The 144,179-nt window shown below is 33.0% G+C and overlaps 15 protein-coding genes and 1 long non-coding RNA gene across 22 annotated transcripts in view; 10 read left to right on the forward strand and 6 right to left on the reverse strand.

Annotated features, from left to right (window-relative positions):
* The first annotated feature begins 8,462 nt into the window (after nt 1-8,462).
* Nucleotides 8,463-12,129, forward strand: LOC133285163 (glucan endo-1,3-beta-glucosidase). Its single transcript, XM_061482348.1, has 4 exons — nt 8,463-9,071; nt 9,847-10,428; nt 11,424-11,700; nt 11,827-12,129. The coding sequence occupies exons 1-4, from the start codon at nt 8,583-8,585 to the stop codon at nt 11,847-11,849; spliced, it is 1,371 nt and encodes a 456-aa protein (XP_061338332.1). The 5' UTR covers nt 8,463-8,582; the 3' UTR covers nt 11,850-12,129.
* Nucleotides 12,130-23,888: 11,759 nt separating this feature from the next.
* Nucleotides 23,889-24,706, forward strand: LOC133285198 (uncharacterized). The gene has a single exon (XM_061482388.1). It carries the CDS (start codon nt 23,920-23,922, stop codon nt 24,601-24,603), a length of 684 nt encoding a protein of 227 aa, XP_061338372.1. The 5' UTR covers nt 23,889-23,919; the 3' UTR covers nt 24,604-24,706.
* A 2,901-nt stretch (nt 24,707-27,607) lies between these two features.
* On the forward strand, nt 27,608-32,852 carry LOC133285174 (uncharacterized). The gene is made up of 10 exons (XM_061482361.1): nt 27,608-27,907; nt 28,023-28,071; nt 29,362-29,468; nt 30,002-30,047; nt 30,452-30,586; nt 30,708-30,797; nt 30,906-31,037; nt 31,121-31,204; nt 31,461-31,525; nt 32,098-32,852. Exons 1-10 carry the CDS (start codon nt 27,801-27,803, stop codon nt 32,288-32,290), a joined length of 1,008 nt encoding a protein of 335 aa, XP_061338345.1. The 5' UTR covers nt 27,608-27,800; the 3' UTR covers nt 32,291-32,852.
* Nucleotides 32,853-33,686: 834 nt separating this feature from the next.
* Nucleotides 33,687-35,776, forward strand: LOC133285147 (uncharacterized). The gene is made up of 4 exons (XM_061482322.1): nt 33,687-33,802; nt 34,208-34,330; nt 34,435-34,596; nt 35,350-35,776. Exons 1-4 carry the CDS (start codon nt 33,696-33,698, stop codon nt 35,774-35,776), a joined length of 819 nt encoding a protein of 272 aa, XP_061338306.1. The 5' UTR covers nt 33,687-33,695.
* A 3,448-nt stretch (nt 35,777-39,224) lies between these two features.
* LOC133285136 (actin-97-like) lies at nt 39,225-42,910 on the reverse strand. Its single transcript, XM_061482310.1, has 5 exons — nt 42,755-42,910; nt 41,193-41,262; nt 40,656-41,049; nt 39,736-40,349; nt 39,225-39,629 (listed from the first exon to the last, which is right to left on the reverse strand). Exons 2-5 carry the CDS (start codon nt 41,250-41,252, stop codon nt 39,564-39,566), a joined length of 1,134 nt encoding a protein of 377 aa, XP_061338294.1. The 5' UTR covers nt 41,253-41,262; nt 42,755-42,910; the 3' UTR covers nt 39,225-39,563.
* Nucleotides 42,911-49,128: 6,218 nt separating this feature from the next.
* LOC133285130 (uncharacterized) lies at nt 49,129-51,272 on the reverse strand. 2 transcript variants are annotated; one of them, XR_009747975.1, is made up of 3 exons: nt 51,221-51,272; nt 50,203-50,401; nt 49,129-49,418 (listed from the first exon to the last, which is right to left on the reverse strand). It is a non-coding gene; the product is annotated as an uncharacterized LOC133285130 (long non-coding RNA). The 2 variants fall into 2 exon arrangements; XR_009747974.1 differs by lacking the exon at nt 51,221-51,272 and adding an exon at nt 50,557-50,614.
* A 17,528-nt stretch (nt 51,273-68,800) lies between these two features.
* Nucleotides 68,801-71,060, forward strand: LOC133285167 (heat shock cognate 70 kDa protein-like). Its single transcript, XM_061482352.1, has 2 exons — nt 68,801-69,020; nt 69,466-71,060. The coding sequence occupies exons 1-2, from the start codon at nt 68,801-68,803 to the stop codon at nt 71,058-71,060; spliced, it is 1,815 nt and encodes a 604-aa protein (XP_061338336.1).
* Nucleotides 71,061-78,943: 7,883 nt separating this feature from the next.
* Nucleotides 78,944-87,698, forward strand: LOC133285148 (heat shock 70 kDa protein 18-like). The gene is made up of 6 exons (XM_061482323.1): nt 78,944-79,163; nt 79,248-80,902; nt 86,145-86,367; nt 86,815-87,026; nt 87,075-87,103; nt 87,512-87,698. The coding sequence occupies exons 1-6, from the start codon at nt 78,944-78,946 to the stop codon at nt 87,696-87,698; spliced, it is 2,526 nt and encodes an 841-aa protein (XP_061338307.1).
* Nucleotides 87,699-99,514: 11,816 nt separating this feature from the next.
* LOC133285132 (heat shock 70 kDa protein 4-like) lies at nt 99,515-102,714 on the forward strand. The gene is made up of 3 exons (XM_061482302.1): nt 99,515-99,645; nt 100,254-100,480; nt 100,923-102,714. Exons 2-3 carry the CDS (start codon nt 100,261-100,263, stop codon nt 102,548-102,550), a joined length of 1,848 nt encoding a protein of 615 aa, XP_061338286.1. The 5' UTR covers nt 99,515-99,645; nt 100,254-100,260; the 3' UTR covers nt 102,551-102,714.
* A 3,214-nt stretch (nt 102,715-105,928) lies between these two features.
* Nucleotides 105,929-109,416, reverse strand: LOC133285133 (actin-related protein 6). 6 transcript variants are annotated; one of them, XM_061482305.1, is made up of 8 exons: nt 108,655-109,416; nt 107,417-107,648; nt 107,261-107,324; nt 107,018-107,102; nt 106,854-106,904; nt 106,664-106,726; nt 106,417-106,581; nt 105,929-106,257 (listed from the first exon to the last, which is right to left on the reverse strand). In XM_061482305.1, the coding sequence occupies exons 1-7, from the start codon at nt 109,362-109,364 to the stop codon at nt 106,452-106,454; spliced, it is 1,335 nt and encodes a 444-aa protein (XP_061338289.1). In that variant the 5' UTR covers nt 109,365-109,416; the 3' UTR covers nt 105,929-106,257; nt 106,417-106,451. The 6 variants fall into 6 exon arrangements, with proteins under 6 accessions (XP_061338289.1, XP_061338288.1, XP_061338290.1 ...); XM_061482304.1 differs by having other exon boundaries at nt 105,929-106,328; XM_061482306.1 differs by having other exon boundaries at nt 105,929-106,332.
* Nucleotides 109,417-114,406: 4,990 nt separating this feature from the next.
* Nucleotides 114,407-115,187, forward strand: LOC133285190 (uncharacterized). Its single transcript, XM_061482378.1, has one exon. It carries the CDS (start codon nt 114,515-114,517, stop codon nt 114,926-114,928), a length of 414 nt encoding a protein of 137 aa, XP_061338362.1. The 5' UTR covers nt 114,407-114,514; the 3' UTR covers nt 114,929-115,187.
* A 108-nt stretch (nt 115,188-115,295) lies between these two features.
* On the reverse strand, nt 115,296-123,413 carry LOC133285170 (transcription initiation factor TFIID subunit 6-like). The gene is made up of 12 exons (XM_061482356.1): nt 123,160-123,413; nt 122,929-123,015; nt 121,372-121,473; nt 121,173-121,281; nt 120,994-121,097; nt 120,775-120,912; nt 120,582-120,677; nt 118,738-118,862; nt 118,049-118,181; nt 117,058-117,183; nt 116,769-116,880; nt 115,296-115,796 (listed from the first exon to the last, which is right to left on the reverse strand). The coding sequence occupies exons 1-12, from the start codon at nt 123,283-123,285 to the stop codon at nt 115,429-115,431; spliced, it is 1,626 nt and encodes a 541-aa protein (XP_061338340.1). The 5' UTR covers nt 123,286-123,413; the 3' UTR covers nt 115,296-115,428.
* A 6,607-nt stretch (nt 123,414-130,020) lies between these two features.
* LOC133285197 (uncharacterized) lies at nt 130,021-130,786 on the forward strand. Its single transcript, XM_061482387.1, has one exon. It carries the CDS (start codon nt 130,095-130,097, stop codon nt 130,632-130,634), a length of 540 nt encoding a protein of 179 aa, XP_061338371.1. The 5' UTR covers nt 130,021-130,094; the 3' UTR covers nt 130,635-130,786.
* Nucleotides 130,787-135,681: 4,895 nt separating this feature from the next.
* LOC133285135 (uncharacterized) lies at nt 135,682-136,209 on the forward strand. The gene has a single exon (XM_061482309.1). It carries the CDS (start codon nt 135,682-135,684, stop codon nt 136,207-136,209), a length of 528 nt encoding a protein of 175 aa, XP_061338293.1.
* A 979-nt stretch (nt 136,210-137,188) lies between these two features.
* Nucleotides 137,189-138,924, reverse strand: LOC133285129 (CASP-like protein 4D1). The gene is made up of 3 exons (XM_061482300.1): nt 138,752-138,924; nt 137,888-138,023; nt 137,189-137,389 (listed from the first exon to the last, which is right to left on the reverse strand). Exons 1-3 carry the CDS (start codon nt 138,922-138,924, stop codon nt 137,189-137,191), a joined length of 510 nt encoding a protein of 169 aa, XP_061338284.1.
* Nucleotides 138,925-143,913: 4,989 nt separating this feature from the next.
* Nucleotides 143,914-144,179, reverse strand: part of LOC133285202 (CASP-like protein 4D1) — a 1,440-nt gene continuing 1,174 nt past the window's right edge. The window contains exon 3 of the mRNA XM_061482391.1: nt 143,914-144,117. Within this exon, the coding sequence (XP_061338375.1) occupies nt 143,914-144,117 (204 nt within the window). The remainder of the gene's footprint in view (nt 144,118-144,179) is intronic.

Genomic DNA, 144,179 nt, shown 5'->3' on the forward strand with positions numbered 1-144,179 from the left:
TATGTACTTATACTAAAACTTGTGGAAAACAATTCCTTACGTGTTTTTGTTATTAGCAAGTAGGGGTGTTAACGGGCCGAGCCGAGCCGAGCTTTGATCTTAACGGGTCAAGCCTGTATTTAAACGTGTCAGACTGGCCTTAGCCTGTTACCTGTTACGAATATAATATTAGCCTGTGGCCTGGTTCGTTTACAAAAAATAAAAGCATGTCTCAAGCCTGCGGCCTGTTTATTTATTAAAAATAAAAACTTTACCTTCCAATTTGTAGCAGTATTTAGCCTATTAATCATGCACTGATATGTATTTTTTTGTAAGAAAATAATAGTTGTTTCTTTTATAATAAAAAAACATTAATATTAAAAAATCAAAATAACAACAGCACCTTTACTTTATTTTACGTTACTTTTCCTTAATTTTCTTCCACATTCTAGATTTTTTACATTAAATTTTCTTCCACATTCCTTAATATTCTAGATTTTTTACACTAGATTTGAACCCCACCAATAAATTTTCTTCCACATTTTACATTAAATTTTCTTCCACGGTCGCCGCCATAAGCATCATTTTAAGTCGTGGAATCCGCATGACTTATAAAAATAGATTATGAACATGACTTCATTTACCTGATCGGGGAGAAGAGATAGAGCAGAGAAAGAAAACTGAGAAAAGGATGTTGAAATGATTAATATAAAAATATAAAAAATAAATAAATTTAATGTATACGAGCCAGCCTCCAAGGCTTCAAGGCCGGGCTTGGCTATGGAAGCCTGAGGCCTTTTAAATAAAAAGGCTTTTGCATGAGTATAAGTCTGGGCTTAATAACAAAAAATGACGAGCCGAGCCGAGCCGAAACGGGCCAGGCCTAAGGCCCCTGATAGGCCCCTGGCCTTATTATCACCCCTATTAGCAAGTTAATTTATGCCTATGATTAATATCTTTTGGGGATAGGATATTGTGACAACCAAATAATGTTACTACCAATGTTACTACCACATCTTAACCGTTGATTTCCGCCGATCAACGGTTATCATTTATTGCGAATTAATAATTAATTAATGAGTTTGATTTGAAAAATAATTATTAATAATTATTAATTCACAATAAATGATAACCGTTGATTGGCGAAAATCAACGGTTAAGATGTGGTAGTAACATTGGTAGTAACATTATTTGGTTGTCACAATATCCTATCCCTATGTTTTGAGGAAAGGTTTCAATTTTGAGTGACATTTATATTTACCTAATATTTTAGATACTAATATCATTTCACATTATTTAATTATTTCTGTGATGTATATTTACCTCCATATAATTAATCTATATATATATATATATATATATATATATATATATATATAAAGTTTAAATCTTATCACTTAAATATTTATCTCTGTGATTCAAAATTTAATCCACTTTATATAAAGTTTTTGCTCCTATGTAATATAAAAATTTATCGTTGTAATTTAAATATTAATAAAAAAAATTGTAAAAAAATTAATATTGCGAGATATAAATATTTAATCCTTTAAATATTTAATTAAAGTGACTAGCCTACCAAAAAAATTGATTGAATACGAATATAAAGATAAAGAGAAAAGGTTAGTATAAATGATTATAAAAAGAAAAATATCATCAATTTTATCAATATAATATCGTAAATTTAAGAAAATGAAATGATATTATATATTGGAAAACATTATAACTAATACAAAGTTACGGATTAGTGGTTAAAATTATCTTTGAAAATTTTGTTTAATATTCATTGGGATAAGTTATTTTATCTTTTTTTTTTCCAAAAAAGTGATAACTTGTAAATAAAGATAAAAAAAAATGGGTAATAGAACTATCATGTAACATGATAGTTCTTGCATCATGTCACAGACACAATATTCGTGGGGTTTACCAATATATATTTTTTTTTTGAAAAAAACAATTTAATAAAAAAATGGGCATGTGTGTGCAGGAATGAGAATAGAATTCGTGTAACAGAACAATAGCAAAACCCAAAAAAGATATATAGAATAATTTATTTGATTCAACTCACAAAACTGCTGTAGATTTAGCATTGACTTGACCGAATGGATTAAATGGTCTGGTTCTTGTTGAATAGGTTTGACCAACGTCAACGATTTCAATAACAGTGTTACTGAATATATAGACATGGATAAGTATATAACAGTATAACACTTTTCTTGAGGGGGTTTTGGTTTTAAGGAAATTTTTTTGAAATAGTAGGAAAATGTAATAGATAGAGAAATAATTGGAAAGATAGATAAAGTGAGATAGGTAGACAAATGTAAAAAAAAGTTGTTTGGTGGGGAAAAACTTTACTGGAAAAATTAGGTAACTTTATGAAATCAACAGTGCATTAAAAGCCAGATAATCGGTTTTCCAAAAAATCTCACCTTCAAATTGGTTTTCTAAACAGTGCGGATATCTATGTTTCTCATAAATCCAGACAAATTGGATAGATGGATTTTAGGTGAAATACGTTCAAACAAACATGATGTTTCTAAAAGTCATACTTGAGAAACATAGATATCCGCTGAAAAGCTCCCAACTAAACACCACCTAAAGGATTTATTATTCTTATGTTGCATAAAATATAATTTATCTCTTACACATACAAATTCAAGATGAGTCTCACTTTACTTTTTCTCTCTCTTCTCCTAAAAATGGACCCCACCTGCACCAATGAGTGTGTAGGAGATAATACTTATCTTCTACTACATAATAAAACTATTACCCTTTCTTAAATATTTCATTACGCTGACGTGGATTATTTTGCGGATTCTATGGGTTTTTTTTTTTTGGTAAGCGGATTCTGTGGCTATTACTCATTGCAATCTAAGGCCTTTGTGAGAGTAAAGAGATAAAGAAGAAAGAGAAAAAATTCTGTATTGATAATTAAAAAATATTATTATTGTTTAAAAAAATATTTATATAACATGGAAAAAATGAAATAATTATGTTTTTGTATATATTTATTGGCTTTTTATATTATTTATCTTTCATAATATTTTTTAATTTTTTCTCCCCCGAATTTTATAAAGGAGAAATATGTATTAAAATGAAATATCTATTAGCAAGTTAATTAAAGAAGAGAATTTTATATTCCTTACGTTTTTTTTTTTTTGGGTGAGGAATTCCTTACGTATTTTTACTATTAGCAAGTTAATTTATGCCTATGATTAGTATGTTTTGAGGAAAGGTTTCAATTTTGAGTGATATTTATATCTGAAAAATATTTCTGCAGCTAATGCAGATAAGTTATCTGCATTTACTTTCAAAATGACGTCATTTTAGGATTGAAAAATTAAAAAATTATAATTATAAAGACTATAATAACACTGAAATAAATTAAAATTATAAAAACACTATAATTTTCGCCTCAAAACAATGTCGTATTGGACTTACTGCAGATAATTTATCTGTAGTAATTGCAGAAAAAATGAACCCTATTTATATTCATCTTATATTTTAGATAATAATATCATTTCACATTGTAAATATTTATGTAATATATATTTACCTCCATAATATGGACTTTACTTTTTTTCTACCGCTTGACATCCAGCAAATAAATTCAGAAAATCATAATCATACAAAGGTGTGTGAAAGTATTAAAATGCAGGAAATCATAACCAATTAGCGATGTAAGATTTCTTGCTGGACGTTCAGCAGCCGAATAAATGATTTTACTTATATATATATATATATATATATATATATATATATATATATATATAAAGTAAATTTAAATCTTATCACTTAAATATTTATCTTTGTGATTCAAAATTTAATCCATTTTATAAAAAGTTTTTGCTCCTATGTAATATAAAAATTTATCTTTGTAATTTAAATATTAAAAAAAATTATCTCAAAAAATTAATATTGTGATATATAAATATTTAATCCTTAAAATTTAATTAAAGTGACTAGCCTACCAAAAATATTGATTGAATACGAAAATAAAGATAGAGAGAAAAAGTTAGTATAAATGACTATAAAAAGAAAAATATTTTCAATTGTATCAATATAATATCGTAAATTTAAGAAAATGAAATGATATTATTGTAAAATGGCTTTTTGACCCTTATAACCTTTTATTAATAATTAATTACCAAATTGACCCTCATTATAAACTATTTCAAAAATTTAACCTCCCCAACAAACATAACACCGATCTGCCCCTGTTTGACCGTTGACCACCAAGCCTACCCGGGTACACCCCTCCCTACCCGGGTATTTTTTGAAATTTTTGTCTACCCGGGTAGGGAGGGGTGTACCCGGGTAGAGTTCTTCAATCTGGGAAAATGTTTGAATTATTTACCCGGGTAGGGAGGGGTGTACCCGGGTAAATCTCTGTCAAAAACCCCAAAATTAAATAAAACTCAAGAGACTAAAATGAAATCCCATTGAACTCAAGAGACTGCTACATAACAACTCCTATAGCACTTGTAAGTTTACTTACATTAACAGTCATCACCAGGAATTCTAACAGAACTCGGAAACTGACACCAGGCCTTGGATGCAAAATGAAGCAGGAGGAGGCAGAATAATGCATGGCCTCTGTCGAATAGGTTCAGAAATTCACACATCCAATGACAAGAAGCGATACCTGTTCAAAAACTGCAACAAACTAGATTCGGAAAAAATTGTATGAGGAACAAGTACAAGAGCAGTAAAGTTGAAAGGTACCCTTTTCTCAGAAGCATTCATTCAAAACCAAACTTGCAAAGAAATCAAAAAAAAGTTTAGAACTTTCAACCAACCCAAGATTTGAAAAAACCATAGCAAATGGTAGGTGACAATACCGTGGGAAGATGGGATAAAAAAATTAACATAAGATGAAGATAAGGAGGAGAAACCGATTTTGTAAATTTTATGTCTGTTGGCTGCTGCAGAGATCTAGGAGGGGTTTTGGGGTTTCTGGTGGAGATTTACCCGGGTACACCCCTATGTACCCGGGTAAATAATTCAACTATTTTTCCAGATTGAAGAACTCTACCCGGGTACACCCCTCCCTACCCGGGTAGGCAAAAATTTCAAAAAATACCCGGGTAGGGAGGGGAGTACCCGGGTAGACTTGGTGGTCAACGGTCAAACAGGGGCAGATTAGTGTTATGTTTGTTGGGGAGGTTAAATTTTTGAAATAGTTTATAATGAAGGTCAATTTGGTAATTAATTATTAATAAAAGGTTATAAAGGTAAAAAAGCCGCAAGAAATACTATAACTAATACTTAGTTGCGGACTAGTGGTTAAAATTATCTTTGAAAATTTTGTTTAAAACTCATTGAAATATGTTATTACACGTACTTTTTTTTTATGTCTATCTTTAGCTACTACAATCCAATATCATTAAATCAAAATTATAACAGGAGATATAAATGATAAAAGTAGTTTAGATTCTGATTTAATGGTGTGTTCGAGAGTGGTAACTGCTAAGTAAATATAGACAAAAAAAGAGATAGGCCGATTTAGAGGTGCAAAATAAACTAGGGGCCTTTGGCCTGACTCGTGAAGATTTGAACTTACATGTATAAAATTGATTGTTGAAACTAGTCTTGGACTTATATAAAAATTTGTTTAATAAAAAGGCATCAAGTTTCAATTCAAAAGCCGGTCTTAGAGTCTCTCAGACTGATCTAATATGCTAACTTTTATGTTTATTTTATATTTTTATGTTACTTATATTAGCTCTCTCTCCTCAACTTATTTCACTCCTATTTTATTGGTTAAACAAAGTATTTTTGTTCTATGTTGTGCTATTAAATATACATTGAATTTATGAATCTTTATGAAATCCTCAGTGTCGTTGATCGGTTTGGATAACTATTTATTGTCTTTTTTAATTGACTAATAAGTTAAATCAGATTTTTATTTTTTGAAAATAAATCACACCACATATACATAATTATATTCAGTAATAGGCTAGGTTAAAATAACATTTAAACACAAACTGAAGACCAAAATTTGGCCCATTTCATACCATTAACACCCCTAAATACAATAACTTATCCCAAATTCTAAAGAATTTATTAAACTCACAAAACTGCTGTAGGTTTAGCATTGACTTGACCGCATGGATTAATGGTCTGGTTCTTGTTGTATAGGTTTGTTTGACCAACGATTTCGATAACACTTTTCTTAAATATTTCATTACGCTGACGTGGATTAATTTGCCGATTCTATGGCTATTATATATATTGCACTGATATTAATATGAGATATGAAACAGGATACGAGATGATATATTGACATATTAATATTAAAAAATATCATATTTTAATATATTAGGATACGTTTTGATATTAAATAATGTTTTTAATATATAACAACCCATAATAAGTTATATAACTAATCAAATATTCAAATTTTATAACATAAATATAAAATAAAAATAATTTTTCATACCTTGTTAATTTTTCATGTCAAATTTCATAACAAAAAAAATTAATTTATAAATTATTTTTTCTTGTTTAGTTAATAAAATAAAATTTAAATAAAAAAAGTGTCAAAGCGTTAATCGCTTGTCGAAAAAAGTTAACTGTATATCAGAGCATTGATCGCGTATCTCAAAATATTGACCACATATCAAATGCGTGTTGAAACATGTCGATTTTCGACAAGCATTTTTTTAAAAAAAAGTGCATTTCAAGTGCTTTCCAGGCTATTTCTCCTTGTAATCTAAGGCATTTGTGAGAAAGTAAAAAGATAAAGAAGAAAGAGAAAAAATTCTATATTAATAATTAAAAATTATTATTACTTTTAAAATTTAATATCTATATAACATGGGGAAAAATGAAATAATTATGTTTTTCTACATATTTTTGGCCTTTTATAGTCTCTATCCTTCATAATATATTTCTTTTTTCTCCCCCTAGTTTTATAAAGGAGAGAATATATAAAAGATCAAGAAATATATATTAAAATGAAATATCTATATAAAATGGAAAAAATGAAATAATTATGTTTCAACTAAAATTACATATATATTATTTAAATGATAAATATTTTTATCTTATAATACTTAAAATAGAAAATACCAATTTAAAAAATATATAACACTTGACCAAGAGTGTTGTTTTAAATTAATAAATAAAAGATATGACACACATAATAAAAATAACTTATTTAGTAAAAATGTAGCAGTCGACATCCAAAATATATTAAGAGATTAATGTTTCTCATATTGTATGAGATAATTTTATATCTTATCTCATACAAAACATAAAAAATATGGGACCCATTAAAAAAAAAGAAAAAAAGAAATTTTTTTTTATTAATTATTTATATATAAGATAAAATTATTTTATATAACATAAAAAATATATTTCTCATATGATATTATATTATTAGGCAGGGGTGGATTTGCAGACTCCATTTGTATAACCAATAGCAGTCTAAGACCGAAACGAGAATAGAGCCCAAATCTATGACCCAATGAGATTCAACCGGCCTCGTGGAAACCGCGTAGCTCGCACCACAAACACAATGACCACGAATCGCACGCGTGGAAACGCGTTAGGTTAGATTTCTCAGACATTTATCTTGACGGGATGTAGTAAGTCTAGTGTGTAGTACAACAATAACTATCTTCGTTGGCACCTTTTCTCTGTATCTGTGTCAGCCCGATACAGATAAGATGCGTCTGGTTCACACTTTCGAACGTTGGATTAATAAATAAACAAGAGAAATTCTATACAACCTTTTTGACCCCACCATAAATGCCCCACCACACCAAGACTCTCCTCTAATACTTTCTAATTCAATTTTGAATCTGATTCTCAATCCCACCACAATTACAGTATCGCCATCTGGCGTGCACCTTTCTCCGTGGCTTACCTTTTGTTCGTTTCTTTCATTATTACCCAATTCTGTAGCCGTTCAAGCAAGGCTGCTACGCCCACATTGCAATCTCTGGTGTTCTTACTCACCCCGTTACGTTACACTTGAACCAATTATTATTCCACGTTTAATCTTGATAAACCTGCTTCTTATTTATTATAAAAATATAACTATTATTCTCATAATATATTTTTTAGAATATAATTTCTTATATAATCTCATATTAACACATAAGAAATGCATCGAATCCACCAAAAAAATATTAAAAATAATAATAAATAAATTTTACTTATTTTTTTATGTGTTATATGAAATAATTTATCTCATGAAATATGAGAGTATATTCCTAAATTTATAACTTCAAGTAATTCAATCATAAAGAATTTAACAACACAAGAAATTATTAAATGAAACCATTTTCTTGTTAGAACGATGACATTCTTAACAAGTAGATAATGACAAAAATTTGTTTAACATTTGGAAACGAAAAAGAAAAGATTTTTTTGTCTAAGAATAGCCTCAGATAACAAATACATTTTGATTAGTCATCATACCTAAAAGATTTGATAAAGAGATATACACACACAATAATAAAAATAGGAACCACACTACTTATTTACGGGGTTATTTATTTTTACCACATTCCTAAAAAAGCGTACACCTCAACCCCAATCAATGTCTTTTCATTTCTTCACAGCTATAAATAAACACAAACATAAGACCGTTGCCTATGACTTTTCACATAACAATAGCTGTTACCAAAACCATGTCCACCTCAACCTTCTCGCCGATCTTCCTCCTCCTCCTGGTGCTCCACCTCGCCACCGCCGCATACTCCATCGGCGTCAACTACGGAACCCTCGGCGACAACCTTCCGCCGCCGTCAGCGGTGGCAAACTTCCTGAAAACAAAGACCATCATCGACAGCGTGAAGATCTTCGATGTGAGCCCGCAAATCCTTCAAGCCTTCGCCAACAGCGGCATCTCCGTCACCGTCACCGCCCCCAACGGGGACATAGCGGCTCTGACAAACATCAACTCCGCTCGACAATGGGTCGTGAGCAAGATCAAACCTTTCCACCCTCAGACAAAGATCAACTACATCCTCGTAGGAAGCGAGGTCCTCCACTGGGGCGACACCAACATGATCCGAAGCCTTGTCCCCGCCATGAGAACCCTCCACTCTGCCCTTCTTGCTGAGGGAATCACAGACGTTAAGGTAATTCATCTAACTCACCTTGTTATTACCTCTATATTTTTAGAGATTAATGTTTTTGGAGACTACACACATAAAAAAAATGTGGGACCATGTGGGGTCATCTAACACATGACAAATACTAATTCCATATTTTTATTCTAGTTTGTATATCGCAAATTTCACTTTTTTAACACAAAATTAAGTTGACGTGAAGTAGCTTTTAGGGTGGTGTATCTCAAAATTTCTTTTCAAAAGACACGTTAGTTGCACATATTCATATATTCAAAGGGTGACATATTCATATATTCAAAGGGAGAGTGCTCGAGCCCTTATAAATGGAAGTTCCTCAATGAAACAAGGACACCGTTTATGGTGAACCCGTACCCTTATTTCGGTTACAACCCAATGTGATTATATATCTCAACATTAATTTATAATCACTCCTTTAGAACGAGCCACCGTCTTTCGTATGGCATAACATGATACTATTTGAATATGGGATTAATCCCATGAAAATTATTTTAGATCATCTATTTGAATTAAAATTAAAAAAAATGTTATTTTTTCATTGGAAAAAGCCACCATAATTATTTTTATTTTACTTTCTCATTTTCAACACCGTTACATAGATTTTACTTACTTTTTTTCAACACCAAGAGGGAAGTTGTAGAAGAATAGGATTAGTAGACATGAAAAAAATTGTTGTAATATCCTAATATATTAATCAACGAAAATTTAGCTGAATTAAAGTTGAAAGCTGAAATTTTGGTTTTTTTTTTTTTTTGGTACAAATCAGGTTACTACTGCACACTCTCTGGCGATAATGCGGGCATCAATACCACCAAGTGCGGGTCAATTCAGGCCTGGGTTTGCGAAGCACGTGTTGGGGCCAATGCTGAAGTTCCTCAAGGAAACAAGGACACCGTTTATGGTGAACCCGTACCCGTATTTCGGTTACAACCCAAAGAATGTGAACTTTGCACTGTTCAGGCCGAACCGTGGGTTGTACGACAGGAACACCAAGTTGACTTACACGAACCAGTTCGATGCTCTGATGGACGCCGTTTACTCTGCCATGAAAGCCCTTGGGTACGGTGACGTGGACATTGCCGTTGGTGAAACGGGGTGGCCCTCCGTTTGCGACGGTTGGGACGCGTGCAGCGTGGCTAATGCTCAGTCTTACAATGGCCAGCTTGTGAAGCACTTGGAACAAGGGAAGGGAACGCCGTTGATGCCGAACCGCCGGTTCGAGACTTACATTTTTGCTCTTTTTAATGAGAACCAAAAACCCGGTCCGATCGCGGAGCGTAACTGGGGTCTCTTCCAACCGGATTTCACTCCCGTTTATGAGTCTGGAATCTTGCGCAACAACGCACAGGTTTTGTACTTTTGTTTGTTTTTAATGTTTTTAAAATTATGTAATGTTTTGTCTTTTTACTTTATTTTCCTCGATTCTTTCTCTGCTGCGCTGCACTATCAAAACAATCTTGTCTCCTTCGTCACATGGGCTCACCAAATATATTTAGGGAGTTATTAATCTCAGGTTGCTTGAGATAGTTCTCTCATGTGTGAGAGATAAATATGTGGGGTCCACACTTTAAAATAAAGGAAAAAGCTGGCACAAAATTCGATGGGTGTATAGCATGAGATAGCTATCTCCAACGAAATGAGAAAAATATTTTCCATATATTTAATATATATGATAATACTGACAAAAGGTCACAGGGTAGCAAATTTCAATGCACTTTCCTTTTCTTCTTTTTCCAGGAAAACTAATTAAGGTTTTGTATTTAAATTGTTTGGAACTTAAAAGTTTTAATTGTGGGTAAATTTAAGGATTTGATTTTCTTATGTTGCATAAGAATTCAATTCTGAATTCTCATGTTGTGATTCAACTACTGTTGTGACTCAACTAGTGTGGTGGCCCCACATTTATTAAAAAGAGAAAAAGAAAAGAAAAGCTTTGCACGCAAATCGAAGGGTCTCAACATGATAATTGAATTCTCATGCAACATGAGAAAATATTTTCCCTAAATTTAAATACATTTTTATTCTTAATATAATTCTGAAGTCTATCAATTTTTTTATTTCAGTTATGTCAAGTCAAGGCTTCACACAACTCTGCAAATATACAAAACAAACCTTGTCTTCTTCGTATTCAGCTTCTTACTCTGATGTGTAGTTTGTTACTTACGGGCTAAAATCGACTGTTTATGTAATATTAAACAATGGTTAGTACAAGTTGGACGGAAAACACTCACATAATAATAAGAAAGTAATAAAGAAATTAGAGGTTTGAGTCCATAATTTTAAATTATAGAATGAGACAAAGCCAATTTCATTGATTTATGATTTGATTGATGAAAAATGCAGAGAGGAGGAAGAGTGCCAAGACCAGTAGCATCAGGAGGACAAAGATGGTGCGTGCCAAAAGCAGATGCTAGCAACGAAGCCTTACAAGCAAACATAAACTATGTGTGTAGCCAAGGAGTTGATTGCAAACCAATCCAACCAGGAGGTGTTTGCTTTGCCCCAAACAACATTAGGGCACTTGCCACTTATGCCATGAACGCCTATTTTCAAGCCAATGGTCGCCATGATTTCAACTGTGACTTCTCTAACACTGGCCTCATTACTTCCTCTAATCCAAGTCAGTCTCAAATCTCAATACCCAATTTATTTATATAAAAAAAAAAAAAACAGAATGTTGTGACTTCTTTTTATACTTATGCATGGTTTATGATTTGTATATATATATTTTGTTGTTATTTTGCAGGCCATGATAATTGTAGAATCTGAGCTCGTCTCTTGAAGATCATAATCAGAGGAAAGAGACCAAGGTAGAGAGAATGGTAGAAGAGGGGGGAAATATGGTGTTTGTGTTAGTGAGTTTGTGATTATTCATTCGTGTACTCTTATATTTAGTTTGTATGTTGTTCCTGGAAAAAGAATGTTAACATTGGCATGGCATTTCATGCTTGGCTAAATCTATGGTTGGTGTATGGCTGTTTGATAAATGGAAAATAATAGTCTCATGTGACATAAGATAGTTATCTTATGTTATATACCCATAGAATTTCGTGTCAATTTTTCTTTTCTTTTTCTTTTTCTTTTTAAATTGTGGACCCCACATATTTGTATCACCCACATGAGAGTACTATCTCATGTAACATGAGATTAGTAAACCCCTTGATAAATAAGAACATCACAATATCACATTAATATATTGACAATAGTTGTCGTTTAATCAATGCTGGTGATTTCTAATTTTCAGAATCACACATGGAGGGAAAAAAAAATTAATTTATTATAATATAAATAAATAATTATAAATATATAATTGTTTTGAGATTATTTACGAATTTATTACAGTGATTTACGTTTAAATTGGACGTGATAATTTACACCTAACTTAGGCATGATGATGTGGCATAAAAAAGTTAATAGTTTGACCATAAAATTTTAGAAGACCAAAACTTTTAACTCAAATATCTAAATTAGGTGAATTTTTTTTTGATTTCACATAATTTTTTGAGATTTTCGCAATGACATCTTATTGAAGAGAATTTTGGTATTTTTTTTTTTCAAAATTTGGATATTTTATCATAAAACTTCATAAGATTATAATTATTTTTTTTCAAAATGATCACGTCTAAATTGGACGTGATCATTTACACCTAATTTAGCATTATGATGTGGCATAAAAAAGTTAACAGTTTGACCATAAAATTTTAGAAGACCAAAACTTTTAACTCAAATATCTAAATTAGGTGAATTTTTTTTTGATTTCACATAAATTTTTGAGATTTTCGCAATGACATCTCATTGAAGAGAATTTTGGTGAATTTTTTTTTCAAAATTTGGATATTTTATCATAAAACTTCAAAAGATTATAATCAGTTTTTTTTTTTTTATTTCGCATAACTTTTTGAGATAAACATGTTTGGTATATTTTATATTTGTGAGTGTGAATGATGTTATTTAAGTTGAAATTTCGTCTCTCATAAATATAGGTTGAATTTGCAAAATGGTACCATAATTATAGGGATATTTGTTAGGAATATTCCTAATCATGAGAGTGATTTTCTATCTATCAATGCTGCATCAATGTTTCTGATTTGACAATCAATGCTGCATCAATGTTTCTAATTATGTCAAATCAAGTGTCATTGTGTAGATTTTAAAAATTTATTTGGAATAAAAAAAACACCTAGTTTGGCCACTCGGAGCCAAAGTTATTGTCTTCCGAAATTTTACTATCAAACTATTAATTTTTTTTATGCCACGTGTTAGCATCTTCGTGGTCATGCCTCTCTTAAGCATGAGTGGTCATGCCCAAAATGAGCATGTGGTCATACATCTTTTAGACATGAGTGGTCATGCCTAAAATGGGCGTGAGTAAATGGCAATACATCGTAAATAGTTTCGAAACAATTATATATTTGTTATTATTTATTTAAATTATAATAATTTAATTTTTTTTTCCTATGACCCTCACCTAACGTAAAGGAAAAGAATAGATTTGTTGAGTTCAGTATAAAGCAAAGTGATGGAAAAATTTAGACAAATCTTTATATTTTATGAGGCTTTTGGGAGACATTTTATCCGCAATTCCCTGCCACAAATTTCTTTTGTGTTTATTTATTTTATTTTTGTTTTACAGGTTTTCTTGTGTCATTGCTTGAGATGACGGGCATATCTTTTTTTACGGGCTATAACTCTTGACATCACAGGAATATTCAAACCACTGAACTTAAAATTGCTTTTTGCTTCAGCTATCTATACAGTTTATTTTTTTTTTCTTTTTTTATAAATCACAGTTATTCTTTTACGGGAAACAATTCTATTCGAGTCAGATATATTTATAGGAAAAAGTATTTCTTCGGTCACCGGAGATAAAATTATTTTCAGTGAGCTCAAAACGACATTGTTTTGGATTATAAAATTAAAAAAGTATAATGATAAAGACTAATATAACCCTGCAATATATTAAAATTACAAAAAATCCTGATTTCCATACCAAAACGACGTCGTTTTGGACTCACTGGAGATAACTTATCTGGAAAAATCCTTTACCCATATTTATATCATAATAACGCCAACTCTCTAGAAAAAATGTCAAGATTTATATCATAATAACGCTAACTCTCTAGAAAAAAATGTTTGACATGAATCTAAAATCTTATTTAGACAAAATTAAACATATATCACTTGAAACAACTCCCCTTGATTTGCTCCATCATTTTAGATCATAGAGAACCACAACTACATATGGACGAAATTAACGGAGGGTTCTTATACACAAGATCTTCCACACTTACCTAACTTTTTGGCCCATCATAGATTATACGCCCAATCTAAATTTTGTGCATCAGCCCATTTTTCACATACAATTCTAAAAAGAAAAGTAGATAAGGATACCTAGAATCTAATTGCCGGAGTCATTTATGACTTAAAAATTACAGTTTATAATTGTCAATCGTTTTTACTTTTTATCTTCATTATTTCTTTCCGGAAGTATGTCACAAACAATATTTAAGATTAGGCAGAGGAAGACTAAGTTAAAGCTCAATAAAATAATTTGACTTAGATTTTTAATTCCAAAATTAAATAGTAAAGAATAAAAAATCACTAGCAAAACGACAATATCATTCTTAAAGCAATATATGCGCATCATAAACAAAATTGATCTTTTACTTTCCTCATTTATTTTTTTATCAAGAAGCTGCACAGATGTTTTAAGCATATAACCGCTGCAAACAATTGATTTTTTTTTAATTTATTTTGATACTATTCACATGATATATGTTTACGGGGTGTTTGGTTCAGGTGAAATTTTTATTATACTAAGAAAATGTAATTACTAAAGATCTGCAGGGAAAGTGAGTTATATAGGAAAGTTTAAAAAATGTTGTTTGGTTGGACAAAATAATATCGAAAAAATTGAGTAAAATTCCTAAATATGTGTTTGGTTGAAAATAAAATATTGATGGGAAAATTTATTAAAATTACAAAATAACCCTTTTAGAAATAACTCTTTATTTTTAAAACTTATTGAAAACTTATTGAAATTACATTCAATTGACCCAACCAATATCCACATCGTCTTTGTCTCCGTTTTTGTTTGCCATCTCGGTCTCTCTCCAAAATAAATATTATCCAACACTTGTACATAAATTGCCAAATGAAAAGAAAACATGGAAGGTTGATAGAAAAAAAGTGAAAAACAAAAATTAATATATGCAATTAAAATAAAAAAAATTTACAAGCAGGTTTTATGGGATTGGTTTTAATGTTATCAAATACAGAATAATATCATCTAATATGATATTATACAAAACACAGTATCATATTAAAATTTCATTACAAACTTATAATATCGAACGTTATCTTTTAATTAATATGAAGATGTTTAATTTTTTTTTTTTTTCAGTTTACATGTAATAATACGATTGCATGGTGCACAGGGAAAGCCATAGGGAAGCAAACAGGGGAACAGACCCCATTGACCCCTCTTTCAAAACCCTAATCAAATTTTTTTTTCACTCTTCTCTGTTTTTCTTTCTTCTGCTTCGAAAACCGTAAAGTGGTTGCTACGGTTACCAACAATGGGGGGAAAGAGGAAGAAGAGCGAGGGTTCAGGAAGCGACGATGTCGAAGAAAGTTCGATGAAGAAAGCAATAACGAAGAAAAAGAACAAGGAGGAGTTGCTTCCTTCGATGATTAAAAACAAGGAGAAGAGATCAGATGTTCATGCCAAGGCCAAGCGTCAGAAGAAGCTCGAGGGGTAATACAGTCACCGATTTATACCACTTTTTGAACTTCTTCGAATTTGAAACAAATACCACCTTCCACGAAGCAATCGTTAACAGTGTTTTTCAGACAAATTACTTGCAATTGTCAATAGACAGGCAACAACAAAAGATGGGTAAAATTTATGAAAATCGTAAACCAAACGTGGAGTAATGACAATGCAGGAATCACTTCCCCGAGAAACTTTAACAAACTCCTGAAACCGGTGTTTTAAAACCCGGCTCGGACCGGCCGGGTCGACCCGGGACTCGGTGACCCGGTGGGTTCCCCGGTCCGAGCGGGTAGTTGGACCGGTTATGCAGTCAGCCCGTATTGGACCGGTTGACCCGGCCGAAAACCGGCGACCCGGTGACCCGGTTGACTCGGGTTAAACCGGTTTTTTTTTTTTTTTTGGTAAATTTTTTTGTTGTTGATAAGAACTCTTGAATTAAATCATATTCATATTTTATGATGAATATGATTAAAAGTAAGGTGAAAATAATAAGGTATTTTAGATTAGTGTAGTTCGTTTATGTAATTTAGTTGTATCTTATAATGATCTCATGAAGTTAAGTGGTGATAAACACTGATGGTCTCATGATCTCATCTCAACGGTGGACACTTTTTTCTTATAATGTATATTTCATGCATACTATTTGTTATCATGATTTAATTTATCCGTATCATGTCAAGCACAAAAAGTGCATTTAACTTATATTGCATGGTTTAATCCAATATTAGGATACGGTCTAGAGCTAGAAGCTTAGAAGTATATAATATTTGCTATCATTGAAAACCAATTTATTTCTTGAAGCTCATTGATAGTTTTCTTATATGAATTTTTATTAATATAAGTAATATTTTTATATTTTTAATATGTGAACAGTAAAACCGGTTCAACCCGGTTGAACCCGGTTGAACCAGTGACCCAGTGACCCAGTTCCTTGACCGGTTCGATGACCGGTCCGAGTTTTAAAACACTGCCTGAAACAAACACCCCTTAGGGTTTGATGTTGCGTATTATAAAAGATAAAAGTATTCCATATACATATATAAAAATATGTAAAACCCATGTGGAGTCATGTGAAAAAATAAGAGAAAAAATAGGAATAGTAAGTAATTATATATATATATATATAGAGAGAGGAATGATCCGTTTATATTTTTTTTTACATATTACATTTAATCTGACCGGTCATACACTCTTGATTGAAGTATTACCGGTCAAACATAATATAATTTGTAAGAGTTTGTAAACAAAAAATTTGTAAATATAACTTTCTCCATATATATATGTGTGTGTGTGTGTGAAAGAATATTTCTCCGGTAACTTGAGATAAATTTATCTCCGGACATCTCAAAATTACGTCATTTTATTTATTTATTTTCCTATATTAATTAATTTGCCTTTGAATGTTTATGGTTTATTTTTTCTTTATCATCATTGATCCATCTTTGTACGATTATAATTTAATAGTCAGATATAAAATTATCTCAAACAACTTAAGAAATGATAACAGCTCTCATATTTCAATAACAAACACGAAACATATCATTATATTTTCTATACTCAATTTGTTGTCTGATTGGTAAAGTGCTTTTATTGATTCAGGCGTTTCCTTAACAACCGACAACTTTGGTGAAGAAGTCGGCATATATTGAATTTAGACCAAAAATTAGAAAAGTGGTAATATGGAATCATCAAAAGGATAATATTAATAACCCTTCACTATGAAGTCAGACACTTTTAAAAACTTATATAGGTCATCCATCTTTTCAACCAAATAAATTGATTGGCTTAAAAACCTGGGTTGACTTTAGTCCACCTTATTACCGTTGAAATTACAATGAACTACAAATAATTGTAATATACACCCGTTTTATGTTTTACCGAAAAGTTCAAAAAACTTCGCGTGATTTTGCTTTCAATTACTTATATTATGATTATTATTTTAATTACTTATTTTCTTATATTTTTTTCACTTAAACTCCTCTTTAATATTATTAGAAACTTAATTATTATACTTATTTTACTTTTTTAAAAGAAGAAAATAGAGTGATAAAAAAATATCAAAATATTTTGAAAACTTATAACACTTACAAAAAAGATTTAAAAAATAGAAAAAAAAATCAGATATATCTAAATCAAAAAGAAGAAAATAGATTAAGGAAGCAAAAAAAGACTAAATATATTGAAAACTTACAACAATAATAAAAAAGACTAAAATTAAAAAATAAATAAAAATATATACCGAAGAAAAAAATAGATGAAAAATAAGATGGAAATATAAAATAAAAAAGAAATAGAAGAAAAAAAAATAACTGTTATGAATTTTCAATATATTTTTTTTTATTTTTACTTTTTATCCTCGATTCATTTTCTTCTTTTTGATTTAAATATGTCTAGTCTTCTTTTTCTACTTTGTTTTTTTCTTCTTCTACTTTTCAGTCTTTTCTATAACTGTAAAAAGAAATGAAAGAAAAAATAAGAAAAACTAAACATAAAAATAAAAGAAAACGAAATCAATGTTGTAAATTTTCAACATATTTTATCTTATTATTTCATCTATTTTTATCTCAATTTATTTTCTTCTTTTGGAATATCCATATTTTAAGCCTAAATGGCTCTTACGGAAAGAGGGGTGTTAGAGAGATATAATATTAATATAAAAACTATTAATAGATTTTTACTTCTCAGCTCAAGCTTTTACGTGTGATGATTGTTTATATGGTATCAGAGCCTACATGAATAAGTGGTCATGAGCTGAAGGGTGGATGGTAATGCTTCATCCACTCTTTAAACTCAATGAACTCTCGTGTGAGGAGTCGTATTAGAAAAATAAAATAAAAATGTAATCTCAGCCAACAACTTAAACTTTTGAGTGAATTGACACTTTATAATTAATGTTGCAAATATATACTAGTTGCTAATGTGTTGTTATATAATCTATCAATTTAAATGAGATTTTTTGGAGTCATTAGTCTTGCAATTAATCATGCTATCTAATAATTTTATATTCAAACAATCAAATCCTTAAACTTTCCTGGTAAATTGAAAAAAAAAAGTGTCCTTGAAACTCCAACCCTGCAAATATATATATATATGGGAAAAATATTTCGGCAGTTAATGTAGATAAGTTATCTGCATTTATTTCCAAAAAGACGTCGTTTTGGTATTGAAATCTTAAAAAATTATAAATATAAAGACTATTATAACTCTGAAATAAATTAAAATTACAAAAACACCATGATTTTCGCTTCAAAACGACGTCGTATTGGTTTACTGCAGATAACTTATCTGCAGTAACTGCAGAAAAAATGAATCCTATATATATATAGGTAGGATATTCTTACACCGGTGTAAGAGTTAGAAGTCTTACATTCAATCTTAACCATTGATCCACTTGTATTTAATGGCTCACCTTACTACAAAATTTGAGCTCTTAGATATAGATGGGATCAACGGACAAGATTGAGAGTGTAACTTACACTGATGTAAAATGATCCTGATCCATATATATATATATATATATATATATATATATATAGGAAAGTTATATTTATAATCTATTTTTATTTACAACCTCTTATAACCATATCTTAACCGTTGATTTCTGTCAATCAACAGTTATCATTTATTGTGAAATAATAATAATTAATTAATGATTTTGATTTACGAAAATAATAACCATTGATTGGAGGAAATCAACGATTAAGATATAGTTACAAGAGGTTGTAAACGAGATATATATATATATTTGCTGGGCTAAATAGTGTGGACCTATATTTTAGAAAGCAACATAATACAGGAAAGTTTGCATGTTAGCTCAATATTGATCATAATTGGTAGTTTCCGTGCCAATGAAGAGGATGTAGACATAATCTTTACGAATTAGCCTATCGATTAAAAGAGCTAACTTTTTTGTTGAAACCTTATGTCAAACAGTACCTATCAATTCTGGTGGTTGAAATTATATATACATTGTAGCTAATTGTAAATAAAGGACATGATACAGAGATTAAAATTTCTTACTTTTTTTTTTGAAACATGAAATTTCTTACTTTAGATGTCCCTTTTTGATACAATTGCTATAAGTTTCAAATTAATATACATGAGAGATTATTCAATTTACATATCTTTATTACTGTTGTCAATAAATTCTCGCAAACCGTTTTGAAGTAAGATGAATAACACAAAAGATTAGTTATGTAATGGGCTTAAAACTATTTTAAAAAGCTTGATTACTAGAGAGGACCATAGATAAAGTTATTGCTGCAGGTTGTCACAATTCATGTTCTCGATTTAAATTATTGTTGAAGGCAATGATGCCTTGAGAAGGAGAACACTTTAGTAAGAGGACTTTCGGGTTGTCAAATGAGGTAAGCCTACCTTCTCTCCCTCTCAAAAGGGTATGATCATATGCAAATATATATCAACCACTCTCTTTTATTATGCTTAAATTAGAAGAATACTTTGTATATTATACAATGTTTCAGTCATATCAGATTCTAAACAGTACAAATATTTGCTTGATGTATTTGAGTTCAAGTGGTGATGTTTAGAATAGAAAGTAAACTATGTAATTTTATTTAACCTTTTTAGTTTTGTTGGAATTACACATTGATCTTTTACTAAATTTGAAAAATTTGTGAATTATTACATTTAATTTGAATTTGATTAGACAAATTATTTTTTTTATACTTTTATATTTTCAACAAAATAACAAATTTGCTACTCAAGTTTATGTTCTTATATTATAATGCTTTTCTCTAATAATATTGATATCCACACGTTAGCAATTAATTAAAATATTTCCAGCAATCCTATGCAAATTAAAAGACCTTTTTAAACAAATGGGTGCTATTATGGTTGGTGGAAGCTGCTCAACTTCCATCCTCTCTGTGAGACCATCATTATGTGGTCCCAACCTCTATCAGTGAACTCATTTGCAGGGTAATTATGATTAATGAGCACAATCCCATGGCTGCACATGCTAATCTTCTAAATTAAACTAATTAATATGGGTGTTCCTAAGATGGCTTAGATGCGTCGGTGCTTGAGGCATTCACACTACAGCAGGTTCCCCTTCTGCCATGCAACACGCATCGTCCTCATAATTGCATTCACGCATTGGTGGATGTACAAAAATTTTCATTCTTTGTTTTTGTTTTTCACTAGAGAAGTACAACCAAGAATTCCAATAAGCATTTTCAATCAGTTATATTACAACACGTGGTATCAACAATTTCAATTATTTATTGAAAAATATTTCTTCTACATTGTAAAATATTACATCTAGCTTATATCCCATTATCCATAAGTTAATTATTATTTAATTATATTCAAGTAAACAAAACGAGTAGTATTAGATAAACAATCCTAAAACGTTGGTCATCAATCATTAAGAGCCTGTTTGATATTTTTTTTTTTAAGCTAAAAGTTATTTTTAAGTTAAAGTTAAAAAAAATAACTTAAAAAATAAAACTAAAAATTATTTGGTGATTATATAAAGTTTTCCTAATGATTTTGAAATATGGAAGATAAAATAATTTATTATTAGAATGAATTATTAAGGTAAATGTTAAAATTTATAAATATAAGCTTAGAATAAAAATAAAATTATAAAATAAATAAAGAGTCAAAAAAGCTAACATACTTCTTAAAAAAATTTATCTTCAGAACTTTTAACTTTTAGTTTTTTTCTTCATTATAATTTTTTTTATAATAAAATCTTTTATAAAAACATATTTGACTAAACTTTTATTCTTAAAGAGAAGAAAAGTTAAAAATAAGACATGTCAAATAAACATTATAATTAGGGGTTCAAATTCTGTCTCAAGCAAATTCTTGGAAAATCTTTGGGGGCCAGAGGACGTGCCTCTCCCCTCGAAGGGAGATTAGTCTCATCCTTCCTCCGGTAGCGAAGCTCAATGCACCCGCTGTTCCAATGAGGGGCTAGCCTTTGAGCCGTACTCTGAGGACAAGGTAACCAGATGAGGTTGAACGAGGATACCTCCAGATTATATAAAAAAAAACATTAACTCATCAATACCTAAATATAAGGAAGATGTAAAATTTCAGAATTGGAATACGTAACTGTCAACTGAAATTTATTTGTTGTGATTTATTTATTGTGATATATATATATATATATATATATGGAGATTTATATTTATAAATTTTTTGATTACAAACTACTTTATGTTCTCCTGGAAGAACACAAGGTTACACTGTATTCTCCCGAGAGTACATAATGTAATTTATAAAAATTTGTAAAAAATTTTTGTAAACGAATCATTCTCGTGTGTATATATATATATATATATATATATATATATATTTACGGATCATTTCACGGATCATCCGGGAGTACTGAATACATAATAATAATACTTATGATCGTTGCATCAAACAAAAAGTTATCATTGTACCAAAAATAAGTTTGTACCAACAAATTCAAAAACAAAATGCTACCGGTTGCTGTTATCTCGTAACCTAACTAATCCACAAATTAAAGATAATTAATAACTAATATATATATATATATATATATATATATATATATATATATATGGAGTAGGATCTTTTGACATTTTATTTGAGAGCCATTAGATAAAAAAAGATCAACAACTCTGATTTGTAAGCATGTGACACCATTGATCTTTTTTGATCTAACGACTCTCAGAAAAAGAGTCAAACTTTAAATTTGATATCGATGTCAAAAAATTCTACCCCATATATATTAATTATTAATTATCTTTAATTTGGGGATTAGTTAGGTTACGAGATAACAGCAACCGGTAGCATTTTGTTTTTGAATTTGTTGGTACAAACTTATTTTTGGTACAATGATGACTTTTTGTTTGATGCAACGATCATAAGTATTATTATTATCTTAATTGAAATTTAAGCAACAAAGTATTTAAAAAAAAAAAAAATTAAGCAACAATAACGAGGATTACACATTCTTTTCATGAAAAATAAATTTAACTTTACTCACACCTAATTTGAATTTATAAAATACTTTTGATTTTTTTTTTTGTGCGTGTTGGGGAGAGGGGGTTGTGTGTGTGTGCAATTAGAAGTGATGATCTTAACAAATTTATAATATATATAAATTTTAATTTATCTTCACTATCTGTAGGGTTAGAATTTAGTTTGTGCATGCACTGTTGGAAAAAATTTAGAATGCACCTGAACTATCATGGTCCTTTAATTAAAAATTTGACACTTTTAAATTTTTTTATCTCTTTTCTCTCATCAACTTTTTGTCTCTCTTTCACTCCCCTGCTCCACTTAATGTTATGTGCTCCAGGAGCATTAAATATACTCTCGCACTGGTGACATAGATTCTTTACCTAGCATGCCTTAGTGTTATTCTGATTTTAAGTGTGTATGAGTTAAATTGAACTGAATTTTTTTAAGAACTGAACCGAATTGATTTAAACTGTTCGGTTCGGTCGAAAACCATTTCGATTCAATTCAAAAATGGTTCGGTTCAATTCGATTTGAAACCAGTTCAGGTTAAACTTATTCTGAAAAAAAAGAAAAAAAAATAAAGTAATAAAACGATTCGGTTCTTGAACTGGTTCTTTAAAAACCAGTTCAGTTTATGAATTGATTTTCAAAAATCAATTATTTTAAGTACAGTTCGGTTGAGATCACATTTGAGTTTAGTTTTTTTATTCTTCTAGGCAGCTCTAATTTTAAGCTCGGAAAACAGAATAATTTCCACCTAAAATCTTACATATGAATACACGGGGGAGTAATACAAATTAAAACTATTATATTTTTTAATCAATAATTCAAGTTTTTTTTTTTTCTAATACTAACGAAGCAAGTATCTCATAATATAGTTAATGCCCTGTTTTTATTACTAAAACAAATGGCTGAAATTTATGCCAAGTGGTTTTCCACACTTTTTCATGCTGTCTACTCTGGTAGCATGAAAAAGTAACTTACCCAGAAAAAACCTGAGTACGACTAACCATTGTATTGGTCTTGTTATGATATCAAACAAGAAAACAAATTTCTCTACACCAAAACCCCTCAAATTCAAATCCCCAGCCACTCTCCATGGGAGAAAAAGAGAAGAAAAACAAGAACAAGAAGCAAAAGCACCAACACCCAAATGACCAAACCACCAAGCAAGCCTCTGATTTCTCCTTCAAGCCAATCTCAGAGGTAAAGGGTATCCGATTCGGAGGCCAATTCATAGTGAAATCATTCACAATCCGAAGAGCAAGGCCTCTTGAGCTTCTAAAAGTTCTATCTTTCCCACCAACCAATAACACCACCAATAAACCAAAAGATCACAAGCTCCCTTTCCCTTCCACAACAGCATTCTTGCCAACAAACTTCACCATCTTGGCACACCAAGCATGGCACACCCTCACCCTTGGACTCGGAACCAAGAAGTCCAAGGTGCTTCTATTTGTGTTTGAAACTGAAGCCATGAAGGCTTCAGTGGATCGAACATGGCCATCAGAGATATCACTTGGTGAAGTGAACAAGAGGCTCATAAGGGGTCTCACTGGTTGTGAGATGGCTCGCTTCAAGTTCAGAAAAGGTTGCATAACTTTCTATGTCTATGCGGTTCGGCAAGTTGGTAACTTGGGGTTTCCTTGTGCTGAAGATCTAAGGACTATTCTGCAGTCTGTTGTGGAGCTTAAAGATTTCTTGGATCACACTGCTATGCTTTCCATGCCTAACCAGAGAAGCATCAGTTACTCAAACTCGCAGGTAGCCATGGCTCATTAGGCAAACCTATGATCAATTATCATCATCATCATCATCATTTTTAGGATCTTACTTAGAATTATTTTTGCTTAATTTGTTAACTTGTTTGCTTAGTCTTGGGAATTTTGGGAGGCTTATTATTGGTTTATTTGTTGATGATCTTGTTTGTTCTGTATTTCTTTTATTTTATTTTGAATTTGGCGAAAAAAAAGAAATTGTAATTTAGCATGAATAATTGTTGCAAGAATCGATGTTTATAAGGTGAATCCTAACTTCTTTGTTCTTACTAGCTATACTAATTCTCTCAAGCAACTCCGTGCAAAAATGCTTTCTAGCGGACTCAAATTCTTGATGTTAGATAGATTTTTTATTTAATTTATTTACCACATGAACTTTAAAAATGAAAATGCTTTCTATCTGATTCCCCTCTTAAATGCTAATTATTAGCAAAGCGCAATATGCAATTTTGCTGCTATTACCCATTGTTTATATTATCTTGTAACACGCCCTAATAAATTCTTGTAGGTTATGCATCTTGTAACCTGAGAAAAGTCCACTTCTATTTTAGTTAGCGCAAAAGAAAGGTTTGGTGGTTGAAAATTTAAGTAGATTGTAGTAAGAAATTTTTAATATTTTTTTCTAAGTAGATTATATAGTATATTACAACACATTGTATTACAACCTAATAATGTTTCATGAAAAAAGTTATTAACCTCATAAAGTCATAATGATGATTAAAGGAAAAAAAAAAAACCAATATAGTTTTTTTTTTCGCGTCTCCGTTGTCAAACATTTTGTTTTTCTCACAAATTTATGAATGTTTACAGCGGAATGTAAATTTCAATAATGCAAACAAGGCATCAACGAAATAAATGAATCTAAGAGTTTGCAATAACTGTATAATCTAGAGACAGAAACTGCCCAATTCAATTTTTTTTTTCTTCCTGCAAACTATTTTCTGGTAAATTGTGCCACTATCTAACCCGTGATGCGTGAACTAACCAAGTTTTAATATTTGATAAATAGCAAAATGCCAAAAAAAATCTCGAAATGTTAAAAGGACCCTCCATATAATATTCTAGCTTTGGAAAACTACATTGGTAAAATATTGTAAGCACGAATGTGCCTGTGACTAAGAATTATGGGGATTATCCTAACAATAGAGGAATTGAATATGGTATAATAGTACTGTTTTGGCAGAATGGAATACTCGAGATATAGGATCAATGAAGAAGGAGCAATGGCCAACCTTTCCTTCTCCATCATAAAGTAGCTAAGGGTTCAGAAAAGTGAAGGAAAAAGGAAAGAGACCATGTTTCTTTTTCCCCTGTGCCCACCTCTGGCTTTAATCATGGCTTGAGAAGGACCCCATGTCAAGTGCCAACTTTAATCTTCACAAGAATCATGGACATCTCTGTCTGTGGATGCTTGTAGCTGCATATACAAGCACATATCCATTACCTTTACTCATTTATATGTTATGTGTACAGATCAAATGTGATAAGATTGGGGGTCCTGACTCCTGAAAAATTGAAGGAAGTGTGTGCTTGAAGCTTTGACTCAATAAATGTGTAGGCCTTAGTTGGTACCACCATGAGTTCATATTATTGAGCGTCACATGTTAGAACTTGCAATTTGACAAGAGAGGTAACTCGCGTGAGATTTTTTTTTTTTTTTATCCTTTGTATTTGAAGACCAAGTTAAATGGTTATAATTGTTCAAATACATAGGGAGAATCATAAAGAAATTCTTGATACAAATACTAATAATAAAAAATAAAACAATCATTACCTGTGCATGAAAGATAATGCGGATTCTTTTCTTTGGGAAAAGATATTGTAACTACCAATTAGTGTTACTATCAATGTTAATACCAATCAATTTCATCGTTAGATTGATTATGTTGATCCAACGGTTATATTTATTTTCATCTTTGTATGATTATGATTCTCTATATTTAATACTTTACATTTATTTTTTGTATGGTTATGATTTCTCATATTTAATGCTTTCACGTTAAATATGAAGAATCATAATCATACAAAGATGAAAATAAATATAACCTTTAGATTAACATAATTGATCTAACGGTGAAATTAATTGGTAGTAACACTAATTGATTGTTACAATATCCTACCCCTTTTCTTTATATTATATGCTTGTAAATCCCATTTTAACAATTCTTCCTAAGATATTTATGTTTTCTCTTTAAATAATTTCTAAATTTAAATTCATTACATCAATACGAAGTTCCCATTCCTACGATTCATAATACACAATATAAAAAATCGGTCGAACGATATACGATACATATTACGATTTAACAAAAAAAATATTTTCTTTTGATTTGTTCATATAATAATAACTTGAGAAACAATACTTGCGTAAACTATAGGAGATGTGTGCGCAGTTTAATCAATAAAAAAGTAAAATGGATCAAAGTTTTATCCAATAGTTTACATGAGAATATGTAAAGATTATGTGAGCATAAAATTATAGTGATTACGGAACGTAAATTTACACAAATATCGCTACACAGATTCAATTCAAAATCCGTGCTGAAAAGTGAAAACTGAACAAGTCCATTATAGCTCCTTTGGGCTGAGCTGGGCTTGTGAGAAACTCATTCAAAAAGAAGATAAAACATTACAAATGTAATGAGATCTCAACTAAATAACGAACCTTCATCTCTGTGCTTCAAATCCTAGCAAGCGTGGTTAGGGCTTTGTGGTTTTCTAGATTGGGCTTTCTTTTGGGCCTTTTGCTTTGTAGCTAAGGCCTGCATATTAAAAAAAAAATAATCCGGTTAAGAGAACCGAAATGAGTTGGATCGGGTTGAACTCTTCGATCGAACAACGTTGAACGTTCTCACTCTTCACGTCCAGCTCAATCTGGTAATTCTTCTTCGTCTTTCAATCTTCGATTCAGTATTCTCCATTTTTTACCCTAACATTACACACATATACATATATATATGTTGAGAAAAATTAATAATCAATAAACTTTGACTCTATTCTGACCACCACTGCTTCTTCAATTTTTATTTTGTTTCCTGTCATAATTTTTATTTTTATTTTGCATATGATGAAATTATTTTTCATTTTTTTATGTATGTTGAATTGTATGATTTCTTTACTAGTATGTGTTGTGTTGTTTATTGTGAAAATTCTATCTGCTTCATGACAGGGGTAAGATATTGGCAATAGCTGCAGCATCTTATGGGAATGGAGTATATGTATCTTCTTGTCTCCTTCTTTGTGATTGCAGTCTTAGGGTTTGTCTTTGTAATCTTCTTTGAAGCCTATAGAAGAAGAAATAACCATGAGTATGTCCTTATTTTTTTACTCATTTGGTATATGCATAAAAATGCTATATGCACATGGACTGGGATTGTTATTTTAATATTTTGATTTTGATTTTTTTTTTTTTTTTTTCAAAAGGCATGTTGAAGTTCCGGCTATTTTTGAGGATCCTAATTCATTGAAACAGGTAAATGTTTCCTTTGCATTGTGTTAGAGCTTCTCTAGGTGTGCAAGATTTTGCGAGCTATCTTTATTTAATTAATTTTTTTTTTTTTTTTTTTTTTGGGGGGGGGGGGGCATTCTTTAAGAAGTCTAATTTGGTGAGATAAATCTGGACTGATTGGCTTTTTCAACAGGTCCGTTATTGATTTGGTAAGCGAAATTGTGACTTTGGTGCTGCAAGGGTTTGGGAAAAATTTAATTTGGTTCCGTAAAATTACTTTACTGTAATTGTACAACTTATAGCAATTGAAGTTTACAGTTCTAGAGGAAACATTGCTTAACCTATGTTTCCTATCATGAGAAAACCGTGGATTCAAACTTAGATATGACAAACCAATGATAAAATCAGGAAGTGATCAAGAACTGAGAGAAATTTTATGGAAATATCAAGCGTGGCTACTTGTTAGCGTTTTCCTCACAATGGATGGAGTCAGAAACTTAAAAAGGAAAAGAAAGAAAAAAAAAGGTTCATAAAATGGTAGATAGTTATGCTTCATGAGAATGATATACGACGTAATCTCTGACCGTGTTAAAGGGAAAGATTCAATTTTTATGTAATAACTTGACATGCATCATTGATACCATAGTGCCTTAAAAGCTGAGGTTGTTGGGTATTGTGTTATGCCATAAATTTAAGATTGTTATGCTTCATCTATTTAAATTTAAAACTATGCTGAAGAATGAATCTCAACAATCTCCCCTTAATATTTGAGTGTAGCATTTATGTCAAATTACTCTCATTTCCCTTATTTCATACTCAACATCATGATTTGCACTTCTATAATTGTTTTTGATTGTTTGCAATAGTTATCCTTAAGTTAAAGAAATTGTTTCAATCTTACATGTCTTTCTCTTTCATCAGCAGTCTCTGCTCTATTATGAGCTTGACTGCTTGGCATTTTAAGGCATATCTTTATGTCCTAGTTTTATAGTTCGGTTCTGATGCCAATTTGAAGTGGAAGGATTTGTCACGACTAGTCCATTTGAAATACATCTTTGGACCACTCGCACCCAAAGTTACATCCCAAATTCCCGCACGCAGTGCTCTGACATTCTCTTATTTGGCCTTCATCGTGTATATCAGTAGACTCTACTAGAAACTGAATAGAAGCGTAATATCAGTTACATATATTTGTATCTTGTACCTCTATGTTTTTATTTTGTTTTGGGAGATTTCAAGTTAATGCATAACTTTATGAGGATAGCTCCTTGTTGTGAATTGGTTTTTGTCTGATTTTAACTCTTGCTTATTCAGGTTCCTTGCCCACACATTGTTGATCCAGCTGCAAAGTATATCTCTTTGATAATTCCTGCATTCAATGAGGAGCATAGGCTTCCTGGAGCTCTTGAGGAAACTATGAAGTAAGTCAAAGCACCCCATTTCTACCAAGATTTATGCGTTCATTGTTCACATCAATAAAAAGATTTTTGTTTGAATACAACTTTGAGTCAGTCTACTTTGGTCTTTCTGTTATGTAATTTATTGTTGTGTGTGTATTGTCAATTGCATTGAGTCTATTTGACTAGTGTCTTTGATAATTTTATATTCGATGTGTTTTTGTGTATTGATTGGTTTTTGTAAGATGGTTTATATACTTGACAGATGCCTTGTGATATGTTAACATGTGTAACGTGCCCTTCCCTCAAGGAAAAAAAGAATAGAAACAGCCCCAATAAGCAGCCAACAGGAGAGAAAAATCTGAGCTTCCACAGAGAAGAAAAATATTTTTCTTTGCAATTTCTGGATGATGATATTTATTTGAATGGGTTAGGACTTCATACATAGAGTAGTCGTGTAACTAATTACTTAGCTGCTACTCTTGTGAAGTAGCGTAGCATTTATTGTTTAAGATTGTTACTAAGAGGATAATGTTATTTATTCCTTTACTTTGTAGTTATCTTCAACAACGTGCTTTAAAGGATCCTTCATTTTCATATGAGGTACTTCCAGTTCCTTTTATTCAACAGCTTATTGTTTTTATTTATCTCTGTAACACTTTTCATTCCATTCTCTTATAATTTTGTTTTAGATTCTAGCTTTGTATCTCGAGAATATTAATATATGTTTAGAATTATAAAGAAAATTCTACATTACACCATGTGAAACAAATGATGTAATAGTAATCATCTCTCTAATGTTTCAGGTAGACATATATAAAAAAAGGCTTTACTTCACTCGTGAATTTTACTAATGTTAAGTGAAAGCACTTTCTATATCCATTCAAATCATTTTTGTCTAACATATCATGTCTGAATCTCCTTGCCCAACTTACTTTCTTCCAAACATGTTTGTAACACTCCATGGTTACACTTGCACGTTCTCTTATCAATGGACACTTGAGCAGGTTATAATTATTGATGATGGAAGTGTTGATGGGACTAAAAGAGTAGCTTTTGAATTTGTAAGGAAATTCACTGTGGACAAGGTAAGGGTCATCCTTCTTGGAAGAAATCATGGCAAGGGAGAAGCAATCAGAAAAGTGAGTTTTATTTAAACTATAATCTCTTAAAACTACTACTTATATTGAATGGCTCTGGGTCACATTGCTTGTTGATAATTAATTAAGGCTTTCTTCTTTCCTTGAAAGCATTGTATTACAGGGAATGTTGCATTCACGTGGTGAAATACTTCTTATGCTGGATGCTGATGGAGCAACTAAGGTCACTGACCTAGAAAAGCTTGAAAGTCAGGTTAATGGGATGCTATGATGTGCAGTTTTCGTGGTTCTTGTAATCAAATTTTAGTTTAAATTTCTGGTTCTGAATGTTGATATGCATTGTCTAATGTTCTTCTGCCAGATTCGAGCTGTTGCCAAAAAGGAATTTCACCATGGAGATTCAAGCGATAGTGATCCTAGCTTTAGAATATCTGATATCCCTGTAGCTGTATTTGGTTCACGAGCTCATCTAGAGGAGAAAGCTTTGGCTTCAGTTAAGTGTGGTCTCCATTCTGTGTTTTATTGTTGCAGTATGTGTAGAGCAATGTGTTGAATAATTTAGCTTAACATCTACAGAGGAAGTGGTACCGCAATTTTTTGATGAAGGGGTTTCATCTTGTGGTTCTTTTGGCTGCTGGTCCTGGAATTCGTGATACACAGGTAATTTCCTATTACAATTTATTTTTGGTCTTGCAGTGCTCTCATGACTGGCGTGTGGCTTATGTATACATAGTGACCAAAGCTTCGCCAGACATGGTTATAGTGTTGGCTAATTGTGTCGTGTCATGAATGCTTGTTGACATTAGTATGATTTTTGTCTTTTCTGTGCTTCATTACTTCTCCATTGCTCTAACTTGAGCATTTATATTTGATGTTGGTTCTTATTCTATTTGATATTGATTTTGTACATCCACAGTGTGGTTTCAAGATGTTTACTAGAGCTGCAGCCAGGAAGCTTTTTTCAAATGTCCGCTTGAAAAGGTGACATCTTAAAGCTCTATAAAATGCAATAATTTCTTAAATTTTGAAAAGGGAATAGAAAACTGATTGTTCTTACTCATATTTTATCAGTAATTATTTGTATAGTCTTTACTTTTTTCGTATAATTTTCTGTTGCTACTTTTCTTGTTTTATATAATATGTCATATTTGTATCGTTATAGTATGCTCCTGTCTATAGGTTTTGGCATGGGATAAATATTTCTGCAATCCTTTGAGTGATCCGATGAAAATTAAACACAGAAATGTCTTATTTAGCTTCTTCCCACCTACTAAATTTAAAATTATTGAGGAAGCATGATCTGAGAAGTAATGTCATGTTATTGACATTTAACCACAGTGAAAATCAAGTATCTTCTAAAAGATAGAAGGTATTCAGTTCATGTTGGGAATGTTGAATGATATGTATCTTAGTGGTCAGAAAGATAAGTTGATATTCAAGATAGGGTAGTTTTGTTCAATCAAGCTTTCTGCATATTTATACATACTGTATACGGTCACGTATATGGTGAAAACTATATACTTTTCTATAATAGCCTTTGCCATTCTCTGTAGGTGGTGCTTTGATGTTGAATTAGTCTTTCTGTGCAAATGGTTTGGGATCCCAATTTCAGAAATTTCTGTGAATTGGTCCGAGATTCCAGGATCTAAGGTGAATCTTCTGAGTATACCTAACATGCTTTGGGAGCTTGTGCTCATGTCTATGGGATACAGGACTGGTATGTGGAGAATTTCTAATTCTACCTGAGCTTCAATGATAAATTTCAACTGGGAAGAAAAGCGGCATTTTCCTATCAAAAGAAGACTGACCTCTTATCTGAGAACCTAGATTATACTCCCATGCCGGGCTTGAGGGACAATAATGCTATATTCAAATTTTGTTGGACTAACCATAACCTTCAGGATTTTGCCGTTCAGGTTGGGGTCATGGAGGCTTTGGTTTTTTACTGTTGCTATTTCTTCTTGGTAGACATATTCAACAATTCATACTGAGAAAAGCTCCTGATCACATTAGTTTGCATTTGTTTTCTTACGCAACCAAAATATTATATAGATTACTTTTCATTCCTTTGTTGCCATTTGAAAGACATTATCTAACACTGGTAAGTCGTTGATGCATTTTGCACATCATCCTGGAAGTAAATGGTATGCCTGCCTGTTAATACTGCGTTAGCAAAGCCGCGTACTCTGCCTATAAAACAAGAAGCTGAAACCTTTTTGTTTTTGGTTGTTTGTTGTTGTCGTTTTTTCTTTATTTTTCTTTCTGTTCTTATGCTTTGGTTGCAAATTGTATAATACATTGACATTGAAATACGTCCTTTTTGCTCATTTCTCGCACCTCTTACACTTATAAACTGAAGATTGACAATAAAAACTACGAAGTTCCTACATGTAAATATGTAGTATTCCATGATTGTAGTGTGACCATTTCATAACTTTCTCAATTGCACATCGTCTAGAGGCACCATTTCACATGTGCAATGTGGAAAACCTTGATTTGTTTGTTTATTTAAGGGGCCAGTTGTGAACGGAAACTAAAACATTGCACATCCGTGGGATTTGAGACTTAAGAGCAAGCGTATCTTAAAAGAAAAACAAATAATTATCGTAATATTGTCTTTGAGTTATATAGTGCACAGAAAGATGTATCTTTAAAGGAAAACAAAATTTTCTCCGAGACAAGGTTGAAGAATAATTTTTTTTAAAAAAAAAATCTGCAAAATCAATGGATTTTTATATTTTAACCATTCTAGGCCACTAGTTTCGTGTAACCCTTTAAACATCAAGTATTGTCAACCAATCCATAGATTGAGAAATTGAGATCAACAGTATTCTGTAAGTCTACCTGGTCAAAAATTTTCTTAAGGCACTCTTGTAAACGACATGACCTTAACGACAAGGAGGCTTCAGCAAAACTTGCCTTTGAATTATCATGCTTACATTATTCCTTATCTTTTCCTATTCACAAGTTAGGCTTATTCTACCTCTATTACATATGCAAATCCACTTTAAGAAAAAATATAAGTGCTTTTGGTAAATGGAGCAGTTGCACTTGTTATCTACACAGATACGATTATAGATATATAACAAAACTAATCTTCAGAATCCTCATCATCATTATCCTTAAAATTCGTCCAAAGAACACTGCAAATATGAACTCTCCTCTCATCCATGAAATCAAAGGACAAGCCTTTCGGTTCTTGAGGGAGAAAATTAAAACTGCAAGGCTAGTGCTGACAGATGTTACACCAGTACAATTGTAAGTCTTTCTTTTACTTTTTTCTGAGTTTTCATCGCAACTCAATCATGCTTCAAAGTTATTGATTATTTTGAAAAAATAAAATGTAGTCCTTCTCACAGTATAGCTGAAAAGCTAGTTAAAATTCTTTGTGAAGGAAGGAATGATATCACCTATATTTACTTCAACAAAGTAACAAAAGATTCATAAACACATTTTGCAATAGAAGTCCTCGTTAATACAAATTCCTATTTGTTAATGTCAAGATCAAGAGAATTGGTTAGAAAATGTGAAACTATTTAGTAGGAAGGCCATACTTTTTATTTTTAATTTTTTTGTGTGTAATTATATGATTCCATTTGGGAACAATTGAATACTTGATTTTTGATATGTTTCACATTTCTTTTGTGTAACTGCGGCTTAAAGAATGACAGAAGAAGCTACAAATGAGAATCCATGGCCACCAGACACACGTGCCTCAAGAGTAATATCGCGTGCTGCCTTTGAAGTCGATGAATACGAGAGAATTGTGGACATTTTACATCAGAGGTTTCCAGTTTCTTATATACTGATTTGATTATGCTGTTCTGTTCTCAAAGACATTGCTCGTAAAGTTTAATTTTTCTTTTACTTTTTGTGTGTGGAGAAAACAGGTTGTCGAAATTTGATAAAGGGCATTGGAGAACCTCATACAAGGCTCTAATTTTACTTGAACATCTTCTAACTCATGGGCCTAAGAGAATATCCGAGGAGTTTCAATTTGATATAGATGTTATTGAAAAGATTGGACAATTTCAGTATATTGATGAGAAAGGGTAGGTGCAATCTCAAATATATATATATATATATATATATATATATATATATATATATAAAAAGTAGGATCCTTTGACACCGGTGTCAAAGGTGAAATTTGACACTTCCTCTGAGAGCTATTAGATCAAAAAAGATCAATAGTATCACATTCTTACAAATCAGAGTCGTTGATCTTTTTTTATTTAACGGCTCTCAGATGAAGTGTCAAACTTCAAATTTGACACCGGTATATATATATATGGGTTCGACACTTCTGCAGCGACAACAGGTGAAAATTTTGCAGCAAACATATTTACATTAGGATTCGCATGTGGATCCTGGTATTAAAAAAAAAAATCAGCATCCGCATGCGTATTCTGGTCTTTTATCTGTTGCTACAAAATTTCTCATCTACAACAACATAACAAGTATTAAATCCTATATATATATAAAGGGTTTAGTGTGTGTCATTTAAAAGGATACAAGTTGTGTCCTTTTAATGACTTACACAGAGTATGACATGTGATACTCTGTGTAATTCTGAAAAGTTGTTTTTTTTTTCACTTTACACATCAACGATGTGACTGAGGAGAGAGAAAAAAAAAATAGCTTTTTTGATTTACACAAAGTTTGACATACTTTGTGTAAATCATCTAAAAAGACACAAGTTGTGTCCTTTTAAATGATAGTCTTTTTTCCCATATATAAATTGTCACCACAAACTTTGTTGCATGAATTTAGTGATGACCCTTTTGTTACATTTCATTTTACAGGTTCAACTGGGGTTTGAGTGTTAGAAAATTATCAGAGAGAATATTAAAGCTCTTAAGAAACAAGGATTTTCTCAAAGAAGAAAGAGCAAGAGGAAGTCATCTTTCTCATGGGATCGAAGGTTTTGGAAGTTTTAGCCAACGAAGCTCAGCAATAGATGAAAGGTTGAGTGACTTACCTTCTACGATGTATAAGAGAAGTAATTCTTACTATGATCATAGCCAACATGAAGCGTATGATTTCACAAGCTTAGGAAAGAAGCTCAATGCTGCAAATGGAAATAAAAGAGAGCAACAAGTTCACAGAAACAAGGATTCAAAGCCCCTTAAGCAAGAAAATAATTCAAATTCCGGAGAAGAAGACATAGAAGAACATCACCCCTTTGTTGACCAAGAGAAACTGACTACAACATCCCTGCTTTCTGTGTAATGATGTAACAAGAATTTACATAATATAGCACTTAAACTACTTAATTTAAGCGAAGAGAGGACTACGGAGAACTTTGAATCAAAGAAAGAGAGTGTAAATATGTACAAAGTTATATTAAGATTTGTGATCCTTGAAGTCGTTGTAAATAGTTAATACCTATAATGCACATACTATTTTAATCGAGTACAATTCCTTTATCCATGACATCAGTCAAAAGAACATATGTAGATAATTAAAAAAAGTGATTTCAAAGGAAGCAAGAATGAGCACCGTAATTGGAGCCACAAAATTTACATTACAATGTGAGTAAATTAATTTTGTTGGAAATATTCAAGTGTGAGTAGCACTGAAGTCCCATATGGATTAAACATGAAATAAGTGAGAATCATATAAGTGCGAAAGACCCATTAACCTATAACTTTAAAGTTTTGGGTTGAGATATGACGTTAGCTTCCCGTACCATTCTCAATAGACTTATCAGTAATAATAACAGCCTAGCTCCGAGAAGCCAAGCATGATGCAAAAGTTAACTAAGAAGAAGTAATGATTCAAAATGAATCTCAACAACTTACCTTTCGCATATGAGTTCACCATTTATGTTGAATAGCTGTCACTTGCATTGTTTCACATTCAACATCATGATTTCTATCATTGCTTTTGAGTTTTTGGAAAAGTGTTCCTTAAACTTGTTGAAAGTATTCGAATCTTAGAAGTCTTTCTCTTTCATCACTCATCAGAAATCTCTACTCCATTTCGAGAAGGAGTGGTTGGCATTTTATGACATGTACTGAATATTAGTCTACGATGGCTTCACAATCAGTTCTTAAAGTAAAGTCTCTTTTACAATAAAAATCTCAAATGCATCTAATCCTTTGATTACCGCTTCTATTTCGTAATCGATAGCACTAAGACTTTTTACTATATGTTTTCCACTAGCATACCTGCATATGTGTTCTGATTCTTTTTATGAATATTTATTAGGCTTTTTTCTTAACTTAGCTCCCCGTCCTAATTTTGATCCATCTGTTACTACTATTCTATAATATGTATTTAATGGTAATGCTAAAGGAGGTAAATTCTTTACCAATTCTTTTATTTGTCTAATTGCTCTAGGATAATTTCTTGGTCTCATCTGAAAATTGTAATCAAGAATTAGTTATAGTTCTAGATAAATAATTAGCTATATAATTATCTTCTCCTTTTATATGTTCAATGTTAATTTAGGATTTATGTTCAATTAGCAGACAAAACATAGAGGACAGAATCTAGCAGCAGACGGTACCAGAGAATCTTGTCAGAAACACTTAGGACTAAAGCAAGTGTCGGCAAAAATTTTAGCCACAAAATGTGTTAAAAGAATCTTAAATAGTAAATGTCGGCAGGTTATTCTGTAATTATTAGTGTAATAAGATTGAGTTTTTTTTTTTTTTTTTAAAAAAGGAAGTGGGTTTGTCAAAGAATCCTTCTTTTAAATCTGATGTGACGATGGAGCCCAATGTGCACCCAACTCAAGAAATAAGAGATTCTCCATTGTATTTTAATTCCGTGTTTCAAATCCAGGTCTGTAAATAGATGCAGCATAGTTGTAAAAGATATCGAGTGAAGTGGTCGCAAGTGTTCTATATTTTAAGGGATTATCTCTCTAGCTTTTCTAGTCACTTGGAAGGTTAACAAAATTATTCTCCAAAGCCTATATAAAACTGTCCCATGAATAACAAGCTTGGTTATCTTCCATGAGAGGCTAGAATAATGTGATCAACATATATTGATGTTCTTTCTTACATTTATTTTGCACACTTCTGGAACCTCTTATACCTATCAGCTGAAGATTCACAGTAAAAAATAAAATAAAATGAAACTTGTGCATATAAATATATATTATTCCAAGAATGTAGGATGACCATTTCATAAATTTTTGAAATGGTCTAGAGCTATTTGCATATATATATATATATATATATATATATATATATATATATATATATATATATATAATAACCTTATTCCTCAGTTTACAAGTACTTTCTTTGAACATATCTGCAAAGACAAGGCATATAAATAAACTTTAAAAAGTCAATTACATGTCATATGTTACCTTTTAAAACAGTTTTCTACAATCACAATTTCCAAATGGATCCCAGTTCATATATACAAGGTGTTTCTTCCCCATTTAGTGGCATGTTAAGTGAAAGTCCTTACACAATCAAAAGAATTATTTTCAGCTATACAAATGTTTCTGAAAATGGCACTAAACTCTATATCTCTACTATTCTTTCATTTAACATTTCACGAGCTCCAGGGCACTCAGATCAATAAGCGTTGGTAGTTGGGTTCATACACATTGAATTAATTAAAATATATAAATATAAAATAAAAACTATGCAATAAAATTGCAGGAAAATAAATCTTTCCTAAGCCAATTATTAGGTAACGGAGAACCTTGAAGAAAATCATTTCTCTTAGGCCTACACTTGGCTCAACTCCAATACATTGACCCATCAAAATAGCCCAAATTTTATGTACTCTCTCCTTTCGGATTTTCCGTGGACGCAAATAGCAAAAACGTTGTTTTAATTTGTTGTTTTACTACGAATTTTTAATTAAAAAATAAATATTTTAATCTATTTAAGATTAACTCTTTCATAAAATAAAATTTAAATTATATATACAAAAATTTAAGTAAATATGTCCTTAAAATATAAAAGTAAATGAGTTTGGTGTTTGTCATTTTAAATGACATAAATTATGTCATTTTAGGAGAAAGATAGACACAGAAAAATAGAAATCATGAGAGAGAAAAAGTGGGTGATTTTTTTTAATTTAAAATTTAAATAAAATTTATTTTTCTGTGTCTATCTCTCTCTTAAAAGAAGAGAGTGTTATTTACAAAAAAAAAAAAAAAAAAAAAGGAAGAGAGTGTTATGTCATTTAAAATAACAAATATTTTTCCCAAAGTAAATATATATTAACTATTAAATCATAACAAGTTAAAATCACGTTTACATTCTTATTTCTTACTCACATTCTTACTTTAAAAAGCCTTATCCGAATTATAGAAGGTCCATCCAAGATTAAATAAAACAATAAAAACATAAAAGATACAACTGAAAAATTAGTAATGGAGGAGCCAAATTAAATAAAAAAAAGGGCAAAACAAATAAAAATAATTTCACCCGTTATAAAATTGAATAGTCCTAAATAAAATAAAATGAAGAGGGTAATTGCAAAGAATTCAGTGGGACGATGAGAATAAAAAATTGCAAATAATATTTCCCTACAAAGAAAACTAGTATCACATGATTTGCTCATAACATCAGTTAAAAGAACAAAAATAATTTTACAAAAAATAAAAACATTACGAATGAAGGAAAAGAACTTTAAATTACAGCTGGGATAAGAGCTGCAAGATATATAATTTGCAGTGAATTAACTAGGAATTGCATTCGGTAAGTTAAATTTGTAACTCAAGGAGATCAAGGACTATAATTTTGCATATAAATTCAAGGGCACACGAGTAGTTTAATAATCCCAGCTAATTCATAGGCAGAATGAACCAGTCAAAAACTTATAAATAGAGAAAAGAACTGGACCATTTTGAAAAGAAAAGAAAAGAAAAAAACAAAAAACAACTCCTCGCCTTCTGCAAATCATCACTCCCAACATAAATAATAATAACATCAACGGATAACAAAAGCTAGAATGAAAGGGTTTCAAGCTGCACTGCTTCCCAAGGAATCATAACAGTAGTCTTTCTTTCCCTTCAATAACCCTATTTCTCAAAACAGTTTTAGAAGCATTTTCTGTGCACAATTGATGGTCCAGACTCATCATATTCTGCCTTTGCAATCCACATCTGCATTCAAGAATAGTTTGTCTCATTAGCAATCATATATTTTTATTTGAACGCATCTCACAATAACATTCCAATAAAGAGATAAGAATGAAGGAACAGAACAAACCTGCTGGAAGGTGCTAAGGGATGCCAAGATAGAACCACCAATCCAGACACTGTATTTTCTCTCAGGTGGCGCAACCACCTTAATCTTCATGCTGCTGGGAGCTAATGCAGAAATTTCCTTGCTCATTCTATCAGCAATGCCTGGGAACATGGTTGTTCCTCCTGAAAGGACAATGTTACCATACAGGTCTTTCCTGATATCAACATCACATTTCATTATGGAGTTGTATGTTGTCTCATGAATGCCTGCTGCTTCCATTCCTATCATGGATGGTTGGTACAGAACCTCTGGACATCTGAAACGCTCATCACCAATAGTGATTACCTGACCATCGGGCAACTCGTAGCTCTTCTCAACGGAAGAGCTGGTCTTGGCTGTCTCCAGCTCTTTCTCATAGTCAAGGGCAATGTAAGCCAGCTTTTCTTTCACATCCCTCACAATCTCACGCTCTGCTGAGGTGGTAAAAGAATACCCACGTTCAGTCAAAATTTTCATCAAGAAATCAGTTAGGTCACGACCAGCCAAGTCAAGACGAAGGATGGCATGTGGGAGGGCATAACCCTCATAGATAGGTACAGTGTGGCTGACACCATCACCAGAATCCAGCACAATACCTGCAGAGAATAAATAAAAGTCAATTACAGGACATGTGATAGCTTCAAAACAGTTTTCTACAATTTCAAAATGCATCCCAGCTCACACAAGGTGCTTCTTCCCCCATTTAGTGGCATTGAGTGAAACAATACCCAATCAAAAGAATAATTTTCAGTTATACCAATGTTTCTGAAAAAGGCACATAAAACATAGAGGCTTTCTTGATGCACATGGATGTCGTCATTTGGCAATCTCAATCTAAAAACCTCCAGGTAAGTTCAAATTATATAAACCGAACCTAATCAAACAATTCAAAAATTGCTTACCAGTTGTACGACCACTTGCATAAAGTGAAAGAACAGCTTGAATGGCTACATACATAGCAGGGGTATTAAAAGTCTCAAACATGATTTGGGTCATCTTCTCACGGTTAGCCTTGGGGTTAAGAGGAGCCTCAGTTAGCAGAACTGGATGCTCTTCTGGGGCAACACGAAGCTCATTATAGAAGGTATGATGCCAAATCTTTTCCATATCATCCCAATTGCTCACAATTCCATGTTCAATGGGGTACTTGAGAGTCAAAATACCACGCTTAGACTGTGCCTCATCACCAACATATGCATCTTTTTGGCCCATGCCAACCATCACACCAGTGTGACGAGGACGACCTACAATGCTGGGAAACACAGCACGTGGGGCATCATCTCCAGCAAATCCAGCCTGAAAAGTTACATTGCAATTAATTTTCTCAAATTCACAGAAGTAAGATTAATGTAAAATGAAATTCCAATAAAACCTACATATGTATCTCATTGGGTAATATTTTTAAACAAACTTAATATAAAAGAAGATCCATGCTGCACCTTAACCATTCCTGTTCCATTGTCACAAACAAGAGGTTGAATATCCTCAGCTTCTGCCATCTTCTACTATCTGCAGGATAAAATGACGAATACTCTGTAGATGTTCACTTTTTCTAACTTTCTATAAACACAGCCAATAATAGAGCAAAGGGGAATTTCAAATGCAAAAAGACCTACAATAATCTTTTTTATTTTCCCCACTTCCTCAACTTAATATGACAAACTGACAAAGCAATATCCCGAAGCCAAGAATTCCTTGATAGGATATCATAATTAAACCATGAATTTAGCCAAATCAATTTCAATAATGGTTATAGTTTACAAACAAAAAAGATGTCCAAGGATTCACACAAACGGTGAGCTAAGCAGTTACAACCATGCATAACACAAAGGATAAACATAGATGCTTTAATCTTATTCTTATACATCCCCATCTTTTTCTTTTTTTTAATTTTTCCATTCCATTGAGCATATTAGTCCTACTACAGCAATTTCAAATTTACATCCAATAAGTTGACCAAAAAACTACTGTACTGGCATATCATGGACACTGCCGCAAGCAATAAACAACTTGGGTAAATGACCATCAGATAGATACTGAACTTTGAAAAGAAACTAGTATATCTAATTGCATAATACACACAAATGTGTTCCAACATAGTAACACAGATACACGTACCAACTCCACCACTGACACCCACCCATACATACATCCTACATTCGTCGGACAAGGGCAAAGAGGTTGGCAAAAGAATAAAAAGTTGATTAAACAACACCGTGAACCATAATATTTGATTGTTCAGAGGGTGGGGGAGCACTCAGAACGTTGAAAATATCCAAAGAAAGGGTTCACAAGCATAACATTATTACATTTCCTTTTCAGTATCTCTTCTTTCTCTTTTGAGAGGAAGGTTCAGCAATGTCACCTTCATTCCAACTATTGTTAATTAATTGCATCATGTCAAAAAGTAAACAGCAAATCATTCTGTTCTCTCAATCCAAAACAACAAATTCAGATTCTTTCCCTACTCATCTGTAAACAACTTTTAACAGAACATGCTTAACAATGATAGATCCATCCTCACTGACCAAAAATCTCAAAAACACAAACACCAATAGTGAATAATGTAATAATTCAATTTTAAACCAATCAAAAATATTTTTTTCTTCAAAGTAAAAAAAAAAAAAATTAAAAAAAAATACCCACCACATAAAAACACCCAGATCGATCAATTAAAAACTACACAGATTATAAAAAATGAATGAATCATAAAAAAACCATAAATCTAACAAGAATCCAACCCTCTAACAGCTAATTTCCTTTCTTATTTAGAAAAAAAAAAATAGAAAAAGGAAAAATGATAAATTTCTCACACACAATTGAATAAATCAAAATCCAAGAATGACCCATTTGAAATCCAACTACCCAGCAACCAATAAAACCAAAACGAAGAATGATCCATGCGAAATGATAAAAAAAAAAACTCAAAATTCAAAGCTGCAAATTCAAAAGGGAACAGATCCAAGCGAAACCGAAACGGGATCGAGGAATAGAAACGGACCTTGGAAAGGGAAATGCCAAAAGTGATGGAAGGCAAAGAGCTGAAGAGAATGCACAGAGGTAAGAGGAGAAGAAGAGAGACCAAATGAGGATGAAGAATGAGTTTCAATATAAAAAAGCAACAGATGCCATGCTGACCGTTCGATTCTTATGGTGTTTGGCTTGCCCCTATTCCTATTATCGTAAAGTGTTGTTAAATAGCAATAGTTTGACACATTTTTTATACCGTGTGGTTCGTGAATATTAAATCGAAACATGTAGAAATATAATAAAAAATATTTTAAAATATTTATTTAATTATTTCTTTTATTATACAAATTTTTTATATTGATTTTTGAGTTTAAATCACCAATCAAATCTTTATTTTCTTTAATTTATAGGAACAGGGCAAACCAAACACCGGAAGAATTGAATTAGACACAAACAATAGAAATCATGAGGGATACAACTTTTACTTAAAATAACATAATTTTATGTTATTTAAAAGAACAATTATTTTTTATTTCCTTATTAATAATAATATTTTAGATTTTTTAATTTAAATCATAAATCAAAATTTTTTATATTAAAATTAAAAATTTGGATTTAATTTTCATATCATATATACGTATTGTATCATACGATACAGTATCGTATCATCCGATACAAATCCTTTTCTGATACACCCTACGATACATATCGTTGTGCTTGTGAATCGTATCGTGTATCGTACGATACTGATAACTATGATTATCATAATAATTATTTAAGATATTAATTTTTTTATATCAACTTAATATCACTTTGACATGAGTTGGTTCCCCAATATTAGGGGTGTTTGCGGTCTGGATTGGATCGGTTTTGTAAGCAAAAATCATCCGATCCAATCCCTTCGGTTTGATTATATAATCATTCATTCGGTTTCGATTCTTTTTCAAATCCGATCCGATCCGATCCAATCCAATTTTTTTCGGTTTGGATTGGATCGGTTTTCGGTTTTTTAAAAATCCTAAAATTTATTTCATAATTATTGTGCAAATAACATCTTTTGTATATATTGACTTTGTAAATATTTTTTTTTTTGAAATACAAAAGCATTACTAAATTATAATATAGTTTTCTTTTTTTGACAATGAGATATGAAGCTCTACAAAGATAAAATTTTGTTGACGAAATGCGACTAGATTTTTTCTTTGGTTTAGTTGATGGGTTAATGGGTTTTGGATTTAGAAATTTTTGGGCTATGATTGGAGAAAGACCCAAGTAGGTAGAGAAAAATTAATATATCGGATCGGTTTTCATCAACCCATCCAAAAACCGATCCAATCCAATTAAAATTTGCGGTTTTTTTTCGGTTTTTGGTTTTTCGGTTTTCGATTTATTCGGTTATTGGTTTTTTGGTTCGGTCACCGCGGTTTGAATCGATTTGGATCGGTTGATAAACACCCCTATCCAATATTAGTAGCTTTTAATTCTTTTAGCCGTGACTAATCCTTAGTCGGGATTTAGTCATAATAAAAACTCTTTTACTAATATATTAAAATATAAATAGCTTAAAAACATTTTATATTTATACTTAAAAAAATATATATTATATTGATAATGAGTTAAAATTAAATTAAAAAAATTTGAAAAAACCATAGCGATTCTCAAACCAATAATGTAATTCCCAACTCAAATGTGAAGGGTAGTTATAGAGTCGGCAAAACGGACTAACCCAGCTCGACCCTGCCCAATCCATTTGCAACTCGAAAAAGAAATGAGTCGGGTTAGAGTTGACTCGCGGGTTGCCTCGAAAAAATAGAAAAAAAAATTAAAATTGTCAAACTTATCCAGTACATGTGATGAGAAAGCTAAGGAAATGATTTTCATTTGATATAAGATATTTACTGCAAAAGAAAACACTTGATATAAGATATTTAGCTGTTGAGTATAATTAAATTATCATATTACAAGACCAAAACTACAACTAAAAATACATCACAAAAGGTTCAATACTTCATTAAAAGTTTCCAAACAAAATATTTCAAGTCCAAGCAGCGAAGGCAACAACGACAAAGAATGCGTTTAGGATTTATTTTTTAGGTTTCTACTTTTTTTGAACACATCTGACCCCCTTATTTTTTTAATAAATAAAAAATGAATAGCTCGCGAACTAATTTGCGGATTGGCTCAATTTTTTTTGAACTGTCTCGAATTGTCAGCTTATTTTCTTGTCAACCCAACGTGGCTCAATGTTGGTTACGAGTCACTTTTGCCATCCCTAGGTAGTTATAACAAATAAAATTACTTGTTAATTTTATTAATAAAGAAAAAATTTATTAAAAAAATTATAAATAAATATTACTGGTTAATGATATATTACATTTATATAGCTTCATTTATAGTTAAAATAAAAATGGCTACATTACCTTTTGTAGAGTAGTTATGTGATGTCATATGTGTAATAGTTGAGTAGCTAATAATTGTAAACAAAATTTTATATTATTCATGCAGTTAAAGAAGAAATACATAAATATTCATTGAATAGTTGTTTATTTTCACTAGTGGCTAACTATAATAAATACTTTTATTTTTATAAAGATGGAGAAAGTTATTAAAAAACATTTAAATGACTATTATTATTTGTTGGGTAGTTATTTGTTCTTTTAAGTAGTTAACAAATAAGGCCGTTATATTTATCATTCATTTAGATTTATCACTCTTATTATTTTTTAATTACTGTTAAATTAGATTTAAATCAATTGCTGTTAATTTTTTTTCACTCTCTTTAATCTCATCCGTTTTTAAAAAAATATTCTATATATTAAATCTATGAAATTAAGAAGAATCTTGGAAATAACTATTGCTTTTTTATATACTTTTATTTGTTTCTAATGAATGATTATTGCTTTTACTAAAGATATTTTTTTCATTAAGTAAAATATAATAAATCCGCTCTCCAAATAATTTTGTATGATTTTTTAATTACTTAAAATTTTTATTTTTATTTTTATTCAATCGGCTTGGTGCTTTTTTTCTTTTTGCAAAATTAATTACGAGGTTAGAGCCAAAATTGAAAAAAAAGAAAGAAAAAAGAAACATTGGACGAAAATAACAGCATAACTTTCGGACACAATGCATGAAAAAACAAGTAACAACAGATTGAGGAAGAGAAATTAGCGCGGGTACAACAGAATATGTATATATTTAAGGGGAAAAATTCATTTATAAACTGTTTTTACAAATTACATCAAGTATGACCGGTCATAAATTCTTAATTGAAATATGACATTGACAAGTCATATTTAGCGTAATTTATAAATAATTTTTTTGTAAATATAATATTTTTCTATATTTGAAGGATTATGATAATTTGAGAAAGAGTAGAATTTGTTTGAGTCAATGTCTGTAATAAATAGCCTATTCTTTCGCTCATACTTATAAAAAAGAACGGACTACAAAAAGTTAAAGCACTCCTTTCCTCTAATGATGGAGTGGCAACCATGAAAGATTCGAGGGACACCATTTGTTTAGGATATGCAACCTTTTTTTATGATCAATTTTCACTTTATAGTATCCACTTTACAATAAAATATGCATGGATTTTGCAACCAGCACACCACAAATAGTTGTTCAGCACTAAAGAAATCTTCGATCCTAACTGAATATGCTCTGTCAAGTCATTCTATTGTAAGACTGCCAGCAAATATTTGAAAGGGATGGGATTGGAAAACAAGAGGGAGGAAGAGCGAAGCATTAATTGCCAGCAAAGCATTGTGTTCAAAATAAAAAGATAGAATAAAAAGAAAAAGGAATGGATATTATAAACATATATTACTAGTTGTGGTCTTACAAACGGTGACTCGTAGATGAACCCAGTATTTGCCTTTATATGGTTAGTTAGTTTTTCAGACTTTAGGCATGTCAAGATCAATTATTGGACGATTTATTGGAGGTTAAGCACAAGTTCGAGTACCATATAGGTATATAGCCAGCACAAAAGTGTTTCATTTCTAAGTTGGTGAAACTCTATCAAGGCGCGGCGCAAAAATTACATTAAATATATTGATACTAAACTATTAGGGCTTGTTTGGTGGACATGATAGGATAAGAGTAGGATATGATATGGAGCTGATAAGGATAGGATATGATATGAGGCTGATAAGCCTATATCATATCCTGTGTTTGATGAGCACCTGATTAGCAATATGATAAGATTACGTAGAAGGAGAAAGGAAAAAGAAAAAAGAAAATACAATGCAATAAATACAAATATATTGAGTAGGTGGAGATATATTGGGTAGCGTGGGAATTTATTGGATATTTAATATTGATATCCTATCCTATTGAATTCTAACTCAGCTCCTCCCATAGGATAAGAAATCATGCATTGGATAGGATAAAATGAGATAATAGGATAAGCTAATCATATCCTACTAACCCACCAAACAAGAGATAAGAGTAGGATATGATAAGTTATCTTATCCTATTTTCCTTATCAGGTGCTCCAAACGAGCCCTTATAGTGTATTAGGTTTTATTAGGTTCATAAGGAGAGTCATCAAGTCACTAGTGGGGAGGAGTTTGGGTAAATTGTATTAGGTTGTGTATTCAATTACCACTTATATCAAAAGAAGAAGAAAAAGGGGAATCATGGTTACGGTCTTACGAGAGAGAGTAGATCTGAATTTGTAGGTAAATTTTGATTATGTAACAAATTGAAAGATAATATGTAAAAAGTGACTCCTCTATAACAATTAGGAGTATTTATATGTGAAAAAGATTTTCTAACGATGAGTGAGAGAGTCATAATCATTTTTGTCCTTGTGGATTTCACAAAGTGTGAGAAACATTCTTAACTTATGCATGAAATGCACAATGAAATTTAGTATGGTGAGATAACATTTGTCTTACTTTAGTGACGAAGAGGTGTGACGTTAAAGGTTAGACCAATAAAATAGACTTATGTAGTAACAATAAACTAGGCTTGTGTCGTAACAGTTACCAACAATATTTCAAATATCAGTTAATTCAAATGTATTTGTTTTGAGATTACATTCATGATTCAGAGTATTCGGATCCTGAATTTTATTGTTATGCAGGATATAATAAGATATTGCAAGAATTGCAGCGAAAATTCAAACAGCTGATTCGAACTTTTAAGCTCTTTTTTTTTTTTTTAATTAGGACTTATATTGTGCAATATATAAAATAAGATCGGGTGTTATAGATTATAGAATGAAATTGAAAATATAAGTTGATAAACCCGTAAGGTTCATTTTGCTCATTATGTTAGATCTCATTGTAAATGTTTATACAATAGAATACATACCATCTTATAGAACAAAGTTGATATTTAATAAACTCAAACAGCAAAGGTCATATTTATATTCAATAGAAGGCAATACAGTTTTTTTATCAGATTAGAGATGTGTACTCCTTACTTTTAATTATTAAAATCAAAGCTTTTGGACGGACAGTTGAAAGAATTTGCTTATGTTTAGATTAATTTATTTTGAGTACTTTATAATTAATTTATTTTCTTGGTTTGGGCTTGTTCGTACTCGTATCATTGAGCCAATTTCCAAGTAAGCAACAGCAAAAAGGCAGACTTAAAAAGTATCATTGGGCTTGCTTGGACTTTTAAAGTTGGTGGGAACAAGTTTGTAGTTATATTGTGAAGGGGAACGTAGCTAACTAACCATTTAACTTTCCACAAGTTTATAGAATGCACCCCTTTCTCAACCCCACAAGTACTGGAAATCTGGAATAAAGCTTGACCTTTACATCACACAACATGTGACCACTTTTTCTTAAAATTAAAATTTCACCAAATAACAACTATGATTAGTTATGGGACATTCATAATAAAAAGCTTTGAATAACAACCAAATGATATTCAATATAAACACATGAGCGTATTAAACCCATCAAACACCGCGCCTTATATAAATTTCTGTTGCATTAATAGTAGTTATAAATACTATCCATCATTTCTAGTACAATCAATCCTTATCATGTACGACTGTATAAATAGCTGATATACAACCAAATATTTACTTAACTAATACAACTTTTTCCCTCAATTGAAACCGTGACACACTGACACTATTACGATTTAGAGATGATAGGGATGGTATAGTGGTACAAAAAAGTCAAGGAGCGAGTGAAAGCTTAAGTAATAGTCTTTTCTATTTATAATTATAAAAATTATTCCTATGACATGAGAACATAAGAGGGTATTTAACTTCTCCTTTTTAAATTTGCCTTGGTATTTTTAATATTGCATCCAAACACACTTAAAAACATTTAGAAGTACTTATTTGTAAGAAATAAGTTTTTTCCTTTTTAATAAAGAAAAAAAAAAGTGAATTATAAATGACTCTAAATATGCTGAACATCTCTAGAAACTTCCTTATTTTTCCCTGGTCACAAGAGTGCTGATCCCTAACACATCAGTCCTTACAAACAAAATTCCAAAAAAAGAATTAAAATTCTCCATCCGAACTAATATAATATAAAGTAACAATATGAAGAGAACAATCCTCTGTATCTCAGGCTTACTTGCAGACATAGTAAATTTTAGGCCTTAAAACTAGGCCATCTTCATGATAATAAAAAAAGAATTCACAAACGGGGAGATGGTCATTCTTTGTCATCTAGTTTCTGCTTGGTCCCATCAACTCCATCAGCTGGAGGCAATGTCTACATAGGACAAAATATGAATTAATTAATAACATTATGGCAAAATGATCTATAGGTCCTCTGAAGTGCACCCTACGCACTTTAGGAAGTAAAGTGCAAGTGATAAATGTTGATAAGAAAATCAAAAGAATATACTGGATACATATCCATGACTTGTTATTTAAGTGTTGTATTTTATAACATTATAACGAGTTTATTATTTCATCAATGGTTTAGTACTTTACTCTTTACAACGCAATGCGCAGAGAATTAAAATTCAAAATGAAAATATATGACATGATATGAAGCTTGAAGAAAAATATGAAAGTGCAATTACAAATGCAATATATCGCAGTGTTTGGATATAATGACTTGAATTTATGACAGTATGGACTTTCATGTAATGTTTGAGATATATTGTCCAGGTGGTGAAACGTATCTAACATGTATATGAAATCATGCAAGTTGAACTCAAGTTACTGTACAATATGCTCCCCTGACCCTCTCATGTAAGGATGGGCAATATCGTCACAAAAAATAGTTAACAATGGTCTCAACTGTGCATTACATTCGCAACATAAGTGAAAAGTTATTTCACAATTTGAAAGAAATGATATTTCAAATTATATAGGTTTCAATCAAGTACATAATCTCCCTATATGTTATAATAAACATGAAGCATTCAAAATTCCAACGTCAACAAATAAAACACATACCTTATGCATATTTAACTCATAAGTCACAACAATGAATCAAAAATATGCTAAAGAGAAGGCCATGAACGTGTTAGCAAGAAAAAGCTTACAAGATTAGGCTTATAGATATTGTGGACAACAGAGGCACCCGCAAGAAGAGAAAAGATAACGACCACACAGGACCAAGCCAGTGAAGGAGTCCCAGTCGGCTGCCTTCCACCTCCAAATTTTCTATTCATCCTCACAAAATGTTTCTGACTTTTTGTGTCACCCAAAATGATTTAAATACAAACTTGGGCAAAGCAACACCTTCAAATAATCAGAAACAAAACAAGCAAATAAATTGGCAATACTGATTACTTACCTTTGAGTAATTATATATACAGAGAAAAATAACTCGTTCAATTCATTCACCCAAGTAAATGCAGTTAACAACACACAGAATTGCTAAATATTAGAAAAACCTTGTATTGAAGAAGCCCAAAAGTTAGTATTTAGTGTGTCCATCAGGGCATGTATCTGTGTGGACATATAGCATAGAAGGACTAACCAAATTATTTCCACTTTAAATACTAAATACCATAATCATTGATATAAGTATATAACACACAGTGGGATCCAACTTATTGGAATACAATGCTTAATCATTCAAAAAATGACCAAGTCATTCACCTAAGTCCCCTATCAATAGTTAAACCCAAATCAACAAAATGATTGGATCATGTTAGGGAAAGCTCAATCAACATCCACGCTGGAAAGATTTCAAACAAGTTAAAATTGACATTTCATTAAATCAACCATAGAGTTGATGACTTGATGCCATAATTCTCAAAATCAAACAGTCAGTAAATTACTACAAGATATCCACAAAAAAGATAAAGCAAATTATTCATCACTTCCTTATACGACAAGGACAATGACAGATAGAAGAGAGCCAGCACCAGCAAGATTAAGTGTGCCAGGAATCAGCACAAGCATTCCGTTTTTCAGACATTATATCAAACAACTTGTAAACATGTTTTTGGAACGTGGTATTGTATTGTAATAGAAACAAACTCAGACATTGCATCAAACAGATCATGTACAATCAAGCCACTAAATCTCAATGAAATGAGCTCTGTGAATTACCTGATAATTAATGTCTCATTTTTTCAATTTTTTTTTTCTTACTGAGGTGGAGCGTGCAAGTGTTGAGGGGGGAACATGTAAGCTTTGATTATTATAATAATTTTTGTAAGTGTGGGCTTTTCAACTGGGCCTAATCCAGTGCTTCTAATTTTAGGCCTAATGAAATTATTTACTTTACTCATTATAAACATTTTTTTTGGCTGTTATAGTTTAATTTTTCAAAATAAAAAACTATTTTTTATCTTGGTTAGAAATTTACTCGCAGGACATAAAAGGAAGTTTATTTTAATTTTTCTTTTCTCAATATATCCTTATTAATTGTAAAAAATAACAACCACCATCTCAATTATTTGTATTTAAATTCATTAAAATATTTATAAAATATTATGATTCAATTAAAGAAAAATATCATATTGCCAACAATTGTGGTAACAGGTTGTAAGGTTTAGAACCTAAGATAGGGCAGTAAACTCGAACAATTTTAATTTTTTTTATTAATAAACCATTTAGTTAAGGCCCTGCATCAGAGAACAAATTTTTAAGATGAAGAGGAGGAGTTTTAGATAAGATTTATTTTCTTCAAGAGCAATTCACGTAGAATAGGCGATTCTCCTTCCAAGGAGCCCAATAGTCATGTGTGTGCATATAAAGGAGATTATTTTCCTTCATGCATAAAATATATCCTTCGTGCATAAATTATAGCAGCATGAAAAGAGATCGAGAAGTCACAAACTATTAAATTAAGTGATAGGTTTTTTTACCTATATTTTTTTTTTCTAACTTTTTCTATCACTCTTCAACACCGTAGATTAAAAGAGAAAAATAAATGTTAATTAAAATTATGATCTAATGGTCTTTTAGAGTGATAAGTAAAGATAGACAAAAAAAAGTTAAAATTATGATCTAATGATATTTTAAAGTGATAAACAACGATAGGAAAAAACAAAATAGATAGAATAACTTATTCACGCTATGATAAACTTGTAAATATAAAGACGATAAACACTGGATAACAACTTACACGCATAATAAAAGATTACCTTGTCATCTAGAAAGAAAAATATAATCAATGTAGAATAATATAACATATCGATTACTAGAAGCCTTTCAGTTTTTCAATTTTCCAATCCGCGTACAGATGTGCACTGTGCACGAGGGGACTCTATTGATGTTAATGGGAATAATTTAAGTCGTGACTTCTGATAGGAAGTCATAAATTCATTTTGTGGAATCAAGATGCATACATGTAAACAGTTGTAATTATATTAACATGGACAGGTTCAGCTAACTTTCATATTTCACAGATATAAAAGCCAACCAACCCAAGATATTCAACAATGCTAGCTATATACCTTCATTCACTTGAAAGAGAATGGCCAATAAATTCGAGGGAGTTTCTGTAGGCATTGATCTTGGCACGACCTACTCATGTGTTGCAGTATGGCAGGAACATAGGGTTTTTGACCATTATAGCCTTTTTTTAATAATTAATTACCAAATTGACCCTATTTATAAACTATTTCAAAAATTTAACCTCTCCAGAAAACATAACACCAATCTGCCCCTGTTTGACCGTTGACCATGAAGCCTACCCGGGTACACCCCTACCTACCCGGGTAAATTTTAAAATTTTTTACCTACCCGGGTACACCCCTCCCTACCCGGGTATATTTCTTGAATCTGAAAAATGTTTGAATTATTTACCCGGGTAGGGAGGGGTGTACCCGGGTAAATAATCATAAACTGGTTGTGTGCGCCCATCCTCTTTGTGTGAACAGCAAATGAAAATCTCTAAATTGAAGGACTAACGCATGGAGAACAAAATCTGAAAACAGGTTATTGATGAAAGATATTCCACTGGATCATATGCCTGAGATTAGTGAAGCAAATAATCAAGGTTCTGCTCCAACAAAGGATGCTATTACATGTCACCAGTCAGACAATTCAAAAAAATGTTCAGAATTAGAGGTGAAGGAATTGGGCGTTAACAAGCTTGAGTTGTGGAAAACTGTAAAAGAGACAACTGAAGATGGCAAGAGGAAGATGTTGGAGAGGGTTGTCTCAGATGCTCAGAAATTGGCCATTTTTAAAATGACTCTGCAAGGTTTGAAAAAGAAACCAGAAACAAAGAAGAAAAGCAAGAAGAGAAAAGCTTGAGTTATGATTATTTACCCGGGTACACCCCTCTCTACCCGGGTAAATAATTCAAACATTTTCCAGATTCAAGAAATATACCCGGGTAGGGAGGGGTGTACCCGGGTAGGTAAAAAATTTTAAAATTTACCCGGGTAGGTAGGGGTGTACCCGGGTAGGCTTCATGGTCAACGGTCAAACAGGGGCAGATTGGTGTTATGTTTTCTGAAGAAGTTAAATTTTTGAAATAGTTTATAAATAGGGTCAATTTGATAATTAATTATTAAAAAAAGGCTATAGTGGTCAAAAAGCCCAGCAACATAACAATCGAGCTGAGATACTCCACAATGACCAAGGCAACAGAATCACTCCTTCTTTTGTTGCTTTCACAGACAAACAAAGGTTGATAGGCGATGCTGCCAAAAATCAGGCAGCCATCAATCCATCCAACACTGTCTTTGGTAATTCATCTTCTTCTTTTTTCATGATTCTCTCATTTCCTTTTAGCAGTACCAACGATACAAAACCATCGTTTTCATTTTTATCTTTGCAGATGCAAAGAGGTTAATCGGAAGGAAATACAACGATCCCATGATTCAGAATGATGTAAAGCTATGGCCATTTAAGGTAAGGAAGCTGAAGAAACTGAGAGATATTAAGAGATTGAGAGAATGTGTAAGGAAGCTGAAATTTACAAAGCTGAAGATATTAAGTACCAGAAGAAGGTTAAAGCAATGAAGGCCTTGGATGATTACCTTTACAATATGAAGAAAGTTATTAAGGAAAATTATTTGAGTTCCATGCTTCCCAAGCTAGATATGATTAAAGATCAAATGTGCAATTAGAAAGGGCAAAGATTTGGTTGATGGCTACCAGCTGAAAGAAGAGTATGTGTTCGTTAACTATTTGAGGGAGCTTGAGGTCATGTTTGAATCCGTTTTGGCCAAGATCAACCATTGTAGCTCTGATGAGGAAAGTGACCTGGAATAATATTAATCAAATCTTGCAACCTCTGTTCACGGTTCTGGCTATTGCTTCCTATGAAATTTATACTAAATAGGCCGTGTTTATATTAATTTTTCTCAGTAATCAAATAAACAACAGAGTGTTTATACCCATTACTGACCACCGAGTGCGGCACCAATACACTAAAAATACTCTCGCTTTAACTTCTTTTTTCGTGGCGTTGCAGTTTGGTAGATGTAAAAAAAAATTTACGTACAAATTACGATTTTTAGGAATACGATGAAAAAATGAGTTTTCTGAAAATATTATCAAAAAATTGTTTGGTAGACTAACATATTTCTGAGAATATTGGTTTAATTTTCTTGATACTATGTTTAGTTGTATTAAATTTTTTCTTGCCATAGAAATCCTAAAATATCACCTCCTGGATAGTATTCCTGGATGATTTTTTCAAAAAAATTTACACACAAAATAAAATCCCAGAAAAATTAGATTTCTTGGAAAAATTTTAAAAATCTTGTACCAAACGTGAATAAATAAAATTATTACTTTCAGTTTTTCGAGAATTCTAAAAAAATCCTTGTACCAAATTGCTCCTTGTGCTTTTACTTTTTAATGCCCTCATTCAACAGTTTTTTTTTTTAATTTGTTTCGATATCAGTTTCGTGTAATTTCATATTTTATAGTTTAATTATTTTTTAAAAATATTTGAATATTTAATAATTCAGCCAAAATTTCAATGTGTTTTGGCATTGGGAAAAAAAATTAAAAAATGAATAAAAGAAAAAGCATATCCAAAAGATCAGAACAAAGTTGAAATATAATTTGGAGAGAAAATAAGGAAGATTTTGAAATGTTTCAGTATTTTAAATTAATGTTATTAAAATTAGCTCAATCATTAATTTGGTAATTTATTTTTTTGAAATTTATTTTTAAAAAAAATTCGAGACTAATCGAACCGATTAAATGATCAGTTCACTGGATGTCGAATTGACTCGGTCAGTCCGGTCTAATTCTTACAAGATTATTCCAAATAATGATTGAGAAGAGACGCTTGTGGAACCAAAGCAATCCGGAGAGGATCGCCGTTGGTCTTTTTATTCAGTTCAAGGTAAAACTATTATCCTCTATGCTTGAAGTTTGGTCTTGAATGCTGCACCCTCTCACTCACTCACCAGCTTTCTCTTTCATGCCTCACATGTCACAACTGATGCTTGCTTCAACTCACTATCTCTCTTTTGCCAACCAAACATGTGATTTCAGAACATGTAATTTTTTGTGTGTGGGTCCCGTACAATATTAAACGATGAATATACTCCTAGAAGGTTAACAAAATTACCCGATAATATATCTATCAAAAAAAAAAAAAAATTACCCCATAATTAATGTACAATCAAGCCACTAAATCTCAATGAAATGAGCTCTGTGAATTACCTGATAATTAATGTCTCATTTTTTCACTATTTTTCTTTTCTTTTCTTACTGAGGTGGAACGTGCAAGTGTTGATGGGGAACATGCAAGCTTTGATTATTACTATTATAATTGTTGTAAGTGTGGGCTTTTCAACTGGGCCTAATCCAGTGCTTCTAATTTTAGGCCTAATGAAATTATTTAGGTAAATTGGTGAACCTTTACTCATTATAAACATTTTTTTGGGTGTTATAGTTTAATTTTTCAAAAAAAAAAAAACATTTTTTCATCTTGGTTAGAAATTGACTCGCATGACATAAAATGAAGTTTATTTTAATTTTTTTTCTTTTCTCAATATATCCTTATTAATTTTAAAAAATAACAATCACCATCTTAATTAGTTGTATTTAAATTCATTAAAATATTTATAAAATATTATGATTCAATTAAAGAAAAATATCATATTGCCAACAATTGTGGTAACAGGTTGTAATCTTTAGATTAGAACCTAGGATAGGGCAGTAAACTCGATCAATTTTAATTTTTTTTATTAATAAACTATTTAGTTAAGGCCCTGCATCAGAGAACAAATTTTTAAGATGAAGAGGAGAGGAGTTTTAGATAGATTTATTTTCTTCAAGAGCAATTCACAAAACAATCGAGCTGAGATTTTCCAGAATGATCAAGGCAATTACAAATAAAGGGCAAAGATTTGGTTGATGGTTACCAGCTGGAAGAAAAGTATGTGTTCGTTAACTATATATTTGAGGGAGCTTGAGATCATGTTTGAATCCGTTTTGGCCTAGAACAACCATTGTAGCCCTGACGAGGAAAGTGACCTGGAATAATATCAATAAAATCGTGCAATTCAGCTTCCTCGTGTATTATGTTGGCAGAATATGCCATTATTGTGGCTTGTTTAAGACTTGAGAATAGCATGTAATAGAAGGAAATTTTAATGATACTTATTATTATAAATATTTTAAGAGTAAATATCTTTTTTCCGTCCTTAACAATTTTCACGAGGCTCATTTTAGTCCCTAACAATAAAAAAGAGGTCATTTATGGTCCCTGTTTTTTTCAAATTAGACCCACGTTAGTCCTTCCGTTAATGGGACTCTAACATGTTATTTACGTTTCTCTCTTATACCGTTAAGTCCTGACTCAGATTCCACGTAGATATAAAACGACGTTGTTCCTCCCACGTGGCTGTTTTCTTCTCTTTTTCTTTATTTTTGAAAAACCCAACACACCCATCTTCTTCTCCACAACCAAACTGCGCCTCTCCTTCTCTACCATGCCTCCTACCATGCTTGACAGAAAGGAGTTGCTCAACCTGCTGTCGGGGCTACTCCTCTATATGGAGTGACCCAGTTGTCTTCATCAACATCAGCTTTTGCTAGACCATACACTCCTCTACCCTCTTCTACTGGTCCTTCAGGCAGTAGCCAGAAGGAACAAGTGTTTCCTGAAAGACCTGGTGAACCTGAATGCCAATACTATCTGAGAACAGGGGACCGTAAATTTGGTTTAGCTTGTCGATATCATCATCCTCAGGACTGGGTTGTGCCACGGCCTCTTCTGAGTCCCTCTGGTCTTCCTCTACGTCCGGTGAGTATAGTTACTCTTTTGATTTGATTCTTTTGTTTTACTGTCCAACTCCCTTAGATATAATGAAATGAAATCTCATGTTATATGGTAAAGTTAGAATTTCTGATGTTATCTATGGTTTCCTTAAATTGGTTATTCATACCTTAGCCATTTATTACTGGACAACCGGTAACTGAACCAGCAGTCAACAACGATGAGATTTTTTGCAATATGCATATTTTATAAACTTGATTATGCAAATAATTCAACTTTTTTTGTTTTTTCGTGCGTGACAATGTTACAGTTGTAGGCTGAATGACTTATTTGCTTAATCTACTGTTTTGCCCTGGAATGAACTGAAGACTTGCAGTTAAGTGTTTTCTGAGTCGTCTTATAAGCTATTAATTCTGTAGATCCTGGCTCAATTATATTGCCGTGAAAGAAAATTTGTACTTACCGTGGTTCTACAATAATTTTTCCCCTGAACATTTGTTTCATTCCTCTCCAGGATAATTAGCAAAGTAATTGGCTTTGTATGTACTGTAAGCTGATCATGAACTTTAAGGGATTTATTTTGTTCTCCCTTTTTAATGACCGTTTTCTGTATTTGAGGTTTAAAACACGCATAAGATTTGGAGAACTCGTTAAAGTAAATAATTTTCTTTCTTTCCTTGAAGCTACTATGTTAGCAGTTTGTTTGAGACAAGTAAAACACATGCAGAAGAAAAGCTTAGTTGGCATCTAGTGTCTGGATGCAAAAACATCGCTTACCATTTTTAGTGGTTGTTTGATAAACTGAAGATGTTAATTAATAGATACTCAGTAAGAGTATTTTCCTTCTTGTATCCAACAAACAAAAATAATGGTCATGAACAACATTGAATGTTTTTTAAGATGAATAAATAAGATGAAATCATTTTGTAATTTACTATTTTATTTAATTGTTAATTACGACTTTTACAGCTTGACATATCAATTCATATATTTGTTTTACCCCTCATTTAGTGCGTCGTAATTACTCTCGCTTTCCTCAAAGTGTTCTTAAACAACTCTTTTCTATCAAGCATGGTCCTATTATCCTCTCTGAATGAGGGAGGAGTAACGTGGAGGCATGGATGAGAGAGGAAGAAAAATCATGGCAGGAGGCATGGCAGAGAAGGAGAGGGGCAGTTTGGCTGTGGAGAAGAAGATGGGTGTGTTGGGTTTTTCAAAAATAAAGAAAAAAGAGAATAAAACAGCCATATGGAAGGAACGACGGCGTTTTATATGTACTTAGAATCTGAGTCAGCAACTTAACGGTCAAGTGAGAAACGTTAATGATGTCGATAGAGTCTCATTAACAGAAGGACTAACGTGGGTCTAATTTGAAAAAATCAGGGACCAAAAATGGCCTTTTTTATTGCTAGGGACTAAAATGGGCCTTGTGAAAATTGTTAGAAACGAAAAAGGGTATTTACTCGTATTTTAATTTTAATAAAAAAAATTGTGATTGGCTATTCAAAATAATTATGCCCCCTATATATATACAGTGATGAGTTATTTTACCTACTTTTTTTTCATGTCTACATTTCTTACTACTTTCCAATACCGTTAGATCAGAATCTCAACTTAAATATAATATTTCTCTTTTCTTTTGAGATTATGATATAATGGTGTTGGAGATTAAGATATGTATAATAACATATCCTACATATATACTAAATTTTCATATTAGAGACTCTATGTTATTTAGGATTTTACATAAACTAGTATATTACTTATGCCATGCACGAGAAAAAAATAATTCGATTTGTTTGTCTCATAAAAGTTAATGCAAATCGTAAAAATATATTGTTGCATTTTAGTTTGCCCTGGAGTCATTCAAAAATTACATAATTTGACTCGACTTCTTTCAATATTTCTCAGAAATGGATTTTCATTTTCCAATATCAAATTTACAAAATAAGAAAAAATAATTATTTTTTTACAAGAATTTGTGTCCTTAGTATTTGAAATTTTACAAATTTGTATTTACACAAATGAAATTAGATTTAAAAATTTAACTATAAAAAAAGAATGGAGGAATTTTAACTTAATTATAAAAATGTGTTGGCGGGGCGGTCCTCCGGGCCGGGCCCAATTTTTCACCTCTAACTGTCAGCATTTTATATCAGCATGTGATAAATATAAATATTTATCCACACACAAAAAAGTTCTTATAGTTGCGTCTATATTACTATTTATCTATATTTTCTATAATTACCTCTAAATCGATTATCTGAGGTGTGTGTATTTGTGACATATATATTAGATGAAGAGTTGGTAAATATTTAAGTTGGTACATTTAATATTCTAACAAAAACGTCATAGTTGAAGTTGAATGGGGTAATATCAAAATATCATTCATTATATCATATAAATAGTTCAAACAAAAATGCCCAGCTTAATTGTATGAGTATAAATAATTATTCACAAAATTAACATATATATAAGCATATATTTATTATATCGTATTTAATCTCAATAATACTTCAACTCAACCAATAATAATTTGTTGAAAAATATGAAATGCCAACTACTCACTGGGTTCGAAACAATAAATCATAAATAGCATTAAAATAATGATATACTACAAAACATTGAATGATCATTCCTTTTAATTGAGTAATTGATAAGAATAAATAATTATTTTTTGGGCACAGTTATTGATATGCGTCCAGCATATGATGCTTTCTAAGCTAAAAGAAGCAAGGAATTAATCAATAATGATTGAAAAATAGTCATAAATGTTATAAATACTGATTATTCCTTCTCAATCATTCTCTCACTCAATTTATACATTTTAATAACAGGAAACACCAAAAATGAAGTGAAGGAGATAAGTTGAAGTTGCTGAGTATGGTGCAAATCGCGCCATTTGATCCAATAGTGCTACTGCCATTTTCCAGAAAGTTGGCGCGATCCTGCGTTATAGTGGCGTGAGTCAGCGCCAGTTTCTCTAAGCCAATTTCCAGAGTTTTGGCGCGATCCTGCGCCATAGTGGCGCGAGTCCGCGCCAGTTTGCGGGAAGCTAACCTCGTGTTTTTAATGTTGGCGCGATCCTGCGCCATAGTGGCGCGAGTCCGCGCTAGTTTACGGGAAAACCTGTTTGCGTGCTTTGAAGGACAATTTTGGAAGACGCGCAAGAAGGAATATAAAAGGATGCTAAATAGACAGAAATTATGGATCAACAATACGACTGAGAGAAAAACAAGGATTCGAGTTGAAGGCAGAGATCATAGAACTACTCTTGGTGATTGAAAGATTCAAGAAGTCTTCTTCTCCTTCTCTGGTTTTATTCTTTTATGAACTCTTTTATATTAAAGTTGTCAGACATGAATATGTCTGACTAGTCTTTCATTATTGTGGTAAGGGTCACAACCCTTGATGTGAACCCCTTGTAGTTTGATTAATTTTATATTGTTTATTCCAATTGAATTTATTTTCCTTTGTTCTTCATATGTTAATTCTTCTAAAACTGATCACTCTATTGGGATTGCGAGGGTTAGGGTTTTCAATAGGGATATTGGTATTCTAATTCCAGACAAAAAGGAAAGTAATTGTTCATGTATGCACTAGGGATAGGCTACATGAAACGCAAACGTTAAGGATTCATTGATTCAAAAGTCTAACCTAAAAAGGGATTTCTAAGGGATTAGGATTCTAATAGGGTTAATACAGTTAAGATCACTAAGGAATTAGGGCTTAACTAATCAATTAAAAGATGGAGAATTGTTTGATCAATGGTTAAATTAAATGTAAACATTAATTCAGATTGCAAGGCGGAGATCATAAAAGTGTTGGCGTCTATTTACTACAATATTATTTTAAATATTTTCTCAATCTTAATTTGTTGTTCTTAGGTTTTTAAAGAGAATCTTTAAATTATTCACAATTTCTTGAATTTTTCTTAATTTTCACAACCTACAATTATTCTTAAACCACTTTTATTAATCCAACAAGAGAGGACTAGTTATAATAATTTCGGTGCCTCAATCCTCGTGGAGACGATACTCTACTCATCTTTTTAATACTTGGAACGATCGATACACTTGCCAATTTTTCGCAACAGTTATACTTATCACTAAAAAAGTTCACCACTCTTACAACCAGCTTAATCATCGCTGGATCAGAATTAAATACAATGGCTTACAATGAATCCTTATAATCCTAATTATCACTCTTCATCCTTGGACTCACTTATTACTTTTATTCCAAAGTAGCCCAAATACCACTTGAAAAGTCCATTGTTTCTCTCTTGAAATAGCTATCCAAGCCTAAGCTTCTAATAACTTTATCAACCCTTTTGTAACTTAATTTCATTTCTAGCATTGCCAGAACCTAAAACAAGATCTTTTATAAGAGTGGAGAAACCTTTTTTCTCCGCTTCTCTACAATTCCAAGTACGCACTAGTCTATCATTAAACAAATGTGATGAGAAAAGAACAAGAGGAGACAAACAACTCTAATTAAAGTAACATATTGGTTTCGAAACCTCCACCCACATTGGTAGTGTCATCTAAAACCATGGATATCGGCATCAGGTGGATTTTGTTTCAGAATAGGAGTTAAGACAGGTTAAATACCTATCTCCATTTTCTTCACGTTGCCTAGGGTTGGATCTTTTCTTAGGGGCTTAGTTTTCATAGCAGAAACTCCCTGCACATTCGCCTCCAAGTTGAGATTTTGTTTGTTTACCGTCCTATCAATTAAGATGGCCTGTCTAGTGGGTGATTTGTGAGTGGGCATCCTCGCATTTTCTTTGGAAGGATAGATTGAGCCAATCTTCTTGTCATCAGACCTAACATTTGGTCCCAACACCTGTTTGACTGTGCTTTTCTCAGAATTACTCTTCTTCCTCTTTATATTAGTGTTATTTCTTGGTTGGCTACTTTCAATGGAAAAGTTTAGGTTTTTACCTTCTAAGCCTACTGAAGAAGGCTTAACTTTGGGTTCTCCTCCTCTTTATCATCCCTTAGCATAACAAATCTTGAGCCATAAGCTTTAGCTTTGTGTCCATAACCAGAACTCTCCCATCCAGATTTCTCCTTGCCAGAACCATGCTCCTTAGGTTTCTGATGCAGGGCTGTTTTCTATTTTTATTTTGCATCTGAACTGTCATCTAATTGCCAAAGACATCAATTTTCTAGCTTTTCTTAACTTCTTATTTTGGTTTGATGTCACCATGACACGGATCAATGTGGTGACAGTGTGTAGCCTCTCCCGTCGTCTCATCAGGTTTTTTATTATTGATTGGGTTTATAAGACATTGGTCTTTTCTATAAGCATATTGACCGCAAAAGAAACATATAAGATGTTGACCTTTATAGCCTATATAAAGTTGTCTTTGACCAATTCTAAATTTTGAAAGTAAACTTTTACTTAAATCTACTTCAGCACATAAATGAGCAAACCTACCTCGGTTTGTTATCTCTTCTTGGTGCCCTTGTCCACTAAACCTCAGCTAGCTTTCATCAATCCTCAGTGTTTGTCCCACCATGTTTCCCATTTTCCATAGGTCTTTGTAAGTGTAGAACTCACGAGGAATGCCTGGTATTCTGATCCACACAACTAATTTCTTCACTTTGTCATCATGAGGGTCGAAGTTAGGCTTTCAACGTTGGACTATGAGGTTGTGATAAGCAACAATCCACGGTCCCTGCTGCTGGACAAAGAGATAATCTCGTGTCTTTTCAAACTCAACCATATAATGGTCATTTTCCAAATCCAGTACTTTGTATTCTTCTTCGAGATTCCATAACTTGTGGAGTATGTTCCATAGAAATTTTGACTCCAGTCTCTTTCTCGTAAGCTTCACAATCAGAGCTTTCCTCCATTTTTAACATTGTTCCAGCTTCTCCAAGATGTACAAATAGTAATATGGATTTAGCGGGTCATCTTCCCCTGTTTGTTCATAAGCTCTACTGGCTTCTTTTATTTCGTCTTCATCCCTCTTACTCTAGGCCAGCCTGTCATCTTCGACGTTGCAGAGAGCCCGTCCCACAGTCTATTGACTTTGATTAGGTGGTCCTTGTAGGAAACCAGTTTGCAAGGGTATTTTTGCACCTCTTCCTCTGGTCTATTCTCTGTGTTTGCCTCGATGTTGTGCTCCATGTGAACAACTTTGTCCTCCATTACGCCCACAATCGAAAGGTCCATCTTGCATCTTCAGATCTACTAGATTTTCCATTTTAGCCTTCTTAGAATCCATCCCGTTGATTTCTTCCCCCTCAGAGGTTTGGGGGTCTTCCCTCTTTTTCCATCATCTCCCCGCAGACAAGAAACAAACAAAAAAACCCAACCCTAGCATAGTTTTCCTCAAGAATTTTCATACGCCCTCTTTTCCACCAACAAAAAATAAGATATACGATTTATGCATTACAGTGCTCACCTTTAGGGGTGTAAATGGGTCAGGCTAGCCTGGCCTAGCGTATAACCCGACCTATGTTAAGCCTGGCCTTTCTGAAAAGTAGAGCAGTCTTAGCTTACGATAAAACCTTTTTAACAGATAGGCCATAGGCCAACTTTGTCAAGCCTGGCCTAAAGCCTTGTAGGCTAGCCTATTTAATTTTTTAAAATAAAATAAAATATTTATTCTAGGTAGCAAAGTACCAACCTTAATTTCTTTTGTGCACCACCGCTTCTAAGTGACTTCTCACTCTCGTATCTAAATTTCGTTTTTGGTTGACCCAGTAATTGTATTTCTTTCTTATTTTCCGTATTTCATTGACTTTAATTCCCCTCTGATATACGTTATAGAGCTTGGATATTTATGTTGACTCTTGTTTGTCATTTTTTATTTTTTATGAGAAGTATTAGTGCATGCATGAATGGAACTTTCTTTGCTTTATACAATTATTTTCTTTGCTCAGTATATGCGGTGGGAGGCCTACAAGGCCTGTAGGCCATATCAGGCTTTCTAACTTTTTAAAATAGTTCAGGCCTGACTTATAAAATAAAGCTTTTAATAGGCTAATAGGTCAGATAGATTGAATATTTTTTTACATAGGCTTAGATCATGAAAGCCAAAGCTCGACCTAGCCTAGACCATTTACACCTTTATTCGTCTTCTCCCTAAAATGATATTAAAAAATTATCATTGTCAAAATAGGATAAGTGGAACTTGTTATCCAGAGTAAAAGGTTTGTGAATTAAAAAATATTCTAGACTTTCTAAACATACTAAATGTGAAATTAATTATTAAGTTGGTTCTAAGGATATAAACTTAAATGAGTTTAATCTTTTAATAATGTGAAAGATAAATTTATTTTCTATACACATGTATAAATATGAGACTTATTTTTTTTCTAAATATGAACTCCATATGCTTTATATGTGTGTTGTAGATAAATTTATTTTTTACCATATTAAAAATATTAAACTCAACTTAAATGTCGATAAATATAACCGCTCACCTAAGAATAAATAAGATTTGGGTTTAGGATTAAGTTGGTTATAATAGTATGGTGATAAGAAAATATTTAGAATCTTACTCTGTATATCTATTATCAAATAAAAAAATAACATATTTATCATATCCTTATCTTTATAATATATTTTTTGGTGCAAGTTATATTTACAAACTTGTTTGTTTATAAACTTTTACAAATTACACTATATTCTTCCGGGAGAATACAAACTTACAAACTGCACTATGTTCTCCTGGGAGAATACAGTTGTAAAAAAATTTAAAAAAAATTTGTAAACGGATCTTGTTTCATATTTTTTTTAGGGTTTTATATTCCTCATTCAACATGAGAATTGAATTCTCATTTTGTAGAGACAAAAAGCATGTGGGATCCGTATGTTAGAAAAAAATTATATGTAAGACCCATGTTAACATAAAAATTGAAGAGTGTGTAGGAGAATTTAAATTCTCATGTTAAATGAGAATTATAAAACCTATTTTTTGAAGGAAGTATTAATTTCCGTTAGATCTAAAATATGCTCTTGGTGATAAATATAATTGCGGAAGAATAAATTTTTTGTTGATTATTAGTTGCATAAAATTTTAAAATTAAAATAGATCTTATCTCGTGTCGTAATCAAAGGTTATCATTATCAAGATTCACTTTTTTACCAATCTCTCACACCGTCACACGATAATGGTTGCGTGACTCAGTGACTGCTACAATAGCTGTCACTTTTGCTCCGTACAAGGAGGGCGGAAGAAAAAGTTATAGAAAAGACTTTTTTGTTAGTACATAGAAAAGACCTTCAGCTTTAAATGAAAGGGTTGATTGCGGAGATTATAACCTTTTTTTTTTGAATGATTTGTTTTGTAATTTTTTTTAAAAGTTATAATTATTTTTTATCAAAATTATAAAATATGAGTTTTTTATTTTATATTTTGACTTTTAATTTTAATATAAAAATACTTTTTTTATTAATTATTTTATAAAATAAATTTAAAAAAATAAACATAAAACACAATTGAACCTACCCTATAATTCCTGAGTGTGAGGGAAAAGCGACAAGAAAACTAAAGTAACAATGATCAACATCTAATTGTTCTCTAATTTTTTTTTCTTAAATGTCATGTTAATAATATTAATTTCTAATATGTCACGTGAATAAATTGACTATTTCAGATAGCAAATTTGATTATAATTAATGCACTTATACATTTTCACCTGTCACGATCACACATGACAGACATACAACGAAGTTCGCTAGAGACGGACAACGAATTTCGTTTACATGTCTGTGTGACGTGATAGATAAAAATGTGTATGTACATTAATTACAACCAAATTAATTACTTGGATTAGCGAATTTTCGCTGCCTAAAGTAAGGAATTTGATATCCAAAAAATTGAGTATCGTACAATGCCATTTAGGAAAAAAAAGTTAGAGGACAAAATGTCGGAACAGTGATAAAGTGTTATGTTTGGACAAAAAATTATCAAAATGCCACGCCAACAGTAAATTTTGTCGAAATGACATGCGGTATAATTCGCTACAAAGTGTAGCGAATTATGCATGCAAGTAATTCGCTACACAGTGTAGCGAAATAGGCCACGTCAGAACTCACAGAACCAAAAATGCCACATGTCAAATTTTGCAAAATTCGCTACATAGGGTAGCGAATTTTGCAAAATTTGACATGTGACATTTTTGGTTCTGACGTGACATATTTCGCTCCACTGTGTAGCGAATTACTTGCATACATAATTAACTACACTATGTAGCGAATTATGCCGCGTGACATTTTGACAAAATTTACTATTGGCGTGATAGTCTGGTAATTTTTTTGTCTAAACGTTACAAAATGATCACTTTGTGTTCCTAAACTGGAACTAAGGGGTTGTTTGGTACGTGACTTTTTGTAAAATTTTTGAGAAATTGAAATTTTTAAAATTTTTAATTTTTAAATATTATCATAAAATGAATATTTTCGTCGTATTTCTGAAAATCGAATAAATAAAAATTTATCCTTTACTAAACATCTTCTAAAAACTTATCAGAAGAGAGAACGATGGTCGTATTTGCGTCACTGTTCCATTTCATAACTATATTGTTTTATATTATTGATGCTCTCTGAACACTGCAGCAACTTTCTTCATCATTAAGCAACCTCTGTTCACTGTTATGGGCGGTGCTTTCCTATGAAAATTATACAATAGTTTATATTAAATTTTCTCAGGAGTAAAGATCAGCAACACTGTTTACAAGTTCAGCTTACGCAAGCTTCGTTTGTGTAATCTTTATTATTTAATTATAATTAAACTTATGTTAATTTTTTAACAAACATGTTTTATTTTTGGATAAAACTACTATCACGTAACATAATATAAACAAATTTTTCTGCTGAAATAAAAATGCATGTTAGTCTCGTACATGTAATAAAAACAAAAAATAAAAAATGCTGATGCAGAATCCAATAGATCAGTAGGTAAAAAAATTTATATCATATTAGATGATACTAATTTTTCCCTTTATTTTTATCCCACAAAAATGAAGTGTATCTAAGCATTTTGATTGTCACTTTTTTATAAAATATTTTTGCACCTTTGTTAATATGGACGGAGGAGGGTACTCATTATTATACCCAGAGTTGACACTTGATAGTGACACTTTATCTTGTGGATTCAAGGATCTGATCTATAAAAATATTTTTCCTTTTAAATTTGTTTCCATTAAAAATATTTTTCATAAAAAAATTAAAAATTTTAATTTCTAAAAAAATAGAAGTTAAATGTTAAATATATTTTTTTTTAAAATAAAATATTTTTTTTTAAAATAAAATATTTTTATAAAATATAAATAACTTTAATTTTTATAAAAAATACTATTAAAATAAATAAGAGATAAAAATTACTTTTTGTGAAAGACAAAATAAACGGATTCTAAATAGTGAGTAATATTTTCACTTAAAAATAAAACTACAGATTATATATTTTTAAAAATATATAAGTATAATATTATATTTTTATTGATCACAAATTAAGTGTTTTTAATGCATTCATTTAATAGTTCTTAATTTCGTATTTTCTATTTCAATTATTTTTAAAAATTCTTTCAAATATTGTTTGTTGAATATTTAAATCTTCATCACCCCCTATCAGTTTGTTGAGCCAAAATTTCAATGTGTTTTGGGATTGAAAATAAGAAAAGAAAAACATGTCAAAAGGAAAAAAGAAAAAGTTAACAAAGGAAAAATAAAAACCATATCAAAAGGGTTCAGAACAGAGCTGAAATATTTACTTCCAGAGAGAATGAGGTAGTTTTTGAGACGTTCGAGTATTCCAAAGAGTAATTGTGAAGAGAAGCTTTGAAAGCAAAACAGGCCAGGTAGAATCGCAATTGGTTTTTTCATTCACCGTCGGTTCAAGGTAAAAACTGTTATCTCTATATGCTTGAAGTTTGGTCTTGAATGCTGTACTCACTCACTCATTCACCACCTTTGCTTCCACTCACTGTCTCTCTTTTGCCAACTAAACATGTGATTTTAGAATATGTAATTTTTTGTGTGTGGGTCTTTACAATATTCAAAGATGAATATACTCCCAGAAGGAAGAATTTTTTCACCAAGAGTTCTCAAATTTTTTGGAAAGAGGGATTGGATTTCCCAAATAAATACAGTACCTTGTTTTTTCAAATAGGTTACAGTAAAAGACTCTTCAAATTTATTAGAATAAATTAACAGAAATAAATTTACAAAGTCAAGAGTCACATGGTACAAACAAGTAAGATCTTTACTCAAAGAACAAGTTTTTTTTTTTTTTTAACCCTCCATTCGTTTATACAGCATTGCAAGTCTACTCTCCCAAATTAGGCGGGACACTTCATGTGAATTAAGTCTTGATTGTTCATAAAGAAAATAAATTCAATTTATGACATTAATATACATACATAAGATGTATGACTTATATATTTAATTTCTCAATTATGAAAATCAAAATGAATTCTTCCACTTTGATATATGACTTTCTATGTCTGACTCTGATCACTAGAAAGAGAATGGCAAAACAATACGAGGGATCTGTGGTAGGAATCGACCTTGGCACAACATATTCGTGTGTTGCAGTCTGGCAAGAGCAACACTGTCGCGTGGAGATCATCCAAAATGACCAAGGCAACAATATCACTCCTTCTTGTGTTGCTTTCACTGACAATCAAAGGTTGATTGGCGATGCTGCTAAGAATCAGGCTGCCTCCAACCCCACCAACACTGTCTTTGGTAATAAATGGATATTCTTTTTTTTGTGGATTCATTAAAATGTCTGCATTTATTATCTCTGTGTTTGCTTTTAGATGTACAAATTATAAATTTAACATTCATTATTTATTTTGCGGCACAAAATATACTTTACTTTGTAGTTTTTCAAATTCATTCTCTAACTCATCTTTGTTAAATTTAGCCACTAAGTTATTGAATTCAGACAACGTTCTTCGCTCTGAATGTTATTTCTATTAACTTCATTAACGGATAAATCTTACCTAACTCATATTTAATATGAATGATGTTTTGCATTTAAGATGATGACACTTATAAAATTACCTTTCAAGAAAACGTCTTAATTCAATAATTTAAAACAATAATTTGGAATGAAAGCTATTTGAAAGTGAAATTTGAGAACTTAAAAAAACTCGAAATTATTAATTTTTTTATTTAATTTTTTCAGATGCGAAAAGGCTGATTGGTAGAAGATATAGTGATCCCATTGTTCAGAATGATCTAATGTTATGGCCATTCAAGGTCATTGCTGGTACTAATGACAAACCGATGATCCTTGTTTCATACAAGGGTCAGGAAAAACAAATATCTGCGGAGGAAATCTCATCCATGGTCCTCACAAAGATGCGTGAGATTGCAGAGGCATATTTGGAGTCACCGGTAAAGAATGTTGTTGTTACTGTGCCTGCTTATTTCAATGACTCGCAGCGTCAAGCTACTAAAGATGCTGGTGCCATTGCTGGACTCAATGTTATACGGATAATCAATGAACCCACCGCTGCAGCTCTTGCATATGGTCTTGAAAAAAGATCTAATAGTGTTGGTGAGAGAAATATTTTTATCTTTGATCTTGGTGGTGGTACATTTGATGTGTCTCTCCTCACAATTAAGGGTGATATCTTTGAAGTCAAGGCCATTGCTGGAGACACTCACCTTGGAGGAGAGGACTTTGATAACAGAGTGGTTAACTACTTTGCACAGGAGTTCAAGAGGAAGAAGAAAGTGGACATTAGTGGGAACCCAAGAGCTCTGAGGAGGTTGAGAACTGTGTGTGAGAGGGCAAAAAGGACACTCTCATTCGCAGTTGATACTGCTGTTGAAGTAGATGCTTTATTTGAGGGCATTGACTTATGTTCATCAATCACTCGGGCAAGGTTTGAGGAACTCAACATGGACCTCTTTACAAAATGTATGGAGACAGTAGATAGGTGTCTTGTTGACTCTAAGATGGAGAAGAGTAATATACATGAGGTTGTTCTTGTCGGTGGTTCTTCTAGGATTCCCAAAGTGCAGCAGTTATTGCAGGACTTCTTTAAGGGGAAGGATCTCTGCAAGAGCATCAACCCGGACGAGGCTGTTGCTTATGGAGCAGCTGTCCAGGCTGCTTTGTTGAGTAAAAGCAATAGGTTTGTTCCAAACTTAGTGTTATTGGATGTTACACCGCTGTCACTTGGTATATCCACACAAGTAGATCTTATGAGTGTGGTGATTCCTAGGAATACTACCATTCCAGCCAGGAAGAAAAAAGTATATTTCACTAAGATAGATTACCAATCATGTGTCTTGATTAAGGTTTATGAGGGCGAGAGGACAAGAGCCAGTGATAACAACTTGCTGGGTTTGTTTAATCTTAATGGCATGCCTCCTGCTCTCCGAGGCCATCCTTTAAATGTATGCTTTGATATAGATGCTGACGGTATCCTAAACGTATCCGCTGAGGAAGAAACCACTGGTAGTAAGAACCAGATTACCATAACCAATGACAAAGGAAGACTATCAATTCAGCAAATTAGGAGCATGGTTCAAGAAGCCGAGAAATACAAGGATGAAGATAAGAAGTACCAGAAGAAAGTTGCAGCAATGAATGCTTTGGATGATTATGTTTACAGGATACAGAAGGCTATGCATAATATTGATGTCAGTTCAGCGCTTGCGAAAGCCAGAAATTTGCTTGATAACAGCCAGCAGATAGAAGCAAAGGTGTATGAGGATTATTTGAAGGAGTTAAAGAGCATCGTTGGACCTATTGTCAAGATTGGCTAGTTCCTTTTGTTTGACTCTGAAAAATGCAGAACTTTACTCACCGTATTATCTTAGTAAAATTTAATATTAGCATACTTGGAGTTTCCAGAATTGATCCTTGAACTCATTTCTCGTCCACCACTTGCTAAAACGAGACTAGATATGTTTTTGTAAGAGTATGTGGTGTACTCTTTGGGTGTAGTAACTTGTTTGGAACCTGCATATGAACAGTATCATGTGTAATATTTTGCACAAGAGAAACAAGTGAATATTAAAATATGCAGTACATTCCCTTTGCAGATGGGAAATTGCGCTAGTCCCATACTATTTGATTCGATCAGTTAACTTACCTTAAAATGAGTTTTTGCGTTCTAATTTACTGACTTAAGTTTTTGAGTTGAATTGATTCTTTATATGGTATCAGAATTTCGTGTTTTGAATTCGATCTTCACTGTTTTTCACTTTCTCTTATGGAATTTTCTTAGCACATGTAGGTGAATTTATGTATTATTCACTCTTTAAGTTCAGTGGACTCTCGTGTGAGGAGACGTGTGACTGTTGAGATATATAAAAACTATTAATGTAATCTTATTCAACAACTTAAACTTTTGGGTTAAATTGATTCTTTACGTGACTTAGTTTTGTCAAAGAGTAGGGATTTCACTCTTAGCATCCATACTAGTTAACAGAGGTGCATGGCTACATACTTATAATTTTAGAGAATAAAAACATAATTCGATTTAATTAATTTTTTTAATGGCCGCAGTTGTGAGATTTTGTCTATTTGTATTAATTTATTTTTTATCCAAAATAAATTATATCTAAAAAAATTTAATTCTTTTTTTTCAAAAATTAAACAAACCCAATCATGTAGTCAAAATAGAAAGTATATTAGGTTTTTGAACTATAATTGATAAGCTTGGTCCCAGACTTTCTCGTACACTGTGTTTTGAAATTTATTTAATAGATCTACAAAATAATTTATATATTTCAAACGTTGCAACAAATAAAACATTACAAACCAATTGATTTTATTTAAAAATAATTTTACTTTGATACACTTTATTAAAATGGATAAATTAAATAAATGAGTAAATACCATTTTTGGTCCTCAGCAAATTTTACAATACCCGCTTTAGTCCCTAGCAAATAAAAAGGCTATTCGTGGTCCCTAAAAAATTTAAAATGGATCCATTTAGTTAAAATCGTGATTCCTCACAAATTCAAAAAAGATCCAAATTAGTCCCTCAAAAGGACTAAAATAGGTCAACTTTAAATTTTTTAAGGACCACGAATAATCTTTTTATTTGCTAGGCACTAAAGCGGGCATCGTGAAAGTTGCTGAGGACCGAAAAAGGGTATTTACTCATTTATTTAATTTATCCATTTTAATAAAGTGTATCAAAGTAAAATTACTTTTAAATAAAATCAATTGGTTTGTAATGTTTTATTTGTTGCAACGTTTGAAATATATAAATTATTTTGTAGATCTATTAAATAAATTTCAAAACACAGTGTACGAGAAAGTCTGGGACCAGGCTTATCAATTATAGTTCAAAAACCTAGTATACTTTCTATTTTGACTACATGATTGCGTTTATTTAATTTTTTTTAAAAAAAATAATTACATTTTTTTTGATATAATGTATTTTGGATAAAAAATAAATTAATACAAATAGACAAAATCTCACAACTGCGGCCATTAAAAAAAATTAATTAAATTGAATTATGTTTTTATTCTCTAAATGCACCTGTATTTACTAGTATGGATGCTAACAGTGAAGTCCCTACTCTTTGACAAAGGCACTTTCAAAAAACTAACTGATTAAGTAAAGAATTAATTCAATCCAAAAATTTAAGTTGTTGGATGAGATTACAAATTAAAAAAAGACCTATATTAGTCTCAGAAGGATTAAAATGGATCCACTTTGAATTTATTAGGACCACAAATAGTCTTTTTATTTGCTAGGAACTAAGGCATCGTAAAATTTACTGAGGACCAAAAATGATATTTACTCTAAATAAATAATCCATATGAATGATTACACTGATGAAAAAAACCTTTAGTATAAGGGATGTATGGTCCATCCGTCCAAAAAGAGAAAAAATTTAGAATATAAATGAAAAATTGGATTCAAGTGAGAAAAAAAAAATTCACTTTTAAAAAAAGAGAGTATCCAATACTTCTGCTGTCCTAAAGATTTGTTCTACATTGACAATTGAAATTATGTTTATTTTTACACAAAAATTTGAAATTAAAAAAATCTTTATCTGATAATTTGTAAAACAAAAGTTTCATCGTGTATCAAATCAATAGTCTGATTCCGTGATCAAAGGTTTCTAACCTTTGTTCTTTATCTTTCTCACACACACTATCCAACGTTTGTTCTTCGATGCATGATTTCCACCACAAGAACCAAGATAGAGATATTAGGAGTCTGTTTGGTACAAGAGAAATTTTTTGATATCCGAAAATCACGATTACTGAAAATACAATAGAAATTGAGTTTACTCGGAATGTTACGAAAGAGGTGTTTGATTTGCCAAAATATTACTTAAAATATTGGGTAAAAATTACTGAGAAAGTTATAGAAATAAAATTATGAGTGGGACCCACATGTAAGAGGAAAGAGAAAAAAAAAGTGATGAGACCCACCCCTCTTTTGTGTGTGTAGAAAAATTATTTATCTTATGTAAGATGAGATAAATATAACTTAATAACTATTGTGGCTTAAAGTTTCTAATTCTATTGATATTTCCTTTATAAACTTTAGGGTCTGTTTGGTGTGATGTATAAGGCCTAATAATATAAGCTTATACTATACGTTATGACATTTTCAATTATTTGGTGTGACCATCGTATAGTATAAGCTTATACAACATGATCCCTTTATACATCAAAATGATGTATAACTTAATCCGGCCTAAGAGTGGTGGATTAGGCATGATAAGGGATTGATGTATTAATATTGCTTGCAAGTACAATTCCCAAGAACTAATATATCATTTCAATATTTATATATTAAAATAATTTTTTTTAATATATTAATTTTTAAAATATTGGAAGATATTATCTTATACAATATCATACCAAACGCTGGATAGTATTAAAATTTAATCAGGTCTTATACTATCAGGCCTTATCCTATACTATGCACCAAATATGCCCTAAGTGTTGTAGTGAATACGGTGAGGAGAATGTAGTTTATATTATAGGACGTAGTCTATATTGAATGAATGAAAGTGTCTTCACTTTTCTCTCTTTTCTAGTCTGCGATTACGTGTGTGATTATGTAGATTTCAACAAAGGGACGTTTCATTTTAAATTTGAGGTGAATATTTTTACCTAATAAGTTAAATAAGTATTTTTTAAAATTTAAGTGCGTAAATAATTAATTAAGAATAAGTGATAAAAATAATAAATTATTCAATAAATTAATTAATAAAAGTCATTTTAATTAAGCAAAGTTTTGAACAATTAAGAACCACCAGTTATTTTAATTCAGCTTAAGCAAGATATTGATTTAAGTTTTTGTGAAGGTGAAATTTTTTTTTTTTTTGGAAAAATTAGCCCCATCATAATATAGATATTCTTGACTCGAAAAGAATTATCTCATATGAAAAATATATATGGTTTATCCAAAAAAACCACCATACAACAGTCTACTCGCTCTACGAATATGATATTTTTTGAGTAAAGTCTATTTTGAGTCTCTAACAAATAAAACTGTATCCACTTTAGTCTCTTATAAAAAAAAAATAATCTTAAGGTCCTTACAAAATTCAAAGTGAACTCATTTAGTTGAAATCGTGATACTTAATAAATTCAAAAAAGACCCTCATTAGTCCCTCAAAAGGACTAAAATGGATCCACTTGAATTTCATAGGGACCAGACGACTAATTTCTTTTGGTAAGAGACTAGGTGAGAACCGTATTTTTTATTAGGGACCCAAAATAGACTTTACTTTTTTCTTTTTTGGTAAAACATAGGAATATAATATTATACGCGTATCATTTAGGTACAACTGGATGAAATAAAATTGACTAAGAATAGGAAGTAGAGACTTGTCGGACTTTACGATTAAGTATGGAGAAAAAAAAAATTAAGAAAAATGAAAATAATGTAATTTAAATAAACTAATAATAGTCTGATTGACAAATTTTTTTAAAGCTAGAAATTACTTTTAAGTTGTTAAAGTAAAAAAAAATTCTTAAAAAATGAAATAAAAACTATTTGATGATTATATAAAGCTGTCTTAAGGGTTTTAAAAGGAGGAATGAAGAAATAATTTGTTATTATAATAAATTATTAGAATGAAGAGTAATTTGATAAATACAAATTTAGAATATGACTAAAATTGAAAAATAAATATGAGAATTCTAAAAAGTAAGTATATATATATATATATATATATATATATATATAAAAGCTCCTCTCTGGAAGTTTTTATTAGCTTTCAACCTCATTCCAAGTGTGTTATGCTGTGAATTATTTGTTTACTATTTACGCTCAACTGTGTCATCTAAGCTTTGGTAAACTTCAAAAGATGGTGATGTGTTTCTCTATTTATCCAACTTATCATGCGAGTTCTGTCAGTTAGGAAAACACACTTATAGTTCGTTTTTCAATAGAGTTAGTTGTTGGTCTTGGTCTCCATTTTGTTTTAGTTCATTCATATGTTTGGGGTCCTAGTCGTACCGTCTCCACTGTAGGGTTTAAGTAGACACTGTTACCACATATTTCGATTGAATATACCCCACCACCTCCAGATGACCCTGCACCAGATCCGCCTATGGCCCAGGACGTTGACACTATTGATACTAAAGTGCATGTGGACTCATTGCCGTTGTCAATTGTCATCTCCGTCTACAGCTTCGATCCCACACTCTTACATTGACTTATCCATTTCTTTCCATAAAGGTACTCATAACTCTTGTCCACCACCCAAGTAATTGCTTAGTATGAGTTATCATCGTTTTTTCAATCACATTTTATTTGTCTTATTTCTTTGTCTTTTGTATCTATTCGTAAGACAACACTTGAGGTGAAACGTTATCTCCTTTGGGATGGAGACAAACTATACGAGATGAGATGTGTGCACTTCAAAATAGTGATAACTAAGATTTGGGCTTTGTTTGATAACTGTTTTCAAAAACAATTTTTTGGTTAACAAAAAAAATAAAAAAACTCATTTGAAAACTCCAGTTTTGTAAAAATAAAATAAAAACAGTAACTATTTTTTTGTTTTTAAAATTAAATTTAGAGAATATATCTGAATTTTTTTTGTTTTAATTTTAACTTTTAAAACAAAAAAAAACATAGAAAACAATAATTCCTATTACTATTCTACAAAATAATTTTAAGAAAAAAATAATTCAGAACAAAATAAAACAATGGTTCCTCTTCCTGTAAGAAATATGTTGTTGATTATATGTGAATTTGTACGGCTTTTTGACTACTATAGCCTTTTTTTAATAATTAGTTACCAAATTGACTCTATTTATAAACTATTTCAAAAATTTAACTTCTCCAGAAAACATAACAGCAATCTGCCCATGTTTGACCGTTGACCATGAAGCCTACCCGGGTACACCCCTACCTACCCGGGTACACCCCTACCTACCCGGGTATATTTTGAAATTTTTTATCTACCCGGATACACCCCTCCCTACCGGGTATATTTCTTGAATCTAAAAAATGTTTGAATTATTTACCCGAGTAGGAAGGGGTGTACCCGGGTAAATAATCATAACCTGTTGAGTGGTGAAGGACAACACAGATGCTTTGTTGCATTCAGTTTCCGTCTCAAAAGCTAAGTATGAAAACAATCGCTCTGCGCCCTCTTCAAGAACCGTTTCCCTCATCGATTTTTCTTCTGGTAATCTTTTGAACTCAACTACACAAATCCTTTTTTTGTTCTTTCTTTGAATCTTGATTCTGTGTGGTGCAGTGCACGGGACAGACAGAGTTTTCTTGTAATCTTCTGGTGTGTTGGAGGAAGCTTGAGCCCGGGGTGAGTGTTCTTTTTTTGTTCTTTTTACTTTTTACTTTTAATTTTAATTTTGTCAACAATAAAAACCCCAAGCAGAGATGACGTTTGGGAAGTGTTTGTGACATTGTTTCTGCTTTTTCTTTCGTTTCATTTGTGTTTTCCATTTGTGCAACCCGAGTTTGTATCAATCCCTCATCAAAGACAAATTATTATTTACCCGGGTACACCTCTTCCTACTCGGGTAAATAATTCAAACATTTTTTAGATTCAAGAAATATACCCGGGTAGGTAAAAAATTTCAAAATATACCCGGGTAGGTAGGGGTGTAACCGGGTAGGCTTCATGGTCAACGGTCAAACAGAGACAGATTGATATTATATTTTTTGAAAAGGTTAAATTTTTAAAATAATTTGCAAACAGGATTAATTTAGTAATTAATTAAAAAAAAAAAGACTATAATGGTGAAAAAGCTGAATTTGTACTGTTAATATTAGCCTTGATGGTGAGGTGGGCCGGCCGTCTCTATTATTTATATATTGGTTTTTGGTATAGGCACTTTATATTTACGCTTTTACGTAAGATTTCATTTTATAAATTTTTCTAGAACTATTTTTAGGAGTTATCCATTTTAACTTACGATAAAGCACTAAAATTAATTTTTTATTCATAAAATGTATTAAAATATCTTAACATTTTCAAATATATTTTGATTAAAACTACTTTAAGAAAACACTAATAAACGGGCTTGCTAGATCACCAATTCCTTAAGGGACGTTTGGTACCGGAGAAATTTTTTTTTATCCAAAAATTTCGATTTTCAAAAATATGATTTTTGCATTCAGTTTACGATAATATTCAAAAATTACAAATTTAAAAAAATTCAGTTTCCCGGAATTCTCAGAGAATCTCGCATACCAAACGTACCCTAAAAGTCAAATCTGACGTCAGGTATCAATTATAAATAGAATAATCATATACAATTTTTCCTCTAGAAGCCCCAAAAAATTCATAAACAAGAGCAATTAAGAATAATCATATACAAATTTTCCTCGTATCCTAGAAAATTATGCGTGCTTTTAATTTTTTTATTTTATTTTATTTCAAAACTATAAGAAGAAAGCGAGAAGTCACAAAAATGTCAAATTAATATTAACAAAACCACAAAACAAGAAAAAACAAGTGTAAACATCCTTTTTGGTCCTTGACAATATCTACGAAATCATTTTTAGTCCCTAGCAATAAAAAAGGACCAAATTGGTCCATAAAATTATGAAAAAAGGACCACATTAGTCCTTATGTCAACTCCTCCGTCACTAACGTAGCCCTTTTTACATACTGTCAGGGACCAATTTGGTCATCTTTTATTGCCAGGAACTAAAAAAGATTTCGTAAATATTGCCAGGGACCAAAAATGGTGTTTACTCTAAAAACAATAAAAGCTGGTGGGTGGATAACAAAGAGACTCTTTTAAGTTTTTCAGTCTTCCTCCCATTTATTAAACGATACAGAGAACCTGTGCTTAAAATTAAAGAGATTAATTTTTCGTACGGAATCTATCGATTAGCTATAAAAAATAGTTGGTTCAGGCCATAATTATTTTCGACTAAATATAATTAATAAGTAACTAATATAAATGTTAATTAACTAATCAGGATTTCGATTTCTTGAAAGATATTGGTGGTGATTAAATCGAGACATAGGTAATACAATGATATAGGAGGCTAATTAAGTCGTGAATCGTGACTTTCAAGAGGAAGATAATAAATTCATTTCGTTTTAATCATCCACACATTCATCTAATTTTCATATTTCACAGATATAAAAACAAAGACAGAGAGATATTCAACTATACACTTCTACAACCGGAATAGAATTTTTCTGGAGAACAGTCTTCGATCATCAGAAAGAGTATGGCCAAAAAATATGAAGGGCATTGTATTGGAATTGATCTTGGAACGACCTATTCATGTGTTGCAGTATGGCAAGAGCAAAACAATAGAGCTGAAATCATACACAATGAACAAGGCAACAGAATCACTCCTTCTTGTGTTGCTTTCACAGACAACCAAAGGTTGATAGGTGATGCTGCAAGAAATCAGGCTGCTACCAATCCATCCAACACTATCTTCGGTAATTGATCTTATTTTGTTCCTACAGTGCATGACTTCCTTAATTAACAGAATTATAAGTTACCATCATTTTTTATTTTTGCAGATGCAAAGCGGTTAATTGGAAGAAAATATAATGATTCTGTTATCCAGAATGACCTGAATCTGTGGCCATTTAAGGTTGTTGCTGGTACTGACGACAGACCCATTATCGTTGTTAAATATAAGGACGAGGAAAAACACCTTACTGCCGAGGAAATCTCATCTATGATCCTCTCGAAGATGCGGGAAATTGCAGAGACATTTTTGGAGTCACCGGTAAAGAATGCTGTTATTACTGTCCCTGCTTATTTTAATGACTCTCAGCGTCAAGCTACCAAAGATGCTGGTGCCATTGCTGGCCTCAATGTTATGCGGATAATCAATGAACCCACTGCTGCAGCTCTTGCATATGGGCTTCAGAAGAGAGCTAATTGTGTTGGTGAGAGAAATATTTTCATCTTTGATCTCGGTGGTGGCACTTTTGATGTATCTATTCTCATGATTAAGGATGATACCTTTGAAGTTAAGGCCACTGCTGGAGACACTCATCTTGGAGGAGAGGATTTCGATAACAGAATGGTGAACCACTTTGTACAGGAATTTTGTAGGAAGAAGAAAGTGGACATTAGTAAGAACCCAAGAGCACTGAGGAGGTTGAGAACTGCGTGTGAGAAGGCTAAAAGGGTACTTTCATACGACACTGAGACCACTATTGAGGTTGATGCTATATGTGATGGTATTGACCTCCTTTCATCAGTCACTCGTGCCAAGTTTGAGCAACTCAACATTGACCTCTTTAGTAAGTGTATGGATACTGTAGAGAGGTGTCTTATTGATTCAAAGGTGGACAAGAGCAATGTAGATGACGTTGTTCTTGTCGGTGGTTCTTCTAGGATTCCCAAGGTGCAGCAACTAATGCAAGATTTCTTTAAGGGGAAGGATATCTGTAAGAGTATCAACCCGGATGAAGCTGTTGCATATGGAGCATCTGTTCAGGCTGCTTTGTTGAGTAAAGGCAATAAGTTTGTTCCAAATCTGGTGCTAGTGGATGTTACACCTCTGTCTCTTGGTGTATCCACAAAAGGAGACCTCATGAGTGTAGTGATTCCGAGGAACACTGCCATTCCTGCAAAGAGAAAAGAAGTGTATTCAACTGATAGAGATAACCAATCTGCGGTCTTTATTCAGGTTTATGAGGGTGAGAGAGCAAGAGCTAGTGATAATAACTTGCTTGGTTCGTTTACTCTTTTGGTTCCTCCTGCTCCCAGAGGCCTTCCAATCAAAGTATGCTTAGCTATAGATGATGATGGTATATTAAACGTCTCTGCTGAGGAAGAAACTACTAGCCGCAAGAAAGAAATTACAATAACAAATGAAAAGGGAAGATTATCAGCCGATGAAATTGAGAGAATGTGTAAGGAAGCTGTAATTTACGAAGCTGAAGATATTAAGTACCAGAAGAAGGTTAAAGCAATGAAGGCCTTGGATGATTACATTTACAATATGAGGAAAGTTATCAAGGAAGAGTATGTGAGTTCCGTGCTTCCCAAGCTTGATAAGATTAAGATCAAAGGTGCAATTACAAAGGGCAAAGATTTGGTTGATGGCTACCAGCTGGAAGAAGAATGTGTGTTCGTTAACTATTTGAAGGAGCTAGAGATCATGTTTGAATCCGTTTTGGCCAAGATCAACCAATGTAGTTCTGATGAGGAAAGTGGCGTGGAATAGTATTAATAAAATCTTGCAAATTTGTTTTGCGTGTATCTATCCAGCTTCCTCATCTATTATGTTGGTCTGGTGCTGCTTGTTTTGCTTCTTCGATTACATGTTGGCTGAATATTCAATTATTGTGTCTTGTTTAAGACTTCAGAATAGCATGTAATAGAAGGAAATTTTAATGTCACCTATTATTATAAATATTTTAATTTTAATAATTTGTTTTGTGTGATCGGCCATTCAAAATAATTCTGTATAGTATATATACACTGGATTTTCATATTTGAGATTCTGCCATTTAGCCTTTTACATAAATTTTCATTGAATGAAGTTTTTTTTATAACTCTTTCTTAGAGTTATCCTTTTTAGCTTATGGTAAAAGCACTAAAATTATTTATTTATTTTTTAACAAATTATTAATTTATTTTTGATTAAAATAATACTTTTAAAAAACAATAATAAACGGGCTTGTTAGAGCTGATGAGGTATCAATTAACAAAGAACAAAACTTTAATGAAAGGAAGAGGTTAAATGGAAGCAAATATATCATTTTCATTATTCAGAATGATGTAAAGCTGTGGCCATCGATTTCGAAGGTCAACTGAATAAATTGAGAAAATGCTTCAGGAAGCCGAGATTATGATTTCAAAGAGGGTGGGGGAATTATGCTATTTTTTTTATCACACTACAGCATGGAGACATTTTAGCTTTAACTTTCTGTTAGCAGCTATTTCTCACGTGAAGTTAAGTTGGTATAGCTAGTGTCTATTTTCAGCTTTCTGTTAGCTTACTGCTAGCTCGTTAGAGTTTTTCCTTAATGTTATATCAGTAGTGAGGTGCCACGTCACTTAAATACTTATATATATATATATATAGAGGAGGGATATTTTTACTACCAAAATTTTCTACTACCAACTCACTACCTATCTAATAATCATTGGATCAACATTTTCTCTTTTTTCAAAAACTTTTAGCATTCTCTCTCTATGATTTAATGGTTATATATATATATATATATAGGGTTATGCTTCTCCTGCGAGAACACACAATTATAGTAAATATTATAACTATGTTCTCTCGGGAGAACACCATTATAATATTTAGTGCACTATGTTCTCGCCGGAGAACTTAACGGTCCAGTGACTGAAAGCATTAAACGCGGAGAATCATAACCATACAAAGGATAAAAGCATTAAATGTGGGGAATCATAACCATACATCTGTCGTTGTTGTACGTAAAGCGCCTCCAGAAATGATTTTACCATATATAATCAGAGTCGTTGATCTTTTTTGATCTAACAGCTCTCAAATGAGGTGTCAAATTTCAAATTTGACACTGGTGTCAAAGAATCCTATATATATATATATATATATAATTTGACATCTCATCTAAGTGCCGTTAGATCAGAAAATATCAATGGTGTCACATGCTTACAAATTAGAGTCGTTGATATTTTTTGATTTAATGACTCTCAGATGAGGTGTCAAATTTGAAATTTGACACCGGTGTCAAAGGATCCTACATATATATATATATATATATATATATATATATATATATATATATATATATACATAAAAATATTTCTGCAGTTAATGCAGATAAGTTATCTGCATTTATTTTTAAAACGACATCGTTTTGGGATTGAAATATTAAAAATTATAATTATAAAGACTACAATAACCCTGAAATAAGTTAAAATTACAAAAAATCATGATTTCTCCCCCAAAACGACATCGTATGAGGCTTATTGCAGATAACTTATCTGCATTAACTGCAGAAAAAACGTTTTATTTATTTATTTCGTTATATTAATTGATTCACCTTTGAATGATTATGATTTAGTGGCAGGAGATAATGTTATCTCAAGCAGCTTGAGAAATATTTTCCCTTATATATATAGGGTTCGCTTTTTGTCATGTCACATGACAAGACCATTTTCCTGCACACACAAATCAAGTGTGGGTCCCACGCTTAAAAAAAAGTCAAACCAAAATCAGGATACGGCGCCGTATCCTCAAGATACGTTGCCGGATCCTTGTTGCAGGAATGAAAAGTGTCATTCTTGCAACATAATTCTTATATTTCCCATATATATATATATATCAAGCGACTTGAGATATATTTATCTCCGTCCACCCAAAAATTATGTTATTTTATTTATTTATTTTCTTTTATTAATTGATTCACCTTTGAATGATTATAATTCCATTTTTCTCTTATTCCTTTATCACTATTGATCTATCTTTGTGCGGTTATGATTTAGTAGCCGAAGATAAAGATATCTCAAGCAGTTATGATTATGATTCCATATTTCTCCTTCTTCCTCTTCTTTTATCACCATTGATCTATCTCTGATTAGATATCTTTATCCCTAGTTTTGTAATTTCATATTTTCTATTTTAATTATTTTTAAAACTTCTTTCAAATATTGTTTGTTGAATATTTGATTATTGATCACCCCCTATCAGTTTGTTAAGCCAAAATTTCAATGTGTTTTAGTATTGAAAAAGGGATAGGATATTGTGACACCCAAGTTATGTTACACCCATGTGACACCCAGTCAATCTCACCGTTAGATCGCTTATGTTGATCCAACGGTTATATTTATTTCCATCTTTGTATGGTCATGATTTCCTAAATTTAAAGTGAAAGCATTAAATATGGGAAATTATAACTATACAAAGGTAGAAATAAATATAAAATATTAAATTTGGGAAATCATGATCATACAAAGATGGAAATAAATATAACCGTTGGATCAACATAAGCGATCTAACGGTGAGATTGACTGGGTGTCACATGGGTGTAACATAACTTGGGTGTCACAATATCCTATCCCATTGAAAAAAGAAAAAATGTCAAAACGGTCAGAACTGAGTTGAAATATAACTTCGATAGAGCATAAGGTAGTTTTTGAGTATTCCAAAAAATTATTGTGAAGAGAAGCTTTGAAAGCAAAACAGGCCAGAGAGAATCACAATTGTTTTTTTCATTCACGGTGTTAAAGGTAAAAATCATCTTATCCAATACCTTCGATTTGATTATATAATCATCCATCCGGTTTCGATTTTTTTTCAAATTCGATCCGATCCAATCCAATTTATTTTGATTTGGATTGGATCGGTTTTTAATTTTTTAAAAATCCTAAAATTTATTTTATAATTACTGTGCATATAACATTTTTTGTATATATTGACTTTGTAATTTTTTTTTTTGAAATACAAATGCAATCAATAAACGATAATATAGTTTTTTTTTGTGTAATTGATAATATAGTTTTGTTTTGGGCAATAATGAGATATGAAACTCTACACAGATAAAATTTTGTTGATGAGATGTGACTAGATTTTTTCTTGAGTTTAGTTGATAGGTTAATAGGTCTTGAGTTTAGAAATTTTTGGTCTATGATTGGGGAAAAGCCCAAGTAGGTAAAGGAGAATTAATATATTGGATCGGTTTGGATTGGATCGGTTTTCATCAACCAATCCGAAAACCGATACAATCTAATTAAAATTTGCGGTTTTTTTTTAGTTTCGGTTTATCCGTTTTCGGTTATCAGTTTTTCGATTCGGTCACCTATGATTAGGGGTGGTGGTAAACGAGTCAGGGGCCTTTCAGGGGCCTTTGGCTCGGCTCGTAAAGGCCTGAGCTCGTTTAATAAAAGCTCGTGGTGGATCCAGGCTTGAACTTGTATAAAAACTCGTTTAATAAAAAGGCCTCAGACTCTAATTCAGAAGCTCGGCCTTAGAGCCTCCCAGGCTAGCCTAGTATATAAATATTTATTTATACTTTTTATACTACTTGTAATAACTCTCTCTCATCAATTTATTTCACCCCATTTTATTGGTTTAACAGACTTTTTGAATGATTTTGTTCTATATTATGCTATTTGGAAATATATTGAATTTATGTATATTTATGGAATTACTAGTGTTGTTCTATATTATCCTTCTTCCTCCTTCACACAAACAAACCCACAAAAACTCATTCATTCCACCGTGCACTGCTCATTTGTGTCAATTTATTTTTTATTTTATTTATTTTACTTTTATTTTTGTTGGCACTTTTTTTATAATGGGCTAAGATAATATAAGTTGTTATCTACCTTCTCTCACTTTAATTTTTTTATTTATTGTAGACTTTGTAAATTATTGCTGCAAATTGGAAGCTAAGGTTTCTATCTGAAAATTGATTTTTTGTGAAATTCTGTTCTCTTATTTTTATTCTTTAACATGCTAACAGGCTAAGACAGGCTTCACACATGCTTTTATTTTTTGTAAATAAACCAGGCCACATGCCAATATTATATTCGTAACAGGTAACAGGCTAAGGCCAGTCGGACACGTTTAAATACAAGCTTGGCCCGTTAAGATCAAAGCTCGGCTCGGCTCGGCCCGTTAACATCCCTACCTATGATGCACGGACACAGGACACGACACGACACACTGATACGTTAATTCTAAAAAATGTCACATTTTGACACGTTGGGACATGTTTTGATATTAAATAAAAAATTTAATATATATCATATAATTCATATTTAATACATATAAGAGTCCATAATAAGTCATATAACCAATCAAATATTTAAATTTCATAACATAAATATAAATATAAATAATTTTTTGTACTTTGTTAATTTTTCATGTCAAATTTCATAACAGGAAAAAATTAATTTATAAATTATTTCTTTTATATTTAGTTAAGAAAATAAAATTAAGATTTAAAAAAAAAAAACGTGTCCGAACGTTGACCGCGTGTCGAAAAAAGTTGACTGCGTGTCAGAACGTGTCGGAGAGTTGACCGTGTGTCCCCAAACGTTGTCCGCGTGTCGGACGTGTGTCGGACAAGTGTCCGACATGCAAATATTTCACTGAATTGTGTGTCCGTGCTTTGGAGTCGGTCACCACGATTTGAATCGGTTTGTATAACACTCCTAATTTAAGGTAAAAATGTTATCTCTATTCTTTGAGTTTGTTCTTGAATGCTGAACTCACAAACTCACTACATAGCGTTTCTCTTTCCAACCAAACATTTGGTTTTAGAATATGTAATTTTTAGTGTGCGGGTCCCATATAAAAGATGAATATGTTTGATATTTGTTATACTCTAATTGTTTATATGACTTATATTTCGTTTTCATATATTTATTTCTCAATTTGAATTCTTCCACATTGTTATATGACTTCCTATATATATCTGACTGAAACCTTTTGAACTCATTCTATAATCACTTGACAGAGAATGGCAAAACAACATGAAGGATGTGCGGTAGGAATCGACCTTGGAACGACATACTCATGTGTTGCAGTATGGCAAGAGCAACACAATCGTGCGGAGATTATCCACAACGACCAAGGCAACAATATCACTCCTTCTTGTGTTGCTTTCACTGACAATCAAAGGTTGATTGGCGATGCTGCTAAGAATCAGGCTGCCTCAAACCCCACCAACACTGTCTTTGGTAATAAATGGATATTCTTTTGTTTGTGGATTCATTTAAATGTCTACATTTATTATCTCTGTGTTTGGTTTGAGATGAACAAATTATAACTTAACATTCATTATTTATTTTGTGGCACAAAATATACTTTATTTTTTAGTTTTCAAATTCATTCTCTAACTCATCTTTATTCAAATTAGTCACTAACTTATTGAATTCACACAACCTTTTTCTCTCTGAATGTTAAGTTTTATTAACATTATTAATGGATTATTCTTACCTAACTCGTACTAAACAACATGCATGAATGATGTTTTGCATTTAAGATGACGACACTTACAGAGTTACCTTTCAGGAAAACGTCTTAATTCTATAATTTGGAATGAAAGCTAATCGAAAGAGAAATTTGAAAACTTAAAAAAGTCAGAAGAGAAAACTATTAATTTTAATTTTATTTTATTTTTTCAGATGCGAAAAGGCTGATTGGTAGAAGATATAGTGATCCCACTATTCAAAATGATCTAATGTTATGGCTATTCAAGGTCATTGCTGGTACTAATGACAAATCGATGATCCTTGTTTCATACAAGGATAAGGAAAAACAAATATCTGCCGAGAAAATCTCATCCATGATCCTCACAAAGATGCGCGAGATTGCAGAGGCATATTTGGAGTCACCGGTAAAGAATGCTGTTGTTACTGTTCCTGCTTATTTCAATGACTCTCAGCGTCAAGCTACTAAAGATGCTGGTGCCATTGCTGGTCTCAATGTTATGCGAATAATCAATGAAAATGTGGTGATTCCTAGGAATACTACCATTCCCGCAATAGATGTTATGGACGAGGCTGTTGCTTATGGTGCAGCTGTCCAGGCTTCTTTGTTGAGTAAAAGCAATAGGATTGTTCCAAACTTAGTGCTATTGGATGTTACACCTCTGTCACTTGGTATATTTACAAAAGGAGATCTTATGAATGTGGTGATTCCTAGGAATACTACCATTCCCGCAAGGAAGAAACAAGTATATTTGACTAGTATAGATTACCCATCATCTGTCTTAATTAAGGTTTATGAGGGTGAGAGGACAAGAGCCAGTGATAACAACTTGGTGGGTTTTTTTACTCTTAATGGCTTGCCTCCTACTCTCGGCGGCCATCATCCTATTGATGTATGCTTTGCTATAGATGAAAATGGTATCCTGACTGTTTCTGCTAGGGAAAATGCCACTGGAAATGAGAACGAGATTACCATAACCATTGACAAAGAAAGGCTGTCAACAGAAGAAATAAAAAAATTGATGCAAGAAGCTGAGAATTACAAGGCCGAAGATAAAGAACTTCCGTATGAAGGTTGATGCAATGAATGCTTTGGATTATTACGTTTACAAGATGAGGAGTGCTTTGAAGAACCAGGATATGAATTTGAAGCTTTGCTCACAAGAAAAGGAGAAGATCAGTTCCGCAATCACCAAGGCCACAAATTTGCTTGATGCTAATAATGAGCAGGATGAAATTGATGTGTTTGTGGATTACCTGAAGGAGCTTACTAGCATCTTTGAACACATTATAGGCAAGACTTAATAGTTCTTTTTTATTTAAGATTGTTTGTTGTGCCGATATGCCTTTTTGGATTTGACAAATGCAAACCTTTATGATCAAAATATTCATTTAAAATTAAAATAATTCTTATCTCGTGTTGGAATCGAAGGTTATCATTATCAAGATTCAATTTTTTACCAATCTCTCACACCGTCACACGATAATGGTTGCGTGACTGCTACAATAGCTGTCACTTTTGCTCCGTACAAGGAGGTCGGGAGAAAAAGTGATTAGAAAAGAGTTTTTTTCTTAGTACATAGAAAAGAGTCAAAATAAATTTTAAAAATACTAGAGAAATGTAATTATTAGGTATCCATAGAGAAAGTTGAATAGATGGGGAAGTTAAAAAAAAGTAGTTTGGTTTGACAAAATTTTACCAGGGAAATATATGACAAAAAGTGTGTAAACAGTGCTTTACCCGGGTTTTCTCAAAAAACCACCCTCAAATCGGGTTTCTAAACAGTGCAAATTACTATCTTTCTCAAAAAGTCATGCATTTCATATAGATGGGTATTGGTCAAAAGCTGTTGAACCAAACATTAATTTTCTAAAAACCAAACTTCATTTACCTAGGAAAATCTCAAAAGGCATGACTTGAAAGAAAAAGGGTATTTGAAAATTTATTGAATTGTATATAATCTGTACAAAGGGTTCTCTATTTATAAAGAATACTTGACCTAATTTTGACCTAATGGGCTTGGCCCAATACAACAAATAAATGACTAAATAATAACTAAATAATAATTATTTACAACACTCCCCCTTAAGCTGAGGAATAGATATTTATCATTCCCAGCTTGCTAGTAAGTTCTTGAAATCTGTCTGAAGGAAGCCCCTTTGTTAATAGATCATCTAATTGACGCCCATTGGGAATGTATGGAGTGGTAATCAACCCGCTATCAAGTTTATCTTTGATGAAATGGCGGTCGACCTCAATATGTTTAGTCCGATCATGTTGAACTGGATTATGAGCTATACAAATAGCGGACTTATTATCACATAGCAGCTTCATAGGTCCCTCACATTTTATTTTGAGATCATCAAGTACAATTTTCAGCCACAGTAACTCACAAATGCCTTGAGCCATAGCTCGAAATTCAGCTTCTGCACTTGATCTGGCAACCACATCTTGTTTTTTACTTCTCCATGTCACCAAGTTACCGCAAAGAAACATGCAATAACCAGTGGTAGAACGACGCTCAGTCACGGATCCAGCATAATCAGCATCTGTGTAGACTTCTAAAAATAGATTGCCATCACGTCGGAATAACAATCCTTTACCAGGAGTACCTTTAAGATACTGAAGAATTCTCTATACTGCCTGCATGTGTTTTTCCTTTGGATCGTGCATAAACTGACTGACAACACTAACAGCATAACCAGTGGTAGAACGACGGTCAGTCACGGATCCAGCATAATCAGCATCTGTGTAGCCTTCTAAAGATAAATTTCCATCACGTCGGAATAACAATCCTTTACCAGGAGTACCTTTAAGATACTGAAGAATTCTCTCTACTGCCTGCATGTGTTTTTCCTTTGGATCGTGCATAAACTGACTGACAACACTAACAGCATAAGCGAGGTCTGGTCTAGTATGGGCCAGATATATCAATTTCCCAACTAGCCCTTGGTATTGTCCTTTATCAACTGGAGGACTCTCTTCTTCATAGCCCATCTTGTGATTCTGCTCAATAAGAGTATTAGAGGGTTTACACCTGAGCTTTCCAGCTTCTTTGAGAAGATCCAAAACATATTTCCTTTGGCTGATAAAAATTCCTTTGCTTGAATGAGCTACTTCTATCCCTAGAAAATATCTCAGTTTCCCAAGGTCTTTGATTTCAAACTCAGAGGCAAGCTGTGGTTGCAGAATCTGTCTCTCCACAAAATCATCACCTGTGATAATAATATCATCAACATATACAAGGAGCACAGTAAGCTTCCCATTTTGGGAGTGCTTGAAGAAAAGAGTGTGATCTCCTTAACTCTGTCTGTATCCTAAGGTCATCATAACCTTAGTAAACCTTCAAAACCAAGCACAAGGTGACCGCTTCAATCCATACAAGGCCTTTTTTAATCTACAAACTTTATTTTCCCCCTTCACAGAATCAAAACCAGGCGGGATTTCCATGTAGACTTCTTCTTTTAACTCACCATTGAGGAAAGTATTTTTCACATCAAATTGATTTATATCCCAATTGTAATGGGCAGCAAGGGATAACAAGATTCTTACTGTACTCATCTTTGCAACTGGAGCAAAGGTTTCTTCATAATCAATGCCATAGGTTTGAGTGTAACCTTTGGCCACTAATCGAGCCTTGCATCTCTCAAGAGTGCCATCAGAATTATATTTCAGGGCATAAACCCATCTGCACCCTACTGCTTTCTTTCCGTTGGGTCTATCAATAACCTCCCATGTTTTATTTTTCTCCAAAGCATTCATCTCCTCTTGCATGGCTTGAGCCCAATTTCTATCTTTCAAGACTTCATGTACTGATTTTGGGATTGCAATAGAGTCTAGTGCTAAAACAAAGCTTTTGTGCTGCACAGAAAGATTAGCAGAGGAAACAAAATGGGAGATAGGGTATTGAGTACAAGAGGGACATAAGGGACAAGATTTCTTGGGACAAGCTCTTTTTCCTTTTCTAAGAGCAATGGGTAAATCATCAGAATCAGTAGTAATGGGTAAGTCATCAGAAGTATTAACATCATGATCAGAAATATGAGATTCAGGACTTACCAGTGGTTCAGACGATTGAGGTTGCTGCTGAGACAATATGGGTTGTTTCCTTCTTTCAGGTGTCATAACCTTCCGTATCTCTGGTGTACTTGATGTATCAATCACAGGAGAATCAGTGACAAGAGGATTACTCACAAGAGGATCAGACACAGGAGGAACAGACACAGGAGGAACAAGACCAAGAGGAGGATACACTGACACAGGTGAAGGAGTAGACACTGAAGATTCAAAGAAGGAAGGTGATGAGTCTTCTGGTGAATTATTCTCCCCCTGAAGATGAGGACCTTGGAAAAAGGACTCAGATTCCTGAAATGTAACATCCATAGAAACAAAAAAATTTCGACTTCCAGGGTGATAGCACTTATAGCCCTTCTTATCAAGAGCATATCCAAGGAAGACACATTTAAGAGCCCTAGGATCCAACTTACTGCGATGCTGTTTATGAATATGAACAAAGACAACACACCCAAACACTCGAGAAGGAAGACTATCCCCTTATATTTTTGTTCTAGGTATGGAAAAGTTGTCTCATTTGATTAGAGATGAAGTTGAGAGTAAAGCTTGGTGCCCAATGAGAGCTGGGAGATCTGGGCCACAGATATCACATATTTTATTTGCTGATGACATAATATTATTTGCAGAAGCCTCTTTAATCCAACTCAAGTGTGTTGTTAACTGTCTTGACAAGTTTTCCATGATGTCAGGTCAATGTGTGAGTTTTGAGAAATCTTGTATATACTTATCTAAAAACTCTGATCAGGATATTATACAGTCAATTGCTGAAGCGAGTGGGTTCAAGGTGGTGAAGAACTTTGGCAGGTACTTAGGAGCATTAATGAGACATGGCAGAATTCACAGGGATCACTACTCAGATGTTATTGCTAGAGTTCAGTCTAGACTCCAGGGATGGAAGTCCAAATGCCTCTCTATGGCTGGGAGGATCACTTTAGCAAAGAGTGTTATATCATCTATTCCTTCCTATCATATGCAGAATAATTTGATTCCAGTCCATGTGTGTAATGATATTGAGAGAATGCAAAGAAGATTTATTTGGGGAGATGAGGATGATAAAAGAAAAGCTCATTATGTGGCTTGGGAGAGGATGTGTCAGCCTAAGGTGTGTGGAGGTTTGGGGATTATCAACCTAAGGACTCAAAATGAAGCCTTTATGCACAAGCTGGCCTGGAAGTTGATAGAGAATAAGAACAGTCTTTGGGCTCAAGTCCTATTAGGGAAGTATGGCAGAAATCTGGATCCTAGCCGTGGGTTAACAGCTAAGAGTAGTGACTCAATTCTTTGGAAGAATATTGTCTCAGCTAGAGCAAAGATTGATCAAAACCTGGAATGGGTGGTAGGGAATGGCAAATCTGTTTTATTTTGGACTAACATGTGAGGAGGCAGGCAGGAGACTTTGCTGGATAGTGCTACTATCAAACCACCAATAACTGACCTTACCCTTAAGGTGTGTGAAGTGGTTGACTGTAAAGGTGAAGACTGGGATTGGAATTACCTGAGTAAGTTCTTAGACAGACCATCTTGCAGCAATCTGAGTAAAATTAGTATTCCTGATGCTAACTGTTCTGAGGATTGGCTCAAATGGAAAAATCTTGCTTCTGGGAAATCAGTTGTGAGAAATGCTTATTGCCTACTTTTGAATCCTAAGTATGAAAGGGACAAAATATGGGCTGCTGTTTGGCAGTGGAAGGGACCTTTTAGAATGACTGTTTTTATCTGGTTAGCCTGTCTTAATAAATTGTCTGTTAGGAGTATCACTTCCCTATGGAGTGGGGGGGAGGTTCTGTGTCCAACTTGTGCTGCTGGGCATGAAACATTGATGCATGTGATGAGAGACTGTTCTGCTGCTAGAAGCATTTGGGAGATTTGGTTTGATGGTAAAATTCCTAGGAGTTTTCTGCAAACTGATAACTTGGAGTGGTTTAGATTAAATTTGACTAATAAATTCCAATCTTAGTTATGGCAGTCTTGGACTGAATTATTTGTTCTGACTTGCTGGTATTGTTGGCAGTGGAGGAATTCTGTCATTCATGAGGCAAATTTCTCTAGACCTTTGTACCCAGTCTATGAAATTCTTTGCTACTTGAAGGGGATGAGTAGAAGTAGGAAGGGTGAACCAACAGTGCTTGAGGCTAGCCAGTGTTTAAACCTTAAGGGATCTGGTCAGAAGGACTCTAATTGCAAGGTGAGGATATATGTTGATGGTGCTGTCAGCATTGTTAATCAGAAAGGAGCTTCTGGAGGATTTGTTGTTTCTGTTGATGGTGATTGGCTAGGTGGATTTTCCCACTCGATAGGCAAATGCACTCCTTTGGAAGCTGAGTTAGAAGGTATCCTTGAGGGACTCAAGCTAGCTGCAAGATTAAAAATATCAAAGCTTTGGATAGGAAGTGATTGTAAAGAAGCTTTGTCGTGCTTAGAGGACAAGCCTGAAGATCTCTGGTTCTCATCCTTGCTAACTAATATAAGGAAAGCTGCCAACTCTTTTGAGTTTGTTCAGCTGGAATATATTAATAGAGATAGTAATTTTGTAGCAGATCTTTTAGCTAAAAAAGGTTGTACCTTAAGGGGGATGAGATAAGAGTGTTTGCCTCCCCCCTGATAGCATTGTAGCTGTGTGGAACACCTTTAGGGTGAATTTACTGATAGAGCATGTGAACTCTAACATGCATCAGTTGTCTTTGTAGTTTTGCTGGGCTAGGCCCTCCATTTATATCAAAAAAAAAAAAAGACAACACGCCCAAATACTCGAGGAGGAAGACTTTGCAAAGTTGGAACAGAAAGAAAAAAAGAAGTCATGGAGTGAATAAGACTTACATGATCGAGAACCCGAGTGGGTAGACGATTGATTAAAAACGCTGCAGTAAGAATGATATCTCCCCAATAGCATTTGGGTACATGTGTTTGAAACAGTAAGACACGAGCAACTTCAAGAAGGTGACGATTTTTCCTTTCAGCAACCCCATTTTGTTGAGGGGTGTCTACGCAAGTAAGTTCATGAATCATACATTGATTTGGATAAATTGGGAAAAAGAGTGATTGACATATTCAGTACCATTATCTGTCCTTAGTCTTTTGATTTTTTTACAAAATTGAGTCTCAATCATTTTATAAAATTGAAAGAACAGTTGTGGTACCTCAGACTTTTCAAGCATTAAGTAAACCCAAGTTACACGAGTGCAATCATCAATAAAAGAAACAAACCATTTATTTCCAGAAGAATGAGGGACCTTAAAAGGACCCCAAACATCAGAATGAATAAGATCAAAAGGTTCAACACTCTTAGTAATACTAGAAGGAAAAGACACACGATGATGCTTAGCAAATTCACAAACATCACAATGAAAAGACTCCACAGACTTAGACAAAAACAATGACGGAAATAAAGATTTGAGTAAACTAAATTAAGGATGACCCAAACGCTTATGTTGCAGCCAAATTAAAGAATTAGCAGTTGATTGACCATGAGACATGAAGGTGTGATTTGTTACTTTATTTGCGGGAGATTGTGACACCAGATAGTACAGCCCACCTTGCTCTTTAGCACTACCAATCGTCTTCCCCGTGGCGAGATTCTGAAAAACATAATGGGTAGGGAAGAAGGTTACAATACAATTCAAATCTTTTGTAATTTTGTGAATAGAAAGAAGATTCGTGGAGAGTTTAGGAACATGAAGAACATCCTTAAAATGTAAGGACTGCTGTAAGTTTATGTCACCAGAACCCGCAACTGATGTATGTGAGCCATCAGCTATGGATATTGTATGAGTTCCAATGGTAGGATGATAAGAAATAAAGGAGTCAGCACAAGAAGCCATATGATCAGTAGCACCAGAATCAACAACCCAAGAATGTTTAAAATCATTACATGAAGAAATGAAAGAATAAGTTTTGGAGCTCATACTAGTCATAGCCAAAGCACTAGTATCAGATAGCTTACTCAGATAATCAAGAATGGTTCGGAGTCGTTCCAACTCATCTGGACGAAATGCAGATTGGGTCTCATTAGGTGCAGGGGTTATTTCAGAAAAAGTAAAATGCGCTTGACCATGCATCCTTGCCATCTTTTCTAAGACAGTTTGCTTTCCATAAAGGCGAAAGCATAAATCCTTGATATGACCTATTCTTTTACAATAAGAACACCATCGGTCATCTCTCTTAGGTCTAGAAGAGGTACCATCATAAAATTTAAAAAGAACTCCTTTGAGAAGAGGTCATACTGCACAGAAAATGGTTAAAGAAAAGCTCCAAGAAGCCAAAAAATCACAAATAAATACCAAACGATGTCCGATCAAAGAGAGGAGCACAAATCCATAAAGAGGATGAAGGGACGATCAAGATCGCGGTGGTCCGATCCGGAAAAATGGTCTCACGTGCCGGTGAGATTGGCTGCGCGTGGGATTCACTCGCGGTTGAAGGAGCGGCGCGTGTGGGCTCGTGCGGTGGCCGTCTGGTCTGAAATTTTTGGAGCAACGTCGTCCGGTGAGCGCGGTTCTTTCTGGGTCTGTTCGGAGTTGAAAAACCACCGGGAAAGGGTCCAATCGTGATGAACAGATGCTGTATTGTGGTGATGAAGAATAATGGAGACGATGAACAGTAACAGAGACGATGAACAGTAACAGAGATCTAATATAACAGAGATCTTCTCGGTCCAAGAGGTCCCCGGAAAAAATTCGGTGGCGGCTGATGGCAGCGAGAGACAAAAAGAATAAAAGGTTCTTGTTCTAAAGACAATAGGCGCGGAAGCAGAGCGATCGAGAGGTCTGATACCAACTTGAAAGAAAAAGGGTATTTGAAATTTTATTGAATTGTATATAATCTATACAAATGGTTCTCTATTTATAGAGAATACTTGACCTAATTTTGACCTAATGGGCTTGGCCCAATACAACAAATAAATGACTACATAATAACTAATAAATAATTATTTACAACAGCATGAAACCAAACGCCCCCTTAACTTTCATTGAAAGGGTTGGTTTTGGTTGCGGAGATTATAAACTTTTTTTTGATATGAGTTGTTTTGTAATTTTTTTTAAAAGTTATAATTATTTTTTTAGAAAAAGATTATAGTTACAATTTTTTTTTACAACCTCTTACAATCATATCTTAACACCGTTGATTTCCGTCAATCAACGGTTATCATTTATTGTGAATTAATAATTAATTAATGAGTTTAATTTGCGAAAATCATAACCGTTGATTGACAGAAATCAACGGTGTTAAGATATGGTTGTAAAAAAAAAGTTGTAAGTATAACCTACCTCGTTTTTTTAATCAAATTATGAAAATATGAGTTTTTTATTTTATATTTTGACTTTTAAATTTTAAAATAAAATAAAAATACTTATTTTATAACAATTTTAAGAAAAAAGAAACATAAAACACAATTAAACAGACTCTATAATTTCTGAGTGCGAGGGGAAAGCGACAAGAAAACCAAAGGCTTATCAGAAGAGAGAACCATGGTCGTATTTTCGTCACTGTTAAGTTTCGTGACTATATTATTTTAAGAGAAGATTATACTTACAACATATTTTCGTCATATCTTAACTGTTGATTTTTGTCAATTAATGGTTATAATTTTCGCAATATCAATTTATTAATTAATTATTAATTTATAATAAATGATAACTATTAATTAACGAAAATCAACAACTAAGATATAATTGTAAAAGATTATAAATAAAAATTGATCGTAAATATAACATTTCTCATTATTTTATAGGAATTGCTTTCCTATGAAAATTATACAATAGGGCCGTGTTTATATTAAATTTTCTCAGGACTAAAGATAAGCAACACTGTTTACAAGTTCAACTTACTCATGCTCCGTTTGTGTAATCTTTATTATTTAATTATAATTAAACTTGTGTTTTTTTTTTTTTAACAGACATGTTTTATTTTTATCCAAAAAAATAAGTGTATCTAAGCATTTTGATTGTCACTTTTTTATAAAATATTTTTGCACCTTTGTTAATATGGAAGGGTACTCATTATTATAGGTTTTTTTTGACCATTATAGCCTTTTTTTAATAATTAATTACTAAATTGATCTTATTTATAAACTATTTCAAAAATTTAATCTTTCCAAAAAAACATAACATCAATTTGTCCCTGTTTGACCGTTGACTATGAAGACTACCCGGGTACACCCCTCCTTACCCGGGTATATTTTGAAAAATTTTACCTACCCGAATAAAGAGGGAGATACCCGAACATATTTCATGAATCTAATAAAATGTTTGAATTATTTACCCAGGTAGGGAGGCAGCTACCCGGGTAAATTTTCTTGTTAGAAGGTCATTTGTTTGTTTGTTCTTATCTGGCCTCTGAAAAATTATCACAAAGAGAGACAGTCAGAAGAAAGCATAAAACACATGCAATGAAATCAAAGAGACTATTTTACTTATTTACTTAGCTTGAAAATGAAATAACAGTACCTCATTTTCGATGCCACGAAGTCACGCTTTTCTTTTTTCTATGCGCACGGTGGACTGAAATAATTATTACAAGCTGAAACGTTTAAAATAGGATTTTCATTTTCGATGCCATGAATGAAGTCACACTCTTCCTCATTCAATAAGTTGTGAATTTTACGATTAATTTTTGAGTTTTATTATAAGAATTTTCCGACTTTATCTATCTAGCCTCCACCTATCTCTGTTCTTCTTAGTTGGCACATATCTATTATTTTATCAGAATTTCAGAAAAAAAGGGTGAAACTCAATATCTTATAGTCAAGGAGGCAAAATAGACCAGGTATGCCATAGACTTTATTTGGAGACATCTATAACCAAATTGAGATTTTTTATTTACAGTTCAGCATTTAAAGCCTGCAACAAATAAATTATATGTTGCAGTATTTCTCATCTTATATTTAGCATAAAAAAGAGATTGAATGGAAGTAGTCCCATTTTTTGAAAACAGCGGTTACATTGATATAAATTGATTAAATATATATATAGAGAAGTAGGATCCTTTGACACCAGTGTCAAATTTAAAATTTGACAACTCATCTAAGAGTCATTAGATCAAAAAAGATGAACGACTCTGATTCGTAAGCATGTGACACCATTGATTTTTTTGATCTAACGGCTATCATATGAGGTGTCAAATTTTAAATTTGACACTGATGTCAAATGATCCTACCTCATATATATATATATATATATATATAAAATAGATTTTTTGAATAAAATAAGATGGGTAAGAAATGTAATTCAATGTATAGTCCCATTTTTTGAAAACAGCGGTAAAATAAATTGCACACGAATCAATGCTGTTGAACTTTTCGGTGTTTTAAATAATGGGTGTTGATTAATGTTTTCAAAGAATAAGGAAAATTTAAAGCGTGGCTTTTCTGTTCCTTCCTTCCTTTTTATTTGTTTCTGCAAAAGGAATTGAAAACAGCCGTAAAATAAATTGCACCAATCAGCAATATATGCAATTTTACACGAATGGTTTGAATGCCAAAAGTCTCAAATATTTACCTGGTAGTTGGCTCTCTACCAGGGTAAATAATTCAAACTTTTTTCAGATTCAAGAAATATACCCGGATAGGGAGAGGTGTATTCGAGTAGGTAAAAAATTTCAAAATATATCTGGGCAGGAAAGAGTGTACCCGGGTAGGCTTCATGGTCAACGGTCAAACAGGGACAGATTGGTGTTATGTTTTCTGAAGAAGTTAAATTTTTAAAATAATTTATAAATAAAATCAATTTGATAATTAATTATTAAAAAAAGACTATAGTGATAAAAAGCTCGTTATTATACCCATAGTTGACACTTGATAGTGACACTTTATCTTGTGAATTCAAGGATCTGATCTCGAAACCCGGCAAAACCTGATCACTCTATTAAAAAGAGCTAATGAACACTAATAATTTAACGAGGTGAAATTTTAGAGGATTTTTATTTTTTAGTGCTCCCTTCACACTAAGAAGTGAGTAATATTTTCACTTAAAATAATATTACAGATTATATATTGTCAAAAATATATAAATAGAAGGGGAAAGATATTATTATAACAACCAACTAGTGTTATTACTTACTACCAATGTTATTTCCAATCAATTTTATCATTAGATCAATTATGTTAATTCAACGGTTATATTTATTTCTATCTTTGTATGGTTACGATTTCCTATATTTAATATGAAAGCATTAAATATGAGAAATCATAATCATACAAAGATAAAAATATATATAAAGTATTAAATAGGAGAAATGATAATCATACAAAGATGAAAATAAATATAACCGTTGGATGAACATAATTTAATCTAACAGTGAAATTGATTTGTAGTAACAATAACTGGTTGTTACAATATCCTATCTCTAAATATAATATTATATTTTTATTGATCAGAAATTAGGTTTTTTTAATGCATTCATTTAACAGTTCTTAATTTCGTATTTTCTATTTCAATTATTTTTAAAAATTCTTTTAAATATTGTTTGTTGAATATTTAAATCTTGATCACCCCCTATCAGTTTGTTGAGCCAAAATTTCATTGTGTTTTGCCATTGGAAAAAAATAAGTTATTGTTATTATCAAATAATGTTATTATTATATATTAATTGTTAATTTTCATTAATTAATAATTAATTATTAATTACGAATTAATAATAATTAATAAATTTAATTTGTGAAAATAATAACCACAAAAATTAATTAAAATATAATAATAATATTGATACTAACTTCTTTGGGGAAAAAAAAAGGTCAAAAGGAAAAAGTTAACAAAGGGAAAAAGAAAAAGAGAAAAAAAGGATAAACATATCAAAAGGGTTCAGAACAGAGTTGAAATATTGCTTCGAGTCGAGAGAGAATGAGGTAGTTTTTGAGACGTTCGAGTATTCCAAAGAGTAATTTGTGAAGAGAAGCTTTGAAAGCAAAACAGGCCAGATAGAATCGCAACTGTTTTTTCATTCACGGTCGGTTCAAGGTAAAACTGTTATCTCTCTATGCTTCAAGTTTGGTCTTGAATGATGCACTCACTCACTCATTCACCACCTTTGCTTCCACTCACTCTTTTGCCAACTAAACATGTGATTTTACAATATGTAATTTTACAAAGATGAATATACTCCCAGAAGGAAGAATTTTTTCACTAAGAGTTCTCAAATTTTTTGGAAAGAGGGATTGGATTTCCCAAATACATTCAGTACCTTGTTTTTTCAAATAGGTTACCGTAAAAGACTCTTCAAACTTATAAGAATAAATTAACAGAAATAAATTTACAAAGTTAACAGTGACATGGTACAAACAAGTGAGATCTTCACTCAAAGAACAGGGTTTCTTAAATTTTTAATTTTTTTAACCCTCCATTCGTTTATGAAGCATTGCAGGTCTACTCATTCATTTATGAGAATAAGTCTTGATTGTTCATAAAGAAAATAAATTCAATTTATTGCAATAATAATATACATATATAAAATGTATGACTTATATATTTAATTTCTCAATTATGAAAATCAAAATGAATTCTTCCTCTTTGCTATATGAGTTCCTATGTCTGACTCTAATCTTTTGAACACATTCTACAATCACTAGAAAGAGAATGGCAAAACAATATGAGGGATGTGCGGTGGGAATAGACCTTGGCACAACATACTCATGTGTTGCAGTATGGCAAGAGCAACACAATCGCGGGGAGATCATTCACAACGACCAGGGCAACACTATTACTCCTTCTTGTGTTGCTTTTACTGACAACCAAAGGTTGATTGGCGATGCTGCTAAGAATCAGGCTGCCTCCAACCCCACCAACACTGTCTTTGGTAATAAATGAATATTCTTCTGTTTTGTGGGTTCCTTTAAATGTCTACATTTATTATTTCTATGTTTGCTTTTAGATGAACAAATTATAACTTAACTTTCGTTATTTATTTTGCGGCACAAAATAATACTTTACTTTTTAGTTTATCAAATTCATTCTCTAACTCTTCTTTGTTCAGATTAGCAGCTAAGTTATTAAATTCACTCAACGTTCTTCTCTCTGAATGTTACTTCTATTAACTTCATTAACGGATAAATCTTACCTAATTCATATTTAACATGAATGATGTTTTGCATTTAACATAAATCTTACCTTTCAAGAAAACGTCCTAATTCAATAATTTAAAACAATAATTTGGAATGAAAGTTAATTGAAAGTGAAATTTGAAAACTTAAAAAAAGTCAGAAGAGGAAATTATTAATTTTATTCTTTAATTTTTTCAGATGCGAAAAGGCTGATTGGTAGAAGATATAGTGATCCCATTATTCAGAATGATCTAATGCTATGGCCATTCAAGGTCATTGCTGGTACTAATGACAAACCGATGATCCTTGTTTCATACAAGGGTCAGGAAAAACAAATATCTGCTGAGGAAATCTCATCCATGGTCCTCACAAAGATGCGTGAGATTGCAGAGGCATATTTGGAGTCACCGGTGAAGAATGCTGTTGTTACTGTTCCTGCTTATTTCAATGACTCTCAGCGTCAAGCTACCAAAGATGCTGGTGCCATTGCTGGCCTCAATGTTATGCGGATAATCAATGAACCCACCGCTGCAGCTCTTGCATATGGCCTTGAAAAAAGATCTAATTGTGTTGGTGAGAGAAATATTTTTATCTTTGATCTTGGTGGTGGTACATTTGATGTGTCTCTCCTCACAATTAAGGGTGATGTCTTTGAAGTTAAGGCCACTGCTGGAGACACTCACCTTGGAGGAGAGGACTTTGATAATAGAATTGTGAACTACTTTGCACAGGAGTTCAAGAGGAAGAAGAAAGTGGACATTAGTGGGAACCCAAGAGCCCTGAGGAGGTTGAGAACTGTGTGTGAGAGGGCAAAAAGGACACTCTCATACGCAGTTGATACTGCTGTTGAAGTAGATGCTTTATTTGAGGGCATTGACTTATGTTCATCAATCACTCGAGCAAGGTTTGAGGAAATCAACATGGACCTCTTTACAAAATGCATGGAGACCGTAGATAGGTGTCTTATTGATTCCAAGATGGACAAGAGTAATGTACATGATGTTGTTCTTGTTGGTGGCTCTAGTAGGATTCCCAAGGTGCAGCAGTTATTGCAGGACTTCTTCAAGGGGAAGGATCTCTGCAAGAGCATCAACCCGGACGAGGCTGTTGCTTATGGAGCAGCTGTCCAGGCTGCTTTGTTGAGTAAAAGCAATAGGTTTGTTCCGAATATAGTGTTAATGGATGTTACACCGCTGTCACTTGGTGTATCAGTAGTAGGTGATCTCATGAGTGTGGTGATTCCTAGGAACACTACCATTCCTGTAAAGAAGACAAAAACTTTTGTTACAACTGTAGATAACCAATCAACTGCCTTGATTGAGGTTTATGAGGGTGAGAGGACAAGAGCCAGCGATAATAACTTGTTGGGTTCGTTTAATCTTTCACTTCCTCCTGCTCCACGAGGCCTTCTTATGGAAGATTGCTTTGCTATAGATGCTGATGGTATCCTAACTGTTTCTTCTAAGGAAAAAGCCACTGGCAATGAGAAAGAGATTATCATAACCAATGACAAAGGAAGACTATCAATTCAACAAATTCGGAGCATGATTCAAGAAGCTGAGAAATACAAGGATGAAGATGAGAAGTACCAGAAGAAAGTTACAGCAATGAATGCTTTGGATGATTATGTTTACAAGATACAGAATGCTGTGTATAATATTAATATCAGATCTAAGCTTCGTCCAGAAGACAAAATGAAGATTAGTTCAGTGATTGCGAAAGCCAGAAATTTGCTTGATAACAGCCAGCAGATAGAAACAAAGGTGTATGAGGATTATTTGAAGGAGTTAAAGAGCATCTTTGGACCTATTGTCAGGATTGGCTAGTTCCTTTAGTTTGAGTGTGAAAAATGCAGAACTTTATGCATCGTATTATCTTAGTAAAATTTAATATCAGTATACTTGAGAGTTTCCAGAATTGATCCTTGAACTCATTTCTCCTCCACCGCTTGCTAAAACGAGACTAGATATGTTTATATAAGAGTATGTGGGGTATACTTTGGGTGTAGTAACTTGTTTAGAATCTGCATATGAACTACATAGGTAATATTATGAACAGTAGAAACAAGTGAATATTTAAAAATGCAGCTCATTCCCTTTGCAGATAGGAAATTGCGTTAGTCCCATACTATTGCATTCGATCAGTTAACTGACCTTAAAATGAGTTTTTGCAGTCCAGTTAGTTTTGAAGGTGCCTTTGTCAAAGAATAGGGCCTTCACTGTTAGCATCCATACTAGTTAATACAGGTAACTGGTGTATGGATACATCCTTATGATTTTAGAGAATTAAAACATAATTTGATTTAATTAAGATTTTGTCTATTTGTATTAATTTATTTATGGGAATAACATCTGTTATTTTAAAAGATATAAGCTTATATAATTTTAGATCCTCACCGTTGATTTCTCTCCATCAACGGTTATAATTTATTGGATCAAAATTATTAATTAATTAATAATAAATTTGGCCCATTGAGTTTGACCTAATAGAGTATAACTGTTGATTGACGGAAATCAACGATTAGGATCTAAAGTGATATAAATTTATATCCTTTAAAAGGATAGATGTTTTTTCTTTTCTTTTATATCCAAAATACATTATATCGAAAAAGTTTTAAATCTTTTTTTAAAAAAAAAATTAAACAAACCCAATCATATAGTCAAAGTACAAAGTATATTAGGTTTTAGAACTATAAACACACCTTTGTATTGTGTTTATAGGAAAAAAAATTCTTCTCTTGTAATAGGAGAAATCTATATCCCTTATAATTATTTTAAATCTTTTATATTTTAATTTATAATAAAATAAGTATTAAATCTATAAATTTAAATAAAACACTAAAAATATAAAATAATGAGAATTTGAAATATTAAAATGTTGTATACCAATTTCTTTATGTTATTTAAAAATTTGAAGAGAAGGGAGGTTGTCTCATTTTAAATTAAAGGCGAAATTTTTTAATTAATAAATTAAATAATTATTTTTTAAAATTTAAGTGCAAATAATTAATTAAGAATAAGTGAGAAATAATAAATTATTCAATAAAATAATTAAGAAAAGTTATTTTAATTAAGCAAAGTTTAAAACAGTTAAGAACCACAAGGAAACAACCTACTCGCTCTATGAATATAACTTTATATTCGTACTCGTTTAGGTACAACTAGATGAAATAAAATTGACAAATGTTATTACACCCGATTCCATCATTGACCTGGTCGGGATACTAGGTTATTACTATGATGCACGGACACAGATACGGGATACGACACGATACACTGACCGTTAATTTTAAAAAATGTCATATTTCGATATGTTAGGACACGTTTTGATATTAAATAAAATTTTTAATATATATAATATAATTTATATTTAATACATATAAGAGTCCATAATAAGTCATATAACCAATCAAATATTTAAATTTCGTAACATAAATATAAATATAAATAATTTTTCGTACTTTGTTAATTTTTCATGTCAAATTTCATAACAGAAAAAAATTAATTTATAAATTATTTCTTTTAGAGTAAATACCATTTTTGGTCCCTAACAAAAAACACGGTCTCCACTTTAGTCCCTCACAAAAATAAATTAGTCAATTAGTCTCTAACAAATTCAAAGTGGACTCATTTAGTTGAAATCTTGGTCCCTCACAAATTCAAAAAAATCCCATATTAGTCCCTCAAAAGGACTAAAATGGGTCCACTTTGAATTTGTTAGGGACTAACTGACTAATTTATTTTTGTAAGGGACTAAAGTGGGAACCGTGTTTTTTGTTAGGGACCCAGAAGGGTATTTACTCTTTCTTTTATATTTAGTTAACAAAATAAAATTAAGATTTAAAAAAAAAAAAACGTGTTCGAGCGTTGACCGCGTGTCCGAAAAAATTGACCGTGTGTCGATAAAACGTGTCAGAGAGTTGACCGTGTGTCCCCAAATGTTGACTGCGTGTCGGACGCGTGTCCGAGCATGTCGAAGCGTGTCCGTGTGGGACACGGGTCTGACACGCAAATTTTTTTCCAGGGAGCGTGTCCGTGCTTTGAAGGGTTACTAGATCACTAATTTAACCGATGGCTCACCGATTGAACCGTTTGGCTCGGATAAGTATATGAAAATTTATATTTTATACTTAAAAATTCTAAAAAGACTTAAATACATCTAAGAAATAATATCAATTCAATTTTGGCCCTTTTTTTTTTTTGGAATATTTCAATCGGTTCGTCACTTAGCGACTAGTCCGATTCGGGGCGGGTTCAGGATTAAGGCTTTAAACTCCTCCAAAAGGTGGTACTGGAGATGATCGAACACATGCTCTCACCCCACCTGCTCAGCTCCCATGCGCCAACTGAGCTATCACCATTTGGTAAATTTGGGCTTTGATTTATTACAAATCTGTAACATTTTAATTTATGGACTTAAAACATAAAACCCAAATCATTAATAGACTTATTGGGCCCATAATAAATCACTGCAAACAAATAAATTATTTATGATTTATGGGTTTCAAACATAGTTTACACAGCCCATAAATCATTAAACCAGTCACTGCAAACCCAAAAAATAAAGAAAAGGTTGAATACCTCTTTATTTCACGTCCATTTTTCATTGACAGCAGCCTCCTCCTAATGCAAAGAAAATATCAACCAGTCACACCCAGCAACCACAAATCGATCACGCAAAGAAGAGATGTCACTATGGGTCTGAGTTTACTAGCTACTTCTTAAGCAATATTTGTCTCTGTTCGCACCAAATATGTGACCAAACTTGTAGATCTACACCCCAGCACCCAAATCCACGACCCATTGCTTAGATCTGCCACCAACAAGTCTTTGTTGTTGTCAGCCGAGAGATCTAGTGTTGTTCATCATAAGGCGGAAGATGCAGAAGCAAGATGGACTCAAATCTATAACTTTTTTTCTTTCAAAATTGTATAATGCATCCGATTTTTTCCAAACTGACTGAGTTTTGTGGGTTTATACCAGTTCACTTAGGTTCGATATCATGTCTGATCCATTAAGCAACTCAAACCGGTTATCTAACCGATTCACCGATTTACGATTCGAACTAACCGGTTCAAGCCGATTTTTGTAATACTGAAATTGACTAAGAATAGGAAGTAGAGACTTGTCGGGTATGAGAAAAAAATAAAAGAATTAAGAAAAATGGAAATAATGTAATTTAAATAAATTAATAAGAGTCTGGTTGGCACATTTTTTTAAAGTTAAAAGTTACATTTAAGTTGTTAAAGTAAAAAAAAAAAAAAAAAAAACGGGCATTATATTATATGCCAGTGGCAAAATCTTTGCAAAGACCACATTAGGTGACACTTTAACTCGTTGTAAATGAAAGGGAAGTCACCATCCTATGGACCCTGATCCAAAACACCGGTCTGCCTGTATCATGCTCACTTGAAAACTGCAGACTAAATATTTGGCTTCTCAAATAAACCCTTTCTAGAGAAGATGATCATCCAGAATTCACACCTTGGTCCCAAGCAAGATTCCATTGGAAAGATAACAGGACAAAACATTGGCTGAACCATGCAGTAATTTACAGTGGCTTTAGTCACTATTCTCCATTTGCACACGTTACAATGGCAGTTCACTGTCTTATAGGAAATGATACAGAATAATAAAAGAAAGACATCTTTATGAATCTCAATAAATAAATAGTACATAATATACTTACTTACAAGATTAGCATAGCCATGTTGATTGCATGCATTAGTTAATGAAAGAATCTCTTGCGACATCTAGCAGAACCAAGCTCCTCATACTCAGACTTGGTCACGCACATTGCTTCAAAATCTGGACTCGATGCCAACAGCGATCCTCCTCGCCAAACACCCAGTATGGGGCTGTAGAAGAACCATAAGTTCTTTAATGGAAATTCTCTACTTACAGGAAATGAAACAAAACTATCAAGGAAAAGATGCTTACTCCTCTTGAGTAGTTATCTTCACATGATAGTCATCAGGAACTAGAGGCCGAAGCTCCTTCTCTCTACAACATTTAGAATCAATTATTTAAATTTGTACACCACGCTACACAGGCCAAAAAAGATAGGTCAACAAAGTGCAAGAAATTTATGGCATCACGGTACAAAGTGTAGTGGCCGAAACAAACTTACAGTCTCTCAGCAAACTGAGGAAATAAGGTGCTTCCACCAGTTAAAATGATGCTGCCGAGAAAATGCACGCACAGCAATGAAAAATGAGAACGAGAATTAAGAAAATGATGCAAACATCCACAAACAGGAGAGAAGAATCAAATCCAATGGTTTGAATTATTTACCTTTCATAGAGCACAGGGTGGAGATGTGGGTGGCAGGAATTAACAGCTCGTACAATGCACTCTGCTAGCCCAGCCTGGTTCATTCCTGCAGCATTGCAGTATGTTATTCACAATGAGAAAATGATCAAAATTAGACTAATTAAAATCCTCATTTACATTCCACTCAAAGAAACTCATCATCCAAAGAATTAACTCGTATGTCATTTGAAAATAGTACTAGAATTAAAATACACAAAGACATACCCAAATCAGCAGGACGGAAGATCATCTCCGGGACAAGAAACCGTTCGTTTGTCAAGTCGAATTCCTACAGGAACACAAAGCAAAATTAAGCAAAAACATGAAAATCATTGCCATAAATCAATGTCACACTAAAAATAAATAAATGCCAGCATATACATTTTTTGTCAAATCAACTCTCTTTCTGTCCTCCTCAGGCTGCTCAACAATTTCGTTGCAATTCATATCCCTCCTAGTTTCCAAAGGTGGAATAGAAGGAGGAGGAAAACCACCATCCCTCAAAGCAAGATATTGGCACGCTTTCTCTGGATATTTAACAAACCCCTTCGTGTATGTAACACCATCAGGTAGCACATATGTGCTCCTGAAGAGATTCTCTTTTCCACTCTTCCTATATTGAAATGAAGCAACATATAATAAATATAAACCACTCCCATGAAATGAAGCTAACATAACAAAAATAAATATAAGACATAAGCTAAGATTCAAAAATAATAACAAAACACCATCAAGCACGTGGATCAACTGACTAGGGGTTATTTCAACTTAACCATGGTCTCGAATTCGAGTTACTAGGAACGCAACTATATTAAAAATTGATAAGAAAAGCTTTGAGTCACTAGGAACGCAACTATATTAAAAATTGATAAGAGCTTTGTCACCTACATAATTCTAGGGAAAAGTGTTTCTGACACAACTTATGTCATTTCACTCTCACAAAGAGGTGGGATCTACACCTTTATTTTTTTTGATCCAGTCTCTCTCCCTTTATCTATCTCTTTCTCTCACTTAAAATTAGGGATATGCATGGGTCGAACCGAATCGGATTTTTTGAAAAACCAAACCAAATTGGTTTAAATGGTTTGGTTCGGAAGTGGTTCGGTTCGGATCGGAAGTGGTTCGGAACCGGTTCGGGTCGACCCTCTATTGAAAAGAAAAAAAATTAAAAATTTAAAAAAAAAAGATAAAAATTAATTTGATTTGATTTGAAAATGGTTCGGTTCGGTTCGGAACCGGTTCTAAAAACCGGTTTGGTTCTTAAATCGGTTCTTTAAAAACCGGTTCGGTTCATGAACCGGTTCTTTAAAAACCGGTTCGGTTCTTTAAAAACCGGTTCGGTTCTTTAAAAACCGGTTCGGTTCTTTAAAAACCGGTTCGGTTCTTGAACTGGTTTTTAAAAACTGGTTATTTTATGGGACGGTTTGGTTCGGTTCATGGTTCGACCCACCTTTTTTGGTTATTTTGCACACTCATACTTCAAATGACATAACTTTACCTCTTTTGAAATGATACATATTTTTTTCATAATTCTACTCGAATCGAATTAGTCTAGTAAAATAATAATAATATAAAAAATAAAATAAAAATAATAGGTAAGCAAAATGAAGAAACAAAACCTGGCGATGTGGAGGTCGCGAGGGACGTCGAGGGAAACGAAGCAAAGCTTTTCCTTGACATCATCGATGATGAATGTTTCTTCCATGACATTAACAGCGCGAAAGGAGACAAGTTCCTTCAGGTAATTGGTGAGGGCTTTCCCACCCAAATCGATCCTCTTAACGCCGTAGTTTAGGGTGAAGTTCTGGAACACAGGGGAAGCGTGCGTGAAGGAGAAGCCACAGTCCACGACGAGGCTGCACTGGGCCCTGGAGACGAGCCCATTGGGCCTGCGGCTGGCCTCGTAGAGGTGAACGAGGGAGGGTGAGTCGGCAACGTAGAGTGACCTGAAGTTGAAATCTTCGAAGACGAGCTCGTCCATTGAGCGTTGGATGGAGGGCAGAGTGAAGAGGGGTTCCGTGACGAGGAGGGAGGAGTGTGAAGGGTTTATACGGAGGATCGAGGAAAATAGGTTGGACCAGATTTCGCGCTGGAGGTCTGGATTTATTAGGTAACCTCTGTCCATGGGGCGGCGGACGGAGGCAGAGGTGAGGTCTTGTTCGGTGGTGGTGGCGTGGTTGAGGGGATTTGGGTGGAGCCATTTTTTAGAGGCGGGGGAGCGGTAGAGGCAGTTAGGGAGAATGGCGGAGGGGTCGCGTTCGCCGCCGAGGCCGGCTTTAATGAGGCCGCCGCCGTTGTCTAGAACCACTACGTTGGTGGTTGGGGACATTTTGTCCAACTTACCACACACTAACTGTTACAGGCTTACAGCCCCCCTCCCCTCTCTCTGTAACGTTTTTTAAAATCATGATTTTTTTAATTGTTTTGTATTTGAATCACTATTTAAAAAAAAAAAGAATTTTTAACTTTTTTCAGACAAAAGAATTCATTTTTTTTTTCATTCTAAAAGGGAAATAGGATTGTTATAAAAAAAGAAAAGAAAAGGAAATAAGACATTCTTACTAATTACTATCAATTAGTGTTGCTATTAATGTCACTACCACTACCCTTTTATTTTACCGTTAGATCAATTATATTGATCAAACGGTTATGATTTAATTTTTTAAAAACTTCTTTCTTCTCCCTATATTCAATAATTTATATTTATTTTCAGTTTTGTATGATTATAATTTTTAATATTTAATGTTTTCACGTTAAATATAAAGAATCATAACTATATAAAGGTTGAAACAAATATAATTGTTGGATCAACATAATCGATCTAACGATGAAATAAAGTGATAATGACATTGGTAGTAATACTAATTAGTAGTAAGTAACAAACTAACAATATCCTATCTCTTTAAAGAAAAGCATAATTTTAATTTTACATTTAAAATTGATTGGATTATTGGATTATATTACTGAGACCAATGATATTGAATTGCAATACATATTATGTATTGTTTGGCCAGTTTTTTGTATCGTGTATCGTGAATCGTTTCAAATCGTAATACAAAAATATAATATAATTAATATCATATAAATCCAAATTTCAAAAAAATCCAATAAGCAAAATACATAAATAATTAAAATACAAACCAATTTTTCTCTTACTTATCAATTATTAAGACTAATAACATCACTACTATCACTATCAGCATCTATTAGTGTTAAGAACCTTGAGGTCACCACCCCAAAAGCTAGCTCAAAGGGTGGGAGTGCCCAATGCCTTATAAACCTCACATTAGTTGCCCATACAACCAATGTGAGACTATATTTCTCAACATACCCCCTCACACGAGAGCCCACTGGGCTTGAAGGGTGGACAACATACAAGTCCACCTACATGTGGAAATTCCACTACAAAGAAAGTGGGAGGCGGTGAGATTTCGAATGCTCTGATACCATATAAGGAACCTTGGGATACACCACCCCAAAAGGCTAGCTCAAAGGGTGGGAGTGCCCAAGGCCTTATAAACCTCACATTAGTTGCTCATACAACCAATGTGAGACTATATTTCTCAACAATTAGTGACATAACTAATCCATAATTATTTTCCAAAAAGAATCCTTTTAATTTTTTTTAATTTAAATCGCAAATCAAATTTTTATTTATTTATATTAAAAGTTATATTTTTTATATTAAAAGTTATATTTTTTATATTAAAAATTATATTTTTTATATTAAAAATTATATTTTTTATTTAATTTTTGTATCATATAATACACATATTGTAAAATACAATACTATATTATTCGATACAAAAGTATTGTTAGATTTATGAATCGTATCATGCTATGACCAAGACAGGTACATACTAATTTTAAGTTTGTATACTAACTCCTTCCCGTAATTGATTATCAAGCACAATTTTTTTTAAAAAAATGTACTTGTGGGATTTTGTTATATACTGTTATGGAATATTTCCATAACATAACCACCTACCCAAGGATCCTTTAAAGGATAATTCTTCAATTATTCTAACAATATAAAACAGTAAGACAGCTAAGGATAGAGTCCCTATCCCAACAGAAAGTAAGTTAAATCCTACTACAACTGGAAGATCTACACAAGCCCAAAAGGTAACCCTTATAAATAAGAAGTTAAAGACCCCATGTATACACTCTGAACTCATTTACTACTTCTGCCCACATTGTGCACACACCCACGTCTCGGCTATAAACCTATTGCTTGTGTGCAGTGATGGGGATATTGGCTATAAGCCAACCAAGATACCTATCCATAGGATATCTCTGAGCGCATACCCTTAAGGTATCATTATACGGTTTAATAGAACCGAACATTGGCGTCGTCTGTGGGAAACTGCAAATTTCGACTCCCATCCATGGTGAACACGCGTGCCGTATAGCACAAAGCCACAGATTGCAGGCTAACTCGCGCACCCTGAAATTGCTGAAACCACACATATATATAAGGAGACAAACCCTACCGCAAAAAGGGCTTTTGATCCTCCGAGAGACTCTAGAATGGAGCTCTAAATCCAAGAAGATAACGATTTGACAGAGATTCTCGTCGTCGCACTTCAAATATATTAGCTCGGCATCAGCCATGAGCTCCAACTTAGCCCAGTGAAGGCTTTAAGTTTAAGAGCTCGGCCACGGCCTTGAGTTCAGCCCAACGAAGGGCTTCAAGTTTAAGAGCTCAGCCTCAGCCTTGAGCTCCAACTCAGCCCAGTGAAGGGCTTTAAGTTTAAGAGCTCGGCCACGGCCTTGAGCTCAGCCCAACGAAGGGCTTCAAGTTTAAGAGCTCGGCCACAGCCTTGAGCTCAGCCCAGCGAAGGGCTTCAAGTTTAAGAGCTCAGCCACATCCTTGAGCTCCAACTCAGCCCAGTGAAGGGCTTCAAGTTTAAGAGCTCGGCCACAGCCTTGAGCTCAGCCCAACGAAAGCCTTCAAGTTTAAGAGCTCAGCCTCAGCCTTGAGCTCCAACTCAGCCCAGTGAAGGGCTTTAAGTTTAAGAGCTCAACCACAGCCTTGAGCTCAGCCAAACGAAGGGCTTCAAGTTTAAGAGCTCGGCCATAGCCTTGAGCTCAGCCCAACGAAGGGCTTCAAGTTTAAGAGCTCAGTCTCAGCTTTGAGCTCCAACTTAGCCCAGTGAAGGGCTTTAAGTTTAAGAGCTCGGCGACAGCCTTGAGCTCAGCCCAACGAAAGGCTTCCCGTTTAAGAGCTCGGCCACGGCCTTGAGCACAACCCAACGAAGGGCTTCAAGTTTAAGAGCTCAGTCTCAGCCTTGAGCTCCAACTCAGCCCAGTGAAGGGCTTTAAATTTAAGAGCTCGGCCACAGCCTTGAGCTCAGCCCAACGAAGGGCTTCAAGTTTAAAAGCTCGGCCTTAGCCTTGAGCTCCAACTCAGCCCAGTGAAGGGTTTTAAAATTAAAAGCTCGGCCTCAGCCTTGAGCTTTAACTCAGCCCAACAAAGGGCTTCAAAATTCATTAGCTCGGCCTCGGCCTTGAGTTCATCCCAACGAAGGGCTTCAAGTTTAAAAGCTCGGCCTTAGCCTTGAGCTCCAACTTAGTCCAGTGAAGGGCTTTAAAATTAAAAGCTCGGCCTCAGCCTTGAGCTTCAGCTCAGCCCAACGAAGGGCTTCAAGCTTAAAAGCTCGGCCTTAGCCTTGAGCTCCAATTCAGCCCAATGAAGGGCTTCAAGATTAAAGCTCGGCCTCAGCCTTGAGCTTCAACTCAGCCTAAGCCATAGCTTCAGGCTCCGAGATCAAAATGAAGACAGAAAATGAGAGATGTGATCTTAAGAAAAGGATCACACCCCAATTTAAGATAAAAGACAAATCAAGACGGTATGCGAAGCCGGGCTCAAACAAAATATGGCAAAAAGTCTAGAAAAGCCACGGTACATTAAGCCGGGCTAAAATCAGAAAGGCAAATATACTGCCTTCAAAAGTGTAGGCAAGGCAAAAGCCAAGTCAAATTAAAAAATCTCGGCAAGAGAAGCCGAGCTCAAAGTCAACAAAAAAGGCAAACACCGCCTCACCACTCAGAGACTTCAAGAGAAAAGAAGCCAATATAAAAAGCTAAACCCAGAAGAGGTAGTCACACCAGACCCAAGGCAGGATCATAGTACCTCGGTAGGGTCGACCTATCAATCAAACTTAGGCACCCCAGCACTCCGAGCTTCCGAACTGCCGGGCTGGGGGGCAACTGTTATGGAATATTTACATATCCTAACCACCTACCCAAGGATCCCTTAAAGGATAATTCTCTAATTATTCTAACAATATAAAACAGTAAGACAGCTAAGGATAGAGTCCCTATCCCAACAGAAAGGAAGTTAAATCCTACTACAACTGGGAGATCTACACAAGCCCAAGAGGTAACCCTTATAAATAAGAGGTTAAAGACCCCAAGTATACACACTGAACTCATTTACTACTTCTGCCCACACTGTGCACACACCTACGTCTCGGCTATAAGCCTATTGCTTGTGCGCAATGATAGGGATATTGGCTATAAGCCAACCAAGATACCTATTCATAGGATATCTCTGAGCGCATACCCTTAAGATATCATTATACGGTTTAACAGAACCGAACATATAGTAACTCGTGCTAATCTAAAGTGAAGTTCGAAAGGGTGGCTATGCATTTTTCTTAAAATATGATAATAAAGTCCTTTCAGAAACAGGTATTCTAGTGCTTTGATATTAACCCCGGGGCAACAAGTTGTTAAAAAGAATAAGAAGAAGAAACCAAGAAGATCCTTTATATTGCAAACTGCAAAGCATAAATTCCGCTAATTGAATAGTGTTAAAATAATCCGTGGGTACCCTTGTTTAAGACTATCAACTCGTGCTTCGCTTAGACATATTTCAATGAAAGACCATGTCCAATCAAACTAGGCTATTGTTCACTGGTTCGGCCTACACTTAAAGGGTTTTAGACTTTCAACGCTGATTCCGCCAATTGGAATTTCAAAGGCCCATTGACTTCTGGGCACAACAATTACCCCACTCATGACCCATTTGATCTAAGCCGTTTGATTTAAATAATTTACCCCGATGATGAATAATTATCTTATCATGCTTCCCTAAATGCCGATCATTTTCCACCATAGATCTATGTATTACTGGAATGTAGACAGGGAACAATTCCATGTTCCAACAATCACGACCCAAAGGTTTACGTAAGGAAGCATCCAATTTAGTCGGTTTGGCTATACAATAAACAAAGACACGAATTAAACAAGGGACATAAAAACAAGAGGAGGTTTCGATACCATTTTTCCTTTGGTATCTATGCTAGTTATTATGCTCTAGGAACCAACTACCAATGGCTATATATACACTAGGAGGAATCCAACTCTTTTCGTCAAAGCACTAGCACTAGCATTTGCAAACATATAATCCTCTGCTTTTAAGTTTTTATACATACAAACTACCTTCCATTTGACATCTAATAGAAGAGAAAGATGAGTGTAGAAATCTTGGATGGTGACACCATTGTCAACTTCCTTGAGGATGAAGAAGCATTTAGTATCTCGGTGTGTAACCTGTTCGCTCACCTTGATACAGACAAGGATGGTCTTCTTTCCTATGCAGAGATGTTGAAGGAGCTACAAAGCCTGAGAGTTTTTGAAACCCACTTTGGTATTGATGTGGAGCCTGACCCGGATGAGCTTGCTCGTGTTTATGAATCCTTGTTCATCCAATTCGATCACAACTTGAATGGCACAGTTGATCTGGAAGAATTCAAGAAGGAAACCAAGCAGATGATGCTTGCCATGGCAGATGGAATGGGTTTCTTACCAGTTCAGATGGTCTTGGAAGAAGACAGCATCCTGAAAAAAGCAGTTGAAAGAGAGTCCAATAAAGTGTCTGCCTAAGAACTACTCCCTACTCAAGCTCAGAGATTTAAAGTTCAGCAAGGATTGTTATGTTTTAATGTCCTGTTTGTTGTTATTTCTGTTTTCAGTAGAATATCTGCTTAAATTGTTTTTGTTCTGAATTCCTCAAATCTTTATGAACTAAACTGTCTTAAATCTGAGTTGTCAGAAAAGGAAAAAGGGATTGTACTTATGAGAATGATGAGTAATGACTGTCTAGATCCAATAACCAGTTCATATCCCCATATCAGTATTTTGGTTATTATTTGAATTTCCATCAGGCTGCAACAAGGAATTTGACATGGTAGCAATTACTCAAAATCCAATGAGCAATATCATCCAACATATTATAAAGCATCAAGGCAAGTTTCACATGAACCACAAAAGAAAATTATAAATTTTATACAAAGGAGTAAGTTTAGTTTGCTCAAAATTATTATCTATAGGTTATCCATGATCCATCCATAAAGGCATAAACAAAGTTATTATAATACTCCAAGTTACAAGAACATATACATCTCAGGAGCCCGAACGAAGGAAAGAATGCCTTCACCAAACAACTCAAACAGTAACACCGGGATACGACCAGAATTCAGATCATCCTTCCAAACCTGGGCGAGGGCAGCAGATGTCTTCAATGCCTGAGTATCATCCCTGTTACTTCTAACTTCGTCATCTAACGTGGTCTCATTTTTCATCTGTCCAGAAGATGATGATGAGCCCATGATTGAATCAGCTTGAATCCCTGCCTCCCCTTCCTTACGAAATGGAGAGGAATTTGTCAGAACCACACCAACCTCACCATCAGTAGCATTTTTCTTCAAAGGTGGCTGGTGTTCTAATTGCTCAAGGCTTGCCTTGCGTTTATCTTGATAATCAATTATGGGAAGGAGTTAGTATACAAACTAATCATGGAAAAGTGCAAAGCTTATATTTGATACTATGGTTTGGCAAACTACAGACCAGACTTGTGAAAGTCTCAAGAGGACTACTGCATACTTTTTATATCATCAAACCTTTATGAATAACATTAGTAACTAACAACCAAGTAAAAGAAGTTGTAACTGCTGCAAGGTGGTTTGGAAGCATTACTCTTTAGTACATTAAAAAAAAGAAATGCAGCTTAGATGATATCCTAGCAAAGAACTTGGTTACCAGCTTTAGCATATAGTTATCAGCCATTACTGGTCAAATTGCCAGTTACTTTCAATGAAAAGATTTTGTAATTTCTTTTAGAAAGAAAATCTTTCTAAACATGTGAATTCATTATTGAGTACAATAACTTAGAAAGGTTAAACTGAAGAAAACTCCAGTAAATAATATCCAAATGAAAAAAAAAAAAACTAAAATGAACACATTTCCACAAGAAAATGGCTGACATTCAAAAAATGAGTACTTCTAAGTGCATTGGTTTTTTTATATGATGTAGAGCTTCCCAACTCAAACCAAAAATTCACGTGGAGTAGAACATTCTGAAAAGCAATCTATTTACCTGATGAAACAATATAATTCAATTAAACATTTGTATTTCTAATTTCAAATATATTCCTCAATACATGCATTCGCTTTGTTTAAAAAAGAAATCAATTTATTATTTCAACGTCATATGATTTAGTAAAAACAATTATGACCAGATATCACCATTGCTTCGGGTTCAAAAGCTTCATCCCATATTGTCATGAAGATCACTTTCTTTGTGGCTATTATACACATTGGTTTCCATTCAAACAACTACTCAAGCACCAGGTGTCCTCCCTCCTATGAGCAGGTTTAAAAACTATGATAGACATTGCATGAACATTTGACCAGTATTTTCTTGGGCAACAAGTAAAATACTCACTAGTTGAAGAAGTAAGAACTCTTGCATTGGTCTTCCAGACAGCATGAAGAAGAGGAGATGGAAAAGTTGGGAACATCTTTAGTCGATCATATATAAACTGACCTGCAGCACGCTGAATAATACATACAATCATCAGAACATCTTTAGTCGATCATATATACACTGACCTGCAGCATGCTAAATAATACATACAATCATCAGATCAACCATACACTGAGACTGATGTTTTTCAGTTCTCAAAGCACCTCCTTTTTACTCATAAGTATCTGTATCAGTCAACATATCTTACCAGCAAGGCTCCATAAACACGCCAAGCTTCATGCCTTTTCATTTCATTTTTCTGCTTCTCGAGAAGCATCTCTGGTTCAAGAAGTTGCATATATGTTTCAAGATTTGGCAGCAAAAGAAGGCGAACCTACATTCAAATATGCATCCAAAGTGAAGGCCTCAGATGTAAGTATTAAATCTGACTTAAATCAAACAACTAAGAAGTATATCACATGCATGTATGGCTGTTTTGAAATTAGTCAATTTGATCCTTAAAGTTCCCACTTCTATTCAATTTCACTCTCAAGAATGCCATTGCCCATTGGATTAAATAACAAAACCATGTTACTTTTATGCTCAATAAGTTATATGAATAAACATCAAGCATGCAGATGCAGCAACTTACTTTTTCCCGAAATCAAGAATTTAACTAAGGTCTCAATATACTTCACAATATTGAATTTACAATGAAACAGCATTTTCTTCCTAAACAAACATGGGAACCAAATGATAAGTATAACGATAAGCGTATATAGTCAGTACATTGGAAAGTTGTGGTTTTAACAAACAAAATGATATTATGGGACATAATTTTATAGAAATTGAAACCTTAAGGATTAAATTAATCAATTTCGTTTAGTGATCTAATTGATTAAAAAAAGGTTGAGCTTAAAGGATCAAATTTGTTAAGGCTGCTAAATACGAAATTACATTTCTTCCCCTAGTGTCCAACAAAAACTTCCTACCCCAATCTTTCCTATGAAACAATAACTTCTTCTTCCCAGGCACCTAAACAATTTTATTTTATTATTTTGGGTATAAAAACAAATTCCAATCAGCTATTTCTGATACCATGCAAGACAACATTCTACAATACACATTGCAGGGCTAATTTCCAACATAGAATAAATACAAATGTTCTGGTTTATTGATTTTTTCATTCACAATATTTTTATGATTTTTGGTCTTTGACTAATTCCATAATTGCAAATAGCAGGGAGAGGGGCATATACCACATTGGGTCCCAGTGCTCCTAACCCTTGAATTGCACCGTAGTGTTGCGTCAATGACTTCTTGGGATCCAAGAATGCATTCAGCAATGTTTTTGTCAACCGGGACTGTAGATTACTATAAACATGTCCAAACCTGCATAATACAAACATTTACAACATTAATATCTATCAACACCACCTTTATCCCAAACTAGTTGGGATCGATGTTCGATAAACCCAAATGAAAAGACAACACAAACATTTAAAGAAAGACAAATTTGCAATGTAATCAATAAGTGCCCAACAAATAAGCCACACAAAATTTCAAAGTAGGCAAGATACCTAAAGTCATTAACGAAGACTAGATTTCCGGTTTACAATTTAATGATTCAACAGTCTGTAACAAGTTCAACATCTTCAAAGGCCACGGGCAATGCTAGGAAGTTGCTTGAGAACTTAACAAAAAGGATAAGCTTTAGTCATACTGATTCAGTGAATGAAAATTGAAAACATTGTGGTGGGCCTTTGGACTGGACCTCCAAAATCAAGGGTGCATTTCATAGGAAATACACAAGAAATATATTATTATTTGGCTTTGCTACAATAAAATCAAAGAAGCAAACGTACAACGAATATAAAATATCAGGTAAAAATTGTTTCCGTTTCCCTTTATGCACAACATATAACAGGACAGACTGAGTATATCTCACCTTTTGCATATTGAAGCAACCAGGTTAGCTGTAAAGTCTCTAAGTTCCCAATGGTTGTCAGCCAACCTACTTCCCAACCTTTTGGCAACAAGGCAGGTCACAACAGATGGCATCAACTGGTGTAGCTGAAGCAAGAAAAAATGGAAAGAGAAAGAGATAAGAGGTTTCGTTTCACATTAACTCATTCATTTGAACCGAGTTTTTATCCCAACCCTAGTCATGTCATGCCTAAATGCTATTCGTTAGAACTCTTATTGCTTAATATAAAAGTTGCAATTTGCAAACATGGAAAAATATTGTCCAGAGAAGACAAAAATCTTTTTAAATATGTGGCAACAATAAGAACATTGAAGAGTATAAATACTTTACTATTCAGCCATGTATGATCAAAACATAAAGACAGCACTTACATGATTTACAATGAAGTAGGAACCACATGAAAAATAAAAATAAAAAAATTGGTAGTCAAGTATCAGGTGCAACAAGTTAATAAGCCAAACAATTTAATATTCAATACTATATGTCAAGAAGAATACCACTAATGATATTTCCAAATTCGGATAGCCCACAAAGCTCTCTCTCATTATGTGACATCTGTTAGTCCAGTTCTGAATTGGTTTCTCATTAATTTTTACAAGGCTCTACAACCAGATCGTTATGGATCAATTTATTTGGTGTTTTTGGAAAACTTTAGGAATGCCGCTATGCCCTCTCAACTTGGAACAGCTTCTTTATAACACTATCCAGGGTTTTCATCAGACTAAGGAGAAAACGGATTTATGCCTGCAGGCTATATGTTTTTCTCTGGTGTATATAACTGGAGTGAAATGCTGGCTTCTTCAAGAACTCTTCTAAGCCTTAGATATCATTTGAGACTAGACCATTTTTATGGCTTGTCTTTGGTGTTTCTTTTATTGATTCTTAGAAGGAATCTCCCTCACAGATGTACAAAGGGGCTGCAGAGCTTTAGTTTTTTTATGCATTTGTTTATTCTTTCTATTTTTCTTCGTCATGTCTTTTGCTAAGGATAACGCCTTATTTTGTTCATTCCTTTTACTCATTTTTTCTTCTGTCTCGTAATATTTATTATTTTTGTCCAAAAGAGAGTAGCAAGGTGTTGATTAGCTCGAGAACGACCCAATAAATAGTAGAGGAAGACCAAAGGAAACCCTAAGAGAAACAATTAAAATGGACTTTGATCTAAAAGGCATTTTTGAAGACATGGTTTATGACAAAAACACAATGGCATCATTTGATCCATGCAGCCAACCCAACCTATTGGAAAGGCTTTTGTTGCTTTTGTTGTAATTATTCATTCTACTGCATTTTACTACTCTACGTACATATTCAACCAAGATAGCAAACAGCATCTCTATATTTAAAATTATAAAAAATAAACGTGGAAATCACTTTATTAGATAATAAAAGCCATCAAGCACTGACAAACAGGCTGGAACTTCCCAACCTGGCCTGTTTGCAGCCTGGCTGAAAACATGCGAGCCCATTTTTTTATGGGGCCAGAAAACAGGACACCAGCCTGGCATTTGCAGGCTCATGGTCCAGCCTATAGGCCAGGCTATTAGGAAGTACAATAAGAATAATTTTTATTTCTTTTTTATTTGCTTTTAAATTTTCACGGGCCAAATGTTGTTAGGGCCATCTTTATGGAGGAGCAATGAATGACAAATCAATGTTTTCAAGATTCCATGAAGACAACATAATTCCAATTAAAAAACGGTGCACCAACTTTGAATATTAATAATGCTACTTTGCTTATGCAAAGATCATGTTTATGTCAGCAAGAATATAAAAAAATATACTAAATCAACAAGAGGTGAACTTACATAAGGTTCAATATGGATATGAGGGTTTTGCAAAAGGCTACGAACAACTCGCATCAAGGCAAATAGAAGAGGAAAATTATTCAAACCACGAGAAACCTGAAAAGAATGGAGAAGCACACAGTTGTAATGAGCAAGAATAAGGCAACATTTTCTTTCTTATCCACCAACATGATAAAAAGACAAATATTATTACCTCATCAGCTATAAAGCATGTGAAATAAGGAACTAATGGATGAAGTCCTGAATCAGTGGCCAAACTTACTAATGATTCTTTAAAGAGAACTGAATCAGACTCGCTTAAAGTTAGCTCAGCCACTTTATCAAAATACAGCTGCAAGAAACAATAAAACTAACCTAAATAAACTACAGGATGAGAAACAAGATACTCGCAGTGGCATAATAATTTAGATACCTGAAGCTCTCTAGATAGTACATGCTTTACAGGTAATTTGATGTCAACTGGAAGGTTAACATCCTTCTGTTCATGCTTCTTGACATCGGAAGGAGCCAAAATTACTGCAAATAAAATGTTATAAGGGAAAAAAAAATATTCATAAAAGGACCAGGAGCATTTTCTGGTTAGAGACCTACCTTCTACAGGAGCATTTTCTGGAATAGCAGGTTGCACGCCTTCGATGGCAAGCCAGTGGCAAGTAACTGCACTATCAAGGGGTGCTTTTGGTAAAGAAGCTTCGATAACCTATGATTAACACAAACTATAATTTTAAGGAGGTGACGGCACTCCAAGTTTAAATCCAATTCAAGGGACAATGATTGAGTTCTCCCTTACATCTTTTAAGTCTACATCCTTGTCATCAAGATAAAACAAATCTCTGTGTCCAACAGCTCTTTTGAACCGTACAGGACCACCAGATGCAAATCCATATATTGGCTGACATTAAAAGAAAAATATTGAAAATGAGATTAGAAATAAATAATCATGCATTTTTCACAATGAGACATCCTCATAACTGTCCACATGGCAGTTCTAAACTTCTACTATATATCATTCTAGCTGGAAATAGCAGAAAACAATAGAACTTTAGTCCAAGCTATACACAGATCCTTATACTCACAGTCAAGTTCTCAGTCAGTATATAAATAAACATACATCTTCCCACAACTTTGAGTAAGCTGACCAGTTTGAACTATTACGATACACTTCAAAAGTTTCCACATACATAGCTCTCAGATGTGTCTTTTAACTTGCAAAAAACAAAGGATGTTTCTGCTTTCTAAGCTTAAACTTATCTTTCCAAAGATCAAAATACCTACACTACAGCATTTCTAAGCCAGAGACACATGAAAACCAAATAAGCATACAACTTTTATGCAAAACAAAGAAACCTATAAACATACGTCCTTTAACAGTTTTTGGGGGTGCCAATTAGTTTGGAAGAATAAATCAATAACTACCTAATCTAACAAAGATATATGAAGAACCACAGAAGATAACAGTAGAAAACCAATAAACTATTTTTACATTAAAGGCTTTACATGTAAAAATAATGCTTTGCTTCTACAAGAATATAATGAAGACACACAGTTCATTAAAGAAAACTTGTTTTCTTTCAATCACCGATGGATATAATAAGTTTGCACAAAATTCACAATATTCAAAATCCACAAGAGTCATATAGGCCGTAACCCTTTTCTATCTATGCATGTTTTTAAACAGGGTTCAGATTACTGTTAGGCAAAAGCATTGAGTATTTCTTTTGGCCAAACATAAGGGCTCAAAACAAATTGATTATTATCTGCTAGTGCTACCCAATCACTTGCGGTTGACCGGTGAGTACCGCATCACTTATTACTGAAAAGGTTGACCGGTGAGTACCACATCAATTATTACTGAAAAGTGAAAAGAGTATCTTATCATTTATCTTTAGAAGCTCGTGCTGCTTTATGGCTATGAAAATTATAACTTGATTTGATAAATGATTCCAATCATTGCATTATGTAAGCAAAAACTACAATAAAAAATAAAAATAAAAAATCACAGGATGGGATGATTCATCCTAAAGGATGTAAATAGAATTGAAAACTATCATTCCTGCTTAATTGAAAATTATCCATGCTTCGGAAAAAAGTAAATACACAATTAACACAATCGAGAAAGATTCACTTCCTTACTAAAACAACATGAAGAAAGCTCACATCCAAACACATTCAGATCTGATTATGAAATTTAGCCCAAAACAGTGAACACTACATACAGCCAACAAACAAACCCTATTAAATGTGTAAAAAGATAACAAAGATTTCTCCAGAACACCACAAGTGAAAAATGAAAATATTCTGAAAAGCAAACCAACCACTTCAAAACTTTTTTTTTTTTTTTACTTACTTCAACATTCTTCAAGTTTAGTGCAGCATCAACATCATCTGCAGTCAAAGTGATTCTCCTAGAATGGCGCATGCATTTGATTGCCTCCTGAGATTTGAACAAAACTGGGTTAAGAGAGACAGAAGATAGGAGCATATTCCATAGTTCAACTTCAACACTTTTTGTTCAAATTTATTTCTAAAAAAACTCCATTATTTAAAAAAAAGAAAAACAGTTCATAATTAAACGAACCTGCATAATCTGGCGCACGCGGTATTCAACGTCAGGAGCAACACAAAGAGCGACATCAGGAGACAAGTTGTTAATCCCAATACTTTGCGCAATCACCTCAATGGTCTCTTTAGGAACAATGCTCATATTCAAATACACCTCTTGTCTGAACCTTTGGGCTGTGATTCACTGACCTTCAGCCAGAGGGACGCGAATTCGCTACACAAGTGTGCCAGGGTTGATTTCTACTGGGGAAGGGATCAATTTACCCAAAATTTGTGTGTGAGAGTAGAGAATGCGAATGAAATTAACTATTAAAATTTAAACCTAGGAATTAGTGTTTCTCTTTTCAGTGTTAGTTTTTCTGTATCCTCTCTTTTAAATTAAAAAATATTAAAATTTAAAAAAACAACTTCAAAAAAAAAATTAAAAATTATTTAGTAAGTACGTAAAAAGTTTAACTTAAAAATTACTTTAAAATATATATTTTAAGAAATTTTCATTTCACAAAAAAAAAAAAAAAAAAACACAATTTGATAAAGGAAAAGCTTTTATAAAAGCTCCTCCTAAAAATTTTGACTTTTAATTTTCTTCTTTGTTATAAAAAAAAATTCATTAAAAGAGTTTTTCTGGTAACCTATTTAACCTAACTTTTATTTATAAGTAGCTTCTAATTTAAAAAAAAAAAAAATCCAAAATTTAAGCCAAAAACTACTTATAAGCTAAAACTAACAAAAAGAACTAACAAAAAAGGTAAAAGCTATTTGATAGTTACATTTAATTTTTAGCTTAAAAATTACTTAAAAGCACATATTTCAAAAAAATTATCTCTCTCTATTTCTATAGCTCTTCATTTAAAAAAAACACACAATTCAAGAAAAACAGATAAAAGCTTAAAAAAAAGCTTTTAGTTTCTTCATTATAAAAAAAAAAGAGTTTTTTATTATAAGAGTTTTTGTCAAAACCTGTTTGGCCTATCTTATGCGCTTATAACTAGGGGTGTAAATATGTTAGGCTTTGACTTAAATAGGCCAGGTCTGTGTGAAAATTATTGGAAATGGCCTGACCTATTAACCTGTATAGGCCCCGAATTACTAGTCTAGTCTGACCTATATTTAAAAAATAAAAACCTTACCCTAGACTTATTAGCCTGTTTAAACCTATTAAATGTTCAACAATTAAAAGAATAATTAAAATAATATTATTTTATTATTCAAAATTATTAAAATAATAATTTTATTTATTATATTTTAAATAAATAATACGATATAGGCCTGTCTCTAAGCTTATAAGCCTGATATGTACAAAATAGCGTATGACCTGTTTTCTAAATAATTTTTTTTAAAAGTCTTGGTCTGTTCTATTTTACTATATTTAATAGGTCAAGTCTAACCTAATATAGGCTAGGCCATAGGTCCCTATAGGCTGGCCTAACCCATTTACACCCCTACTTATAAGTAACTTCTAAATAAAAATAAATAAAAAAGGATAGAAACAGCCATTAGTTCCCTCGTATTATGATGAAAAAATGAGAGACTTTTTTTTTTTAATTTAAATATTAAATAAACAAATAATAATTTTAACCAAGTTTAATGGGCAGGCTACTAAGGAGAAATATTTTTTATTTAAAAGTACAGTACAAGATTTGTTATTCTCCTCTCTTATTAAATAAACTATTTTTTTTTTTTTTTGCTGTGGGTATTCCCATCAGCTTACCCCAATAAAAATAAAAATAAATAAATAAACTATTTATTCACTAAGTTATAAATAATTCCTGTATGTATCGGCCACACAAACATAGTTTAATGGGCAGGCTACTAAGGTTGATATCAAGGAGTCACTTTTCTAAATTTTTAGACCCTTGTCGCGGAGGATGACTCTATGTCTCTATCTATATTTCATATCTCAGCTTCATATGAGTGTATTTGCTTCACGTACAGCAAAATAACTTATTCTCTCATTGGAGAATTTTTTCACCTATAAATACATTTCTTGTCATTGAAAAAACATTTTTTTACACGTCATTGGAGACAAATTCACCGTGACTCTCCACTAAATTTTGGTCTATACCGTTACTTATTTTATCACAATTATACTGAAATACTACATAACATCCCCTCTCTTGAAAAAACAAATATAGCCACCATCAACGTTGTCAATATCGCGATTAACATCGTGGGATCGTACGATCCTGCGATTTTTTTCAACCCAGCGATCCAAATCGCAAGTGAGATCATTCTCCATCGAGATCATGTGAGATCGACAAGTAAAATCGTTCAATGAATCGTCCGATCTCACCATTTTAACGAATGTGAAAAAAGCCTCACCGATTGGAATTAAATACCGGAGATCAGAGAGAGAAAAACCACATAAAAGAACCTTAAAAAGAGAAGAACAACTATCACAAGAAAGAAAACTTTGTAAGATGGAGATGGAGAGGAGAGCTTCATAGCTCACAGCCTTACACCAGTTTCATCACACTTCTTCTCACCAACACTCACCTTTGTCGTGCACGCCGTTGGAATCGACAACCAGACTAATATGGTCCATTCTCATCACCATCTTCTCTCAAACACTCACCTTTATTGTGGTTTCTCTTTGCCTCTGTTTGTGCTTCTCGGATTCAAAAGAGCACAGTGTTTTTGCACATTTTCCACTTTGTCGCTTATTCGCTACTAGATAACAGTTGTTAGTATAAATGTGAATGCTTGCCACATCATTGCCATGTTGTTGCTCAAACCTTCTAGAGTTTTGTCACGTGACAAGTCTATTCCTCGAGGTAAATAAAAAAGCTTATGCGACCACCAACCTTACGTTACAGCTGTATCAATTAAGGATCATGTAATAAATTATTTTTTATTTTAAATAAAAAACTTAAGATAATATGATTATGTGAGAAATTATTTAATTATTTATGTAATTTTAAATTTTATATGACAGAAAAATATTTTTGCAGTTAATGCAGTTAAATTATCTACATTTACTTCCAAAATAATGTCGTTTTGAGATTAAAAGATTAGAAAATTATAATTATAAAGATTATAATATTCTTGAAATAAATTAAAATTACAAAAACACAATGATTTCTGTCCAAAACGACGTCGTATTAGACTTACTGCACACAAAAACGAACCATTTATATGAACAGGTATGATTTTACGATCGTGTCGTTTGTATGATTTACAATTTTTTTATCCCCTCTTGATCTTAATTCTTCAGTAAGATCTCGATCTTAACAACATTGCTCATATTGCATGAGAGTAATATAAATTTTTATAAATTCATCGATTTTTGTGTCTATCTTTTTTATTTTTCATGTGCTTTCCATTTTCATTTAATTTATGTTTTTCATTTAATTTCCGTTGCTAATTTATTTTTTGTTTTTAAAGTATTTTTCGTTTTCATTTAGTTTATATTTTTCATTTAATTTCCATTAAGGGTATATATTATTATTGTTTTATTTATTTATTATTATTGTTATTAACCGGTTAAGTGTAAAAATAAATCTGGTTCATTGAATTTAAAGTAAACACGTGATATTTTTGTCCTCCGGTAATTTTTCTCTTCTAGTTATATATAGATATAGATATAGACGCTAAAAGCACTAAAATTATTTTTTATTTTTTAAAAAATTATTGAAATAATATAAAGTTTTTAATTAAATTTTGATTAAAAAAATACTTTTATAAGACAATAATAAACGGGCTTGTTAGAGCTGACGAGGTATCAATTAACAAGGAACAAAATTTTAATAAAAGGAGGAGGTTAAATGGAAGCAAATATATCAATTTCATTATTCATCATGATGTAAAGCTGTGGCCATCCAAGGTCATTGCTGGGCTGGTATATATATTAGAGGTATCTGCAGGGAACAAAATGGAGGTTACAATAACGAATGCAAATGGAATACGGTCAACTAAAGAAATTGAGAAAATGCTTCAGGAATCCGAGATTATGATTCCAAAAAGGGAGGGACCAAAAATATATTAGAAATGACCTAAAGTTTTCAAAGAAAGGGTTGATTGCGGAGTTTATGATCTCTGAGTGAGAGGGGAAATAGACAAGAAAACTAAAGGTTCATCAAAAGAGAGAACCATGGTCGTATTTTCGTCACTGATAATTTGCCTAACTATATTGTTTTATTTACGCTCTTTGAACACTGCACCTATTCATCATTGAGCAACCACTGTTCACGGTTCTGGCCATTGCTTTCCTATGAAAATTATACAATAGGCTGTGTTTATATTAATTTTTCTTATGAATCAAGATAAGCAACACAGTTTATACGTTCAACCTACTCATACTCCGTTTATGCAATCTTTATTATTTAATGGGTTTAACGTTTCTATGAATAAGTGAATTATATTAACATTTTCTCTCTCTTCTTATTACAATAAGACTCATTCACTTTTTCTGTAATAAAAGTAAAACAAAAAACAATAAGCCCTTATTGAATGGTTCTATTCGTAACAACTATCGGGAATTTGGTGATTATAGAGGAAGAGAGTTTATTTGTATTTTAAGATTTTAATGCATATGAAAATCTTGCTATCATCGGTTTTGAATAAATAAATATTTTTTATTTTTTATTTATTATAACATTTATTAGTTTATTAATCTTCATGGAAATATCATGACCTTATTTCTAGTTCATTTGGAATGATTGTTCGTTATATAAGAGAGACCACATCGTGAGAGACACATACTTATTTATAATTATGTCAATTACTTAGTTCCTGTTTGAGAGTTTTTTTAGCTTCTCTTTTTTCTTATAATTAGACGCTATGTCAAATAGGTTTTTACAAAAACTCTTATAATAAAAGTAAATTATAATAAAAAAAACAAAAGTCAGAAGCTAACGAGAGGAGTTTTTTTAAGTTGTATGAATTTTTTTTTTTGAAATGTGTTTTTTTTTTTTGAAATGAATAGTTTTAAGTAATTTTTAAGCTAATAATTTTATATAATCATCAAAGAGCATATAATTTTTTTTAGAGTTTTAGCAGTGTCAAACATACATGTGATGATCGTGAAGAAAATTGTGAAAATAATAGCAGAAATAATTATTCATGAGATATTTCGATTGCATGGGACTCGGTGGTTTTAGAGATCAGCCAAGATGCTAGGAAATATGTCTTTGGGGTCGATGATACGTTGAAAGTTCTAAAATAGGTATGTACTAAGAAATAGTACTAATGGTGAGATTGTCACAAAGCATTTGAACAAGGAACAAGAGGCTGGTCAAAGCAATTCAGCTACCTCTGCGAAGTTGGAGATTCAGGAGAAGATGCCCTTGGTTGTGAGTACAAGGAGGTTCAAGTTCAGTGCAGCATCAACAGTGGTTCTCCTAGAATGGCTCATGCTGTGTAAGAGACAGAAGATAGGAGCATGTTCCATAGTTCAACTTCAACACTTGTTTTGTTCAAATTTATTTCTAAGAAAACTCTATTATTTAAGCCAAAAAATAGTTCATAATTAAATGATGCCAAAACCTGCATAATGTGGAGCAGCATTCAATATCAGGAGCAACACAGAGCGACGACACACGTTGTTAATCTCAATACTTTGTGCAATCACCTCAATGGTCTCTTTAGGAACAACACTCATGTTCAATTACACCTCTTGTCTGGAAGAAAACAATTATAATGTTTAAAAGCTTAATTGATTTGAATCAAAATGCAAATCCTAGAACCTTTGGGCTGTGATTCGCTGTCCTTCAGCAATAGAGGGACGCGAATTTGCTACACAAGTATGCCAGAGTTGATATTTACTGTCTACCCGAAAGGATCAATTTACCCCAAGATTTGTGATGGGAATGAAATTAACTATTAAAACCAGAAATTAATTTTCCTCTTTTCAACTGTTACTTTTTTTTGAGTTTATTGGTGGTATCCCAATTATTTTAGTTAAATTATTATGTTTATATGTTTCATGAGAGAAGCAATTATATAATAGAAATTATGATGAGAAAAATGAGATATCTTTTTTTAATTTAAATATTAAATAAATAAATAATAATTTTAACCAAGTTTAATGGGCAGGCTACTAAGGAGAAATATTTTTTTATTTAAAAGTGCAGTAGAAGATTTGTTATTCTCCTCTCTTATTAAATAAACTATTTTTTCACTAAGCGACAAGATTTTTTATTTAATACTAATTGCACATGTAATATAAATCACGGACGGCAATCAAGTAATATTTTTAAAAATAACAGCTTTAAAATTTAAATCGCTTTTGCGTTGTTATTTGACATTTAAAGTGATTCATTCACAAAATGTGATTATGGTCCTGGCATTGAACCGTTTAAGTTTATTTTATTATTAATGTGATTATGGTCCATGATGATCCACTTGATGTTAAAAATTTGAGAATTGGAATTCAATTTTTGGAATTAGGATTTTATTAGGAAATTAGGGTGTTAATTCAGGGATTAGCTGTTTCTTTTTCTTTTGGGGCTTAGCCCTTGCCTTGTACGAAAAAAAAATATTGATTAATTTGCGTCTTAAATTTTTCATGTTGATTAATTTGCATATTTTAGTGTATTGATGTTGAAATATAGTATAATAAAATAATAAGAAATTGAAATAAATTGAATAAAACATGTAGCAACCTAAACTATATTTAATTGAATAAATAGTCACGGTGGTTCACGCCTGGAACTTATAAAATCTCCATACAATTTAATTTAAATTTATACATGCACTAATCTTCCCAGGGTTGTGTCGTGGGAAAGTCAATGTACGAGGTACACTAAAATTGGTTTATTTTTAGTTATTATTTATTTAAATTACATTAAATTAATTTTTTTTGCCCTCTTCTTCAGCCTTATATTATATGGTGAGTGTGAGAGAGAGAGAGAGTGAAGATATCATGTAATATGTGGTACTGGTATGCCAGGCTCTGCTATAGATTATCATTTTCTATATTAATATAGAGACACAGCATTTATCTATAGTTAGATGGTTATGGCAATAGATTTGTCAAGGATCTCTATACGGCCATTCAAGCTAAGCGATGTTGATGATGTATTTTTATGGGCAGGAGATGATAGAGTAACTCAGAATACTAGAATGGAGACTTGTGGTTCAAGGGTAGAGGCTTTGGCTTTCATTAGAGATGAATGCATTCACCCATTGAGAAGGTCAATATGCCTTGATGACAGGTCCATTGGGATTATTTGGGTGCTTCCTTGGCGTGGTGATAATAGTGATAGGTATAAAGCAGATTTGGGGTATGCTTTAGGAGTCAACTATTGGGGCCATGGGATAGCCACCACAGCACTGAAGATTGTTCTGCCCCAAGTCTTCCAAGACTTCCCTCATCTGCGAAGGTTGCAGGCTTTCACTCTTGTAGAGAACAAGGCTTCCCAGAGGGTATTGGAAAAGGTAGGGTTCCATAGGGAAGGACTGCTCAGAATGTTCTTTTATTCCAAAGGGAACTTAGAGGATTTCTTTGTTTTTAGTTTTTTGTCAACTGATGAAATTCCTCATTCAGTGTAGTTACTAATGGAAATAATTGCCCATGGTTTGTTGTTTTTGGGGATGGTTTGGTGGAAACAAGGCAAATCCTATATACGTGTGATGGTCACGTTGTACAATTGGCAGCTAAAGTCATTTCGCTTTGACTAATTTAATAAATGAATTACAGCGCGAGGCGAAAAAAAAAGGAACGATGAGTACTGAGAAGAGCAATTTTTTTATTTTTTTTATTTTTTTGAGTAATTTCATGGGTATCCTCTGACCGTAGCGGAAGATTAATTTCCACTCGAGCATTGTCGGACCTTTTCGAAGGCGGCTCTCCCAAATCTTTCTTTTAATTTACATGACTCGAATTCGAAACCTTTGGTTAAGGAACCCAAATTTCTTACTATTTGTGTCAAAGTAGTTTGGTCAATTTGGTTAAGGTTATTGTGCAAAATGCACAGTTTTATCATTCATTTTTTAAGCAACCTCAAGCCTGACTCTTGAAAATAACTCCACTTTGCACTCCAATAGCAATAGTAGTCTGCAACTGTGCGTTGTTGTTGTTGATGGCTGCTAGTCACGTCAATTTCCAAATCTTTGGGCTGTCTGTCTACAAGAAAGGATCAATTTACTTCAATCTTAATCGTTATTTCATTGATGAGGTTTAATTTATTTGTCGTGTGTGAGCGTAGAGCATGCGAGTGAAATTAACTGTGAATAATTTATTTGTCGTGGCAGCCTAGAGAACGGTTTCTATTTTGGATTGGTAACACTAGCCGGTCCAATGGATCGGCAGCTAAGGCTTATATTGAACGTCAGTGTCATGTATGGCTAAAATGAGACTTTTAAGTTATAAATAAGAATTTTAATCTTTATTGTGAAGTATCTCACTTTCTGTTGAGGTGAGTATACTTTTCTCATATGTATTTGTTGGGTTGTGGAGGAGCTCATGATTAAGTGTGTTTGAAACGTGATAATCAAATTTAAGATGTTAAGGATATATTTGGTAGAGGAGATATTTTTTTTATCGAAAAAAAAGATTTTTAGGAATATAGTAAGAATTTTTTTTTCTGGGGTAAGTTACGAAAAGGTGTTTGGTAGACCATGATATTATATTTGATTGATTATAAAATATTGATGGAAATCTAAACCGGAAGGACAAAATGATCTATCATTTTGAATATTGAATATCTTGTCAGTCATCAAACATTCATTTTATCCGAGCATTTTAGTCTCAAAATATTGTTACGCATTTCTCAGGGAAAAAAATAATACCATGGGTGGATGATATTATTTTTTGGAAATGTGTAGTTAAAAATAAAATGACGAGAAAAATAGTATTCTAAGATAATTTTCACTTCTACTTATACCAAACGTGGGACAAAAAAATTCTCATCCCCACTTTCCCAGCATTTTAATCAAATGGGTTCGCTTTTTCTGCAGTTATTGTAGATAAGTTATCTACAATAAGCCCAATACGACGTCGTTTTGGGCAGAAATCATAATATTTTTATAATTTTAATTTATTTCAGGGTTATAATAGTCTTTATATTTATAATTTTTTAAGATTTCAATACCAAAACGACGTCGTTTTGAAATAAATGCAGATAACTTATCTGCATTAACTGCATAAACATTTTCCCCAAAAACTTATACTAAACCTTCTTAAGACATTAGATACACGGATCCTTTCATTTATAGAGTGCCTACCTAATTTATTCTTAATTAATGTGAGACTTTTTCATTCAATCATTCACATTTAAATTCCTCACAAAATATTATGGTTATTACGACTATTGGAGATTTTTTTTAACCAATAAATATCTCTCTTTAGCTCGAGCTACCTTTTACACATCGATCATTTGTAACTCTACACCGAACCGTGAGGCACCTCCCCTTACACACTTCTGAGCTTTGATACTATTATATTGAAATACTACATGCCTCAAAGTATTACACCCCATCGAGTGCTATAAATCTACACCGAATAATCTCACCGCAAAAACTGTTCAGCCATCTAGAAAGCTCGTGAAAATACAAATATAGCCACCGTCAACTTGGAGTACCACGCAATCAGAGTTTTTGCGTAGAATAAAAAATTGGGTCCTATAACTCCGATCTTTCTGTTTTGTTAACACCAAGGGTTTGTACAATAATCTTTTCGAAATCAATTTCGAAATTTTTTTATTTCCAGAAATAAAAATAAATAGAAAATTCGTTTGGTGAAGTCAATTTATCTTTTTTGTTTTAATCAGTTTAATTTTTATTATGTGGAACAGAAAAAAAAAATTTCTATTCTTTTTCCAGGCATAAAAAGAGAAACCCATGCCTTTCAACCACTATCAACCACTACCATTATCACTACCATCATCATCATTGTAACTATTGCCATCACCACCATTATCATCGTCACCACTACCACTATCATGTCGCCACCATTACTACCATCACCATCACCAATAGTCCACTACCATTGTCGCAACCACTGTTGTCACCACCACCATCACCACGTCATCGCCATCGCCATCGCCACCACTACTACCACCACCATGCCTCCACCACTACCACGCCACCACTGCCACCACCATTACCACCACCACTAGTCCATTACCATCGCCGCGCCACTCCTGTCACCACCACCATCACCAAGTCATCGTTATCGCCACCACCATTGCCACTACTATCACCATCATGCCTCCACCACTAGCACGCCACCACCGCCAACACAATTGTCGCAGCAACTGCCATCACCACCACCACCTTGTCATTACCACCACCACCATCGCTACCATTATCACCATCATTGCCGCAGCCACTGTCGTCACTACCACCACTATGTCATCACTGTTGAGATATTCAAGTGTGATGAGTCACACATTGGTTGGTAATGGGCTAAATGAAGAGTATATAAGTGGAAGGACCCATGAACTCAATGCTTTAAGGTTTTGGGTTAAGATGTGGTGTCGGATCCACTTGGTATATTTGGGCTAGCTTAGCCTATTGGTGGTGGTCCCCCACCACTGGCTTCCATCTGGACCCGCCTGACAGTGGTATCAAAGTCAGGTTGTGCTCGAGCTAGCCTGGTGATTGGCTAGGAGGCGGGTTGAGTACTTGGGCCCTGGGGTACTCGGTTCAGGGGAAGCAAATCAATGGTAGGTTTCACACTTGAGGGGTAGATTGTTGGAGTATTCAAGTGTGATGAGTCTCACATTGGTTGGTAATGGACTAAGTGAAGTGTATATAAGTGAGTGGACCCATGAATCCAATGCCTTAAGGTTTTGGGTTGAAATGTGGTGTCGAACTCACTTGGTATACTTGGGCTAACTTAGCCCATTGGTGGTGGCCGCCCACCGCCACGGGCTTCTCCCTAGACCCGCCTGACAATGGTATCAGAGCCGGGTTGTGCTCGAGCTAGCCTGGTAATTGACTAGGAAGCGGGTTGAGTATTTGGGCCCTGGGGTACTCGGTTGAGGGGAAATATATCAATGTTGGCTTTCACACCTGAGGGGGAGAATATTGAGATATTCAAATGTAATGAGTCTCACATTGGTTGGTAATGGTCTAAGTGAAGAATATATAAGTGAGTGGACCCATGAACCCAATGCCTTAAGATTTTGGGTTAAGATGTGGTGTCGGACTCACTTGGTATATTTGGAGCCCATTGGTGGTGGTCTCCTGCCACGGACTTCCCTCTGGATCCGCCTGACAATCACTACCATCACGCCACCACCATGGAAAGGAAAGTGATGATTTGAAAAAAATTTATACTTAATAAAAAGTATTTTTATTATATTATTTGTTGCGTTATCAAACAAAATTCTCATTCTCGGAATAAAAATAAAATATATTATCAAACACTTTTTTTTTCTCAGACACTATTCCAAAGAACATAAATAGAAAAGAATTTTTTTTTCAAAAACAGTGTGAGGGAAGAAAATGGTGTTCGTACACACCCTAATTGCAGATGTAATATAAATCAGGGACGGTAATTAAGTAATTTTTTTAAAAAAATAACAGCTTTAAAATTTAAATAGCTTTTGCCTTGTTATTTGAAATTTCTAGTGATTCTTTCACATAATGATGAGTTGTTAGTGCATATGTTATATTAAAATTTAATAGAAAAAGCTTTGCCGCCCCTCTCATCCGACTCAAATGATTGAACTAGTTGAATAATCGATCAATTGATAAATAATATCCAAAAGAAAAATAATGGGTTCTCTTGTGGTGATCCTCCCCACGAACCAATTAAGTTTATTTTATTATTAATGTGATTATGGTCCATGATGATCCACTTGATAACAAATTTGAGAATTGAAATTAGGATTTTAATAGGAAATTAGGGTTTTGATTCAGGGATTAGGGTTCTGTTACCCTAAACCTATTAACTTGCGTTTGGAATTTTCCTTTTTGATTAATTTGCAATAGTTTAGTATATTGATGTTGAAATATAAATATAAGATATTGAAACAAATTCAATAAAACATTTATCAACCTAAACTAGGTCTCTTCTTTTGCCTGATATGGTGGGAGAGAGAAAGATAGTGAAGATATCATTAAGTATGTGGTACTGGTAGGCAGTGGCAGAGCCATGATTGTTCAGTGTGAGGGTGAAAATAATTCTTTTTTTGGGGGTAGGGGGGGTTTGAAAATTCTTAAAAGTAAAACCAGTGGTGGAAACCTATAAAGCAGTAACAATTGGTGTAGAATGTATAAAGCAAAGCTTGAAAGACCTGTCAATAAATAGAAAGGGCATATTTGATGAAGGGCTTGAGATAGTTGATGCAACATATCTTTTGAGGCTTAACATAAATACAACCCCCTGAAATTGAGATTGGAGAAATATATCTACATGAAGGACACGAAAAAAATTTCCTTTCATTACCACGTTCAATATGACTTTTCGTTCTCTCACGAAGTCCTTTCATTTTTCCATGAAGCCTTTTCATTCTTCCACGCATTGGAATTTGTATCTAATTAAAGAGAAATAATCCAACAATTATCTTGATTAATGTCTGGTTCTGCTATAGATTATCATTTTCTATATTAATATAGAGACACAGCATTTATCTATAGTTAGTTGGTTATGGCAATAGATTTGTCAAGGATCTCTATACGGCCATTCAAGCTAAGCGATGTTGATGATGTATTATTATGGGCAGGAGATGATAGAGTAACTAAGAATGCTAGAATGGAGACTTGTGGTTCAAGGGTAGAGGCTTTGGCTTTCATTAGAGATGAATACATTCACCCATTGGGAAGGTCAATATGCCTTGATGACATGTCCATTGGGATTGTTTGGGTGCTTCCTTGGCGTGGTGATGATAGGTATAAAGCAGATTTGGGGTATGCTTTAGGGTTCAACTATTGGGGCCATGGGATAGCCACCACAGCACTGAAGATTGTTTTGTCCCAAGTCTTCCAAGAGTTCCCTCATCTGAGAAGGTTGCAGGCTTTCACTCTTGTAGAGAACAAGGCTTCCCAGAGGGTATTGGAAAAGGTAGGGTTCCATAGGGAAGGACTGCTCAGAATGTTCTTTAATTTCAAAGGGAAATTAGACGATTTATTTGTTTTTAGTTTTTTGTCAACTGATGGAATTCCTTATTCAGTGTAGTTACTAATGGAAATAATTGCCCATGGTTTGTTGTTTTTGGTGTTGGTTTGGTGCAAACAATGCAAATCCTATATACGTGTGATGGTCACATTGTACAATTGGCAGCTAAAGTCATTTCGTTTTGACTTATTTAATAAATGCATTACAGTGTGAAGGGAAAAGAATAAGAAGCAATAATGAGAACTGAGAAGAGCAATTTGTTTTTCTTTGGTTCATGTTATTGTGCAAAATGGACAGTTTCATCATTCATTTTTTAAGCAGCCTCTTCAAAATAATCGCAGTCTGCACTCGAATAGCAACAGTAGTGTGCATTGTTGTTTTTGATGTTGTTGTTATCATTATTATTTTGGCCATTAAGGATGAATCATTTATAAAACCCATGCCAGCATGCTTGAATCATTTATAAGTCATTGCTAGGAACACATGCTTGCAAGCTCAAATAAATGGTCGATTGTGTGTTGCTCTGTTTGAGATATTAAAGGATACATTTGTATCTTATTTTTTTTAAGAAGAATTAGCTTTTTATTATGAAAGCAATCACTCACATAGTCACATGTATAATATTTTGTACATAAATAATTAAATAATAATATTCAATATTTTAAATTTAAGAGAAAATTATTTGTCCTTTTAAATAATACAACTTGTGTCATTTAACTCTAATTAAAAGTAGGATCCACATCTTTATTGTTTTATTGCACTCTCTTTCTCCCATGATCTATTTTTTTTCTCTCACCTTAAAATGACACAATTTTATATTCTTTAAAATGATACACATTTTTTCTTTTAAATTCATTCTATTTATAATAAATCAAAACAAGTACAATTGGGGAAGATCTTAGGAGTGAAAAAATAGAGACAAATAAGGAAAATACAAATCCACAAGTCACAATTGATTGATTGCCAAAGGAATCGAACTGAAGCAAACTAGTGAAGGAAGAAAGAATCATAATCCATGAACATCATTTACAGAATTAAGCTAAGCTTTCTTTGGCAAAGCAAAGGAAGTGAAAGTTGATGCTATTGCAGTGAACAGAAATCCAATAAGAAGAAGGCTAGCTGAGGCGTTTGCCTTTTCAAAAAAGGATTTGAAAAGTTCTATTGAATGGAATATTTTGCGCAGATCTTCGGATGCACCAAATCCAGCAGCTGAACCCGAAAGTAGAAGGTATGATATAATCTGTCCAAGGAAATTAAGAATGTAAAGGTTGTTTAAAATAAGGGTCAATTGCTTCAAGAGAAACAATTACCCGTTTCTCCTGCTTCAAGAGAAACAATTACCCTGCAGAGCATAGACATCGAAAATTCCATTTTTTTTTTTAAAAAAAAATTGGTTGACTCCATACTTTATTCTCTTAGTGGAAAAGTTAATTGTTTCTCCATCAAGAAGAATGTTATATTTATAATTTTTTTTTTATAAATTTTGACAAACTACACTAAGTATGACCGGTCATACTACTTCAATCAAGAGTGTATGACCGATCATACTTAATGTAATTTGTAAAAAAAAAAAATTGTAAATGGATCCTTCTCCCTGCAGTAACTGGTAAAACAATTAACCCTTAAAAATAAATATATATTGAGGCCAAAGAGAATATTTACTTTTGTCGAACATTTTTTTTTTTTGGTAACCTATTATTATTACATGAGCCTGAAGATTTGTTATGGAATAATGTACCTTGTCACCAAAGAAATCAAACAGATAGCCACCATTACTGCTTAATACACGGTTTCCTGAGAGCACACTGAAGATTGAGAGTGCCATTTGGACGATGTTATATGCAAACCCAATGACTATCGTGGAGATCATGTATCTACATTTTCAAAAAGGAAAGAACAAAAATTATATGATTTTTTTTATTAATTTAAGGGTTATATTACTCTTATACAATAAGAGATATATTATTTCATGTTATAAATATAATTATGTGGTGTGTCTCATTATTTATAAAAAAAATAAAAAGATAGACACAAAAATCAGCGGATCTATAAAAAATTATATTACTCTCATACAATATGAGTGTACTATAACCTTTAATTTAACCTATAAACGAATACGCAATGCAAAAGTAGATGACAAATTTTGGCATTTGCCTAGCAAGATATATAAACGAATAAACTATGTGAAAACCAATTCTTAATCATAACTAGTTTGGGATAGAAAACCTTCTCACATTGCTAGTTATAGAAAGGTCAAAGTTGACTTATAGATGAGAACACTAAAAGTCAGTTTCTTTCACCTTTTAAAAAAAGTATTTTTTATATCTTTCTTATTTTAGAAGTGCTTCTTAAAAAAAGCTAAAGTTATTTAGATTTTTTAAAATAATTTGACTTTTGATTCTTGTCTTTTTTAGAATCTAAAACTTTTAGTTTCCAAAAAAAAAATATTTTTAATTTTTTTTGTGACTTCTATTTCCTATTAAAGCAGACGTCTAAACAGATTTTAAGTTAAAAGCATTTTTCTTTAAAAAAAAAAAATCGTCCAAACGAACCCTAAAAGCTCGGATAATATAAATGTAGAAATACAAAATACAATGCTTACCGATAAGCATGAAAATCATTGAACTTGACTTCAAGTTGGCGATGACTTATGTCTACGGCTACCTTGTTTATGGCAATGAGTATAAGCGCAATCAAAAGGAACACAAAGGTTAAGACCCTCAAAAGGAGAAGGACAGTTCTTGAAACTCTGGAACTTGAGGGTGTGCTATCCATCTCAGGCTTCTCCTTAGCACTCAATAAGCTTCTTTTTTTCTGCGAACAAAGTAGGTGCAACGTCTTGCCTTTTATAACATGAGGGTGTTCTAGCAAGCCCCGTTTACCTATATGATAAGGGCAAAGACAATAAGTCAATTAGTAGATATGTAGAATGATTCGGAATAAAATAATGAACAGTTGATTCGGAAATGAGCGACATCTGGAGACAAGTTGTTAATTCCAATAGTTTGCTCAATCACCTCAATGGTCTCTTTATTTAGGAACAATGCTCATATTCAAATACACCTCTTGTCTGAAAGAAAACAATTATAATGTTTAAAAGCTTAATTGATTTGAATCAAAATGCACACCCTAGATGGCTGCTAGTCACGTCAATTTCCAAACCTTAATCCGGCTGTCTGTCTACACGAAAGGATCAATTTACCCCAATCTTAATCGTTCTTTCATTCATGAGGTTTAATTTATTTGTAGTGGGAGCGTAGAGAATGGTTTCTATTTTGGATTGGTAACTCTAGCCGGTCCAATGGATCGGCGTTGCTCATATTAAACGTCAGAACTGTCATGTATGGCGAAAATGAGACTTTTTTTTTTTGGTAAACAAAATGAGACTTTTAAGTTATAAAAGAATAAATAATACGTTTAATCCTTATTGTGAAAGATCTCACTTTTTGTTCATGTTAGTATACTTTGTCTCAGATATATTAGGGTTATTATGACTCATTCTCTTACTTATTATTGGGAAAAAAAAATTCACCTATAAATATCAGAAAAAAATGTGTCCTTTAAAAGCATATAAAAATATTTTTTTTTATTCTTTATAACTATGTACTCTGGAAAATATATAATTATAATATTAAAATTATTTTTTTTTCTCTCTTCAACAACTTTTTACGAATTTGTCGATTGACGTAAAAAAGAGAAAAAATAATTTTTATATTATAATTATATATTCTTGAAATACATGATTACAAGGGATTAAAGAATATAACTTTATATCTTTTAAAATGACAAACAATAAACCTATAAATATCTCTCTTTAGCTCGAGCTTTTACACATCATTTGTTAATTACTCTAACCCAAGAGCCATCAAACCGTGAGGCACCTCCCCTTACTCCATTGAGCTTTGATACTATTATATTGAAATACTTCATGACTCATAGTATTACACCCCATCATAAATCTACAATGAATAATCTCAAGTCTCAACGCATAAACTGTTCAGCCATCTAAAAATCTCGTGAAAAAAAACAAATATAGCCACCGTCAACTTGGAATACCAGGCAATTGGAGTTTTTGCGTAAAATAAAAAATTGGGCCCTATAACTCCGATCTTTCAGTTTTTGTTAATACTAATTGCGCATGTAATATAATTCCGATCTTTGGCGGTGGTTTCCCACCATGAGCTCCTCTAGTAGATTCGTCTGATAGTGATATCAGAGTCGAATTGGACTCTGGCTAGCCATGATTGACTAGTGGCGGGTTGAGTATTTTGGGCTTAGGTACTTGGTTGAGGGGGAACATATAAATGTTGAGCATACTTGTAGAGATATTATTATGATATTCAAGTATGATGAGTCACTAAGTGAAGTTCATATAAATGAAAAGACCCAAAAACCCAATTCGATGTGAATGGTCTAACTTAGCCCCTTCGTGATAGTCCCTGTCACATGCTTCTTGTAACACCCCGTGTATACTCGGTTTGTTAACATGTCGTCGTATTAAGCAACGCTTAATTTAAAATGCGGAATAACTTTTTACTTTCCATTATGACGTCATTAATATTACCAAGTTGATTACTTAATTCTTTTCATAAAACATTGCCTGTATGAAAATTGCAAAGGACAGCTAACTGAGATACCTCAATATATAATTAATAGTGAGTATCTAAAATCACGGAACTACACACATAGTTCGGACATAATCCTAATACATTATTACAACTTGAATCTAAACTAAGACATAATCAAGTCAACATGGCATGGACAATCCCCATGCTCACCAAATAAGGCAACAAGCCCAACAAGGTCTCAACAACAACAGCAACATAATCATAAAGCTAACAGCAAAATAACAACAGGCATAAACCAGCATCCAAGCATAATCATCATAAACAGCATATATCAGCTAAGCTCCGGCTCCTGCCGCTAGAGGTCTCAACCCAACACTACCTGAACCTGAAAATAGTGCCCCAAACGTGGGGTGAGATCTCTAAACAGAAATCTCAGTAAGACAAGAGGTCCTCAAGGATCTTCCACCCCAAGCTCACTTACATGTGCAATATAAGTTCTAAAAGCAGTAATTCAATATCAGTTCCAAAACCAGTGCAATGCAGCAGATAATCATGTCATGTGTGTTATAACTATTCTACTGATCAGAGAAGTGTAGGAATACGTCTATTATCCACACGGTACATGCCCATGCTGTACCCGCCCACAGGACCACCCCATGGCTTCCTGTCTAGGTGAAACACCACATACATATCATAAAGCAATTGCACTTAACAGTTCAATAGCATTTTAATAAAACAGTACATGAAAACACATCATGCATATAACCATCTCCCCATGGGACATGGTGGAACAAACAATGGCTAAACCGAGGACACGAAAACTTACCTTGTAAGCTAACTATCCAAGTCAAGAGTCCAACCAAGCTCAAAGTCCACACACAGCACAATCACAATCTGTTTGGACCAATGATTATATCAATATTCAAGCACAACAAGCATACGATATAAAGACCACACATTTCCTTTGCGTTTCATGTCTTTAGGCTTCTCACAAATTCATAAGCCCTTAATCACATAGATTCTGACTTAGCTTAAGTGATACAGAAGTTCAACTTCAGCAATCTAGGGTCCACAAACCCAAAACAGCCTTCTGTATGAACAGTACCGCTACTGTTCTCGAAAACCCAGAATATCCGGATATTTGTCAGAGACATATCTGGATATCGCATATCCGGATATCCATATGCGGATATCACAAGACCCCATATCCGGATATTTTGCGACAGAATGCAGTTTCTGCATTTCGCGAGATATCACTCCAAAGATTCAACTTTTAACCCACTAGAACGTCCAAGCATGCATTTATATTCTCTTTTAGGTTCATATACTGGTTGGTTACTTGTTTAACTCATTAACATGCCAAGACTCAACCTTTGAGTAAAGAAAACTCATGATCAAAGTTTAACAACTTACCCATGGCTTCAAAACAGAAAAGGAATGCTCTTGGAGCTCTCTATGAAGCTCCCAAGATTCTGACTTCACAAAGCACGAAAATGACATACCAAGAAGGGTCCTTTCTTATCAAAGGCCACTCCTTGAAGCTCAAAACACCAAGACAAAGGCTTTCACAACACACACCAGGAAGTCATCCCCTTCTCAACACACGCACAACACCCACAACTCAGAAGATGATTCCTTTCCCACTCACTAAGACTCACACCCAAGTGTTTACTTGTTTAGAGATGATGAAGAAATCAAAGAAAAAAGGTGACTTGGAGAGTTTCTCATGCAAGGAAGGCCATGGAAGAGGGTGGCAGCAGCTCACCTCAGAAACTTCACGTATGAAGCAACAAAATCTGACCTAGAAGTGTGTGCCAAGGCAATATATAGGCCACTTAAGTTTTAATCGCACTGTATTAGCGCTAAAATCTACGCTTAGTATTTTAATCCCAAACTTAGGATTCTGAACCTACTCATTTTTCTAAGATTTTTCATATTTTTATTTTATTTTTTGCAGCACCTTTTCGGTACGCGCTTTTACATAGTCAGTATCAATTCTGGAACCAGTTCTCATTATTTTAACTTGAAACTTGAAATCACATTCCTATATATTATTCTAGGTATATTCATGCACTTATTATAATTTTTAGGAATACTTTATTGGTACGCATTTATACTGAGTAACTGAATCGGTATCTGCACTTTTCGTCAGAAAAGCGACTTTCATCATTATTAATTACTTACCAATATTCTTTAAGCCTTATCATAATTATTAGGGTCAATTACGAAATTATTTCCTAATTTCTCATAATTAATTAATTAACTTCTTTAATTAACGATGCGAGTTCTTACACTTCTCCTAGACCCGCTGAGAGCAGCTGAAGTCATTTCGTTTCGACTTATTTAATAAATGCATTACAGTGTGAAGGGAAAAGAAGAAGAAGTAATAATGAGAACTGAGAAGAGCAATTTTTTTTTCTTTGGGTAAGGTTATTGTGTAGAATGGACAGTTTCATCATTCATTTTTTAAGCAGCCTCAAGCCTGACTATTCATTTTGTTGAAATTTTTATTTTTTTTTATTTTTTTGTGTTTCCAAAAAAAAAAATTCAACAAAATAATCCCAGTCTGCACTCGAATAGCAACAGTAGTGTGCATTGTTGTTTTTGATGTTGTTATCATTATTATTTTGGCCATTAAGGATGAATCATTTATAAAACCCGTACCAGTATGACAGTATTTCTTTAGTGAAGCAATATCACAAATCAAATGAGCATGGAAGAAAAGGAACAACGGAAACAATGGTTCTATTTACATAGGTTGAAATGTTGCTAAAATTGCTTATGCTCATCTGTAAGTCATTGCTAGGAACACATGCCTTGCAAGCTCAAATAAGTGGTCAATGGTGTGTTGCTCTGTTGGTGATTTTTTTTTTTTTTGATACAGGCTCTGTTTGTGATATTAAAGGATACATTTGTATCTTATTTTTTTTTAAAAATAAATAGCTTTTTATTAGGAAAGCAATTACTCACATGTATAATATTTTGTATATTCAATATTTTAAAATAAATCCATTCTATTTATAAATAAATCAAAACAAGTACAATTGCGACAGATCTTAGGAAGGAAAAAATATCGACAATTAAGGAAGATACAAATCCACAAGAAGTCACGATTGATCACCAAAGGATACAAACTGAAGCAAACTAGTGAAGGAAGAAAGAATCATAATAAATGAACATCATTTTCTGCAATAAGCTAAGCTTTCTTTGGCAAAGCAAAGGAAGTGAAAGTTGATGCTATTGCAGTGAACAGAAATCCAATAAGAAGAAGGCTAGCTGAGGCGTTTGCCTTTTCAAAAAAGGAGTTGAAGGGAAGATCTATTGATTTGAATAAAGTGTGCAGATCTTCGGAAGCACCAAATCCAGCAGCTGAACCCGAAAGTAGAAGGTATGATATAATCTGTCCAAGGAAATTAAGAATGCAAAGGTTGTTTAAAATGAATATATATATTGAGGCCAAAG

Source organism: Gastrolobium bilobum, unplaced genomic scaffold, assembly GCF_033153095.1.
Source record: "Gastrolobium bilobum isolate Gb01-03AN ecotype WA unplaced genomic scaffold, APGP_CSIRO_Gbil_v1 utg7917, whole genome shotgun sequence".
NCBI classification, from domain to species: Eukaryota; Viridiplantae; Streptophyta; class Magnoliopsida; order Fabales; family Fabaceae; genus Gastrolobium; species Gastrolobium bilobum.

Coding starts and splice junctions, on each gene's coding strand:
- LOC133285148 (XM_061482323.1), top strand. CDS start 78,944: ATGGCCAAAAAATATGAAGGGCATTGTATTGGAATTGATCTTGGAACG. Junction 79,164..79,247: donor TCCATCCAACACTATCTTCG/GTAATTGATCTT, acceptor TTATTTTTGCAG/ATGCAAAGCGGTTAATTGGA. Junction 87,104..87,511: donor ACTAAAGATGCTGGTGCCAT/TGCTGGTCTCAA, acceptor TCATCCTATTGA/TGTATGCTTTGCTATAGATG.
- LOC133285135 (XM_061482309.1), top strand. CDS start 135,682: ATGGCAATAGATTTGTCAAGGATCTCTATACGGCCATTCAAGCTAAGC.
- LOC133285133 (XM_061482305.1), bottom strand. CDS start 109,364: ATGTCCCCAACCACCAACGTAGTGGTTCTAGACAACGGCGGCGGCCTC. Junction 106,905..107,017: donor CACCCTGTGCTCTATGAAAG/GTAAATAATTCA, acceptor TTTTCTCGGCAG/CATCATTTTAACTGGTGGAA. Junction 106,727..106,853: donor CCTCAGTTTGCTGAGAGACT/GTAAGTTTGTTT, acceptor TAAATGTTGTAG/AGAGAAGGAGCTTCGGCCTC.
- LOC133285147 (XM_061482322.1), top strand. CDS start 33,696: ATGAACTCTCCTCTCATCCATGAAATCAAAGGACAAGCCTTTCGGTTC. Junction 33,803..34,207: donor GATGTTACACCAGTACAATT/GTAAGTCTTTCT, acceptor TGCGGCTTAAAG/AATGACAGAAGAAGCTACAA. Junction 34,597..35,349: donor CAGTATATTGATGAGAAAGG/GTAGGTGCAATC, acceptor TTCATTTTACAG/GTTCAACTGGGGTTTGAGTG.
- LOC133285163 (XM_061482348.1), top strand. CDS start 8,583: ATGACTTTTCACATAACAATAGCTGTTACCAAAACCATGTCCACCTCA. Junction 10,429..11,423: donor TCTTGCGCAACAACGCACAG/GTTTTGTACTTT, acceptor TGAAAAATGCAG/AGAGGAGGAAGAGTGCCAAG. Junction 11,701..11,826: donor CATTACTTCCTCTAATCCAA/GTCAGTCTCAAA, acceptor GTTATTTTGCAG/GCCATGATAATTGTAGAATC.
- LOC133285136 (XM_061482310.1), bottom strand. CDS start 41,252: ATGGCAGAAGCTGAGGATATTCAACCTCTTGTTTGTGACAATGGAACA. Junction 41,050..41,192: donor ATGGAACAGGAATGGTTAAG/GTGCAGCATGGA, acceptor GTAACTTTTCAG/GCTGGATTTGCTGGAGATGA. Junction 39,630..39,735: donor CCCTTAGCACCTTCCAGCAG/GTTTGTTCTGTT, acceptor TCTTGAATGCAG/ATGTGGATTGCAAAGGCAGA.
- LOC133285174 (XM_061482361.1), top strand. CDS start 27,801: ATGGGAATGGAGTATATGTATCTTCTTGTCTCCTTCTTTGTGATTGCA. Junction 29,469..30,001: donor GCTCTTGAGGAAACTATGAA/GTAAGTCAAAGC, acceptor TTTACTTTGTAG/TTATCTTCAACAACGTGCTT. Junction 30,048..30,451: donor ATCCTTCATTTTCATATGAG/GTACTTCCAGTT, acceptor ACACTTGAGCAG/GTTATAATTATTGATGATGG.
- LOC133285198 (XM_061482388.1), top strand. CDS start 23,920: ATGGGAGAAAAAGAGAAGAAAAACAAGAACAAGAAGCAAAAGCACCAA.
- LOC133285167 (XM_061482352.1), top strand. CDS start 68,801: ATGGCAAAACAATACGAGGGATCTGTGGTAGGAATCGACCTTGGCACA. Junction 69,021..69,465: donor CCCCACCAACACTGTCTTTG/GTAATAAATGGA, acceptor TAATTTTTTCAG/ATGCGAAAAGGCTGATTGGT.
- LOC133285197 (XM_061482387.1), top strand. CDS start 130,095: ATGGTTATGGCAATAGATTTGTCAAGGATCTCTATACGGCCATTCAAG.
- LOC133285190 (XM_061482378.1), top strand. CDS start 114,515: ATGAGTGTAGAAATCTTGGATGGTGACACCATTGTCAACTTCCTTGAG.
- LOC133285170 (XM_061482356.1), bottom strand. CDS start 123,285: ATGAGCATTGTTCCTAAAGAGACCATTGAGGTGATTGCGCAAAGTATT. Junction 121,474..122,928: donor TAAACTTGAAGAATGTTGAA/GTAAGTAAAAAA, acceptor TTTTAATGTCAG/CCAATATATGGATTTGCATC. Junction 118,182..118,737: donor GTTGCTTCAATATGCAAAAG/GTGAGATATACT, acceptor TGTATTATGCAG/GTTTGGACATGTTTATAGTA.
- LOC133285129 (XM_061482300.1), bottom strand. CDS start 138,924: ATGGATAGCACACCCTCAAGTTCCAGAGTTTCAAGAACTGTCCTTCTC. Junction 138,024..138,751: donor AATGATTTTCATGCTTATCG/GTAAGCATTGTA, acceptor TTGAAAATGTAG/ATACATGATCTCCACGATAG. Junction 137,390..137,887: donor TTGATTTCTTTGGTGACAAG/GTACATTATTCC, acceptor TTCCTTGGACAG/ATTATATCATACCTTCTACT.
- LOC133285132 (XM_061482302.1), top strand. CDS start 100,261: ATGGCAAAACAATATGAGGGATGTGCGGTGGGAATAGACCTTGGCACA. Junction 100,481..100,922: donor CCCCACCAACACTGTCTTTG/GTAATAAATGAA, acceptor TAATTTTTTCAG/ATGCGAAAAGGCTGATTGGT.